General features: G+C 47.1%; 1 protein-coding gene and 1 pseudogene across 1 annotated transcript; both read left to right on the forward strand.

Annotated features, from left to right (window-relative positions):
- Positions 1 to 13440: 13440 nt before the first annotated feature.
- On the forward strand, positions 13441 to 81781 carry WNT9A (Wnt family member 9A). The gene is made up of 4 exons (XM_074943449.1): positions 13441 to 13565; positions 58146 to 58405; positions 66513 to 66775; positions 79560 to 81781. Exons 1-4 carry the CDS (start codon positions 13471 to 13473, stop codon positions 80031 to 80033), a joined length of 1092 nt encoding a protein of 363 aa, XP_074799550.1. The 5' UTR covers positions 13441 to 13470; the 3' UTR covers positions 80034 to 81781.
- LOC141983502 (small ribosomal subunit protein uS12-like) lies at positions 35021 to 35466 on the forward strand (annotated as a pseudogene).
- Positions 81782 to 144179: the final 62398 nt, after the last annotated feature.

Below are 144179 nucleotides of genomic sequence, written 5' to 3' on the forward strand. Positions count from 1 at the left end.
ATTATCTGTCCCTCTGATATTAGATTTGGGATTGGCACACAGTCAATGGACAACATTGACAAGGACCCATGCAATTCACACACTCAGCATAGGACTGGTGCATCCCAGACGTGTGTATGTTTCACGCCCACTTAAAACAAGCCCACTGAAGAGCAGCTTGTTTAGCCCGGAAGGGATGGAGAGAAACAACATGACCGAAATTGCCCTCTCTCTGAGAATGAAGAGTTTTCAGCAGTCCTGGAAAATACTCGACACATATTCGGTGGGTGGGCTTGATAGTGTGACAGCAAAAATATTTTTCCTCAGTTTGTTTCTGGCTCTTTTGCAGCCGACCAGAAGCCAGATCTCTTGGCTGGATCCAGGAGACCTCAGGATGTGTAGGACAGGCCTGCTAGCTGAGCCAGCTGACGTGAACAGAAGCAGTGGATGCGGGAAGTTCTGCTACAAGCATTTCAACTTAATTTGGTTGCTTTTAAACACAGTTTCAGAGAAGGAGCTGCCCTGGAGCTCCTTGAAAGACATCCCAGGGCTCCTCCTTCTGGGCGCTGAAGTTTGAAGCAGGCTGTTGGGGGGTGCAGGGGGAACTAGGGAGGGGCAGTTTCCCCCTTGTTCAAATAAATGCACCTATTTAACATGCAGAACATGGAAGGAAGGGGAGATCCCCTAATGAAGTGGTTGCCATCTGAGCCCTGACTCAGAGTGCTTTCTAAGAGTTCTCCAGGCTCCCCTCCCACAAGTCAGTTCAGCTAATCAAAGCTCACCACTCCCGGACCAACACACATTCCAGTCTCCCTCACTCCTCCACATACATATACAAATCACGACTGGTCTATAGATGGTAAATCAGGTACTGCCACCTGCCCTTTCTCATGGCACCAGTACAAGAGGCCATCCAGTGAAAGCGAGGTAAGAAAATAAGAACTGATTTTAAAAAAGAGTGTGTTTCCTTGTTTTACATGGTGCATAATTAACCAGGGGAACTCGCCTCGCCGTGAAATTACTGTGGCAGAGACTTCAGAAGAATTCAATGTTTCTATGTGTTTCTCATCAGTGCGGGGTGCGGGGGGAGGAATAGCTCAGTGGTTTGAGCATTGGCCTGCTAAACCCAGGGTTGTGAGTTCAATCCTTGAGGGGGCCATTTAGGGGGTTCTGGGGCAAAATTGAGGATTGGTCCCGCTTTGAGCAGAGGGTTTGGACTAGATGACCTCCTGAGATCCCTTCCAACCCTGATATTCTATGATTCTATGAATCTATGACAAATGAAAGCTTCTACAATTCTACTAGATTGGATCAAAAATGTACATAAACCCACATTACATGGCATAATGCAGCTAACTTACCAGCAATATGAAGGAACTTCTCCTGTGGGTGGAGGGGGCAAAGCTGCTGCCCCCATCTGACTGGCGGTGGAACTTTGCCTCAGTTTCCCCCATCTTCTTTTGACCTACTCCAGCCATAAGAGTGTCCAACCAGACCACGTTAGTGTCCAGCCCCTTCCAGGGTCATAGAGTCCTTTGTGAAAGTCCAGCAAAAACAGACACAAACTAAACCTTCAGCCTGGCTGGGCTCAGGGCAGGTGTGTGTAGATTGCTCCTGCTGCATTTCCTGCCCTGTGGTTTGATCAACCCCAGGAGCTGCACGCTACTCCTCTTACTCAGGCTTTCCAGCTGGCTCTAACTTGTCAGGATCCCCCTCTCAGACAGGCTTCCAGATCACCCCTGCAGGAGCATCTCTGGTCTTTTCCCCCCTTCTCCCTCTTCGTTTCCTTTCAGGTTGCTTTCTAGAGAGAGGGCATTTCCCACCTTCTCCTTCCCGGGTCCTTTCCTCACTGGGCCTCACCCAGCTGAGCTTTATTTCTAATTAGGGTTGCCAACTTTCTAATCGCACAAAAAACCAAACACCCCTGCTCCGACCCCTGCCCCTGCCCTGCCCCTTCTCTGAGGCCCCACCCCCTGCTCACTCCATCCCCCCTCCCTCCATTGCTCACTCTCCCCGACTCTCACTCGCTCATTTTCATCGGGCTGGGGCAGGGGGTTAGGGTGCAGGAGAAGGTGAGGGCTTCAGGTGGGGGTGCGGGTTCTGGGGTGGGGCTGGACATGCGGGGTTTGGAGTGCAGAAGTGGGCTCCAGGCTCGGGCCAAGGGGTTCAGAGTGTGGGGGTGTGAGGGCTCTGGCTGAGGGTGCAGGCTCTGGGGTGGGGCTGGGGATGAGGGCTTTGGGGTACAGGAGGGGGCTTCGAGCTGGGACGGGGTTGGGGTGTGGGCTCCGGGTGGTGCTTACCTCAGGCAGCTCCCAGGAAGCAGCTGGCATGTCCTTTTGGCTCTGCATGCTGCCCCTGCCTGCAGGCACTGCCCCACAGCTCCCGTTGGCCATGGATCCCAGCCAATGGGACCTGCAGAGCCAACGCTAGGGCCGGGCACAGTACTTGCGGCCCCTATGGCCACCCCTGCGCCTAGGAGCTGGACATGCCAGACGCTTCTGGGAGCCCCACTGCGCTGCCAATCAGACTTTTCACGGTCTCGTCCGCAGTACTGACCGGAGTCACCAGGGTTCCTTTTCAACCAGGTATTCCAGTCAAAAACCGGACACCTGGCAACCCTATTTCCAATTAGGCCTGGCCCACCCTCCAGGTGCACCCAGGCTGGTGAATTGGCCTCTCGGGCCCATATTAACCCCATCACTGCAGGTTATTCCATTATGGGGTTTCTTGCTCCTCAGTCTGAAGCGTCTGCTGCTGCCCACTGTCGGAGACGGGATAACGGACAAGCTGGACCATGTATCTCACCCTGTCTGGTAATTTCTTTTCTTTTGGTTGGTTTTTTAAAATTTATTTATTGCTCTCCCTTCTCCACCCTGCCACTCATTTTTCCACTTCTCTTTTCCTTTGTGGGGCCCTGGCATGTCCTTCACTTAGCTTGTTTCATACATTTTCAAGGTCAGTGACCCCTGCCTTGGTCATGCTATCAATAACAGATATACAGGTAAGGTGGGTGACCTTAAGATAGAGGTACAGGTTGCCAGGGGCAACTGTCACTCTTGTGGGTGTGTTAAGCAATGGGCATCCTTAGAGACTTTCCTGTAAATATGTGTTTTATTTTTATTGGGCTGGAACAGAAACACAGTAAGGCCCCCGTCCAGCAAAATGTTTAGCTACCTGCTTCACCCCATTGAAATCAGTAGCATTTCTTACTTGCTTAACTACTTGGCTGGATTGGAACCTCCAAGGCCCCGGGAGGCTTTCTAGAACGAATAAAACACGATTTCCTCCAATCACCAAATACGACAAAGCGAATCAGGACCCTATCTTGCTATGAGGCTAATCACAGTAGTAAGCATTCTGGGCTAGATTTTCAAAGGTATTAAGGTGCCTAACTCCCATGGGAGTTAACTCCCTATGTCTAATAAGGGCTGTTTGAAGGTTTGAGCCCATAGAAAGTGCTAATTAAGACCCCCCTAGTCCTGCAAAGACTTGTGCACCTATTGAACTTTAAAGACAGGCGTAGTCTCGCTGACTTCACTGGGCTTACCCAGGTGCTTGACCATAAGAGCGGCCATACTGGGTCAGACCGAAGGTCCATCTAGCCCAGTATCCCATCTTCCGACAGTGGCCAGTGCCAGGTGCCCCAGAGAGAATGAACAGAACAGGGAATCATCAAGTGATCCATTCCTTGTCGCCCAGGCATGGGTCACTTGATGTTTGCCTGTTCTGTTCATTCCCTCTGGGGCATGAGTTAAGCATGAGCATAAGTCTTCAGAAGATCAGGGCCCAAATCAATAAACAACCTATCTGAGCTCATCCAAGTGAACAGGGGTCTCTGCAACGGGCTTTGGATCAGCTCGCTATCGTCCACCATAGACAAAGGACAGACTCCTGGTGACTTCTGTGGGACATGGATCCAGGCCGAAGGGGCCAGGGTTCGGTAAAGTGTTTAGGCAGCTGCTTAACTCTGAGCATGTGCTGCAGTGCTGTGCAACACGCATCCGTAACAGGATGTTCGGCTGCTTTCGGAGCCTGGGGCCAGCCAGCCCTGTTCAGAGGTAGATAGCCCTGTTAAGAATAGGTTGGGGGCTGCTAGTTTGCAAGGGGTCAAGTGCTGAGCACCTGATTCCTGCAAAGGCTGAAAGCTCAAGTGAGGGGAAGAGCTGTTAAGAACCATGGAGACTCTGGCAAGGAAGCCCTGGGGCAGGAGAATTGTTTAGCTGTTGGATCGATGTTGAACTGTTTTGTTGTGGAGTTTGACTGAAAACTGATGGGGCATTAAAGAAGTGGTCTGGACAGACTGGTTCTTTGCTGGGCTGGGAGGACAGCCCGGCAGCCTGCAGGGACCAAACACAACGGCTTGTGGCAGGTCACAAGGATCAGAAGTGAAACTGGCTAGAGATCATCACAGACTAAACAAGTTCAGGTTTGTAATTCACTTTGATCTATATAGGTGCAGAGTACTGTTAGGGTTATTACTGCAGATCAACCTGCACCCTGAGTGAATACCTAGTGTAAACCAGACTAATGGCGAAAAGTCAACTAGAGCTTTAAAATCTGTTCGCTTTTAGTAAACTAAGGTCCATAGTAATACACTGTGATAATAGTTAACAAGACACTAACTAAAATCAGATTTCTGTGTCAAAATAGCTTGCCTTCTGCTGTTACCAGTACTGTAAAAGGCTCTGATCCTGTAGCTGGCTTTGATAGCGTAGACTCCTGTACAAATGTGAAGTTCAGTTGACTGAATTGTGGCTGCAGGAGCATAGGGGCCCATGCTAGGGGATCTCATGTAGGATCAGGGCTTATAATAACTGAAAGGTATTAGAGGAAAAAAATCTATACTCTACTTTTTTTACCTGTTTACTTTGTACATTTGACAGGCCATCAGTGTTTGCCTGGTTCCCTGCCCTTTCAGCAGTTGTTGACCTTGCTGGGAAGCATTAAGTGTATACTGCTGGTTCACAATTGCAGATGGCTCCATTTCCCCACTTGGCTATAAGGGAGATGGGGAATAGCTCTCTAGAAGGAGAGGACCTAGGGTGTGAGCTGAGCAGTCCTTGAGGAGGACCCCTGGAAGCAGCTAAGCCTTGGGATGGATTTTGTGTTCCTTCCTTTGGAGCCTGTGTACACCCAGGGAAAGGTGCAGGATGACCCCGAACTCATTAAAAAAGCCAAAAACCCAACTGATAAATTTTCAAGCTGATGGTCTCATCTTAAGACACATGATGCACACGACTGTCCTTAAGGTGGAGAACTGTCCTTCCCGGGATATAGCTGATATGAAAGGTTAGAAACCAGGATGGAGGAGCTGAGCATTCTCAAAGGTCATACTCCCCTCACCCCAGACTCCATGAATGCAAGGCGTGAGCCATTCCAGAGCTTCTTTGGGGAATCCAGTAACACCCCCCTCTCAGTCCCTCTCTGTGGTACATCTGGAAAACAACATTGTAAACAGCTGTTCACAAATCATGAGTCAGGCCTTCACCCCCCACCCCCCAAAATGAGATTGGCTTAAAAATCATGAGCCTAAAAACTTTTGGGTTCTCTCTACTTGCCTCCGGGTTCACATTTTCAAGCCTTTCTCTGCAACCATGAGAATGGGAACTTTTGGACACTAAAAAGACCCGGAAACCTCACCTCACTCTCTGACTCCAGGAACTGGGGCTTTAAGAAAAACCCTCATGGTCGGGAGACTTGGGATAGAATGGAGAGAGCTTGCAACACTGGGAAGGGATCTGAGATAGTCCATTATGGTGACGAGGAATAGTGATTGCTTGTCAGCAACATTTAATGAGGTTTAACAACTGTGGAACAGACACTCATTTAGGAGTGTCACCCAGTTGTTAAGCCTCTTTGGATGTATCCTAATATTCACCCAGTAACAGCTGCTGTAACACATGTTGATGGTCAAGGAGGTGGGTCAGCCCCCTCTGAGCGTGGCTGGTAAGGAGAGAGAAAGTGGTTCCATGGCGCAAATTAGGGATGGTCAAACCTCTGGTGCTTTGAGGTTGTGTGAATGAGGCCCTTGCAAAACGACTTAGACTCCATGTAGCTTTGTCCCTGTTATGTACACCTGATAGGCCTGATCCCACTTACAGGAGACTCACTTACACCTGTGCAGGTGAGATCAGCTCAGGCTCTGTGCCTTGTTACTAGAGACAGAAGAACAAGCCAAAAAGCTGGGTTGACAGAACTGGAGGATCAGATTGTGCCCTCTGGATTGGCTTTGGCAGGGTTCCCTGGGGTCCCCTCCCCAGGCGAAAAGAGGGTGGGGGATCCTGGAATTTGCACAGAAGGTGACATTCGCTCCTGTGTGGAGGGCTTGCATAAAGCCCAATGCACCACTTACATTCCTTAAAAGAGGGGGTTTTAAGTGCTGCGCCATGGTGAATTTCAATGGGAGGAGTGAGAGCGGGGAGTGAAGAGGTTGGAGCATCTGGGGAAGGTGATGCGAGGTAGCCATTTACAGCTCCCTGATTCACAGGGCAGATATGCAACATCTTCAGCCTGGGCATAGGCTAGAAAAGCTTGGCTCCTACTCTAATTTACCCCCACCGACAATGGTCCCTTAGGGACAGTACACCAGATGGGTATAACTGGAGTACAGCACATTCTGACCGGGTCCCTCCTCAGACCCCCCTACCCTTGGCCCTGAGTGCGTATACAGGGAGGTGGAGCCCAGAAGTGTGATATGCTGGCTTTGCGCCAGCTCAGAGCTCCCTGCACTGGGGAAATTCTTAGCTATGCAGATCTGGCTGATTGCTGCTGGAAAAGAACAGAGAACCTTTCCCCCATCAATACCTGTCTATGAATATTTGAATAGTGGAAACACCCTGGAGGGAGCAATTGTTCAGGGTTATGAGCAGGCGTCACGGGGTGAAAATAAGCAAACAGATATAAGATGAAGATCAGGGAGAAAATTCCTAACTGCGAGCTCCATTAGATTGTGGAATAAACACTAATAACTTTAAAATAATTACTCATTTGGCACGTATGGGCTCATTGACACCTCAAACACAGCATGAACGCTCTCTGAGGTAGATAACTGATCTCTATTTTCCAGCTGGGGAAACTGAGGAAGGGAAGTGTGAGTGATTTGTCTCAGAGGGAATCTGTGTCAGGGCACGAATGATAGCTCAGGGCTTCTTGGGATAACTAGCCCTCTCCATCCCCCACTAGACCGCACCGCTAAAGTCATTGCAAACTGGAACCTAATGCTAAATATACTGTAGGAAATCTTACTGGATTGGCAACCGGGCATGAACGACGTGACCTCATAGGTATTTCCCTTTGCTCTGACTTCTATGACTCAACCCCCCCACCCCCCGATTGAGCTGTAGTCATTGAATCAGTGAGGTTTGGTTCACGCTGTCAGAGCTCTGGCTGAGTGGCCACTTGTAAGAGCTGAGTGGTTGGCACTTTGGTTTCTGCCAGGAAATGCCTTCAGAAAGAGAGAATGTTTTGGGGGAGCTCGATGACAAATAAACCAAGGGGAAAGGAACGAAACAGGAAGTGAAAATAAAAGGATGGAAGTTCAAGCTAATGTTTAAAAATGGTAGACCAGTTCAAGTTTCATGCAGTAAAAGAGAGCAAGTCAAGGGTTCATTTAGTAAAAGAGACAAGATGGAAAGAAAAATTGCTTCGATCCTGCGACTGGCTCTGCACTGGCTGAGCCAGGAGCCTGAGAGCTGACTCACAAGTCACAGAGAGGGAAAACTTGAAGTCACCCTGGTCATTCCCTGTGATCTAATGGGGCTCCTATAGGCACAGGGCATGTGAAGCAGCTGCTGTTGTTGTGTAAGGACATGGTTGCAGAGATCAAAACTCACCCCCCCCCCATTTTGGAAGGCGAAGTCTGACCTGCAAGGGGCAGATGTGACAATGGCTTATCCTCTTCGGGGCAGACCTCTAAACAGCAATCACAAACAATTGAAAAGAGCTGCCATTCCATCCAGCGGAGGGCCATAAGATATGTGCTCTGTGAAGTAGGAAGTGAGACCAAAGGGGTGGGTAGGGGAAGATTCTAGGCAGAAGCTCTAACTACACTGAAGCAGACTAGAAACAGGGTCGCTTCCCAGATAGGACTGTTTTCTTGTTACTAATACAGTTCCTTGTTCAGTGTCAGAAGAAAGTGACTCTGTGAGTCTTCATCATTGTCATATGACAGGCAGAAGCATGTATATATACACGCATGCACACACACACACAAACACACACACACACACACACACACACACACACACTAGCTAGCACATTACAAATAACTGAATTCACCACTGGCGAGTGGACCACGTTCCATGCCTTGGTCCCCAGTCATTCTCCACGGAGCCTTCCAGCTCCAGTCCGTTATTCCAATGATAAAGGACTGTCTCTTTATCTTATAATTCCCTAGCAGCACTACTCGCAGGTTTAGCTGTGGTTGTAAGTGTGTGTGGGTTGTTTTTTTTTAAGTGCTCTTTCTTGAAATGCGGAGTGGCTGTTTGCTCAGTCTATTCGTTTCGGGCAAGCTATTGCGCGCCCACTGAAATTCTGCAAAACACGATCAATTAAAAGGCTTTTTAAAAATGGCTGTTGGTTGTTTTAACGGCTGGCAACACCTCTATATTAACGCTGCGCGGTATGTCTATGCAGCGGTGCCCCCTGCTGGGTGGAATGTCAGACCTGCTCAAATGAGTGTCCCATAGGTGCTGAGCCGGGAATAGGAAGACCTGCATTTAGCTTTGGACTGCGACTTTCTAGGGCAGTGATACTTTGAAAATCCTGGCTAGCCACACGTCTGTTTCAGAATGGCACCATTCATGCTCTATATGTGTGGTGCATACAATGCACCCTAACTGTATTCGTCCATGGTTAGATTCACCAAATATAATGCTGTAACACTGTTATGTGCTATATTGAAGTCATTATATACTTCCTTTTTTAATAAGGGGAAGGGATCCGATAGATGGCTTAGGTTAGCAAATGATCATGAGAACAATGCACATCCACCACCTCAATATTCAGCAGAGTATTTAGTCAGGAAACACATTAGTTTGGGCAAAGTTGTAGACACCTTGCATGTACTTTTCATCTGCCTCCCGAAAGAAGGAATCTTCTTGTCAGCCCCTGTTTTGCAACTCCTGAAAATGCCCTGTGTTGTCTCATTCATAAAAGAATCACGTGCAGTCTGGACTTCAAAGTGAATTAGCTTCATTTCCCTACTCAGCTTCAAGAGCGAGGAAACAGCGAGATGTTATGGCCACTCCACCTTTCCAAGCACTCTTGCTATTTGCACTGACTGGCCATGTAGATTATCATTCCTTTCCACTATCAGAATCTCTCTCAAACACACAAGCCTGTTGCCTTATTCTTGCTCCTATTTGGGATGAAGATTAGGATGGTTTTTAAAGCATCTTGTCCATCGGTTGAAGGATTTGTGCCAACCCTCCCAAAGAGGCATTTGCAACCCCACTCATAGTTTTTAAAATGTCATCTATTTTGTGCAGATCTCTCTCATTGAAACGGTGATAGGTCAGCAGGCTCATGCAGTATTTCCCAACCCCTTATGGGTGCCACCAGCACTGGCTTTCCTTAAGAAACAACTCCCTGGGGGGCCCAGAATGAAACTGCTGCCTGCTTCTGCATTCGGTTCGGCACGTTGCAATTGGCTGGGGAATCTGGGCTGCCCTGAACTTGTCCAGGTAGAACTGGAGCGGGGTAGAGTTCAGCTGGGTGGCAGCTGTCTTGAGTTTCTTTAGTTAACCAGGGGAGATGGAACCCTGGGCCATGGAAGGTTCCATGACACGTCGGAAATATTTTTTGCTCTTTGTGATGTCTCCAGCTAGGTGAAATGCAGTCTGAACTTGATCTTCTCTGAAAGTCACTGGAAAACTAGCTGAGATCTGCAAAGCTGGGCTGGTGTTAGGAAAAGCTCAAAACCCGGTTGGGGTGTGTGTGTGTGTAGATTCCCAGGTGCAAATGACAAATGGGTATAATCAATAGGAAGGGAGAGTGAGCCTGATTAGTGCCTGAATCTGCCAAGGGGACTGGCCTGGGATTAAATTGCCCCTGAAGACTTTCCCCACTTATCTACCTCTGAGTGGATGAGGTTCTGACCTAGCCTGTCTGCTGGGGACAAGCTTCCTTTGTCCAGAGGAGGTATGTAATCTTGGCCAGTATATTACGTGTCCTCATCTGTGTCTGATCCACAGACAATATGGGTTATATGCAGCTGATCTGGCATACTGGTACCTTTTTCATATTGCCTTTTTATTCTCCAGTATTTAATTTCATTGTACTAGAAAGCATCTAGCTGCTGAAAGAGCCTTGAAAACATGAGCTGCGTGGAACTGACACAGCGACGTCTGCCTGCGTTTGAAGAACCTGAAACAGTAGCTGAGAAGCGTGATCGGCACCCTTCATCTCAGTGGGTTCTAACTCAGATATGTGATGCTAACATTGTTGGCCCTTAAGAGATTAACTATTTCATTGCTCATCCAAGCATGTAAAGAAGGAGAATTGGGGATTATAGTTTGAAAATCCATACAAGAGCATGCATAATCATAGCCTGAACACCTGCATCATCTACTGGAGGTGGTATCTGGGGGGTGAATCTTATTTTGTGGGTGGAGCTTGGAAATGTACTCTCCCCCCCTTAAACTCAAGCTGTAGAGATTCGCTTTTTCTGCTCTGGAGGTCCCTGGTTCAGTCCTTGGTGTGTTGTACAAAATGGCAGCCCTCATGTGAGCCCTACAAAGAGCTATAAATGGAGGCAAGGCTTGGCTGCTGTGGTGAATGCTATGTCGAAGCTGCTTGCTCTTTAAGAACCCTCTTCCTGAGTCCCTGTGGAGGCAGGATTTGGCTGGCCGTTAGTATGTCTGGTTTGCATGGAAATGGTTCCCTCTAGGCTTACACTCTGCCAGCTCCCTCTTCAAAGCACCTGTCTTCATGGTAACACCCCCAAAGGGCACTCCAGAGCAGAACTAAGGTCAAGGGTATACAGTGCAGGCTTCGGGGTCCGGATTTGCCCACGGAGAGTGGCTGAGGCATGAGAGGAGAGGGAAAGGGACAGAGTGGAATCCCCTTGCCAGCAGTTGTGTGGGGAGCCCCTCACTCCCCACCGGAAACATACATGCTCCCACGGCATGGGAGAAGAAGCAAAACTTTTCTCAGTGAAGTTCCAATTCAGAAATCTCATGACAGATAAATCTCAGGGTTTGGGAGTTTTGTCTGTCTTCTGTTTTTCAGGTTAACAATTCTGCAAACTGCACTCTGGAAGTGAAGGGTTTGGTTAAACTGCTCGACACTACTGGATATGAGGTGAGCATTAGCTGGCCCAGCAAGTATTTAATGTAGAGCTATACAATTTCCTAGAAAGTTTCCCGCTCCTTTACTATATAGCAGTTTGTGCACATATACACATACTTGTGTGCAGGCTGTCTCACATACACTCATAAACATAAATTCATAAGTGGTAAAGTTTTCAGGTGACACAAAAATTGGGGGAGTGGTAAATAATGAAGAGGCTAGGTCCGATCTGTATCACTTGGTAAACTGGGAGAAAGCAAACAACATGCGTTCTAAAACAGCTAAATGTAAATGCATACATGTAGGTATAAAGAATGAGGTCCATACTTACAGGGTTGGGGGACTCTATCCTGGGAAGCAGTGGCTCTGAAAAAGATTTGGGGTTTTGGGGCTCATGGTGGATAATCAGTGGAACATGAGTTCCCAGTGTAACTCTGTGGCCAAAGGAGCTAATCTGATCCTGGGATGCACATACAGGAGAATCTCGAGTAGGAGTAGAGAGGTTATTTTACCTCTGTATTTGGCACTGGTGTGACTGCTGCTGGAATATTGTGTCCAGCACTGGTGCTCACAATTCAAGAAGGAGGTTGATAAATTGGAGAGGGTTCAGAGAAGACCTGCAGAATGATTAAAGGATTAGAAAACATGCTTTATAGTGATAGACTCCAAGAGCTCAATCTAGTTACCATAACAAAGAGAAGATTAAGAGGTGACTTGATTTTAGTCTATTAGTATTTACAAGGGGAACAAATATTTAATAATGGGCTCTTCAATCTAGCAGAGAAAGATATAACACAATCCAGTAGCCGGAAGTTGAAGATAGACAAATTCAGACTGGAAATAAGGTGTAAATTTTTAACAGTGAAAGTAATGAACCACTGGCACAATTGACCTAGGGTTGTGGCAGATTCCCCATCACTGGCCATTTTTAAAACAAGTTTGGATGTTTTTCTAAATGATCTGCTCTAGGAATTGTTTTGGGGAAGTTCTCTGGCCTGTGTTATACAGGAGGTCAGACTAGATGATCACAATGGTCCTTTCTGACTTTGGACTCTATGAATCGATATAGGATCAAGATTTTAGTCTGGTTAAATGGGTCTCGCTGCCCAAAAAAGTTGGGAATGCCAGAAAGATTTTTCTATTTTGGCCTCAAGGAATTTTCTTTTTAATTGACATGTTAACAATTTTATGATTATTTTATTTTGATAGTTTTTATAACATATGCACCTGGAGGTTGCACTAGGTGCATTTTACACATGGAAAAATAAATCCATTGAAGTATAACCCCCATGTCCCTGGACTTTATACTTCTTACTATACCAAAACATTCATTCACATACATGTGTTCATTCTTTGTCTCTCATTCACACACATCCACCACACACTCCTGGTCATTCATGTTTATTCACATATGCACGTTTCCTCTGACTCTCACTTAGTCACACACTTCATACTGACGTTCATGCACACTGTATACACTCGCATGTCCACAAACTCACATATCCCATTCATTCAGGCACGACAGACACACAGGCACAGTGAAGCTCCTGCACAAGTTCCGCATGTTCATGCTCACAATCATGCAAGCTCAGTCACACTTTCACATGTCTCCCTCACTCCTGCAGTCACACTCAAGCATAGATGCACACTCCGCACTCTCATGCGCACAATCATGCTCATGCAGCTGATTCTCACGCTCATGCACACAATTCTCATGCTTATGCGCACGATCGCAGTCATGCTCCCCATTCTCACGCTCATGTGCACAATCACGCTCACACAACTGATTCGCACACTCACGCACAGTCTCTCCCTTACACACACACACACACACACTCTCCGTGCCTCGATCACTCCCCTCCCGCCCAGCCCGCTATATCTGCCGGCCTCTTTCCCTGGGAGCTCCCGCCTGCCCTGTTGCAGCTGCTCCCAGCCCGCCCCTCACAGTCCCATGTGCCGGCCTCTGCTGGGGGCGGAGCCTGAGCCCCTAACCCCGCCCCCTCCTCAGTCGTCCCCGCCCCTCCCCGCAGAGCCCGCACGGCGCGTGGGCGTGGCCTATGGGCGGGGCCGGCCCCCGCAGCCCCGCCCCGCTCCCGGCTGGGCACTCGCTGCCTCCCCGGCTATAAGAAGGCGGCTCGGGCAGCCGGAGCCTCATCGGGCTCTGCGGGGAAACGAGATGATCAGCCCTAGCGCTGCAGCAAAATGCTGGATGGACACCTCCTTCTGGGATGGCTCTCCTCCTGCGCGCTCCTAGTGCTGCTCGGCGGCGCCCCGGGACCCTCCGCCGCCTACTTCGGGTAGGTCCGCCGGGCGCCCCGGCGCCAACGCCGCACCCCCGCTTCCCCCCAGGGCAGCTCCCCCTGCACCCCCGCTTCCCCCCAAGGCAGCTTCATCCGGCACCCCACCTCCGCTCCCCCTGCACCCCCGCTTCCCCCAGGACAGCTTCATCCGGCTCCCCCTGCACCCCCGCTCCCCAGGACAGCTCCCCCTGCACCCCCGCTTCCCCCCAAGGCAGCTTCACCCGGCACCCCACCTCCGCTCCCCCTGCACCCCCGCTTCCCCCCAAGGCAGCTTCATCCGGCACCCCACCTCCGCTCCCCCTGCACCCCCGCTCCCCAGGACGGCTCCCCCTGCACCCCCGCTTCCCCCCAAGGCAGCTTCATCCGGCACCCCACCTCCGCTCCCCCTGCACCCCCGCTTCCCCCAGGACAGCTTCATCCGGCTCCCCCTGCTCCCCAGGGCAGCTCCCCCTGCACCCCCGCTTCCCCCCAAGGCAGCTTCATCCGGCACCCCAGGGCAGCTCCCCCTGCACCCCCACTTCCCCCCAAGGCAGCTCCCCCGGCACCCCCATGTAGCTTCCGCCACTTCCGCGCTCCCTGCACCCCCGCTTCCCCCCAGGCAGCTCCAAACTGCACCCTCACCTCAGTGAGGCCAGCGCCCCCCCTTCCCCCTAGGCTGCATTCCGCCGCTCCTCCCCTGCACCCTTTCGGTGCCCCTGGCGCTCGCAGCCCTGCACCCACCGTCTCGCAAATAGCCCGTGAGCTCCCCCCGCTGCACCTTGCGCCCCCCCCCAGCTCAGCGGCGCCCCGGGACCCTCCCGTCTCCTCCCCCGGGCAGGTCAGCCGGGGCGCCTCCCTTCATGGTCTAGTCCCCCGCACCCTCTGCAGCTGCCCCCGGACCAGGCTGGGGGCGCGCCGCCCTGGGCGTGCTGGGGCTGGCTGCAAAGGGCTTGGCTTGTGCCGGTCGTACTCGGGGGGGGTTGCCAAGGTGTCTGTCTCTGCCCCTCCAGGGCAGGGATGCTCCTGCTCTTGCCTGGTGCAAGGACTATGTCAATGGGCCCCCCCCCACACCCCCTTCCTGGCCGCCTGGGGTGGGTCGAGGCCAGGGATCTAGCCCACATCTGGGCGCCTTCCCCTTGAGGCGAGATGCGAAGGCGTTTGGGAGCCAGTTCCCCTCACCCTGTACTGTGGCTGACCCACCCTGCGAGTTCTTATAGCTGGCATCAGCTGGCCGGGGTGAGCCGGGGGCCAGCCCTGGGAGCCGGCGGAGTGTGTCCGCGTAGGCACAGAACAGCAGGGAGAGCAATCGGGGGGGTGTGGGGAAGGGACACAAACCGGACCCAGCCTCTCCTCCGCAATTCACCCCGCAATCGGCTGCTTCTGGTGGAGTCACCCGGCTCCGGGAGCCTTGCTCGTTGTCAAGCCTCTGGAAACCGGGCGCAGGACGTTGCTCGTCGTCTTGCATTTCCAGGTTGTCATTAATCCCTGGGAGTCTAGAAGCTGCAGGTTGTTGCTTGGGAGCTGTTTGTTTGTGTTTAAGTGGGATTCTCCCTCTCTCCCCCCCCCCCCCCATTTCTCATAGTAATTTACAGCACTGAGTTGTATTCATGGCTCTTGTATTTGGCGTCTGCTTTGAATCTCTCCCTGTAGCCTGGGCAGACTGGCTGAGATCATTTGAACTGGGGTTTATTTAAAAATAAATAAATAAATAGTGCTGATTCTGGAGTCTTATTTTGTCTTTCCTGTAATGTTTAGTGGTGGGTAGCAGTGCAGTCTCCAAGCTGATATTTTGCTTATTTGTGGTCCACCCTCCCCCACCCCCTTCCCTCTCTGATACAGTGCAACTTCAGGGCACGACTTATACAATGGCAAAAGGCACGTTGGTGGGTCTGTCCTAGGGATCCAGCTGCTCCTGTCTCCAGAGCTCTTCTGTTTAGGGGTCATGTAGCTTTGAAATCAAGTTACTCTTTAGTTTCACAAACAAAACGTGACTTCCAAAAATTGGCAGTAGCCGGGAAAACTCTCTCTCTCTCTGTGTGAGAGGGAGTGATTTGCTTCGGGATCTAGAGGATGGAGAAGGGATTTGCACACTCAGCAAGGTGTGGTTTTGTTGTTCAGTTGTCTAAACTTGCAGTACATCATGGGAAGCCCCCTTAAGGGATAAAAGCTCCTCTGTTTCCCCTCCCCCCAAGAAATCATAACCCTCCCCACCAAGTTAATGACCATAAAACACACTGGCAAAATCCAGATGTTTACAAACTGTTTTATAGAAAAATAACTCACTCTAATTGTGGTTTTTTTTTTTTCCTCTGGCTCGCTGTTCTGGTGAAAGTGTCAGAGATCATTGCTATTATGCACCTCCTGTAACTTGTGCTTTCTGGGGCAGGAAATCAAAGAACAAGTTTTTCTTCCTGTATCTCAAGACTCTCTAGTCTCGAAGTGTTCATGTGGGTTTTTAAATGTAGCTTTTGAATTGGTATTTGTTTCTGGCTGGAACACCCCAGATTGGTCTGGTTCAGCAATTCTGGGTCTAATTTCGCAGCTTTCTCTCTTAAAGGAAGTGGAGTGACAATTGCACTCTGGTGCATGTATACCAAAGACCAGTAAGCTTGCCAGTGCTAGCAAAACCCTTTCTAGTCTGCAGGTAAAGAACAGTGAGACGTGAAGTGTGGGGGTTTTGGTTGGATGTTTGCAGCTTTCACTGGTCTTGCATGCAGCTTAGGTGGCTTAGCGCTTACAAAGCTCAAGACTGGTTCCTGTTCTGCAGATTCCCCTGTAACAACAGCAAGCTCTCCTAGAATACACCTTTTCCTTGGCTACATGGCGCCTCTTGGCCCCCTCTCTTGCAGTGTGGATTTGGTGTGCGGCTAGCATGGGTGGACCCCTGACTTCCCTGCTCTTGTCACCTGTCACGCCTTCCCCAAGTTTTGAAGAGGGTGCTTTGCGTGCAGTTTCACAGTTGCACCAGCAGAGGGTTCCGTCAACCCATGAATGGAGCCTGTGGAGTTGGAGGGGCATTGACTGGCAGAGGCTTGCAGGTGTATCCTGTTCTCAAAGAAAATTAAATATTTTCATGGGAAAGCTTGCTTTGGGGGGATCTTCTCTGGGAGGATCCATTCTCTCAATACTCTGAATTGGGGTCTAAAGCTAATCATATGTAAGGAGGAAAAAGTACATTTCCCTCCCCCGCCCCCCCCATCTGCTTTCTTCTCCTGCTTTACCTCTGTGTCCTCCTGAAGACCTGGCTTTCCCTTTTAGCAATAGATCTCTCTATAATTCTTCCCATGTCAGTCACTGGGCTAAAACCTCACAGTGGCAAGATCAACTGGTCTCGGTAGAGAAATTTGAATTCAGACACTAAAGCAGTCGGGGCAGTTTAAGTCTTTTATGCTCTGTTAATCCTGGTGTAGTGCCAGTGGCTGGGGGAAGCATTGTGGGGTTATTTCTTGTCTTTTTCAAAGAATCTGTTTTGAAATGGGATCAGCTTGCAATGGGTAGAGGGAGCAGGATGGAGTGCAATCAGGAGAGCCAGTCCACTAAACCAACATGAAATCTAATAGTGAATCTAGCTTCTGTCTCTGGGGTTTGTATACTCCATCACCTTGAGTTACACAATCCCCAGTGAGTGGTTTCCTAATGGAGCTGAGATGTCGTCTTCCAGTAAGACATGTCTATTGTCTTGCTCTGTGGTCTGGCAGACTTCTCAAAACACTGCTGCTTGCCTGCTCCCTTCCCAAACCCGTGCTGTTTAACTTTTTTGCTCCGGGGCTAGCTTCGTGAGGTAGGCCCTCTCCTTTTGTGATGGTTTCGTGGTAAGGGTCCTGCAGTCCCGCGAGCACACTGAAGTTTGTGCCTTCTGCAGACTGTCACACAGCATCTAAAATATCAGACAACGCTAAGCATTTGCAGTCTGGCTCTAATCTCTGTGCTGACTGGGGATTGTTCCGAGATCCGTTTAAACCATGCCGTGCTAATGCTGTAGTCGAACAGGTAGTCTATTGCAGCTGTTAGGAGTAGCCTTTCCTAAAGCCTGCCTCCAATGGCCAGTTTAGATTATAGGCACTTCAAAACTAATAGTCTGGGTCAAGAGAAGGGCACAGTGAACATTGCACCTGACTTAATTCAAGATTCCCTTCTTGGTCTCAGGGAATTTCTTACATTGCTGAGCAGAGGGGCTGTTTGTGTTGCTACTTGAATTCTCCAGACTGGGCTTGATTATTCTTAAGCATCTTGCGGGGTAGGTTGGGGAGGAAATGCCAGCTGTTCCACCTGCTAGGTGAGCATCCATTTTGCTGTGCAAAATGAAGTTTGCTTATGTTAATTAAGCATCTTTTCAGTTTGGTTAGAGCCCTGCAAATGATTAGCATCTGCTGCTAATACCTTGTTCTTTAAGAGGACTAAAGCAGAGATCATGCTCACTGAGCCTTCTCACACACAGAAGAATATTCAATAACTGGGTTCATGGTCCTTGTTAATCCACAACAATACATGATTTACAGAGTGTGCATGGAAGGTATACTTGGGTGTGCTGCACTCTTTAGTATGGGCACCCCTAAGGTTGCAAATGGAAGAGCTGCTTTACAAGCCAGAATCAGGGTGAAAAGACACCCCACAGGGTGCTGGGTGGCTCTGACAAACATGAATGTGATCAGTTTTGCCCCTGCCAGGCAGCATGGGCTGTGTTTGACTCCCCTTGGCCCGAATCGGAAAGCTGATCACCTCCCTTGCAAAGGTCTCCTTTGAGATTCTTCACTTAGGTATGAGACTAAAGTGAAAACTGCACTGAGGACCTAATCTCCAGGGAAATGCAGAATTTGACTCAGCTCCTAGATCTCTACCAGATTAACCAACATATACCCTCTTTCAGCATACTTGGGATTTACACCAGAGCAGAATCTGCCTCGTCTTGTTGTCAGCACCTGCTTTTAAAGCACCAAGGTGTCTAGTGACTCTAGCTTGGCCTCCAGCACCCACCCCTAAGTGGCAATGCTTCTCTTTTGGCTGTTAAAACTGACTTCACTTCTTTGTGGAGCCTTTCCTAGGAGTCGTAAACATCTCAGCAGTGATTCTTTAAAGTCTCCATGCAGAGAGGGGTGAACTGCAGGCGGCCGTGTTAAACAGATGTCACCCTGGAGCTCCCAACTTGGCTGCTCCGTTCCGCAGTCCGAAAAGGAATTGAGACAGCTGTGGATGATGCCTTCTCTTCCCTCTTCCCCTCCTTCTTGCCCCCCTCCCCCGCATTCCACCCAAACGAATAGTTTCAGGGAAAGAATTCAGTGTTTCCAAATGGGTGGCCTACCCAGTAATTAGTGCCACTGGGACAGAAATTGTGCATGGTTACATGTTAACGAGATTGTCAGCGGGCAGTAGCGCTGGTGTCTGCTCGCCTGCAAAGGAGAGACTGCAGAAGTAGCAGGATGGTCTAGCAAGGCTGAAGAGTGTCCCTGTAGAATTCAGGTTGATGGTATGAACACAATGGGGTGGGGGGGGCAGCTCCTTAATTTTCTTCTCTGGATTCCTGAAGGCCCCTCTCTTGAGACCAATCCACTGGGAATTGTAGAGTACCTGAAAAGTGGTTAAGGAGGGAGAAAATATAGCCTGTTTTTTCCTGATCTTAGTTCATCAAAGTTCCTTGCTTTGTGTACATGCTATATTGTAGAAGACTCTCTTAATTGCTAGAATCACACAAGACCGTGTTTGTAGTCCTCTGGTTATACCGTGTTCTGTTCATGAAACTCAAAGAGCTTTACAAAGGCAGGTCAACATTATCCTGTAACAGAAGGAAAAGGCATAAGCTGTTTTGCCTGACGTTGGACTACAGATCTGTAGCAGATTGGAACTTGGATCTCATGACTCCTGTCCCTTTAATCCTAAGTCTCTTCCACTTGGGGGAGGAGAAGCAGGTGTTTCATCAACTGATGTGCTTAGAGTAATATTAGATTGGAAGTGACTGGTCACAGATGTTGTTCCTGGAGTGATGGTGATGGTGTGGTGCCCAAACAAGTCTGAATTCAGACACTAGAGATGGAAAGAATATATGGTGGTGGCCCAAGGAAGCCTAACAAGCTTATTCCAAGAGTACTAAAGTGTATTTAAATGGAATACTCTAATCTGTGCTGATAAGGCCTCAGCTGGAGTATTGTGTCCAGTTTTGGATGCCACATTTCAGGAAAGATGTGGACAAACTGGAGGAAGTCCAGAGAAGAACAACAAAAATGATTAAAGGTCTAGAAAATGGGAACACCCCCCCCCACAAGGAAAGATTGGAAAAAAATGGGTTTTAGTCCAGAGCAGAGAAGACTGAGGGGGGGCATGATAGTGCCTTTTCAAGGACATAAAAGGCTGCTCCAAGGAGATGAGTGAAAAATTGTTGTTCTTAATGTCTGAGGATAGGACAAGAAGCAATGGACTTAAATTGCAGCAAGGGAGATTTTGGTTGGACTTTAGGAAAAACTTCCCAACTGCCAGGGTGATGAAGCACTGGAACAAATTGCTTAGGGAGGTTGTGGAATCTGTCACTGGAGGCTCTTAAGAACAAGTTAGACAAACACCTGTCAGGGGTGGTCTAGATAATACTTAGTTGTGCCATGAGAGCAGGGGACTGGAGTAGATGACCTCTTGAGGTCCCTTCTAATTCTATGGTTCTATGAACACTGGGTAGGGGGAGAAAGACCTGTGATGACAGAAGAGGAGTCTGCCAAGGGAAGTGTGTGTGTGGGAGGGAATCTTCCTCCCTTGTGTCTGTATGACTGACTTCATGAAGTCTAGAGCAGTGGTTCTCAACCAGTGGACTCCTGGGGGGCTGTGAGCAGGCTTCAGGGGGTCTGCCAAGCAGGGCCAGTGTTAGACTTGCTGAGGTCCAGGGCAGAAAGCTGAAGTCCCACCACATGGGTCTGAAGCCAGGGTCCTGAGCCCTTTCCTCTGGGACTGAAGCCAAAGCCTGAGAAACTTAGCTGCCTAGGGGACCCCTGTGGCATGGGGTCCCAGGCAACTGCCCTGCCTGCTACCCCCTAACGCCAGCCCTGGCTTCTATACGCAGAACACCAGTTATCACGGCACAGGTGGGCCACGGAGTTTTTATGACATGTTGTGGGGGCCTTGGAAAGGAAAAGGTTGTGAGAACCCCTGGTCTAGAGAACATGCTGTAGGAAACAATCCTATACTAGCCCCTTAGGGTAGACTAGGTGACCTACTAGATCAATCTAGGCTCTTAATTGGCCTCAATCACTGTAGTACTTGAGTCTCCCAAACTGAACTGACAACAGGCTTTCTCCACTAATGTGAGGCAGGCCTTTTCTTAAGAACCTAGATTTTCAGTGATTTGGGACATGCCTTGAGGAAAGGACAACACAACTGCTAGGGTAAAGGGCATCGTAAGGCAGAACGCAACGGCAAACAGTGGTGCATGCCATATGAAGGCATCTCCTACAGATTGGCTTTTTCTCTTCCGTGAGTAGTTAAAGATGTTTGCTTCCAAAATACTAAAAGCACTTAGACCAGCTGCATAGGATGTGCCAAACTTTTCTCAAAAATCTTTTGATAAGTGAGGGGGGTATCTTGGAGCAGCCCAAAGCTAAAAGAAAAATCCCAAAGAAAGCATTGCATTACATTTCCTTCTCCATTTTTCTTGTCGCTTAAAAGCTTTGGGTTATTTTGCTCCTCCACTTTTCTTTGTAGGGCAGATGTTAGGATAACATTCAAGGAATCCCTGTGGACTTTGCATTATTGGTCTCTGAAATAACAGATGATGAGATTAGCAGTGTCCTGCTTGGGTGACTGATCATTAAGGCCAGTCATGTGTGCCACGCTACTACAGGTGAGTAGGAAGCAGAGGTGGCTGCTAGGTCCTGGTGTGTGTTTGGTTCTGAGATCAGCTAGGGTTTTTCTGCCAATAGTCTGGCAGATCTGTCCCACTGCAAACACTTGACAAGGCAAGGTAATAACATTCTATAACTGTGTTAGTGGTGGTCATCTTGACAGACTCCAATGTTCTTCATAAATCTCACTGACCTGTACTCTACACATGGATTGCTATAGCTACCTCTGGGGTCAGGGCAGGCTGGCTGGGTCACAGGCCAGCGCTACACGCACTTGCTGCTCAGGAATGCCTTCTCTGGCCCCAGATGCAGGCTGACTCTCCTTCAACATCCCAGGGGATGTCCTACACCCACCTTTGGTGCTTCTCCTGCATCTGCAATGTGGAGTGATTTCCCCTGCCCCGGTTCACTCCAATGTTCAGAACTACTTACTGGCCCATAAGCATTTCTGTCCTGGCAGGCCAAGAAATGCTTGCCCTTTAGTTTGGGTATTGTCTGATACTGGCACTCTTACCAAGTGGTCCCACAAGTCATGAGACTGTCCAGATACCTGCATACTTCTGTCCATTATAGCACCTTGAGTAATAAACAAAACTAAGGATTCTATTTCTTTGTCACCAGTTGCCAAAGTCAATGTAAACATACTCTAAATAATATCCTAATATTACCTTTCTATTTAGGGAATTTCTGTAGCTGACATTGGATGGTGGTGTGATCTAGGGAAAGTGGTGCACAGACTCAAGGTGTTACCTATGCTGCAGGTTCTTGAACTGTGGTATAAACTATGGACTAGTTATAACACACTCAGGCCTGTACTTTTGACAGGTACCATAGGCTCTTTCATCTTTCTCCAGAGTGAAACACAGCAGCTGTTTAGAAAAATGAGCTATGATGGCAAGTGAGGAATATTGTATCCAGTTGAAACTACAGCTGGAATTTATATAGGCAGAATGTAATTCCCCAAATTGGAATCTGGCCAGGAATGTGGGTCTAACACCCCTCAATGCTGTTTAACGCTCCTATGGCACTCTTTAATGGTCCCAGTGGTCCATACAGAGGTCTCAATCCTCCAGACCCAAATGTGTGGTCTTGGAATCCAAACAAGGACTACACTCAAAAGTAGTACAAGAAGGAACTGGGAAAGGGTGAGAGATCGGTTCAAGACTTTGCTTTTCTTCTCATACTTCATGGGAGTAAATGAGGAAGCATATGGTTTGGTCCTGAGCTGGAATAGTAGTTTCTTCACCCCCTTTAAAATGAGTGAGGTGCATGTGTGGGCTTTTTTTATGGATATGATCAACAAACCATGATCTCCAGCTTCCAAATTGTAGGCCTTGACCTGGGTGAATTCAAGAAGCCGCTTTTAACGACCCCCCCCTGCACTTACACAGAAGCAGATGGTGAAGATGGAAGCATTTACATTTTAGCCTACCTAACAGGAGTACTGGACTGCATTTGCAAAGTGCCCTGAAGGTGGAGCTGATTGGGGTGGGGGGCTGCTGACCTATTCCTGTGGCTCTTTGGCAGTGTACACTGGCAAATTCTGGCCCCTTCTCACCCTAGGTTGGAGGGCAGCTCTTGCCCATATACCTGATGCAGTCTGACCTTAATAGACTTGCTGTTGCCACAGCAGAGCGTGAAGGCCAGTGCTTTCAGACCTGGATGCACAAATCCACATGCGGGTGCTTAACTTCCTGGGATCTATCAGCTCCCTCTGCCAGCAGTGTGCAAGGAGATCTGGGAAAGGTTGCCCTACAGTCTTGGGAGAGGAAGGATGGCCCTGCACTTCAGGAGGCCTGGGTTCAATTCCTGGATCTACCACATTTTTTATTGTCTCAGTTTCCCTTCTGTAAATGGGGCTAATGCTTTTTCCTCTTACCCTGGTGTTCAGCACCTGAGTAGGTAACCTTGCTTACAGCACCTAGTACAACCGGGCCCCAGCCAAGGTTGGGGCCTCTAGGTGCAACTATCCTCCACTCCTTAAGGAGGAGATCATCAGCTCTGAGGAGTTTAGTGTCTGACTCGGAAGGGTCTTTTCTTTCGTGGAACTGGCTATGCAGAACTTGACGCTTAATCTTTAGGACTCTGGCCTCCTGGTGGAGGGCCAGGTCAATGATTAACTTGCTTTTTGGAAGCTGCTAATCACAATTAAAGGAAGTCCAGTTTGCAGCCTTACAACCCCAATTCAGAAAGCTCATGAGTGTAATTATTAAAGGGCTCATGCTTTATCACCGTGTAACCAAGTTGCCTAAATCTTATTCAGTGGCTGGTAATTGAATTAAGTTGCAGGGTGGGTTGGTGGGGCTGTGAACAGAAGGGGCTTAAACTGAACTAAGACAAACCTGATACATTCAGACTGGGGAACTCTCGTGCCAGACTCTAGGTCATGTCAACGTTTGCTTGCCCCCCTCCCATTCCCATCAGTTCATTGCTAGCTCAAGGAAAACATTTTGTAGCACAGGATGCTCTGCTGGGCTAACCAACATCAGTGATATCCTTTTAGGGCAGAAAGGAGGAAAATTGGGGGTACTTCTAGGATAGATTTTTTTCTCCCATATTTGAGGAGATGGTGAGACTACTGGGGTAGAAGGTAGAAGTGCATTGATCAAACTCCCAATGCAATACTTTGGCCAAAAGGGCTATTACAGTACTTGACTGTATAACTCGGAGTACTAAGCATGAAGAGGTGAGATTCCCATCATACATGGCATGGAGGATTCCACTACTGAAATCTGTGCATTTCTGACATCTCCTCTAAATAGGATGTTAAATAGGGAAAGGGTCAGGGAAGAGTAGCACACAAGATTCATAGTCTGGAAAATGCCCCCCTACACAACTAAGAGCTCAAGCTTCTGCAATCATCAGAGAAGGTTAAAAGGTGAGTCGATCAGTCCAGACAGTATCTACGCAGGGAGAAGACCTCCTCAAACTTGAGGATGCTCTAACCTAGCAGACAAAGACATAAGAGCCAGTGGATGGATGGCTTCACCTGCCAGCCAAACTGGAAATACAGTGCAGACTTTTCAGTGTGGGTAATTCACACTGTAGCAGCTTCCCAAAGGATGGGGTGAATTCAGTTACTGAACTTGAGGCAGGAATTGCTCGGTGAAGTTGTGGGCTTGGTCATGCCACATCATGATGGTCCCTCTTAGCCTTTCAATCTACAGCTCTCAGCATAGGCATCTTTAGCTATCTCCTCCTGAATGGAGATGACACCAACCAACCTTCAGACTTCTAGGGACTGACCCCAAAGTCACTTGAAACACTCCTATTCACTTGAGTGTGCTTTGCATGAGACCCCTAGGGAACATGAGTCTCATGACAGACTCCATAGATCACCTTACATTCTGCTCCAATTTAGTGTGGTACAAGCCAGCAGAGCTAACTATGGCTCTTAAATGGAGTGACAGAATCTCACCAGTCAAATCCAATGTGGGGAGCAGGCATTCACGTTTGTGCTCCCTCTCCCTCATAGTAATAGTGATGGATAAACACAGGGGGAGGAAACCATTTTTCAACCCTCCCTGCCCATGTTAAGCATCTGATCTTAATTCTCAACTGAGATGGAAAACTTGATCTAAAGGCTTGGAACTGCTTATGAAGAAGCACCCTTCCCCATGTCGCCTGAGGCTTGTTTACTGCTAGTATCATGCTAATGCCACATGACACTGTCTGAATCCGCAAGCAAAACCGTACAGAAATGCACATTGGTGGGTGGCCCTGAGGTTCTAAGTGGGGCAGCTGGGTCAGACACTGTAGCACAATATAGTATCTAGAAGCTTGTGATCTAAAGCTACATCTTAGACCACATGGTGGCAGAGACCCTGTGATGTGCTCTGAAGACTGTACCCCTACCAAATACTAAGCATTAGGTAGCCCTGGTTGTAACCAGCCAATATACACGTGTCCACTTACTCATCCTGATCTGTCAGATCCCATTGCTGGAGAACTAGTCCAAGTCAAATGACAGGTTTCAGAGTAGCAGCCGTGTTAGTCTGTGTTCGCAAAAAGAAAAGCACAAGTACTCCTTTTCTTTTTGCAAATACAGACTCACACGGCTGCTACTCTGAAACCTGTCATTATGCAAGGCACTGAATTTAGCCATATGGAGTGGAAATCTATCAACTTCATGAAAAAACTCAAGGTGCCACAAGTACTCCTTTTCTTTCTCCAATTCCAATGGAACCCAAGCCAGTGGACTGAGATAAAAGCTAAATATTTTAAATGCAACTGTCTTTGTTTAAAACAAACCTTCATTTGGGAGGCTGGGGAGTAGGAGGATAAAACCTTTAAGGCAGAATTCTGACTTTCGTTGGAAGGGGTAAAGTGTTAGCCTACGTATTTCTCTTTTAGACCAGGATTTTCAAAGGAGTCTCTAGGAGCCTGTCAGGATTTTCAAGCCAGTCTAAGTCCAAAAAAGTTCCTAGCTCTTAGAGCCTTACGTGTTTTTGTTTAATATAGATCACAAGAAAGTCATAAAAGCCAAGTGCTAAGGAACCATTCCAGTGTCTAAAATATCAAGATAACCTAGTCAGAAATATTTAGTTCTGTATCTCTCATCCTTTTTAATGTCAAAGATGCTGCAAAATGAGCTGTCATGTTTCTACAAAATTTAGCTCTGTCACAAACTCCCTTTTTACTTCTAAAACTAGATGGCAAAATAAACTATTTGACTTCATATTCCTGCAGTCCCCAAGTGCAATCTAGATCCAGAATCTGACCTTCGCTGGATAAAAAGCTGATCTTGGTTAAAATCTCAGACCTTTTTAATCTACCACAGTAAGCTCTACTCCTTATGGTAGCAGCACAGTGCAAAGTAGTAAGTAGAACAGGGAGTATTTCATGACTTTACATAGATAAACATATTGGCTAAACTCAAGGGAATTGCTCTGGCATATGGAAAAATCAGAGTAGCTTTTTATATAGTGTTACAAACAACTTCATATTTGAAACGGTCAAAACAACTTTCTGACATGTGTAGTTCTTTGCTTTTGCTTCCAGTATTAAATCATTTTTCCAGAAGAGTCAAGGGTGGGGAGCATCTTTACAAAAACTTGAGGTGAGGGGAATAATTTAAAAAATACACTTGAGCTTTCCCAAGGGTTGAAAATAGGCAAAGATACATAGTAGATATTCTATGAGCATGTCTAAACTGGAATAGATCTGGTGTTAAGCTGAGTTTGTACTTACTTGGAATGCAAACACTGCATCACCTTTCATGATGAGACAGATCCTTACATATTACTACACAGATCCCAAGTCAACCCTCTTTATATTAAGAGTAACAAGTCTTCATTAGAAGTCTAGATTGCTCATTCACCAGCTCTTACAGGATAAGACTGGAAGAAAAGTCACATTGGTCTGGTTTTTATTGACCTAACCATCCAGCACAGCTACAAGATCATTGACAAGTATCTAGGGAAGACTGGAATAAAAACTCCTTTTGACAATGAGTAGCTGCTGCAAAAATGCTTCCTTAACCTGGGGGGAGGTGGTGACAGAAGGCTTCAAAAACTGAAGTTATTTAGTTACACTATACCTAGTGGGTGGTTATGTAACAACTGTCCTGCCACTGTTGTGGAAGGATATGAGAAACCGTGCATTGACCTTCAAGGATGGAGCATTCAGGAGCTTAGAATGACCACATTGTCTCCTGGGTCCTTCAAAGAACAGTAGAATGTGTACTATAGCCCATCTCCCAAGGGAAGTAGACCTAAACTGTGGGGTTCTGGCATTCTGGACTAGAAAATATCTGAGAGGGAGCACTTTCATTGGGGGTGGCAGCAGGTGAATTAAGTGGCTTTTCCTTCCTCTACTGTGAATCCACCCACATAATCCTTGGCCCTTCCATGGAGTACCAATGAGTTTACCACTTGGGTACCTTAGTCCACTCGAAGGAATAACATTGTCACTAATTCTGATCTAGTGAAGATCTCACTGCTTGGAGAAGGCTTTGTTAGAAAGTTTCCCCCTTAAAAAATTAATGTGCCTCCATGACTTTAGCCATAAGTCCTCTTGTGAATCTGTGGGATTTGTGCTCCTATATCTTAGACATTCCTGAAATATTTCACCCACCCCAGTATCTTCACCTCAATCTGTTGGTCATTCTAACCTGGTATAAGCAGAGGCTCTCACTGATTTCAGCTGTTTTGTAAACTTGTGCCTGGATAGGTTTGAGATGAGCCAATTCATTCTTAGGAGCCCCTGTTAGGGTAAGCACCAGTCGGACACCTCAAGCTCCATCTTCATGAGGTGCCTTATTTATGGCTGTTTCTGTTGCCAATCAGCTGCATAAAAGATTCCTGAATTTAAAATTCCACAGCTGTGTGAGACCCATATGAGGGGAGATTAAGACTGAGACTTCATCTTGGAAAAGACAACTAAGGGGGGATATGATCTATAAAATCATGACCGGTGTGGAGAAAGTAAATGAAGTGTTCTTTACTTCTTGCCATAACACAAGAACAGGGGTCACCCAATGAAATTAATAGGCAGTAGGTTTAAACCAAACAAAAGGAAGTATTTCATCATACAAAGCACAGTCAACCTGTGGAACTCCTTGCTAGAGGATGTTGTGAAGGCCAAGATTATAACTGAGTGCAAAAAGGAACTAGATAGTTCATGGAGGATAGGTCCATCAATGGCTATTAGCCAGGATGGGCAGGGATGGTGTCCCTAGCCTCTGTTTGCTAGAAGCTGGGAATGGGCAATGGGATGGATCACTTGCTTACCTGTTCTGTTCATTCCTTCTGAAGCCCCTGGTGTTGGCCACTGTCGAAGACTGGATATTGGGCTAGAAGGACCTTTGGTCTGACCCAGTATGGCCGTTCTTATGGTGCATTTGTTGAAATGAACAAGTGGTATCTGATGCCCAAGTGGGAAATGAAGTAGGAACATATACAAGACTATTGCCCATAAGAGTGCCTAGTCGTCATCGTCTCCTGGACTTGGCGCACACACAGTCCAGGTTGTACTGAGTTGTTTTCAGCATCTTGCAAAAATCCAGCTGTAACTTAAGACTCTGGTCTCCACCGCTTTTACTACATCCTTGAATTGCATGTGCAATTCGACAGATATTGATTCTGCTCTGTGAACCCTTCTAGGTCAGTTTCTGGTTACTCAGCCATGCCTTGAAGGAGTGGGTGCGCCATGCAAACAAGTGTGTGTGTGTGTGTGTTGTGTTTTTTTTTTTTTTTTTTTTTAAAAGCTTCCCTTTTAAAAACTCTCTGGTTGTGCCTCTCCTTCAGGCAGATCTATTCCTAATGCTCAAATAAAAGGCCAGGTCTCTAAAGACCCATCAAACTAACCAGCCTGATTCTAGTCCCACAGCCCTGTGCACATGCCTTTTTCATAACTGCAGGCAGATCCCAGACAGCCCACAGGCAACATAACCCCTCCCAATACACCACCCTAACCTGGCCCAACGAGATCCCTTCTATAAGACGCAGCTGTTGCATTTGGGCTCATAGGTAGCATGGCATCAAGTTGGCATGTTCTTCCCTGGCTTTGCTTGAATAGGCACTACCAGCTTCCGGTCAGTCTTGTATGTTGGCCCTAGGGATCCAAAATCTCATTAGACGGGGTCTGTGTGGGCCAGGGCAGAGGTGAAAACCCTTCTAGGGAGAGCATAAGATGGACCAAACAAGGGTTTGAGTGGGTTGGTCTGTCAATGTAACTGCATCCTTCTCATTTCTCCCCAGCTAGTCCTCCAGTCCAGTGTACTACAAATTGCCCAGGGTGAAGAACCCAATGAGAGAGCATATACCCTTGAGGAAATCTAGTCTCCTGACTGGTTATGTACCATCCCACAGGCTTGGGTAGAGGCAAGGTTCTCAGAGCTAGGGGAGAGGAGCAGGCTGCAACTTGCATTCTTGCACAGACTGGTCTCAAAACTCAGGCACATAGCAAGTGTGTGTCTCTAAAGGAATCTAACACTGATCTTGTAGGCACTTAATCTGCACAGATGCCTACATTAGTGACTGCTTCTTGTTGTGTACACACCAACTCTACTGGTACCTGAAACTTTTGGGTCTTGGTATTCTGAGGGGTAAATTCTGCCCTTATCTACCATATGCCCATGCAGCTCCCACTTATGTCAATGGGAGTTGTGGGTGTAGCCAAGGTTAGCACTTTGTCTTTAAACGTGTGTGAGAGCAACTGCAAGACCAGCAATGGTGTCACCAAGTGTATGAAATCAGCCTGTTCTCTGCAATGAGTGGAGAAATGCTCCCATGTGGAGGGTACTGACCAGGAGGAGGAAATGGGGATGGTGGAGATGGTAGGTGTGGTCTGGAGAGCTGACCACCGTGCTGTTATGCTCAATCACAGAGCACTTGCTCAAGACTTTCTCCAGAAGTTACTGCTTGGCTCTCTTCTGGAAGAAGCCCCATCACATGTTAGGCTACTGGACTTAGATTCATAGATGGTTTGGGGTTGTTTAAGGTTGAAAAGACTAGATCACCACAACAGGTCTGATCTTCTGCATAACACAGACCCTGGGAGTAAATTCAGGGAAGTCCTACATGAACTAAAGCAATCTCTTTAGAAAAAATCCAGTCTGGATTTAAAATTTCCAATGGTGGACTTGATGGCATCTGGACAAGAGGATGCAGCATTAAAATTCTTGATCAGTGTCATGAACTGGTTCCACTTATTCCTGAAGTCACTTGCCTATCCTTATCTTTATTCCAAGCATGGAGCTGCAGATGAGTTCCAGAATGACAACCAACACACCTGTCTCTGCTTTTTTGTTTGCCATTCCTGTTTTGTATTTACAGTAGCACCTGGAGGCTTTGGCTGTGATCAGTCCTGACTGCAAGGCAAAGTTGTCTTCACCCCCCAAAGAATTTGCAATCTAAATAGACAAGCTCAATAGAGAGAGGGGACATGGAAGCACTGGAGTTAACTACCTGAGACCAAAAATGGGTCCACAGCATTGCTGGGAACAAAACCAGGTCTTCTGATGACCAGTGCCAGAAGGAATGAACAGAACAGGTAATCCTCAAATGATCCATCCCCTGTCACCATTTCCCAGCTTCTGGCAAACAGAGGCTAGGGACACCATTCCTGCCCATCCTGGCTAATAGCCATTTATGGACCTATCCTCCATGAACTTATCTAGTTCTTTGTTGAACCCTGTTATGGTCTTGGCCTTCCTAGCATCCTCTGGCAAGGAGTTCCACAGGTTGACTGTGCGTTGTGACTATCTACTACCTATGCAGCCCTCTTCTTAGTGCATGGTAATATGGGATTATATTTCATTGTATGAGCCCCTGCTGTGGATTGGGCAGACTGGATCCCGTCAGCTGCCCTCATTCTGCCACAAGAGGGCACACTCAGGTACATGAAGAGCAACTAGACTGGAATCCCCATCTCTGGCATGCTTTTGTTCTCAGGCATGTGGATTGCCAATGTGTAATAAAGCTTGCACTGAAGTCTGAGGAATGGGGCTGAATCAGGAGGAGGTGACATGGAGCTAAATGATGGCTTTGAAGCCTCAAACTCCTTCTGAAGACCTGAAGCCACATGGGCTGGCTAGCTAAATCCCCAGCAATCTTCTATATTCCTGGCCAGGTGCCTCTCTTGCGGCCTGGACCTTCAGTGAAGCACCTCACAATATTATGTGGCTATAGAATGAGAAGCAGTCCAGAGGTCTAGGAGGGGAGCAGGGGTAGAATTTGCTTTGAAGTGCCCCTCCTCCCCAATCAGTAAAGAATTCCAAGACCAGTAACCACAGATCAGGCTTCCAATGGGTCTAAGTGCTGCTTGGCATGGCATGAATGCATTGCAGGCTAGAGCAAAAACAGTCTCCTGCAGCAAGAATAAATCCTGCACTTGTTCTGTAGGACAGCATTGTCTCAGCTTGTTACTGCCTTGCACCAGCTGTCATTTTTGTCCTCCACAAAGGCAGTATTTAGCAATCAGACTGCTTGAGCCCTCCTGCTGTCTGACCAGGTGACACTCTAAGACCCCAGAAGATATGTGCGTGCATGCATGCCCTGTTGGTCTTTTTATGGGACTGTTGCTGGTGGGTTGTACTTGGTCAATTGTTGACCGATCTAAACTTGCCTTCCCTGAAACCAAGTGAGATTAGACCTCTGATACTGTCCTTCCTCATGTAAGACCCTGCATTGGGACTCTGGAGATCTGGGTTTAGTTCCTGGCTCTGCCACAATCTGTGACCTCTGGCAAGTTACTTAAACTCTTGTAAAACAAGAATTCTCTTGTGTCCTGAAGACTTTAAGCCCTCTGGATCAGGAACTCATATTATGCATATCTAATGCTCCTTGCACAGGGCTCTGATCTTCACTGAGACTTCTGAGCGCTACTGGAATATAAATGTCTTGCTGGTCACAGTTCTCCCCCCTGCAAAACAGAAGCCTGCTGCTTGCAGACTGGAGCTGCTGTTCCCATTGCAGCATCTAAAGGAATGCCAAGAAAAACACCGAAAGAATGATCTATTGATCACGTGGCCTAAGCCAACAAAGCTGGAATCTTCCCCCAGCATTGTCCCAAGGTATTTGGCCTTGCATCAAGTCTGATGCTTAGAGCTTCATCTGCTGGTGTGTAGCAATGTACCTACTGTGACAAAGTTCCTCCTCCTACCTTGGTGGGTCTTGCGCTTGGAGCTTCACGGCAGCCCGCAGTTTGGCCATTTTCATGAACCCATGGTCCAGGTCAACTCCTCCTGTGTCTGACCAGGAGTTGGGAGGCTTGGGGGGAACCCAGGCCCGCCCTCTTCTCCGGGTTCCAGCCCAGGGCCCTGTGGAATGCAGCTGTCTAGAGTGCCTCCTGGAACAGCTGTGTGACAGTTACAACTCCCTGGGCTACTTCCCCATGGCCTCCTCCCAACACCTTCTTTATCCTCACCATAGACACCAGGAGGAAGGTCCTGATAATGCTTGTACTCCTCAGTCCTCCAACAGTATGCATTCTCGCTCTCTCAGCTCCTAGCATCTCTTGCTCCCAGCTCCTTACATGCACCACAAACTGAAGTCAGCTCCTTTTTAAACCCAGGTGCCCTGATTAGCCTGCCTTAATTGATTCTAACAGCTTCTTGATTGGCTGCAGGTGTTTTAATTGTTCTGGAACCTTCCCTGTTACCAGGGAAAAGGGACCTACTTAACCTGGGGCTAATATATCTGCCTTCTGTTACTCTCCTGTAGCCATCTGGCTCGACCCTGTCACATTACTTACAGCACAACATATGGCTGCAATGATGGAGATGAATGTCCAGTGTGCCTGGTGCTAAAACAAGCCTTGGCTTAGGCAAGAGCTACTGTCCACTGCCTGAGCTCCTTTATTTAGATATCTTAAATTTGAAGGATGGAGAATGAAGAAATCTGACCAATGCAATGGAAACCTTCAATTCTCTTCAGTCCCATGAGGAGAATAATAGTTTCAGACTGTAGCTAGGAATGAACTTCAGTTGTACACTGCCTAGCCCAGCCAGGAATTCCAGCCAGGAAAAATATCAACAGTTCCATTAAAAAGTCTGCTGGTTTGCTAAAGTAGTGAAATAAACATACCTGTAGGCACAACGGGCTGAACCACACAGGAAACTTTAACTAGAATGAACACACACAGATGTACTCCTTCTTTCCCTGAATATCTACCAGATAAAAACACTGGGCTTGAGTGGTAATATGTAGATCAAACAGCAGCCATGTGGATTATTAGTAGTGGAAGAACTAGTTCAGATCAAAATGAGAAGGGCTCAAATGCACGCTCTAGAAGCAAAACCAAAACTCAGTCTAGTTTTGTTACCTTCCAGCTTCATGCTACTGTACTTAGCAAATTCCATCTGGAACCAGAAGGGCCATAATGACCAGCAAGAGGCTTTACGTAACTGGTTTTCTGGCACAGAGTTTTACTAACTTGGTGGTGGTCTAAATTGGATTTTGCAGTTTAGGTCCATCTGGGCAGTATTTCCAGCCCAATTCTGTAGAGCTGGGACTTCAAAAGCACTTTCGGTGGCCATAAAGACTCAGTATCTTGTTCTATCTTACCTCTACCGCCAGGCAGTAATGCCCAATGTGTTTCTAGAGATTCCCTATTTACTGGGCATGTGCAGGGCTGAATTCTTCCAGTTCCATCAGACAATTTGGGTCAGGTTTTGTCAAAGGCTTGAACCTTGTTTCACTTTAAAGGCTGTAGTTGGAACCTGCAATCCTACAAAAGCAGCAGGCAGTCTGAAATTTGGACCAGTCCTCCGCTTGAGGATTGGTAGACAAGTCAGGCATGAGGGACAGAAGAGATGGGAATTTCTCTGGAAGAAAACCAGCCAGCACAAATCTAGCATCCAAATGACTGGCCTGTGGGGTGGAGAATAACGCGTACTCTGCAAGTGACGAGTAGTTTCGATCTACTGGAGCCTGTAACCCACTAAGATTTTTGTGGGGAGGGAGTTGTCAGAACTACTGCTACCCTCATGGAGGGGGATAACCTACCGAAGGCTGCATTGCAAATCTGTCCCTGCATGGAGGAGAGGCTAAAGCAGTAGTGAAATAAGCTCCCATGCAGTTCCCAACCCCCAAGCAGACTTGTGTAAAACATTACAGGCAAAGTGATCTGCCTACTGCAAGTTCAGTAGATTTCCTCCTCTTCAACCCCCCCCCCCCACACCCCTTCATACACCTGTAGATGTGGACAATGTCATCAGATTCATTCAGCTAGGAAATCTTTCTACAAACGTGATGCCTAATGAGTTAAATGTCCCCATACCAAAGTAGTGCCTAAAAATTAACTGGGGGTGTGGTGTGGGTTTTTGGAGGTGTTCAGTCTGCTCTTGCATTCCCATGTTGTTACATTCTTGTCTTTTTCTTCTCCCCCCCACCCCCGCCCCCGCCCCAACCCTGCATGCATCCTTTTGGCCATGCTACTTGCTTTTTCACTTAAATCCAGGCCAGCAGGACAGTGTCACTTTTCTCTGCTTTAACCCACTGGAGTACAGTGAGCGACTCCAATAACCACACCAGGCCCCTCATGAGCCAGGTATCCCAAATAAACTGCAAGTGGCGGGACCATGAAAAGGAACCCTCCTCACTTGTTAGTGGTCAGCTCTTGTTGTGGTTTACTCTCTGGTTCTTTGCTTCAGACAGCTGGAGTGAGGGAATGAGACTTCATTCCCCAATCTTTCAGTAAGACTTAAGGGGGGCTGGGAGAGAATCCTGTCAGGCATGGGGCAAGTTAATGCCCACTTTTCTGGGGTCTAACTTGAACTTCAGCTGTCCCAAAACCAACCTCAGTATTAACACCCTCCCCCCCCCCCCCCCCAAAATAAGAAGGTAAACCATTCTCATGGAACAGTGCCTGTGGAAACCTGAACTCCTCTCAATCTGGGAGAGGTGTTGGCACATGATGATGTGGGAGACTTTTCTCTTCCTAATCTTGGCATGGGTTTAAATTCAGAAGCCTCTTGTGAGAATTCAGACCTGCATCTCAGAAGAGACAAACCATGTCCCCTAAGTTGATGGTTGCGATGTGAGGGGCAAGAGTGAAAGACTGAAGTTTTCAGAGCAGCCCTCTTCATAAGGAGGCTTAGTTTCCTGATGTCTGTCGTTGCAAAAGATGGGATCTTACTGAAAAATCCAGCCACCCACCTCCCCTGTGCTCTAGAGACAGCTGCCTGGGTAGAACAGCCTGCCCGGCAGCACCATGGGGAAGTGCTGTGGGCTTCGTCCTGCTAGTAAGCTTTGCCGCCACCGACAGGATCAGAAATGGCACGACCCACAATACAAGAAGGCCCACTTGAGTACTGCCCTGAAAGCTAACCCCTTTGGAGGAGCTTCCCATGCAAAGGGAATTGTTCTTGGAAAAAGCTGGTGTAGAGACTAAGCAGCCCAATTCAGCTATCGGGAAATGTGTCAGTCCAGCTGATCAAGAACAGCAGAAACTAGCAGCCTTTGTTCCTAATGACGGTTGCTTGAACCTCATTGAGGAAACTACTGAAGTTCTGGTTGCCGGCTTTGGCCGGAAGGGTCATGCTGTTGGTGACATTCCCAGTGTCCGCTTCAAGGTTGTCAAAGTAGCCAGTGTTTCTCTTAGCCTTGTACAAAGGCAAGAAAGAGACCATGGTCATGAATTCCTGTCATGCCATCTAGGCTACTAATAAACTTCAGGTGGATTTTTAAAAAAACGAACAACCAAAAACATTAAATTCCTTGCAGGTGGGCTGTTCCCAGAACAGCCCGTGAGGTTATTCATAGCACTCTGCCTTGTTTCGATGTTCACAGGGTAGGTGGCAGCAAAGCAGTTGAGAAACAAAGTGTTAAAACCTGTGACTGAAATGTCTGCAATCCTCATGGCTACTGTTCCTTCAGCCTGCCAGAACTAGGGTGACCAGATGTCCTGTTTGTTTTTTAAAGGGATGGTCCTATATTTAAGCCCTCCTGCAGGTGTCCTGACTTTTTTTCTTTAAAAAGGGGAAATTGTCCCATATTTTCTTTCCCCCTCTCTTCTCCCCTCCCCCCTCATCAGTACTAGCGGGTCCTGCTGCTGGCCAGATCCCTGCTTGCCAGTTGCCCATGCACCAGCGTGGGGGGGTGTGTGTGTGCCCGCAAGGCTGATGGCGACACAAAGATGCAGGGCCAGCTGCTCCCCATGCTGGTCCGTCAGCACAGCCCCTGCTGCATGCTGGCTCTCGGCCAGCAGGGCCCCATCCTGTTTCCAACCGGCATGAGCTGTGGTGGCTGGTAAGGGCAGGAGACAGCCAGTTACATGTCACCTCTCCTGCCCCCACACTGGCCCTTTATGTGCTCCCCCTTCTCGCTGTCCTCTCCCTTCTTTGCCCATTCACCCGCCCCACTCCTCCATATTTTTCCCCCCCCCCTCCCCCAGGTGCATCCTGCTCCCAGCACACTGCAGAGAACCAGCCCCGGGTCAGAGCACTCAGCTCACCAACAGCCTGCCCAGCAGGCTCCTTCCTTCCCCCCCACCCACTGCCTCTAGCTGGAGCTACACTCTGGGGGTGGTGGTAGGGGGAAGCTATTTCCAGTCAGTTTGTGCCCCTCTTCCTCCTCCCCCCGCTCTGTCCCCTAGGCACCCTCCCCTGCTGAGCCACCTCTCTGGCTGGGTTCACTGAAGCCCCGAAGTCCAGTTCCTTGGGCCCTGGTGCACAATGCATCTTAGGGCTTAACCCCTTCCTGCCCACGCTGTAGCCAGGGCACAAGAGGCAGCTGTTAAGTTACGTCTGTGGCCAGCAGCAGCCTGGAGGAGTTAGCTGCATTTTGACATTGTGCAGGCAGGAAGGGACAAGCTGCTTCCAGCCATAGGGGAGCAGAGTGAGGGGGGTGACTGGGAGGGGAGAAGAGATGAGCTCTGCAAAGACACTGGCCAGGTCATCTCTCCCCTACAGCTGGAAGCAGGTCCTGGCCCTTCCCTCCCACACAGTGCCGAAAGGCTGCTGGTCACATTCTGGTATGAACCCTGGCAGAAATCTGGGGAGGGGAGGGTATGTGCCCCCTGCCCCGCACTGCACATGTTGCCTTGAAGATGTGGTACCAGGAGAGGAAAGTCTGTCCCAGGGGCCTAGCCAGGCATGGAGGGCAGAGAGCACCGAGCAGGGAGGGTCAGGTCAGTCGGTCACCCCTAGTGTGTCCTCTCCCTGTGCAAACCCTAAAGCCTTAAAGATAAGAAGGTAAATAAAATGAATCCAACTACGCAGGATTTCTTTTTAACACTGGCTCAGTCAACTTAATGTTAGTTCTGATTTTTTTGCTGTTGAACTCACTTAATGAGTAATTTTTACCAGGTGTCCCATATTCAGCATGGGGAAATAAGGTCACCCTAGCCAGAACTGAGGTTTATTTCGCCAGTAGTTCTGTCACCTTCCAATCTCCCATCTCTTCCCTCCTATCTCAATTCCTGTACTTGGTTCAGCACTATTTAAGAAATACATGGACCGTTTGGGTGCTCATAGGAGCAGTTGGCCATTTCACAGGCTCTCTTTCTGGGAACAAACCTACAGTTTGCTTCGCTCCAACTTTTCATCTTTCTAAAGAGCCTGCTGTGGGCATGACATGCCAGAGACTGTAACAGACCTTGAACAAGTAAGTCAAACATTCCATTGTTACCCTCTCCTGGAGCTTGAATTGCCTCTACATGGTGGTCTTTGCAAAGCAATGACTCTAATCTTTTGAGGAATCTGCTACATGACCACCATTGAGGTGTTGCTTATTCACAGATGGCGGGGAGGATGAGGTTACATTATGGGCGGTCTCTTTATTCAGGTTTCAAGAATTGTTCTGATTCTGGCCAACCTCTTGCTATTGAAGTTCTTGTAACTTTTTTTGTCAACTTTCTTGACCATGTGCATAGCGTGACTTAAGAAGGTTTTGGCTTCAGGGGGTTGAAATTCCTTGGTGGGACTCGTCAGTACAGAAATGGGTGGGTAAACATGGTCATGTTCATACATAGCTGCCTGGGTGGGTGACTATGTTTTTGTTGGTTGTGCTCAAAGCTTCTGAAGCTCTTTGGTTACTATAAACAATAGTACCACAAATGTTCATTTTGCAGCATTGTTGTAGCTGTGTTGGTCCCAGCATACGAGAGACAAGGTGGGTGAGGTAATCTCTCTTACTGGACCAACTTCTTGGTCAGAGACAAGCTTTTGAGCACCACAGCGCTCAAGGCTTCTAATCCGTCCCATGTGGTTAGATTTACATGGATCTCCTGCCTACAGGCCACCACAACAGGTGGAAACCCAGGGGCAAAGATTGATGCTCCTTGCAAGCAACAGACTGCTGCTTGGCCTTTCATTCCCAGCTCCCAGGTAGGCACCTCCAGCCTGCTGCTCCTGTGCAGTCAGCCTCCAGTTCCCTCCTGAGCCAAGCCCTCCTTACAATACTCAAGAGCTTATGAAGGGAGAGGCAGCCATTTCAATTGATACTCCTTGCATAGCAGGGAGAAAACTGAACCATTTGTGTCTGGAGATGGCCCTGCCAGAGCTGAAGCAGAGCAGTGGAGCAATATGGGGACACCTTAAGCACCAGTGTCTACTGTGCAAGACAGGAGTGGTGATGTACAGAATCTTTTGTGGCTGACTCCTTAATTTATGGCATGGGGTTCACTGCTTAAGCACATGCAAGATGACATCTGCCTGCTCCCACTAGAGATGGTGAAAGGCTGTCTTCTTGTAAGCAGGGAATAGTCCCGCTATTGTGGGGAACTTTCCTGGCTTCTGCACTACACCAGTGAAGTGGGCTAGCAAAAGGATCTGAGGACTCCCCTTCCACTCTCCTGTCTGGCAGAGTCCTTGTAACCCCAACAAGGCCGGGCCCAGGATTCCTGGGGGGCTTGACCCCCAACCCTGCTGTGGTCACCTAGGACAGGGGCTAGGGTGGCCCCACTCCAGGGTACTCTCTCTGCACTGGGCACTTCTCTGACCATTACATGCAAGTTAAAGCAAATGCAAGTTATTTAATCAACTAATTTTAAAAAGAATAAGGAATAATGAGAGAGGTTAAAGGAAACACATCACCCCACTCTGTGGCAGGGAACATCACAAACAGTGTCTCTGGAAAATCTGGGCAGTTCAGTCTGTTCCTTGTAAGTCCCAGGCCTCCTTCTCCGGCCCTGGCTGTGCTGCAGGGATGCTGTGGGTTGGCCACATGCTCTCAGGCTCCAAGTGGTAGGACTCTTCTTCCCAGTGTCGCCCCCAGTCCTGTCAGGGTTATGATCCAAGCCTGGCCTGCAGAGCCTCTTAGCTGAGGTGTCTCCCTGTGCTGGGCCTGCTGCCCAGGGTCCCCCTCACTCTCCCCAGCTGCTCACGACACCCAGCTCAGGACTGCTCCAGCCCCAGCTCTACCACTCTGTCTCTGCACTGCTGCTGCTCTGCCTCCAGCTCCCTGGGCTGCTTCTTTGGCCCCTCTGGCTCTGGTTGCTGCAGCTCTGCTCCCAGGACAGGGTCTGCTCTCTCTGGATCTGGCACAGCTCTGCTCCCCAGCTCAGCTTGCACCCCTGCTTTCTCCTTAGCTCAGCCCCACCCTGTCTGACCCAGGCAATTCCAGCTCACACGGAGGACGGGACTTCCCTGACTCCCTGATTAGCCTGCCCGCCCTGCCATTCAGGCTGACCTGGAGCACTGGCCTCTCCCCATTGTTCCTGGGGGCTGTCAGTCTCAGGGTCCTGATTCCCCATCGACCCTTCCCTCTTTTTTAGTACTAGGAGCTAGCAACTAAAACACCCCCACTGAATGTTAGTAAGGGGGGAAACGGTCCCCTTACATTCTGCAGGCTGACACACTCCAGTAGCTGCTAGCTAGCAAGCTGTGGTCTCTGGTTGCATTACCATGCAACAGCACATGTATTACATGGCGGGAGGTGCATCCCTGTCTGAACACTGTGCTAAAGCCAATGAGGTGGTGAAACTGAAGTTGGCACAAGAGCACTGGGAGAGAGGAGTTGCTTTCTGGGCTCCAGGCATCTCACATGGATCATGGTTACAAAGGACTAAAACATCTGCTGTTTGGTAGTTCCCGTGCTGTTCTTAGCACCGCAGCCTGGGCTCTAGTCCGAGACTTGGTGCTGTGGGTTTTCTATTGCAATGTAATGTACCCTCAGTGTCTTGGGATCCTTCCTTACAAAAGGGTGGAATTTCTTTAGAGCAGGGACTTTCTTGGTTCTTTACCTAACAGAACGGGCCCGCCAGTCCTGATTGCACTGGAAGTAAAACCTTGTAGCTAGGAATTTGTGTGCTCAAACTTCACTCTAAGCTAACACAAATTTTTAAGAACTCTATTTCCTGTCTTCCTGACACTACTGCTGGAGGCAGTGGCTGACTCCTGCAACCCCTTGGGATATGCATGCACAGAAATGGTCCATGATCTTGAGGCTCTCTCCTGAGTGTGTAGCTGGAGTAAGACTATTTCTCCCCCCCTTCCCCTGACTCCAGAGACATCTAGTGGGTAGCCAAGTGCCAGTCATCGCTTTTCCTGACCCCCCCCCCCCAGCACCTCCTTGCCACCTTTAACACCTGTCACCAACCCAGCTCCATAGGGACTGCTGTGAAATAGCTTGACTATGGCGGGTGGGGTGGGGTGGAGGAAACAAAGTGGAATAGAATCTTTGTTGGGTTGGAGTGTTAAGATTACAAGCACTGGACTAATGGAGTGATTCACCTAGCATCTATGTAGATAGCAGTCTGGATTCCTTTTTGTACACTATACTTGCAGTGAAGGGGGAGAGACACACTTGTACTTTGAGATGAAGCTGCAATCTGACTGGGAATACTAACTAAACTGTGGCTCCTCTTACTTCATAGGGTATATCCTGTTGTCCCACTACTGACCTCAACTCCAGCTGCAAAATGACCTGCTTTTTGCAAGAAAGGAGCAGGCTGGAATCCATAGAGTTCAGGTGGGGACTCCTTAATGATGTGCAGATGGCTTAGTGAGTGAGAGGAAAGCCTGACCCCATTCAGGTCCTTTCATCCCAGGCTCTTGACCTCTCCCACCTTGGGAGACGTGGTGAGGGGGGACAACCTGTAAATGGTTTGGTTTGCTCTCCAGAGGATGTGACCCTCATCCTTTGTCATGCACTGGAATAAGACAACATTGAAGAATAACAAGGTAGTGAGATCTACCACTACCGAGCCTTCTGAAGACAAGCTTATGGCAGCAACAGCCTTCCTCCAGAAAGGTTTCTGGAGTGGGACTTTCAGATTCTGCAACTTAAATGGATGATAGCAAGACCACTGAACATGAAACCTTCTGCCTTTTTAGGGCTTGTCTACACTTGAAGTACTGCAGTTGTGCCAATATAGCACTTCAGTGTGGACCTCCACTATGCCAATGGGAGGGGTTCTTCCACTGCCCCTGAGAGATAGTGGCTTGGTTGACAGAGGGATCCTTCCATCAGCCTAGCTCTGTTTACACCAGGGGTTTGGTTTGCTTAACTACACTTCTCAAGGGTGTAGATATTTCCACACCCCCGAGTGATGCAGAATGGTCAATCTGACTCTTGAGTGAAGACCAGGCCTTAAAGTGTCACCCTACCTTCAGTTTCAATAACGCAACTTATTTTCTACTATTTACCTCTTTCTGGAGGCTTACTTAGGCAAAGGTCCTGTAACAGTTCCTTGATGTCCATTCAGAACAGTGGAATTAATTGGCAACCACTGTAAATCCTACTGGTTTTTTGGCTTACGAACATGCAGGCTGCAGATTAGTGTATTTCCTGGTTGCACAGGGCCCTTTCATAGCTGTTTGAATTCTCAGTGGGACATACCAAGCTAGACTGACATCAGGAATTATAAGAATTTGTCCTCAATAGAGTCCACCTTTCTCCCACCCACTAAAAAAGTTGGGACATATAGAATTAAAGAAGAAACATCTGACAGTTTATTTTAAGGCTCCTGACCTCCTGAGGTCCCTTCCAATCCTGATATTCTATTATTCTAACCCCTGAATAACTTGATAAAGTAGGACCTCCCACCCCTGCCCTCCTACGAAAACCTTGGAAGTAGGTTAATTAACCTGCACCACAAACTCTGGCTTTCCCAATTATCATGCAATGAAAACTTTTTTTAAACTTCAGCAGGGACCTTCTAATCTGTGTGAATGGCAGAGCTGAACAGAGAAATTTTCAGGTGAGAATTTTTCCCATATTGGGACAAAATTGTGACCCTCTGAGCTTTTTGGAGGAAAAAGGCTGCAGGGCTGGGTCTCCATCTCCCACTGGTCAGTCGCTTGCACAGGATGTGGGAGACCCAGGTTCGAGTCTCTAGTCTGAATCTGGCAGAGCAGGGACTCAGACCTGGATGTCTCTCATCCCAAGTGAATCCCCTAACTCCTAAAATTTGTTTTATTTCCAAATAGCTGAGTTACTTCTGGTCAGCAGGTATTGACTACACATCATCTCTGTATTTTCTCCTCTTCACATGTATCCAATTAAAATGAAAAGGAGTATATTTGGCATCTTAGAGTAACAGATTTATTTGAGCATGAGCTACAGCTCACTTCATCAGATGCATTCAGTGGAATGCATCCGATGAAGTGAGCTGTAGCTCACAAAAGCTTATGCTCAAATTTGTTAGTCTGTATTCACAAAAAGAAAAGGAGGACTTGTGGCACCTTACAGACTAACACGGCTGCTACTCTGACACCAGTTAAAATGGTTTCTCCCAGGGTGGGAAGGTGTCCCCCCCCCCCCATGCATGCGCGCCTATTTTATTGTACAATTAAATGAAAGTGTTGCTCTTGATGCTTCATATAAAGGCAAAAAGTGCTGGCACCTTCCTCCTGAAGTATCTGGTGCAGGCCAGCATAGAAGACCTTTACCCAGTAAGAGTAGCAAACTAGCTTGATGGTCCACAAGGCAGTTTATTTGCAGGCTGCAAGATGACCTCACCATGGTCTTTAGTCCAATCCTTATCTTATGTCTAAATGGTCATGTCCATACCCTATTGCAAGCTTCCTGGTATAGTGTCTCCTTCGACTGGGGTAGTCAATAAGCAGACAGTGAGTGAGCCAAATCCTGACTGCCAGATGCTTTTGAACAGACCCCAAATATTTGTATGTATTATGAATTGGTTTTTTCTCTGGAGTCTGGACCTTCACTATTCCTTGACGAAGAAATTTGGAACTCGAAGGAAAAAATTGACTGCCCCTGCCTTAGCCACCGAGTAGAAGTTTGCTTTGTACATAACCCATCTGCATGAGATATTGTGTTATAGGAAACCCTGAGTGTTTACACACAACTCAGCTGAACCACATGCAAGACTTTTTTTTTCTTCTGGTTTTGTGGTGTAGCTCTTCTATAATTTGCACGTACTTCAGGTTGAACTTTATTTTTAAGCTGTACCCTCCAGTTTTATCATTTTGAAATACTCTGGAAATGTAGTCACTTTATTTAGTTGAAAGTTTCTTTAAGTTGGAGGGAAATTCCAACTTGGCTAATGTTCTTGCTTAACTCAGAAGAAGCTATAATAGATGGCTCCTTTCACCTCTAGAGTTAGGTGGCCTGATTCTCCTTTATTAAACCCATGTTAGTTCAGTGAAGTTGCTCCCACTTCTCCATGCAAGTGAGAACAGAATTGCTGATTCATTGTTGAAGGGGGCAACACTAAATAAACTTGGATATCCTTCACCTGAAAAATTGTAGTGGGGAGGGAAATCACAATTCTAAGGGGCTATTTTTTTGTTTTGTTTTGTGCTTGAATTAACTGGTGGGGGAATAGATTTGTATAGACTTGCCATTCATTCAGGAGATGTATGAATGGTAATCCAACAGCAGTAAGCTTCTGCTGTGATGGTCCCTGGAAAACCAACATCACTCTGGCAGATAGCAAATGGGCAAAGTGGTTGGTTGAGGTGCTGCTGTGCTTGATCTGTGATTGCAAGGGTGGGTTACACGTACAGTGCTTTGAGGTGGTAAGACTTGCAGCTTAACTCTCTCTAGCTTGGGGAGCAGGGTAAAGAATGTTGGAGGACTTCTTAGCCTCTGTGTAAGAGGCACCTGATGAGTTGTCTTCCTTGGAAGACCCAAGCAATTCCAAGAACTACTTCAGAAAGGAGAAACAAAGATGGGGCTGATTCACTGAACTCCAGTTGGACTGGAAAATATAAGACCGAAGGTGACTAGTGATTGGATATAGAGTCAGAGGAGAGGCTCTTGGTGCTAAAAGAGCATTGTAATGAAACTTCACTGTGGAGCATCAACTTCTTGAATTAAATAGGTGCACTATTTCCTAGCAGTTTGTCTTAAGACAATGAAGCTTCCACCACTTCCTTGGCCTTTGTATAAACTCTCAGTATCCTCCACCTGGATTTTGTTTAGCTAAAATTTGTCCAATTTCTAAATTTCTCCCTCCATCTGTATTTACACGCTTGCTCTGCCATTATGCTAGCAACGCCCTCCAACTCATCAGTTAGCCAGCTGTACATATAGTTCAGCCTTCCCTGCAGATCTCCAGCCCCTTGACCTCTTTCCTCTGAATACTCTAGCGTGTTTTTTTTTCTGGTGATGAACTGAATGTTATGTTCCAGGTCTCGTCATCCTAGTCCATGCAGGAGGATAGATTTGTTTTTAGGAGGGGGATTGTTTCACTGTTTTCAATTCGCTATGGCTTCTAACTTACTGGCATTACAGCTTTCCAGGTTTTTCCCTCTTTTTTGCATTTATGTCCCTAGATGCACCGTAGAATTTAATCTGAATTCCTGCCACTGTCTCCAGCCTTCCCAGATTCCTTGTCATTTGTCCCTCCCTAGTTTAGGGAAGGGGTGGGGGAACTCTACCTTCCACACCTCTGAAAGGAGGGGGAATGTTGGTAGCTGTCCAGCAGCGACCAGTTCAGAAGACCAGTGAAATGCCATATCCGATTGCAGTAGCTGACTGGACTACTCTAGCTGTACAGAGTATCTGTTGTAGAGCTGGGTATTGGAGAAATGGCATCCACTGTAACCCCCACAAATCCAGTTTAGTTCCTTGTCTCCCTCTAGCAGTGGAGCCACAAACTTATGTTTGCTACCATCTCTTGAGCTGGAGAACCATTTGCTGAAGCAGTAGAAGTTCATGCTTTTATATCCACAGTCCCCAGTTAGTCTCTACAAACCTCTTATAGGCAATGATACCCTGGTCAGGCTCAGGAAGGAGGCGAGAGTTCTCATGTTATGCGGAAGATTGGATTAACTAGCTCAGGAGGTCTCCTCTTGGCTTGTTGACAATGGGCCAAATGCTCTCTTTTTGTAAGAGTGTGCACCTCCAATGACTTCACTGGGAGTTGCACACCTGTACTGAGGTTCAGAATCTGACACCAAGTGTATAAATCCCCCCCCTTCCTTTGACATGGCCACTCCTTGAAATCCTAGTAGCTTTTTGGCCCACCTTCTAAATGGGGGGTGGGTGGGGCAGGGGGAAGTGTTCTAAAGCTGTACTGTTTTTAAGAATGTTCTAGGTTTGTTTCCCCAGGGCTTATAACTAAAAACAGAAGCCCTTCATGGGACTGAGGGCACTTCTCAAGAAAGCTATTGGACTGGACACTATATTTCAAAAGGCAGTTTCTGAAAAGTCTCTGTAGAAATGGCGTGTGGTTTCATGTTTGCTGGGTCTCCTGGATTTCTAAATCAAAATTCTATATGCAACATGTGCCAAGTGTTTGGTTTTTTTGATCTTTCAGTGATAATAGTGTGACCTGTGGGCCCAAGATGTGTCTGCACAGGTGTCCTGGAAGGCATGACTTTTAAGGCAGTGAGGTAACATGGATGTAGCCAGAGGCCTAGTTTGGCCTGCTGAGCACCTCCTAGATGGAGGTGTGATGGCAGGGACCCAACCTGGTGCATTTATGGGGCTGGCAACTGCAGGGGTGGATTCTTGCAAAGTGACTGAGAGAAACATGGACTCCCACACTCCAAGTTGCTGGCTTTTTTTTTTTCTTGGAGGGGAAGCTGGTTTCTTTAGGGTAGAACCTCTCTGTAAAATAAGTGGCAGAAGAACCATATTGTAAATTGGTTCCAGACCACTATAAGGAACAATCCTGTGTTGGAGTAGATCATGGGTAACATTGTGATAGGGCTTTCTCATCTGCAGTCTTACCCCTTCCAGTTGACACATAGCCCATTCAATTCATAATCTTGATGTAACAAAACCACCTTGTGGCCTCTGTATTTGGGTTGATCTAATTTGGGATGGCAACCATTCCTGAATCAACAGCTTTGGGCTATTTTAGGTGGTGAAAATCTGCCATTGGCACCACTGAAGGAATTTACCAGTAGCAAGCTAATTGTGTAAATGTCCACTTGTTAAGATCTTAAAGTTTTTCCCTAATCTGATTGGAATTTGCTATGTTTAACACTCGGTTGATTCTGTTTTTGGGGGTGGAGGTTTAACTTAATACATTGGATACATAATCAATACAGGAAGGAAATGCTTCTCTTAATACACCAGTCTGTGATTTTTGGAGAATAGATCTTTTTTTATTTTGACCACTCTGTGTAAAGTACTGCGCAACTGCTAAGACTGGAGAGACTCATCAGCATCAATTTGTTCATTCCACTCAGGCCCCAGTTGAAACTGGGGCTCTTTGTACAAACATGTCAAGTAAGCCACAGCCCTGCCCCCAAAGAGGTCTCTGAGATCTGAGACAAAAGGTAGGAAAGGGAGTGTTATCCCTATTTTACAGGTGGTGGTGTCTGGGAATGATGCACAGCAGCTCCCATTGAAGTCCATGACCAGCCCAGCTGCAACCACTCACCTTCTCTTGAAAATCCTACTCTAGGTGACATGCCCAAGGTTGCACAGGAAATATCAACACTTCAACCACATTCCTTCCTTTCACTGTCCTCGGGTAAGAAGGGCAGGAGTAGTTTCTTGTGGTGACAGCCAGGGGTCAGGAGGACTCCCCTCTTCTCTACCAAGGCTCCCCATGGACTTTGGTCAAGGGGCCTCAGCAAATTTTTGCCTTCTAGGCATGGAACTCGGTCAAGTCAGTGGAACTACTGGCATGCATGAAGCTGGGCATGTGCGCAAGCACCTTGGCTGAATCGGGGTCTTGGTGTTGCCTTGCATTCATCTGTTTGGCTGCACAAGACTCAACAGAAGCTGAGGTCTGGATCCAATTTGGTCTCCCTCTAGTTGCCATGATCCCATGAGTACACACAATCCCATGGCAATCCATGTTTCTCTAGCTCAATCAGTATATCCATACGACCATCACTGCCCTTCTACACAGGTGATGATCCCTGCTAAAGCTGCACATGTGCTTCTTTCTGAGCTGTTCAGTTCCATCACACTCTGGGGGCAGGGGAGGCAGGATGTCATTGTCCTACATTTTGCTGCTATTTAGGATTGGGAGCAGTAGCTAGGATTCCCTCTGAGGAGCTGCTGAACTCCACATCCTTCACTTGGAAGGAAGACTGCATGCAACACAAAGCACTTGCTTTCCTCCTTCAACCCACAAGGTATCAACACCAAAAGTTAAACCACAGGGCAGTTAAGAGCCACTTATCCGTTGCTCTTCTCCCTGGCTCATATCGACTCCCTGGCTACTTCTCCAGAAGGCTGCCAATGGATTTGTATATCTGTTATTACACCACCCTCATGACCAGAGGAGGTGAGCACCTTCCAGTAGCAGATTAAGAACTGTGGTGAATATCTTATCGCATTGTTTGTTTGCAGTGTGGCTGTAGCTGTGTTGGTCCCAGGATGCTCGATAGACAAGGTGGGTGAGAATTTTTTTCTTTATTGGACCAACTTCTGTTGGTGGAAGACGTGCTTTTGATGGAGCCCTTCAGCTCTGTGTAGCTCAGAAGCATGTCTTTCACCAATAGAAGTTGTCCAATAAAAGAGATCACATCACCCACCTTCTCTCTAGTCTGAGTCCATATTTTCTCTCCTTATCTTCCTATGGGGAGGGTTGTGTGTGCACTGAAGTGGTACCTTGATAGGGTTTTCAGTGTAATGCCACACTCTTTGTTAGAGCTTGGAGCCAAAAGTGGGGAGGGCTGCAGTGGTCCTTAGTTCCTGAGTGAGTTCCTTCCACAATCCAGGACTGGCCCCAAGAAGGCTCTGCCTCCTGCACGGATACTTAACCTAACGAAGGAATCTCTTAGAGCAGTGGGCCAGGTCTTCAGTTGGTATAAATCTAGAGCTCCATTGACTAGCTGGGCTTTGCTTACACAGCGCTTGCCCAGAAACAGTAGGGTGCATATCGTTTGTTAGTTACAATTGTTAGTAATAACACTTCCACTGATTCGCTTCAAAAGCATGTAAATACTCCTTCAAGGGAGACTGGGGTATCTTAATTGCCTCCTCTCCTAACTCACTAAGGACAGAACCAGCCACTGCCCTTCTTGGGTTCAGTAAGAAAGGCCTATGCCTCTGGGATGGTATAGGCCTAATACCCATTCATGCATCCTGGTTTCTCCAGTGCCCCATAGGTTTGTTTTTTCACCTGTTCAGTTTTTAAACCTGCCTCCAGGATAATATGACACTAAAGCCAGTGGCTGAGTGAAATAGCTATCGCCGCTGTGCGGCAGAGGAATTGCAGAGCTGTAAACTGCTCCCAAAATAGAGCAGATGATGTGTCAAACTGCCCAACCATCCAAATGCTCTACGATCTGATCGCTGTGGACAGTAAAATGGGGATGGGTGAACTGTTTGGAGGAGCTGGGATGGAAACTCATGCATCTTCTGCTCAGCTGTGCACAGCTCTAAGGCTAAAACCTCTTCTGATGGTTCCCAAATGTTTGGGTGAACCCTGCTGAGTCTTATCTCCACCTGTGGCACACAGTGCCAAATACAAGAAGAGAGGCTGTTCTTGAAGTATTTCTGGCCCACCCAAAACCAGGGGTACTATCTTAGAAAGCTCCTATATCTATCTAACTTTGCTTTTGTGGAAGGCTCAAATAAGCATAGAGAGCCAAAGCTTGAGACTTCCATTAAACCCTTATCGTATTTAAACTATTGTGCTCTAAACACACTACTTAATATCTCTGGGCAATTAGGGAAACTGTTGCCTTTTGCCACAAGGAGTCTTCCTTTTGTAAATCTTTGTTGGCTGAGCCAGGGCTAGAAAACTCTCTGCGTCTGAACGAAAGCAGGATTTCTAGGACATGAAGGATTGGGGGAGCGTGGAAAGGGAGAGGCCAGTGCTTTGCATGACGTCCATCACGGAGCTGTTTAAATTTGGGAGGCAAGGCTTGACAAAAGTCTGGCTGAGGTGTTAGGGAGACAAATGAGTGATTCATTACAAAGTCAGATGTGTTTTTTGGCACTGGAGCGGACAGACAAGACTGACATTAACACATGGCATGCTGCGAGGATTATTGGAGCTGTGCCACAAATGCCCATGTCCTGAAGAATTGAGGGCTAGCTTGACTCCTAGAAAGAACAGGAGTACTTGTGGCACCTTAGAGACTGACAAATTTATTTTGAGCAGAAGCTTTCATGGGCTACAGCTCACTTCATTGGATGGAACATATAGTAAGAATAAACTTTTGTAGTGATAATCAAGATGGCCCATTTAGACAGTTGAAAAGGTGTGAGGATACTTAGGGAAATATATTCAATATGTGTAATGACCCAGCCACTCCCAGTCTCTATTCAAACCCAAGTTAATGGTATCTAGTTTGCATATTAATTCAAAAGCTCAGCAGTTTCTCTTTGGAGTCTGTTTTTGAAGCTTTTCCGTTGCAAAATTGCCACCCTTAAATCTTTTACTGAGTGGCCAGAGAGTTTGAAGTGTTCTACCAGTTTTTGAATGTTATGATTTGTGTCCATTTATTCTTTTGCATAGAGGTCTTTTGGAAAGAGCAGAACTGTCACCATTCTAGTACCTAAATCCAGTGGATTGTGTAATCTAAGTAAAGTGACTCCCCTATAAACTTATGTCTCCGTAGCAGCAGGGTCCTAATAACCAAAAACCCTTTTGGATGTGCTCTAATATTGCTTATTAACAGGAGGGCCACGTGAAAATAACCATAGGCAACACCTAGCACCTTGATAGGTGACTAAAATGGGGACGACTCATTTATAGATGGGGCCAGAGATGCCGGGTGCAGACCTGGATAGGGTGGGGGTTGGATTTTGATGCCTCTCTAAAGAACCTTATACCCTTGCTCATGTCCTTTGTACCTGCTGTGTCCTTTGTAGCCACTTTGGAGAAGAATTGGAATTTTGAGTGCCTTTTATTTTACACATGAAACTACTAAGCATGGAAAGCTCTTGGGCTAAAATCTCTAGTGGACTATATTGATGTAATTCTGTTTGTCAATGGAGCAGCACTGGTTTATGCCAACAGATAACATAGCCCATGGCTGTACGCTGTTGCTGTAATGACTACCCATTCTTGTGCATAAGATCTCTGGTCACAACGCTCACATCAGCCTTGCCTTCTCTTGCTGACTCAAAGGTGGGAGGAGGGGATGTCTATTACTTGAACTGTCGAACTTGTAGCTGTCTCTTAGCTGCTGTTTTCAGCAAACCAAGTAGGGGGTGGGAGATGTCCTAGCTTCTGCTGCAGCTAATTCTGGAGCCTCTGTCCCAAACAGTGGGGCACTGAAGGGGTTAAACTCCCCCCTCCTTCAGCCTATTGCTTCTCCTTCCACTACTTCTTATGCCTCCCTGTACCAACACTCCACAGCTATGCTTTGCCTGCGATCTAGTGGGATCCATGCCAGAAGGAATAACCTTAAGCCAAAAAAAGTATCACTAGAATAATTAACAGTTCTGGGTTGCTAAGAATTCTCCAGGAGGGTGGAGAGGGGGTTATCCATGAAGCTGGCCAACCAATGCGGGTGAGGGAAAAGACTGAGGTGAGAATATAACTCCTGGCACAAACTGTGGAGGGTGAAGCTAATGCTGTCTTAAATTTGTGAGTGAAAGCTCCCTGGCCCACGCATTCCACTGGCACCAGAGTTCACTAGGAGGTTTTAAGTTGAGTAAAAATCCTCCATAAATCTAGCTGATGGTTGTCTCATTCCTGAGAGGATGAAGGGGGGGGGGGCAAAACCCTACTCGCTTACAAACAAAATGGGTTGTTCCAGGGGAATTAGGTCACTGGGAGCGCGGGGTGCCAAGCTACCCAGAAGCTCCCAAATGAGGGAGTGAATGTAATCATCGAAAAACAAAAAACTGAAGAATGCGGCAGTGGTTCCAAAGCTGACATGTGGCAGGGAACTGGTCAACCTTCTGGTATGAGCCATGCTACAAGCAAGAGAATGTTGAAAAGACCAGTTGAGCTGGAGTCTAGATGTGCACATTTCTCACGTTTCCATGCTGGTAAATCTCTGCTCTGCAACCAAAAATCACAGCCTTAGTTAAAATAAAGGCTTGGGGTGGGGGTGGGGGAAGCAGCCTGGAAGCTTCCAGAACAAGCCGCCTTGTGAGGAATAGAAGGCTTGGGGGCCTAGTCTACACTTAGAATTTAGATCAACACATTGCTGAGGGGTGTGGCTTTTGGGTATCAGTCTACCTAACCCTTGGTGTAGACACAGCTAGGTCAATGGAATAATGCTTCCATCAACCTAGCTACTGTTGCTTGGGGAGGTGGCTTTCCTACAACAATGGGAAAACACTTTTTGTTGTAAGCTGTCTATGCTATGGGCTGTAGCTATGCCACTGTAGCTTCTCTCGGGTGGATGAGCCCATAGCCTTGTGATTAAGGTCAAGTACTGGAACTAGCTGACCTGGATTTGGTTCCTTGCTCTGCTGTTGAGTATCTGCATACGTGGGCTTGTATCTTCCCCTTCTGTAAAAGGGTGGTACTGCCCTACCTGAAAGTAGTGCTGTCAGGCTTAATTCGTTATTTGTAAAGCTCTTTTGAGGGCTATGGAAGCTTAAAATGTTTACTTCTGGTTGGCAGGAGGCAAAAATAGCCTTGCTGTATGGTATTTTGGTACTACAGGTCCTATACAGGAATGCACCGTAATGAGAACTCTTCCAACTGTCTTCACCATCTCACTGGAGCTAAGTCGTGAATTCCCAAAGTTCAAGGCAAAAGTTCAGCATTATCAGCTCATGCTGTGAATCATCTACACTTCAGAGGCAAAATTAACCCACCATCATATGCCAGCCATGAACTTCAGGAGAGGGCAAAGACTGAGGGAATCACATGGAAGTGGACAGGCCAGCAGGGGAGAAGTGAATTTGACAGGCCTCGATTTAAAGATGGCTGAGGGCACACAAGGATAACCTGATGGGAAGTAAAGGGAGAAGAGGAGGGCAAGGATGGGGCCCTATGGGCCCCTCATGGAGAATGCAGGAAGGAGGACCCTCTGAACAAAAGAGCACTGAGGAAGATAACTAAGGGAAAATGAAGCTGCAAAAACCAATCCCCAGAGGGGATGATGGTCATCGGTGTCAGAGGGGGGCCACTGACATTGAGGATGGAGTTGGCCCAGAGACTTATCTATCCTGAATTGACTCTGAATTCGGTATCTTACTGGTTAAACGTTGTATATTGCTAGCACATGACACAAATGTTCCATGATGTGCATGTAGCTGCCTGTTAGTTTCCAGATAGAGTAGATTGTGTTAGGTGTTTCAGAGGTCCAAACCAAAGTGGCCTGGGATCTGTCTACCTGCAATGCCCCCTTCTGTGGTGGTGACACAGGGAGAAATCAATAGGGGCTTTCCACCTAGCTCTCCCCTAATTTATAACTGAGGGAGCTGCTGACAGGATGTTCTTGAGGGGCAAGGTGTTTGACTTGCACTGAGACACCCAGAAGGCCAACAAATCTGGGCTGAGGTTTGGAGGGAATCTTATTGTGGCATGGGGGTAAGGGGTGGGTGGGTGGGGTTTTTTGTAGTAGCCAAAGTGTGTGTGTAGGGGGGATTACAGTTTTGTGCTGAAGTTCAGAGAAAGGTGGAAGTTTGCTACTTTTTTTATGGTGATCCAAAAAGCCATCAAGAAGTCCATCAAGTTGGATTGCACATTGAAAGTCTGGTATAAGCATCTCCTGTTCTGTAAGTTGGAATCTATTGAACATACTAGCTGGATGGCTACTTCAGGAAACCTGAAATAACTTAAGGGAGGTTCCCCATGACTTGTATTGGTAAAATCAAAAATCTCTTCAGTTTACCTCTCAGGTTTACAACAGAGCTATATGTTGTATTCCTCTTTCAGACAACTAAATAGCTAGTTACAATTCACTGGTGTAGTATTTTCTGTAAGCACTGGACTAGTGAAAACAAGTGTGGTGAATGCTTCATGAATTACTGGCCTTCAAAGACTAGACCGGGCACCAAACAGATGTCCAGATTAATCTCCATTGAAGTCCATGTAATTGTCCCAGAGAGAAATTGGACCCATTAAACTAAAGTAGTGTTTCTACTTTGTAGAAGGGGGTATGATGTGGGCCCAAGTTAGGAAAGTTATGGGGAGGAGGGGAAAATCCCAATCTGGAATTGCTGGAAGGAAAAGACATCAGATCTGTTCCACATGGTCCAGTCTGAACTAGTGTCTGGCTTCCTTCACTTGAGTCACTGGGCTATATGGTGTGCTCTGCAGAGTCATTGAGCTGTGACATACACTCATACCGGATACAACAGAGTTGCCTCTCAAAGCATTTTTGGGAGAAAGGAGAAGGTCAGAGGGAAAAGAGGGGCTGGCATAGGCAGAACTGCCGGCAAAGTAGTCAAGTAAACAGGGAAGATATCCACTGGGGGAGGGGGGTGTCATGCAGATTTACCATGCAGAAATCCTGTGGAAGCGGAGAGTGGACTGCTGGATTTCACCAGGCCTGGCATTCTAGGCAGATATAGCCAAGCAGTTTTCTTGCAGTGATGTGGCTCTGCTTGGCTCAGGCAACTCCTGGTTTGACATAAATCGGAAGTGCACTCACTGGCTTCTGTCTCTCGTCCCGCTTGGACTGATCACCACCAAATCATCTTGCTAGGTAGAGAATTAAAGCTTTAGCTTAGAGCCTGTCTAAAACCAGGGCTCATTGGGGAGTAGCATCTATCTAGAAGTTCAGGCAAATCCATATTGCCACAAATACATAGCTGTCTAGGGACTCTGCCGCTGTCCGTGTGGGCACGCTATGGTAAACTGGAAGTTTCAAGATCCAGCCCTGCGTGCGCGCTCGCTCGCGCGTGTGCTCTCTCTCTGAATATTAGAGCATGGATCACTGCAATTTGATATTAGAGGGGAAACCTTTTAGCATTGTAGGGCTGGGCACAACTGAGCATCCAGGGTAGTACCACTTGCCAACAGTTTATTGCAATATTGAAAGCAGGTATAATGCCAGTGTCTCTTTAAAAAGAGACGAGACTAGTTTTAATGATTCCCAACTAAGCACTGCATTTTGCAGTAAGATGCAGACTGAATGGTGAAACATGACTAATATAAATCCACAGTCAGTATTAGAAACCATTCCCACCAACAATAACCACCTCCTGGGGGGGGAGCTGGGATTGTTCCGGGAACACCTGTACTGTCAAATGCATCCTAGACTTTTCGCTGAAATTATCTGTAGTGTCCAGAGGCCACATCCAAGATCAGGGCCCCATTGTGCCAGGTGCTGGGGGGAGAGATGTACAGTAAGAGTCTTGTCTAAAAAGACAAGACCAGCAAAGGGTGGGATGGGGCACAGTAGGGTGAAGTGTCTCTTGCTCAGTGTCACAGCAGGCCGTGGGGAATAGAACCCAGGTCTCTGACTTCCGGTCCAGTGCCTGACCCACTAGCCCACTCTCCCTCTTAAGGACCAAAAGTAATTTTTCTTAGAGCCATCTGATTGATAAACAAGCAGTCGGGCTCAGTCCAGGACTTAGTGGATGGGCATTTCCCCCTCAAGTCAAAATAACACCATCACATGTAGCTTCCTAGGTGGCAGTTTCATCACCAAAGCTGAGGATTTTTTTCACAGGGGGAGCATACGTGAACTTCCTTCGCCCCAACAGAGCCCCGGACTCCTGGGCAGGAACAGCTCAGCCTCTGTGCAGAGCCGAGAGGGCATCTGACTTGGACACCATGGCCTCACAAGACCTCACTCAGCCTAGGTTGCGTAAAAGGACTTGATGGATTATAAGGGTTCCATGCCGTGGCAGCCCTAAGCCAGCATTTCAGGCACCGGCACTGACACTCCCTGGCGCGGGGGGTGGGGTGGGTGTGTGTGTGCGCATGTTGGTGGCACTCTTTTGAAAATGCCACCTCAGCCCTTGGAACTGTCACAGTAAAGTCCTGATACTGCTAGGGTGGCACCCCCTGCTGGAATGGGCATAGATTTCATGCCACAGATGCATATTACTCTGCATTGTTTGTTCCCCAGGAGTTCTTCGCCTGGAAGAAGGGCTCTGTTTAACAGCTAGGAGAGGTGCACACTTCATTTTACTGGTTTTTCTCCCCCCACCGCCTCATTTCTTGGTTTGGTTTTTCTGAGTGGGACGAAAGGCCTTTGTTGGCCAAGTAGCAGCAACTGCTACTGACCCTGTAAACTTGCTTTAGTCACGAGACCCCTTTTTATAACTTGTTCTCTTGCTTTGGCCTCAAGCAGACCTCAACAAAAAAGCCATGAAGCTGGGTTGGGTGATAAATGTCCATTGTCATGCTCGTTGGATGGGTCTTTTCTCACTGAACTGAGCAAAACGGGAGAGTTTTTTCTGAAGCTTCGGCGTGGTCATCACTTACATTTTAAGTCGGCGTAGCTATGGCACTCAGGAATGTGGAGAAAAATCTATACCCCCCAGAACCCTGTGGCTCTGCCCAGCTAACCCCAGGTGTAGACCTAGCTTCCCTTGACCTAGCTACCATTGCTTAAGAAGGTGGAGTTACATGCTTTTTTCCAGAACTGGAGTATGCTGCAGGGTTCTAGCTACAGTGCTGCGATAGCCCCTGGAGTGTAGACCAGCTTTTAAGGTCCAAAGTTTCTTCTGAAGGATATGGAAGAAGTGATGCCAAACCCTAGGCTGCTGAGCAAAGAGAAGAAGGGCCGGCAAGCAGGCTGAAATCCAAAGAGTGGACTTGAACATTTTTTTTTTTTTTCTTCCCCTACTCACTAGTCAGGACTCTGAGCTAATGAGCTGTTATACTTTCATGGTAGACAAGTTCCATCTTTGGAGATGTCATTCAGGCACCTTTCTGTAAAATTTTATTAAGGGGGTGAGCAGGAACCGGTGGCAAGGGTGGAAACCTACAAACTAGAGTTGTCCTATCACCTTGGCTATCAACCACAAGCCCCCATGTTCAATCCTGGAAGCATCCTGCAAAGACTCTTTGCACAGAGCAGTTAAAACATTCAGGTTACCACTGATCCATTTAATGCTTCGATATTTTACCATTTCTCTGGCTTTCCAGACACTAATCCCAAGCAACTGCTAAAGGCCTGAACTGACTGAGGGTTTTGGAGTGTTGCTATCTCAGTACTGTCTTTAAAGTCTGAGCTTTTTGATTAGTGACTAATTTCAGGAGCTAGGGGGGTGTGTGTGTGGGTTTTTTTTCCACCCCCCCCTTTCAACTAGGCACCTTGAATGGGCCTTATTTTCAGAAGATGCTGAGCACCTGCCCTCTGAAAATCTGTTCCCTTTAAGGTGTCCATTTGGGCACTGGAAAACTGAGGCACCAGAAATCACCAGTCACTTTACAAAATCTTAGCTATATTGTCCATGTAGATGTATGTCCCCCTCATCTGTCGTATCCGACTGCTGCACAATCCTGGTGGTGTACATCTTCTGGAATATTGCACTGAGTGGTTCCAGATCAAGTAGATGAATAACTGGAGGCTGACTTGATTTACAAAATATGCCCTCCCTCCCCCCCCATATTTTTCTTTTCTCTTAGATTTGCATGTGCCTCCTAAGTAGTTAGCTGTAGAAATGTCAAGGAACAAACCGTTCGGGCAAGTGTGGTGAATGGCCCACAGAATTTGCTGCAGCACTTAAATATTGCGTGTTCATGTCAAGTAGCCCTGCCTCAGTAAGGTTGGATGCCCCTTTTCCTTGGTAAGTAAAGGGCCCTGAGCATGTGTTGTAGCCACATCCCATTTACAAAGAGGTTTAAAAATTACCTTTTTTTGAAAACCGTCTTTGGGGAAAATGGCTAGTTTTTGGAATACTTTCACTCAATTGTTCACTTTTTGATTTTTTTTTCCCACTTATCAGTGCCTCCCCCTTATTTCTTTTTGTCCCTTTTTCCTTCAGTCATTTAAAAAAAAAAATCCAAATACTTCAAAAGTGGCTAAGAGGTGGGGGAGAACCATAAACAAAATCAGCAAAACAATTTTGGAGAAACAAAATAGGTCCATTTTTTTTAATCCCACAGAAGAACATTGACTTCTATGAAGTGGCTTTTAATGTTTCAGTCAACTCAGCTGGGTGTGGGGGCTCAGATCAGGACTTGGAATACAAATCTGTTTGTAAAGAAATATCTTGGCATTCCAGCTATTGGCTGGAGATTGATTGCCTGCTTGGTAGGGAGAATCCCTATCTTTAACATGGAATTCCTCCTAAACATTAAAACAAAAGGATAACTTTAAGGTTCTAGAACCTTATTTTTAACTCAGTTGTCCATTTCCCCCCCCCCCTTCTTCCTGCCCTGTCTTTGCTCCCCTCCCCCCATATTGGGCCCTGTTAGGGGTCTGCAAGTTCTGAAACCAACAGAGTATGCTTCAGTGAAGGTGAATGCCCAGCCCTGCACTCGCTCTGTGTGTGTCTGTGCAGGGCTGAAATGTTCCAGTAAGCTTTTTAATTCTGGCTTTAGCAATTCTTCCTTTTTGGCTGGGGGAAATGCATCTTCAGGTCCCTCAAAATTCTGTATAGTGATTCCCATTGACTGACTACACTGGCACCTGGCCGGAAGAGGGCAGAGCCAGGAGAGCTGGCTACTGTTAGAAAAACCAACAAACTGCTCATGCTTCCAGCAGATGTTCCTGCAGCTTCTTTACTCCCTGGGGCCGGTGCCAGCCTGGTCAGCGTCCAGCAGCCAGTCACTCGACACCAGGAACAGTATGCTAGCTTCTTTTGTTGCACATTGTACAAGTCAAGGACCTTGTGCTTGAAGGGGGTGGGACACCTATTCTCCTCCCCCCTCCCCCCCCCCACAAGCTCCCAGATCACTTAACTTAGAGTAACAAACCTGAAAACTAAAGCCTCTTGGTGGCATAAACTGAACCTAGGCCTGAAGGTGGGTGAGTTATGAGAGCAGGTTCATTGCATAGAACCCAATGATTGCAGAGCCATAATGCAGTACATGTGCTGTGTATCTCTCTCCTTTTCACCCCCAACTCCGTGAGGCAGGGCCTCCTGGCTGGCACCAACTGGAAATGCTAGAATGTAGTTTGAGCATGGTAGCTGTTTTCTGACTAGTCCATTCTTTTTTCCCTCCCCAACCCTGTGCCCCGGTCTCTTCACAGGCTGACTGGGAATGAACCTCTGACCATCCTCCCTCTGACTTCAGAAATGGAGGAAGCTGCCGTCAAGGCCCATTACAAAGTGTGCGACCGCCTGAAGCTGGAGAAGAAGCAGCGCAGGATGTGCAGGCGGGATCCAGGCGTGGCTGAGACCCTCGTGGAGGCCATCAGCATGAGCGCCCTGGAATGCCAGTACCAGTTCCGCTTCGAACGGTGGAACTGCACCCTTGAGGGGCGCTACAGAGCCAGTCTGCTGAAGAGAGGTAAGTGGGGGGGGGGGGGGGGGGACGGGGACGGACCAGTGGGGGATTTGCTCAGCCTTCTAGAGTCAAGTGTGCCCTTGTTGCCAAGAAGGCCAATAGCATTTTGGGATGTATAAGTAGGGGCATTGCCAGCAGATCGAGGGACGTGATCATTCCCCTCTATTCAACATTGGTGAGGCCTCATCTGGAGTAGTGTGGGGCCCAAAACTGGACACAGTACAAGGATGTGGAAAAATTGGAAGACATCCAGCGGAGGGCAACAAAAATGATTAGGGGACTGGAACACATGACTTATGAGGAGAAGCTGAGGGAACTGGGATTGTTTAGTCTGCAGAAGAGAAGAATGAGGGGGGATTTGATAGCTACTTTCAACTACCTGAAAGGGGGTTTCAAAGAGGATGAATCTAGACTCTTCTCAGTGGTAGATGGCAGAACGAGGAGTAATGGTCTCAAGTTGCAGTGGGGGAGATTTAGGTTGGATATTAGGAAAAGCTTTTTCACCAGGAGGGTGGAGAAACACTGGAATGCGTTACCTAGGGAGGTGGTGGAATCTCCTTCCTTAAAAGTTTAAGGCCCGGCTTGACAAAGCCCTGGCTGGGATGATTTAGTTGGGGTTGGTCCTGCTTTGAGCAGGGGGTTGGACTAGATGACCTCCTGAGGTCCCTGCCAACCCTGATATCTATGATTCTACATCTAGATCTCTAGAAGACCTCTTCAAGCCACCAGGGGTACAACTCCTCCTCTAGATATGTAGCCTGTTGTAAAACTAGGCCAATAAAAAGTACTAGCAAAGTCAGTACAAACAAATTTCATACGGACAATGACTTGTTCATACTGTTCTCTATGCCATACCCTGAAATGTAAGTACAGTAATTACGTTCCAATTGATCGTATGGTAAAAATGAGAAAGTTAGCAATTTTTCAGTAGTAGTTTGCTGGGACACTTTTGTAATTTTATGCCTGCTTTTGTGATCAAGTAGTTTTGAAGTGAGGTGAAACTTGTGGGTATTAAGACAAATCAGACTGAAAGAGGTACAGCAGTCTAGAAAGGTTGAGAGCACTGTTCTCTAGAACACAGTGGACCCCCAAAGTGGGGTGTGGTAACAATGGATCCAGTAGTATACTCACATACACGCCAGCTACCAATTGACTTCAGTGGAGTTTCACAGATGGACTCAATAAGCTAACTTATCTGCCCTCTGTTCTGTCTCTAAATGCAAGAGTTTTAACAGAGGGTAGAATTTGCCCCAATCCACCCCCCAGAGTTTTTTCTTTTAAGGTAAGAAATGCTCTAAGTCATGAAACTTGGAGTGGTGCCTAAAGAGTACACCACTTTCAGACCAAAATGCTTTGAATCTTCTCCTCCTTAAAATGAAGGCATAAAGCAGGATGTGCCCAGCTGCTTTATTTTGTGAAAGGGAAACAAAGCACAAATGAAGGGGCATAGAGGATATGCTGAGTCAGCTTTTGCCAGGTCCTAGTGCAAAGTAAACATTGCAAAAGCTTCATTTCATTCAGCCCTACTTGTCCTCGACCTGGAGCCATTCCAGGCTGGGACAATATGGATGGTTAATTTACACTGTCTCTGTGAGCCGCTCTGGAGAGCAGAAGAGGGGAGTGAATATTAGTGGCGAGTCTTGTAAGTCACCTAACCTTGTGTGAAGGGAGGGAACTAAGTCTCACTGTAATACTGCATACAAGTGAAGCTAGTTGGAAAAGGCAAAAACCCACTTCCTGTTTTCCCTAATGGAAAACAAGATGGTGTTTTGGCAAAGTGCTTAGAGATTCCCTGGGTGAAAAGGGGGGGCTCTGGAAAGGCAAAAACTAACTTTAGACTCTCTCACCATCCCCTTTGAGATGGCCGAGTAATGCTATACCCTCTTCCAGATTGAGACATTAAGGGAAAGTCATCCCATCAATGAGAGCTGGGAATGGAACCCAGGTGTCCTGACACAAACACTTGCTCAGTGGCATGCTGTGACATTTTGAGTCAGGCATGCAACTGTACACTTGCTTGCAAAATGGCCTTGCACGTACAGTGCATGTGAAGTCACTCTGTGCAGAGGATGTCATTTTGTTCAGGGAGTAGATGGAATCGTTCTGTGGGTCCGGCTGGTCATGGGGCATACAACATGTGTCATTCGCGTAGGCACGGCACAGCACTGCCTCTGCTCTGACCATGAGACACTCCTTCCTCTCTGCACCTATCTTCAGGTAGTACAAAATTTAATCACTTGAAGTGTTGGGTCTAAACTGATGGCCTGTCCTTGACTGTGTGGAACAAGGAAAGTCCTATGAAACCCTAGACTCTGAACCTGAGCTATAAGACGTTTAAAAATATCTCCGCTTGCCAGAACTACCCCTGGTTAATGGAGCTTACAGAGTACAAGCTCTTTCTTATACTGACACCTGGAGGCCACAGTCTGTTCCTTCCAGCTGAGAGCTGGCCTGATGGACAGCCATTACCACATTAAAGGTGCTTGAATTTTAGCTGCCTAAAAACGTGGCTTAGCATAACAAATGACAGCCCTGCAGGTTCCAGTAGTCTGCCTGCTGCCTCGTTGTTCCATGTTTTATTTCTTTGGCATTCTCTGCCCTCCAGAGGCTGTAAATCCTGCCGATATTGTGCCGGCAGCATAATATGCTGCCCTTGGAATCTTTCACTTCTCCACAAGGGGAGTTCTTGGTTCCTGTCTCAGCACTGCAAGAGCCATTACCCTGGGGCAAAGGGGAAGGTGTGTTATCTAGTAATCTGCAGTTACTCAAATGTGCCAGGATGGAGATAGCCGCTGCCCGCCCCCCCCCCCCCACCCGCCTCCCAACTTTCTTTGAGCTACTGCACCTTTTGAAGGAGGAGAGAAACTTGCCTGTCTTCTCTGTATCTTGCATTCGGTCACCAAAAGTGCCTGATCACTGGGTTGTAACTTCCAGATAAGTGCTCCTTTTTAACGATTTAAAAAAAAAAAATCCCTTTTAACTGTATGTATTATCCTCTTTGGATGCCCTTTTTGGAGACTTGCAAGTGATCTGGAAATGGCTGAAACTGGATCACTGTAGATGGCAGGCTCTCCAGACACTTGAGGTTAGAATGCCTGCATTGATTTAGAGTCTATTATCTTGTTACAAAATATCTTGGTGCAATCAAATAGTGCACTGCAGAGATGGCTCTAATTCTGGCCAGAGCCAAATGTCACATGAACTTGACTGAACTGGCTGAGCTGCTGGAGAGAGATGATATGCAGGCCGGTGGGCATTGGGAATCTGAGTCTCAAAGGATGGAGGAGGGAGAAGTGGAGAATAAGCTTTTATACCTTTATGGGCTGGTTGTGAAATCGACCTAAGAGGAGCAAGCTTACATTGAAGTTTTGCTACTAAGCAGTGCCGTGGCAGCATGCCAGCCAAATGATCCCTTCTCACCAAATTCATTTTCAGGCTGTGTTTTGATACGCCCCCTGCAGTGCACAGAGCCTGGGCTATTTTATCTGGGGCCTGTTGCGCTCCCTGTGTATCCAGGGTAGCATTGTATTGACAAGGCCAAGAACCCAGATGCAAAAATGCCTGTTGCCTTTTTCTAGCACATCTGTTGCTGGCTGTTTCACATTGATGGCTGATGGCGTTTCCTTCAGTATCTCTAGCCACATATTGATCTCCTGTTCCAATATCATGCTTTATACTGTAAGCAGGTCTGAAGGAATGCTTCCCTGACAGCTAGCTGGGAGGAGAAGACTGTGGGTGTGTTTATGTAAATACAGTTTGCTCCTGCTCTTTTTCCATATTCATCATTTACAGCTGTGTCAAAGGATCAACTTTGGCTGGTGTTGGGTACAAATGACCTTCGTACTGAATGGTAACCGTATTTCAGCACCCCAGCAATGTTGTAATTTATTGTAGGAATACAGGAAAGCAGGACTGTGCTTAACCTGTCCCAAATGAAGGGGGGGCACCCTCAGTCGAAAAAACCTTGTTAAGCAGGGGCTTGAATGTCAGAGCCCTGTGAAAGTAAAAGGGGGTGGGAACAGGAGTTGTGGTGTCCTGGTCAGGAGGCTGCACTGCCCTGCATCCCCCCCTTCCCAAGAGGTCCTCTCTAGACTGGCTTAACCTGTTTTTCTCCTAAAAGGAATAGAGCTAAATAGGGTTCATTAGGAGTCTCTTTTGAGCAATTAAAACAAATCAGAGCTGAAATCACTTGATGAGGCAATGTTTCTGCCCAGCATGCAAAAGAGCTGAAAATCACTGAGACTGATGTGCAGAGGTCCCCCCCACCCACACACACACACCCAGGGTGGGAGGTGAACTCTGCAGATGCTGCTCTTGGTCAGTGCAGACCCAGAGTTCAGAGGTGCAACTGTGAGTGGGGTGCAGAAAAGGCTCAAGCATGTAAAAGGGACTTTTGGGTTGCTGGACTTAAGAACCTGAGGGGGAAAAGGGCACTACCCAACCTACTTGGGGGTTGGTCTTTTACTCATGGCTTGTGTTTATGAACCCTGTTTGTGGTGGTTTCCCAAATTAATGCCAAGTTACTTCCCTCCTTTTATTAAGTTTCTTTTCTACACTCAGACTCTGTGCTTGCAAGAGGGGAAGTATTGCCTCTCAGAGGCACCCAGGGGTGGTATGTTTCAGAGTAACAGCCGTGTTAGTCTGTATTCGCAAAAAGAAAAGGAGTACTTGTGGCACCTTAGAGACTAACCAATTTATTTGAGCATAAGCTTTCGTGAGCTACAGCTCACTTCATCGGATGCATCCTGTGGAAAATACAGAAGATGTTCTTATACATACAAACCATAAGAACATCTTCTGTATTTTCCACAGGATGCATCCGATGAAGTGAGCTGTAGCTCACGAAAGCTTATGCTCAAATAAATTGGTTAGTCTCTAAGGTGCCACAAGTACTCCTTTTCTTCAGGGGGTGGTATGTAATTTTCCCAGGTTACTGGGTGGGAACTTGAGCCGGTTCTGTGTTGGATCGATGGAAAGGAACCCCTAGATGTTGAACCCAGCTCTGGCTGCCACTGGCTCCACCTGGCAGAAGGGTTACAACATGGTTGCAAATTCTCATTTCTGTACTTTATAGTGTAACACGGACAGACCCTGGCCGTCAGCAGCTGGGATCAAATCTGGGACCTCTTAGAGATTGACAGCCTTGGCTAAGTGGTCTCAGTGCCACTAGATGGGACAGAGCACCACACCCAGGAGATGTGCATTACAATAGCACTCGCAGCAGCAGAGAGACCAGTGTCCTACTCCAAAAGCACTTGCCTCTATCCCTATCTAAAGATTACCACTTCTAGCTATATAGAGCTTATGACACACACCTGAGCAGTTTGGAATCCCTTCAGTGGAGCACACTGCTTCACCCTACAAATCTAGGAATCTCTCTGCCAAATCCAGTTTCTCCTCTGTTCTGTTCGCATCCAAAAGTTAGCAGGAGAAAGTTGCCACAAACCAATATCGGAGTGTTGAATGCTCCCATTGATTTTTACATTTGTCGGTGGCCGCTCTGTAATACACAATCTTTCCTGTGACAGGGGATCACTTATGGCAGGGGTGCTCAGTTGCCGTGATTGGAGCAAGTCTGCAACTCTAATAGAGGTTCGCCTGCTTGAGATGGGCCAAATCATGGGGTTGTGTGATGATTGTGGCATGGGCAACAGTCACCTTCAGCCACTGCCCTTTGAACGTTGGGTTTTGTAACACCTCTAGAGTCTAGCCTGTCTGGTACCAAGATAAGAAACAGCCAACAAACGCTGCAGTGTGTGGAATTGAGGATTTTCGTAGGGGCCATGCCTCTCTGCATTCGTATTGGGTGTGTTTGGCGGGGAATGGCCCTGTGTAGAGATATTTAGCTCTGTGTGGCCTGCAGTAAATGGGGGGTGATGGGGGTTCACCCACCCCAAGAGCACCTCCTCCTGGCTAGGCCTGGCACAGCAGCGTTCTTGCCATATGGTGCCCCCTGCTGATGGCCACTCTACTGTGGTGGTGGTCTCTTCCCATAATTCAGTGCTCTCTTCAGAGCTCAGCCCTCTGTTTAGGTCACTCCATGGTCCCCACTTCCAGGATATCAGTCTCACACAGGACCAACTGTATGGAGGGCACCTCCAGCAGTTCTGTGCCACTTCCCAGTGGCTGGTAGGGGAATCCCAGGCCCACCCTCTACACTGGGTTCCAGCCAGGAACCCTATAATCAGCAGCCAACCCCTACAGTTTCCTTCCTTCCTTCTGTTTCCTTGGGCTTCTTCCTACCCTGCCTTCTCAGGCAAGGCATTCTTTCCCCACCGGGGTTGACCATTCTTCCGGGGCTCATTCTTCCCCCTGAGCTTCCTCCTTCCCACCTTGTCTCTCTGACAGCAGACTGGTGTCCCTGCAGCCTTCTCCTGCTACTACAGCTTCTCCCCCAGCTGGCCTTCATCAGCAATTAGTATTTATAAATCCCTGGGCCTCCTGTCAGAGGCTTCTGGGCCACCTTAACCCCTTCAAGGCTGGTGTGGGCTCAACACCCCATCACATTGGGCTATGACAATATAATGCCCAGCTCCTAGACGGAGCCTTCCATCAGCAGATCTCTAAGTGTTTCACAATCTCTTGTGTTTATCCTCCCAACACCCCAGTGATGTAGGGCAGTGCAGTTATCCTCATTGTTCAGATGGGGAACTGAGGCAGAGAGGCCAAGTGGCATGCCCAAGGTCACACAGGAAGTCTGTAGTAAAGCAGGAAATGGAACCTGCATCTCCAAGTTCAGACTTCCAGTAGGCCCTTGCTGTCAACCTGACTCTTACATAGTGCTGTGTCCCTAGAAATCCATGGATCTGGGAATGCCCTGCAATGCTAAAACTGGTGCTGGCCCAGCACCATGTAATCTCACTCCTGAAACTACTGCTTTGCATGGCCACTGCCAGATCCCTTCTAGCAGCATGAACCTTCATGTCTTTGGGTGACCGACTAGCTGACAGACACTAGTCACTGTCTCACCCTTTGCTTGAGTGATTCACAAGATAGGGATTCTTGAGACTGATCCAGAACCGAATTCTGGGATCTGATCTCAAACATGCAGTAGCTTTGTCTTGATAGTAGGGGACATAGGAGCCATTTCTGTCTTCATCAGCTCCTTGCGTAATCTTGATCCAAGTCACTTAACCTGTCTGTGCCTCAGTTTAATTAACTGTAAAATGGATACAGTCGCTACATTGTGTGGGGGTGTGTGCATGCACACAAGACACTTTTCAAATGTGACAGTGCCTTTTGGTAATGGGCCAGCTGCTGTGTAAGTTGCTCTCCTCCCTGCTCAACTGTCTTGGACATTTATAAGGAATAATAACATACCTAGTTGTTTCCTTGAGCTCATGTCCTTCTGGAGCAGAAAGTCTTGTTCATATTCCCCACTGTAACAATTTAAGTGCAAGTGGTTCTGCTGTGCAACACAGTCATGATCATGAAGCTCTTCCTGACCTCAAATTTGTTTGTGGATTACTTAATGAGGATTTTGACTTGTTCCTCTGCTGGTTTTGGAGGCTGGGGATCTTCACAGATGCCCTCCCACCCCCCGCCAAAAAAACCCCAACACTTTCCCTCCTCCTTCCTCTCTGACTCAGGCATGGGCCTGGTCTATACTAACAATTCCTAACCATCATACCTATGCTGGTATGAGTGTTTCTTGTTTGTTTTAACTGGCATAGCTATGTCAGTATAAGCTCTACTGTAGATATAGTTTATAGCCGTATAAAAGTGTCTTTGCCAGCATAGCTTCTTTCTTAGGGAACTGGAGTGAGCTATGCCAGTAGAAGCCCTTTTTATGCCAGCATAAACTGCGTCTACACTAGGAGGGTTTGCTGGAATAGCTACACCAGCAAGTTTCCTCGTGTAAACAAGGTTTTAGCCACACATAGGATGAGAGCTGCAGGTTGAGTGCTTATCTGTCCTTTCTCTCCTCACTTCTCTGCCACAGAGAGATTGTTCTTTTATATTCTCCAATATTTCACTCTGTCGTATAACCCTGTGTGGAGTAATGCTTTTGGCATGACTTAATCCCTTCAGTCCAGTCCATTGGAGATAACTGTGTCCAGCAAGGCGGTCCTGCCACAAAGTAACACCATCCTTTCTCTTCCTCTCCTAGGTTTTAAGGAAACAGCCTTCCTTTATGCTATTTCCTCGGCCGGGCTCACCCACGCCATGGCCAAGGCCTGCAGCGCTGGGCGCATGGAGCGCTGCACCTGCGACGAGGCCCCCGATCTGGAAAACCGAGAGGCCTGGCAGTGGGGCGGTTGCGGTGACAACCTCAAGTACAGCAACAAGTTTGTCAAGGAGTTCCTAGGGAAGAAATCCAACAAGGACCTGCGAGCCAGGGTGGACTTTCACAACAACCTTGTGGGCATGAAGGTGAGAGACTGCTCCTTCCAGCCACCCAATCTGGCTCCTGTGGAAATCGGCTCTTGGGGGAGTTAAGGGGTGGTCTGGGTTAATTCACTTTGCCTTTCACCTCCCTAGAGTTGGGTCTGAAGTGGACTCGGAGGAAGTCTCCCCTCCCCATCTTCTGGACTTGATCTCATCTGGCTACCTCTTGATAATACCATGGCCACTGCCAGGGTGCATAAGCGCCTCCCCTCAGGAGGAGCAGAATTGCACACTGTTGCTGTCAGGACTAAGATGCCCCCTGAAGAGCTTTTGAGAAGCTTCCCACCTTCTGCAGCAAGGGAGACTTGGATTAGATATTCAGATAAACATTCTGTAAACTCTGGAATAGGCTTCCCAGGGAAGGTGTGGAATCCCCATCAATGGAGGATTTTTAAGAACAGTTTGGACAAACCTGTCAGGGATGGTCTAGGTATACTTGGTCTGCCTGCATGTAGCTTAACGTAGCCAGGATAGATTGCCCCACCATCATTCAATGATAACTGTAAAGATGCAGACAAGAGGCTGTGTTTGACCTGGCTTTGTTCACTCTGGCTGGCGAAGCAATGCTACCCCTGGGTTGGCCACAATAAGAGCTAAACTGTACTAAAACCTGGTGGCTAAACCCATTGGTATGGTGTGGCGGTAGCTGTTCTTTTGGGTGGAATAAGGAGCGTTCCTTGTAACCTGTTTTTTCCTTGTGTCCATCTTGTCACTTGTACATGGAGCTGAGCATTAATTCTCAGGGATAACAAGGAGTGCTAGGTGCGCATGTCAAGGGAAGTGTGGGAACCCTCTGCTTTGGCAGCCTCTCTAGCCTGATACCTTCATGGAGGGGGATGCCAATAAAGGGTTAATCCAGTTCAAGGTCACGTTTCTTGGCAACCTCCTCTTCTCTTCCTAAAGAAACTGGACCTGGCTTTTTGTGCTCCAGCTTCTCCAACCATTGACTAGCACCAAAAGCTAAATTGATAGCTGTGATGGGAGGGCTGCTTGAAAACCAGCTGGTGCCTTGACTTTTTTAACTAAATGGGGGAATCTACCCTGTGTTTCAAAATAGGCAACTCTTAATCTGAGTTAGCACAAACCAACTTGAGAGACTGCACTAGAGCTCCCTTTTAATATCTAAGGTACCTGTAGGACCCCTGTTACTGTCGTATCTGAGCATCTCCCAGTCTTTAATGTAGTTATCCCTTCACAACACTCATCTGAGGTGTGATCCCCATTTTACAGATTGGAAAGCCAGTGATTTGCCCAGGGTCACGTAGGAAGTCTATGGCTGAGCAGGGAATTCAACTTTAGGGCCCTAGCCTGGGACTTGGAGCCTGAACACTGGGCCACAACTGTCCACGCTAGGGGTTGCCCTGGCTTAAAGGCATCCGTTTAACTAAACTAGTGTGGACCAGATGCATCCGTGCAGTGCACCATAGAGCCTGCTTTGGGTTGGCTTGGGGGTGGGCAAGAAGACTCCTCCCTCCCACAGCTTGCCTTCAAGAGAGCCCTACCCAGACACACTCTCCACCCCGGCCATGGACCGACACTGGAACAATCTGGTAAAGGTGCAGCCCAATTTTGGGTGGTCTCTCTCTCTCTCTCTCTCTCTCTCTCTCCCCGCTTCTCAGCAGCATGGATTGCCCCTCCCGCCCCGCACATTATTCCCCAACCCTGGCAGAATGTGTCACGGGTGCCCTGAGATACAGCAGAAGGGAACTGCACCTAATTCACTGAGCTGGCAACAAACTCTAGTCTCCTTCCAGTCAACAGAGCAACTTCTCCATGGACAAAGGCTATTAAATGCGCCATGTATTTCTAGGTGGTGGTATTATTCTGCCCTGTCCATTTTAAAACAAAACCCCTAGTTTTGCCTCTTGGTAGAGGTTCTGACTTCACTTCTTGACACCCTTGATGTGTCAACTGTAACTTCCCGCAAAGACTGAAATCCTCACTGAGCTGGTTATGCCCATTCGGCCTTGCAAAGTGCTTCCCATATGACCTCAATTGCTAATGAAAGGGCAAGCTTGTCTGGCGTGAGGATGAGGTAATTAGACTTTGGACCTCTCCAGCATCCTCTTTATTGTGAAGCATGAGCTCTGAATAGCCCACTTATTAAAAAAGCAATTTCCCTTCCTCTGCCAAATCTACTTGAGCTCACTCAGCTATTCTCCCCACCCACCTCCCCCTGCTGAAAGAAGTCAACGCCACAAAGCTCCATGGCTGGCAGCGAAGTGGAAGAGGCTCAGTTATATTACAAAGCGAGGCTGGACGCTATTCCACCACCCTCTTCACCCCCTCTTTTGTAACCCATTAATGAAAAGTCAGAATGTTAGCACACTCAATTAGTTCCACTGGGCTTGAGTAAGTGATGTTTTAATTAAATTTCGTCCATGTTTCTCAGCGAAGTATCATTAAACGTGACTTTGCAACTGTCTCTCTCTGGAGCGTTGCTAAATTCCTGTAATCCCACAAAGGCCTGACCTTTTCCCTGAGGCATGTTTGGTCAAGCATGCCTTACCAGTCTGAGGGGCACTACGAGAGGGGATGCAGCTACCCAGGAAGGACCATTGTTCCCAGCCCTCTCTCCCTTCCTCCAGTCAGCTGAAGGGGACAGGAACGTGGGTGACTGTCAGCTGCCTCTGCAGGGTGGTGCATTCAAAGGCCTGTTCCACCAGGGAGGATGAGGGTGTAGAGCAAAGGAGGCAGAAAAACTGCAAAGCAGCGAATTCCCACTGCCCAGTCTCTTGAGACCATAAATCCATCAGAAGTTGTTCCCCCTCATGCAGTAATTAAGTTTCCTTGCTTTATTTTGGAGTAACCTGAAAGGCCAGTTGAGGGGTTTTGGCCTGCTGAGATTATGAACAACTACTAAAGGCCCATTCCCAAGCCAGCTGCTGAAGGCTATAAAATGGATCCAGCTTATTTCAGGTCTCTGCATGAGTGGGGTGTTTCTTTTTTTCCCAAGCTCATGTTTGTAAGGGCAGGAATGGGAGGGAGAATCCTACTAGAGCACTGGTTCCCAAACTGTGGGGCATGCCCCCTAGGGGGCATGGAGGAACATTTGGGAGTCGGGGGGGAGATCAGGGCAGGAGCACCACCCAGCCATGGTTCTTCGCCTGGCCCTAGCCTCGGCAACTGGCCATGGCTCGGTTCCTGGCCCCATTTCCCATGTCCGTGCCATGCCCCCCCGTCCCCCGAGGAGCTGTGGCCCTGTTCCTGGGATGGGGGTGCACAATCGGTGAGGGAGGGGGCACGACCATGAAAAGTTTGGGGACTGCTGTACTAGAAGTGGCTTTAGCAGCAGGTCACTGTTCCCCTCGAGGCCCACAGAGTGCGTCGGACCCCATTTGGTAACAACTAGGGATAGCCGTGCTTTGGCTTTCAGCACCAAGAGTGTGGTTGGGCCCCATTGTAACTGCCAAAAAAGAGGAATTTGGTTGGTGTCCATAGGGAGCTCTAGGACTGAATGGTCTGGCTGGTCAGCTCTCCTGCCCCTGGAGGTGACCTCTCCATATGAGGCCTGAGGTGGAAGTCTAGCCTGTCCCTCTCTGGGGTACTGTCCCTGGCCCCAATCACTGGAGTATCAAACTATCTGACCAGAATGCACTTTGAGGGGGAGAAGTGCTAATATCACCATCTGTAAGGTAACTGAGGCATAGAATGACTTATCCAAGGTCACATAGGACCTCTCCTAGAGCAGAGACTTGAACCTAGGACTCCTACAGCCCAGATCGCTACACAATCCTTCCTTTTTCTACCTGTCTTTATTCCCTGCAGACAAGGAGATTTCATCTCCAGAGCTGTCAGGCAAGGCTTCTAAGGCTAAATGCATGCAAGGATGTGTAATGATCACTCCTTTCAACAAGTGAAAGCATGAGACACAAGCATGTTGCATATGCAATTCTTTAGGGGTACATATGGCTGCAAATTGTACCTGCATTTTTCCATCCGCAGCAAATCGCTCCTGCAAAATACTGGCATCTGGAGGGTCAATTACCTGACCTATACCTACAAATCAAACAGCTAGCAAGGCAACTGCAGGTAGAAAGATACAGGCATACGTTTTATTTTTCCAGGTTCAGATTTGCCTTGCAAAAGCCATTCTGAAAAGGAAGGCCTGACCATGAACTTGCCACTGGAATTCTTTCCAAGTTAACCCATCAGGAAAAGTACTTATCCCTCTCAGAGTGCTTACAAACATTAACCAAATCAGGAAGAATCTTGAAGCTAAACTTTCCCTGCAAAACACTGCTTTAAAGCTGGGTTACATTCTTCTAAATATCATTAAATTGAATAATAAAAAAAATCTAAATGTAAAAGCGGATAGGGGAGGAAACAGATGCAGTTATTGTTTCTAGAATGACCATCTAAAAGGAAGTTCTGTTAGCATATACCTCTTGGATTTTTCTTTCCCTGCTCTGAACACATGTCTGAATCCACACCTGGAAAAGTGTGAGGAGCAGGTTATTGATCTGAGTTAAGGGAGCTGCAGGCTGAGCTCTAAGAATAAAACCGTCTAAGAATTCCCGTGACTATGTGCCCAGCTCCTGAGTTTAGACAATTCCAGGAACTGGTTTAAAACCATTGAATGATTGCCTAGTGGGGGGCAAATGGGGATCTGTGCTCAGCGTTTTGGCTAAAACTGCAAGCTTGTTTGTTTGCAGAATGTCCAAAACTCTAATTTTTTTTAGACTGGACTTTAGCTGGCGACCAAGTGCAGGCTACAGGTGCTGCTGTTGTGGGGAAGGATTATGCCACTGCATTGCAGAGTGGTGCTCTGCTGTGATCCCTCTTCCCCGAGTGTGTGTTGGAAGTGGGGTGCTCCAGTGCTGGCTAATCAGTTTGCTGCTGTGTGAACAGATGAGAGGCAGAAAGTCCTGTGGTACCTTATAGACTAACAGATGTATTGAAAGCTTATGCTCCATGGGTGAATACCCACTTCTTCGGAGGCATGTAGTGGAAATTCCCAGAGGCAGGTATAAATATGCAAGCAAGAATCAGGCTAGGGATAACGAGGTTAGCTCAATCAGGGAGGATGAGGCCCTCTTCTAGCAGTTGAGGTGTGAACAGCAAGGGAGGAGAAACTGCTTTTGTGGTTGGCTAGCCATTCAGTCTTTGTTTAATCCAGAGCAACAGAGATGCTCCAAATTCTTGAAGTGGTGTTGCACCCTAATCCTCTTCCCATGCATCCTTAAAGGGGATTAAGTGAGACGCCCAGATAATCCTGGCAAGTGACCCGCATCCACACTCTGCAGAGGAAGGCAAAAGCCCCAGGGCCTCTCCAGTCTGACCTGGGGAGAGAATTCCTTCCTGATCCCACATAGGGTGATGCATCCGATGAAGTGAGCTGTAGCTCACGAAAGCTTATGCTCAAATAAATAAATTGGTTAGTCTCTAAGGTGCCACTAGTACTCCTTTTCCGTTAGACTCTGAGCATGTGAGCAAGGACCAGCCAGCGAAGCACTAGAGAGAGAGACAATGCTCTTCCACCTCAGAGCCCTGGCCTGCTCAGTGTCCCATCTCCAGCTGTGAGCATCCCTGATTTAGAGGACAGAGAAAGCTCTATTTAAAAAGTTCTCTTCCCCCATAAATCCAGTGGTGTTGAAGGCAGCATGGTTGAGTGCGTCAAGCAAAGGCCTGGGCATAGAGCGACCAGGCTTCTGTTCCTGGTTCTGCCCCAACCTGCTGTGCGAACTTGCATCACCTTAATATCACAGCTGAAATATTTCTGATGTAAAAGGACCCCAGTGGTAGATGCAAGATCAGAGTAAGTCTGTGAGAGATGGGGGCAAAGCGGGTAACTCGGCTCCCCATGGGCTTCCGCTCAACTAGCTAGTATGTGTTCCAATCGACGCTCCCTTCTCTAAACTAGAAAGCGTGAGGTAACCTGACCTAACACGCTGCAGAAATCCTATTCAAGCCACACGTGCCATCCCCTTCTCTTCCCTCCCACTGTCAAGTTACAGCAATCAGCCTGAATGAGCTGGCACTGCCATCGCTCGGAATCTATTCTCCAGCACTGCGCAGACCTGTCCACCAGCAGATGCCCTCTCCTGGCTGCCTCTCTCTTGCGATGTGGTGAGACCCCCCCAAGCCATGGCTTTCCATGGAAGACTTCCATGAGCAGCTGAATTGTGACTGATGGCAGTGAGGGAGGGTGGCTGCGAGAGGAAGCTCACTAGGATTTTCACTGTAGCCACCTCTAAGATTCTTGAATCTTCACAAGCCCCAGAAGAAGAGATTTTATGGGGAGCTCGGTATGTGTCCCTGTTATGCACCAGCACTGTAAATGCACCCTTCTGGAATGGAGGAACTGGTACGCTCGTTAAAAATAGGGGAGTAGAAACTTGATGCTCAGTTCCACCCTGTGCCAGGGCTGAGTAGTCCTGGCTGTGGGTAACCGTGGGGCTGGCAGGGAGATCAGGACAATGTTGCCAGGTTTGTCTGGTGGTTTTAATACTTATAGTTCATAAACTGCCGTGTTCCTTCTCCAACAGACCCACCTCCATCAAACACAAAAACCTCAGCCAGACGCAATAAATCTCCACTCACCTTTGGCCCTGCAGTGAAGGCTTGCACCCATAAAACCTTGCAGCCTGCATTCTTTGCACTTGCCTGTCCTCTAGGGGGTGCCATAGTCTTGCGTTTCCTCCAGTGCTGCTGGCATACCTGCAGAGATGGGCCAAGGTGGTCAAATTGTCCATCCCGTCTGATACTGCAAGCGTGTCAAACAAGCATCTTCTAAATGGATCTAAATACAGCTGGCACAATCGCATCATACAGGATCCTACTCACCAGCCAAGTCAACAGTGGAGTGCCAGAGGTAGATAATCTCACGCACTGGGTTGCTTGCCGGAGCACAAGGGAGTGGGTTGTAGGAGTGAGGAGGAGAACCAGCAGCCTCAGGAGTTTGCTCCAGGAGCGTGAAGTGACTGCAGTATAGACCTTATGCAAGCCTCTCTCGTCAGCTTTGCCCAGCACACTGGTGGTCTGGGCATGAAGTCAGGTATAAGAACTTGTTTCAGTTTTCACTGGGGGAGTGGGGTGTGGGGGGAGAACCAGTTTGAAGTGACTGCAGGAGAGCAAGCATAGGGGCTCTCTCTTAGTGTTTTGAAATGTGTTCTGTGTGCTCTTGTCTAACGTTGTGGGATTTCTTGCAGAGTTGGCTAGACAGTTTGGCACATAGCGTGTAACAGCTTCTGACCAAGCTGGCCCAGCTGAGCACTGTAAGCAGTAACACATCGCTCTCTGTAACCCGTCACTTGTTTGAATGCTACTGTGTATTATTGGATTGCATTTGAGAAGGTCTTGGCTGTCACAGGAATGAAGTGTGACCATTGGCTGGGGTTTGCTTAAGGCCATACGATGCGAAGCATCTTTCTAAAAATGACTGTAATATCAGGATTGGGCCGGGCCCCAGCTCCCAAGTCCATGACCTATTGCAGATTTGCATGTGGTGGATTCATGCCGCCAAGTAACTAAGAACCCGTTGGTCGGGGAAATGGATTTAAGCCAGTCATCTGCTGTTGTGGGGCTATAACATAGGCTGACACCGTCATGGGTGGGAGGGGGGGCGTGAAGGTTGATTTCAAGACACTGAGTAAAGCCAGATGGCCCAAAGGAAGAGTGCTCAGCAGTGGTACCTTTTACGGGAGGGAGCTTATAAAACAGACTGTGTTCTGCTTTGCTGTTTTAAGGGATGGTTATAGCTTGTCCATTTAAAGTAAAAACAAAGCCTCTCTCGTGGAAAATGTGGAGTTGGGTGTTTTATTGCCCTCTGGGGTAGGGGGGAAGAACCAGAACTATAAAAAATATAATTATTCCAATCCATGAAAAGTACAGGCTACCCACGACTGTCCAATTAAGATGTCCTCTTGGTTTTCCCAGCAGCCACAAAGTAGTTGCAGGGCTCAACCCCCCTGTGGAGAGGGATGGGTGGAGTAGGTTACCTAGCCCTTTCTAAGGGGGATGGGCTCCAGCAGTAAGAAGTCTCTCTGGGACAGTCTGGTAAATAATGCCTCCAAATTGGACCAGATCCTCCACTCGGCTAAATCAGTCAGTGGAGCGATGGCGCTTTGTTCCAGCTGTGAACTTGGCCCGTATTCCCCTCTCCTTGCAGTCACCTAGTGCTGGCCGCCTCCGGCTTCCTCTATTAAACCAGGCCACTTTGTGCAGCAACCTCCTTTCCTGCAGCACTGGGCCTCCCTGCCTCCTGCCATCTTCCCTCCCATGCCTCCTATCTCCTGTGAAAACACATTCCTTCCATTGCCCAGCCCCTGCTCCTACGGAGCTCCGAATCATTTCGACGTGCAGTAAGTAAGAACAGCCCGTGTACAAATTAAAGCTGTAACGGGAAGAACTCCCTAGGTTGACTGGTGTGTGTACACCTTGGAAATAGATACAGTCTGTCTTTCCATTCCCGCCCCAGCCCTTCCCCGAAATCACATCCTGCTTTGGATGTCTCCATCCCCTGACATCAGCCTTTCCGCAGCCACAGAATGTGATAGTGGAAGATTGGGGACACTCGAGTAAAGAAATAAACACCTCTCCTCCAGGCCAGACACTACCCTTGCAGCCCCACAGAAGTCGATGGGTTTAAACAAGGGCAGAATCTGACACGAGACCCCGTACAAAGGTGTCAGTTTTGGTTTCAATTTGCAGGGCTTCCCAGCGTCCTTCTCCTTCCCACCCCCAGCTTTGAGTTTGAAGGACTTAAGTGGAACTGCCCCTCCTTTGTGTGTGCGTGTGTGTGTGTGTGGGGGGGGCTTGAAATCGTGCAACTGTGGCCTCTTTGAAAAGCAGTTGGTTTTCCCACCCCCAGGGTGTGACCCACTGGGTAGAGCAATGGACTTCAACTGAGGAGACCTGGGTTGTTCTTGGCTCTGCCAATGGCCTGCTGGGTGACTTGGATAAGTAATTTCACCTCCCTGCCTCAGTTTCCCCATCTGTACAGTGGGGATAATTATGATGACCCTGACCTTTTTGTCACAAGATTGTGTAGGCTCGCTCTGTAACATACTGTGCTGAAAGAGGGGAGGGATAGCTCAGTGGTTTGAGCATTGACCTGCTAAACCCAGGGTTGTGAGTTCAATCCTTGAGGGGGCCATTTAGGGATCTGGGGGGGGGAGAATTGGGGATTGGTCCTGCTTTGAGCAGGGGGTTGGACTAGATGACCTCCTGAGGTCCCTTCCAACCCTGAGATTCTCTGATTCCAAGAGGCTCCAAGATTTGCCCAACTAGCATACCTTGGAGGGAGGCAGGAGATGGGAGAATAAAAATGGCCAAAGAGGCCACGTGAGTCACTGGTGTGCTGAAGTCTTCAGCAAACCTGCATAGCATGCTCATGGCTCTGCCACTCCGCCATAGACTCTTTGCAAACTAGTGGGCTTTGATTCCCGGCCTCACTTGCCGTCACACTCTGGGTCACATCCTACCCCTGGAAGGGCCAGAAGAGCTTAAACTGTGGCTCTACTGTGGAGTGGAGGCAAAATACCATAAAGGCTGGTGTTTCTTAAATGCAGCCATCCAGGGCTTTTCTTGTGGCCACAGCTTCCTGGGCTATGATGGAAGGGCAAAGTAGTGCCCCCCTCCCCAAATGTACCACCTTAGTGTTGGTTGCTGGGGCTGCCAGCAGGGGTTGGGGCCCTGTCCCCCTCTGTAGTCACCTGGGGCACAACACTGGAGGAGCAGGCAGCCGGTGAGTTCTCCACCTTCCCAGGGGTGGTGGGGCTCAGGCTTTGGGCTTCAGCTCAGGGGTGGCAGGGGGCAGCAGGCTCTGGCTTCTGGATCCAGCCCTGGGCACTGGCTGTGTGACGGCAGGGTCCAGCCATATGGCTTCTGACTCCATCCACAGGCCCCGGCTGCAGGACTTTGGGTTCTGGCTTCAGGCCCCACTAACTCCCCTGGCCCTCCCCCAGGGTTTAATTTGTCCCCAGGCTTGCCTGGGCTGAGTAAGTCTGCTGTGAAAAGTGATACTTGTATGTTTGCTAATCTCACTTTTCACAACAGACTTACTAGCTGTCAATAAATAAATGACAACAATTGTGATGTGCATATTTATTTGATTTTTTTTCTAAGCTAATTAAGTGTTTTAGGAAAGGGCAAGAGCAGCCACCAGCCAGAGTTGGTGGCCATACTCTGAGGCCACCAAAAAATTTGTCCTGAGAAACCCTGGTATAGGCCCTGTGTATCCTGCATCCCACTGAGATCTGTAGTGGGCCTCTGTGCTATGGGATAGGAATGGAAGTGCTCATCATGATGGGTCTTTCCACATGACTACAATGTGCCTAGAGAACAAGTAGCTGTCTCCATTAATATGCCTCTTATATGAAGCCACAGGCTTCTACCCCCACTCAACTTCCTCATAGTTTCCACTATTTTGGATCACTCAGACTGAGGCCTGGACCCCTCAGGCCTCTTACATCAACTGGATTTTGAGAACGCCATTGAGGTCTCTGGAGTACCATACACTATATAATTGGGAGGGAATCTGACCCTGCACAGGTAATGACTTATAGCCTAGTGACGTATGCAGAATTGCTTCTGAAGGCTCCAGGTTTTTAAAGACTTCGTCCTTGCCTGTAGCATTGAATAGGGGAATTATTAACCCCATGTGGAGACTAGGGCTGGGCGAAACCTTTTTTTCACTGAAAAATGCTGATTTGAGTTGACTGAAACATTTTGCCAATTGGTGTCTATTTTGGAAAACTGCTTCAGGCCAGGGGGCCAGTTCAGAAATCTTGAAATGGTTTAGTCCTTTCCACAACAATGTTTTGCGCGCCCCCCCCCCCTTTTTTTTTTTTTTTTTTTTTTTGGACTAAAGTCATAAGGGGTTGTAGGAGCCATTCACAAAGTGGTGATGGCCCCCTATCCCGGTGGTTAACCGTTTCCAGTTCTTACTCCAGAGCGGGGATTCAAACTGGGTCTTGCATCCCAGGCAAATACCTTTAACCACTGGGCTCTTGGGTATGGGGGTGGGGGGACATCTCCTTCTCCCTTTTTGTTAATGATGCTTACTTCCCCTGTGAATCTAGCCCTTTGCTTCCTTCCCCAAAAATGTTGGTTTCAGCTTGACCCAAAGCAAACTTTTTTTTTAAAACTGCCAGTGAACCAAAAAATCAGTTATTAGCCCAGCTCTGCAGCTGACACAATGAGATCATTGTGTTCACATACGTGAATGTGTTCCATCATTTCCCATCTGAACCTCTCCTTTTGGAGAGGAGAGAACAAAGGGGCGTCCTGGGTTTTCATAGCAAATTACAGCATGGTTCATTAAGCCTCCACTTGGCCAGTGAGCAGTGATACTTTGTGAGAACCTGTGCCCGCTCGCTGTAAGTTCTGGCAGCTCTTTGGATGAGCTGTCGATCTGTAGAATAGGATCATGAACTGGAGGGAACCCTCGATGACCTTGGTTGTATGCAAAGGTGTCTTGTTGATGTACTTAACTGACTGGTGTCTGTATGCTGTTGGCATCTGCTTGCTGGAGTCTGAACTGCTCAACTGTGTTTCCATAGGTGCTGCCCCGCTAATGCGGGTTCTGTGCCCCCATGTGATAGGGACCCTATGCTTTCTGGAGCAGGAAGGTTGTGGCAGAGGTGGAATTCCAGTCATGAAGTTTTGAATAGAGCGTAATGACAGCTGTGAGGTTCTACAGGGCTACTGATTTTACAGTAGCTTTCTCCTGCTTCCTCTTACCCTGCTTCAAAACACAGTAACTCGTTCTCAGTATGCTCAACCTGAGAATAGGACACTTCACTAGGTCTTAAATCCCTCCAGAACCTCATGCCTACCAGTAGGACAGTGTGTAGTATGGTCTGAAACCTAGTGAGCTGCTTCTCTGGTGTTCCCAGATGCTGCCAATTTGGAATCTAGCATCCTTGTGCGCGCACGCTCTCTCTCTCTCTTTCCCCCCCCCCCCCCCCGTGGGCATCGTTGCACTAAAATTACTGTAAGTGACGCATCTGAAATTGGCACTATAGGCTCAAACTTTTTCGAAGTGTAGCCTGCAACTCCTGTGGGTGCTCCCCCTCTATTCATGATTGCTTATCTGCCTGTGATTAGATGGGGGAAGTGTGTAGCTGTCTTTAATTGCAATGTAGTTACTGGAAATGGAGGAAAGCCTGCACAATGTGACCAGCAAGTGTCGTGCAAACCACTGGTGGTCTATGGACCACCACTGTAGAAAGGCTGAACTCTAGAACCCAACAGAGGGCTACTAGAGGTATGAATCTAAGACTTGTAACAAAGGATTACATTTAACCTACCCAAATGAGTCTTAGAAATACTTTTTTTGCTTAACCACTAGTAGCTTTTGGTAACTTACCATGGAAGGGCAAATGGTAAAAATGATAAGCAAGGTGAACGTTAGTTATTCATGAACACAGGAAAGATCCCACTGCAATATACAACTTCTGATTCATCCCAGCTTGAAAAGTCTACCTGTGCAAATATAATGGGTAACAAGAAACTCCAGGTTAGTACCGCAGGATCTCTAACCACTTCAGATATTAACTAGCCAAGCATTGCAACTCTCCTGGGAGGCTAGGGAAACTGAGATACAGAAGAGTTAAATGATATTTGTCTAAAATCAGTGTGACAGAACCAGGGAAAGAACTGTATGCCCCCAGTTTCCTGCTCCAGCCAGGAGATCGCTCTTGAATTGCCATGATTTCATGGTTTCACAGGGTAGCCTGTAGACTGTTTGTTTGCTCTGTGGTTACATTTCTTGTGCTCCCATAAGTGACTGACTTTCTCTTTGACTGCATTCTTCTATTTGCAGGTCATCAAAGCTGGCGTGGAGACTACTTGTAAGTGCCATGGCGTGTCCGGATCCTGCACTGTCCGAACTTGTTGGCGGCAGCTCTCTCCGTTCCATGAGATCGGCAAGCAGCTGAAGCAGAAATATGAGACGTCCCTCAAAGTGGGCAGCACCACCAACGAGGCAACGGGGGAAGGGGACATCTCGCCACCCAAGAAATCCACCCCTGGCCACAGCGATCAAATCCCAAGGACTACAGATCTTGTCTACATTGACGATTCCCCCAGTTTCTGTCTGATGAGCAGGTATTCACCTGGGACTTCAGGAAGAAAATGTTACAAGGACAAGAACTGCGAGAGCATTTGCTGTGGCCGAGGTCACAACACACAGAGCAGGGTGGTCACGCGGCCGTGCCAGTGCCAGGTTCGCTGGTGCTGCTATGTTGAGTGCAAGCAGTGTACTCAGAGAGAAGAAGTTTATACCTGCAAAGACTAATGCATGCTCTGCCTAATGGATATCCTCTGTGGTGGGAGATTATGATCTATGAGAACTAAACATGGAGACAAACAGGGTTTGACTGACGTTCTAGGATCTGAAAGCTATGTTGAGACATAAGCACTTTGTAGGGTACAGGTGACCCAGCTGTGTTGCTGTTTTTTGTTTTTTTTGTTTTTTTTCTGTAGACTGAATTTTAACCATGAGGTCCAACCGTGTGGAAATAAGTGCCTGTCACATTGGGGTTAGGTACCAGTAGACCCTCACCAAAGCCGTCCATGAACCCATCAGCTTGAGATCACTCGCTTATCTTGAGGTTTTGATTATTTCACCAGTCCTCCACAAAACTCCTGGAAATCTACCTGACTGTCCAGACAGCCAAGCAAATGAACGAGAGAAACTGACTTAGGATCTTTTTGCCTTGAAAAGTTGTGGTCAAGGTAGTAGTGGCTTTCTAAAGATAGGGGGTGGGCTGGATGTGGGTAAAGCATAGAGAGTACCAATTGTTCCTCTAGTGAAATTTCTGCAGATCTAGCATACAAAGCTCAGACCCAATTTTGAGGGTAGCTCTTTGTCTATCTTAACTCTGGCTCCATATCAGTGTGGTTTTTTGATCAGTGAACATAGCTTCAGAAATGTTGAGGTCCCTCCAGCTCACCATGTTGCAGACAACAAAAAGTTTGGGAAGAGTTCCAAGACACTCGCCCCCTTCAGTCTGATCGGACACTCGTCCTCTTCACATGTTCTTCAGATGCAGGTTTTTAGCACTCACTGTCTTAATTGAAAAAATAAAACCACTAGCAGACCTTTCACTTTTCATTTTGTATAGGGTTAATTTCTCTTTCACTGCTTGTTGATTAGACTCACCCTGTGGCAGCTGCTTCAAAAACCCAAATGAGGACTCTTTAGCCTTTATCTAGGCTGAATTGGAACTTTTTTTGTTTTGGTAGTCGGCTTATGACCATATCAATTCCGTTGCATCTCAGAAGGCAAGGCTGACTTGATGCTTGCGTTGTATAGCAGCCGTTCTGAACTGGATCAGACCTTTTGGCGAAGATTTTATTTTACTAGTCAGCATTCCATTTATTCTAGAACATGGCACAAGCTATATGTAAGACCCCATGACTTTAAGCTTTTTTTAACCACTAGATTGAGAACCATATTTTTAAAGGTAACAAACCATGGGATTCCAAATGCCGAGTGAACATATGGTTCTACCCAACGGTGGACAAAGAAACAAAAGCCAAATGCAATGGCCGAGAGCTCCAATGCTGTGAACTAGATGACAACCGTCCCTTTTTTTAAAGAGGATATTTACAACCTAGTACTTGATGTGGCAATGTTCTTCGGTCATATAACACTGCTGGGATCAGAAGCGGCTGGTAAATGCCTTAACGAAGCTTTCTAAGGAAACACTGGAGAGTGGAGGGCATTTTTGTTTGGGTTTTTTTTTTGGTAGCAGTCTTTGATTGTCTAGTAGTAGTGATTGTCACTAGTTTTATAACCCATATCTGGCTTTCAAGGGAGGAAGGCTGACTGGCTAAATTTTTTTTCCTTGGCTTTCAAGGACAAGTAGATGGTTGTGTAACGAGCCATATGACCTTCCAGGAAGGACTATCATTGGAGCGTCTTCTCAAATAGTAGCCACTAATATTTAAGGTGTTCATGTGCATCTACTGGGAGGGGATCTTTTCCTAATCAACAGATAACTACAGTCCAGCCTGGCCTGTTGGCATACTTTTCTTCTGGGTGGGTGAGCGGTGGGGTGGGGAACAGTGCGGGAGGAAAGGGGTTTTTTTCCCCTTTTTTTTTTTTTTTTTTTTAAATAGCTTTACGATCCTGCAAAGCGAAACATACTAGCTCTTTCTTTGTACACTTCTGGAGACTGGGTGCACTGGGGAGGGTGGTGGGTAGTTCTGGGGCACCACCTGTCCTTTCTGGTGACCTCTGTATGGCAAATGCACATCGACGCATTGAATGCGAGGTATAAGGAGGATTCCGCGACTTCTGCCAGATGTGCCAGTTCGAAAGTCGCACACAAGCAGTTTACCTGGTGGTTTGTTTTTTTAAATAGATTGAACAGAAACCTATTAGTCAGTGTGGATATATATGCATAATTATATATAAATATTGAACGAACATTTATTTATTGTAAAGCCTTTCAGAAGGACCTTGTGGTTTCAATGTGGTATTATGTCCAATCTCTCTCTGTCACAAACTCATTGCAGTAATATTTTCATATCACCTTTTTTCCCCAAAAGAGGCTTAAACCCAGATCCAAACATACCCCAGACTTGAGGAATTTTAGATTTCAGTGGCTGGGTCCAGACTGCTCTCTACTCTCAGCAGGACAGTTACATGCTGGATTTCATTTAGTTTTTTGTAACTGTGGGGCCTGATTTCCCCTCTTCCCCCCCCCCCCCATCCTTTTTAACCTGTGTATCCATATGCATTGACCTGTCTGGGGTAACACCACACTTTTGTCAATGCCAGAGGACAATGAAGCCCTATATATGTATGGAGAGGGTGTGGCACTGACACTGAGTTTGGGGGTTGTGTATGGGACACATCAAATAGGGTAGCTTGCACATGGTGTATATTTCCAAGCAATGTGTTTGACAATGGAGAGAGAGAGGCTGGGGCAATAAGGCAAACTAAACGATCACAGAGAGGTAAAAGGCAAAGAGTGAATGAACTACTGAGTGAAAGAGCTCTTCTGTGTATTATAATTCACGCACTGAAGCCTGGATGCTTTCTGTAAGTATTTAAAAACAAATTGTATTTATGTTAATTTGGATATATTACTTTCCTGTTATATATTGTAAATAGTAAGGTTTATTCTCCTGTGGTTAAGCAAAACTATAAATAACTAAAATAGTAGCGAGGCACATGCATTAAATGTATAGGCAGTGTATAAAATATACTAACACCCTGAAATCGGAACTTGCCTTTTTGACCTAAGGAGGTATAACATACACACTTGGTTTTGTTTTTAAATCCCAGGGGTTTCCACTGTTTGCCTTATTTTTGGAAAATAAATGGATTGGGGGGGGGGGGAAATTAGGTCTCTCCCTCATGGGAAGGTCCTATAGAACTTAATTAAGATGGATCCAGTAGTGTCTTTACAGAAATGCTTCTGACCGCTAAAGAGAATTTTAATAGTTCCTAAGTCTTCTCTCTAGGTTTTTTAAAATGATCTTATGGAATTTACCAGAGAATTTATATCCCTGCTGGTAGCTCAAAAAACCCTGTATAAGACATAAAGATAAGCATCTGGAGGTTGCTCTAAACATCTATTGACTTCATCCATATTAAGTTCTACTTTTCCATAAGGGCTGGTTTTGCTGTCACTTATGCCAGTGTAACTCCATTGCAATTACTCATTATATAAAGCTGGTATGAGAGTGGAATTGGACCCTGTCTCTGTCATGATGCCATTTTACAAGGAAAGCAAAGCTTAAGCTTTTCTTCTTTCTAAAATGGACTCTTGCAGCAGATATAACTGGAGAGGGATGGCAGGGTGTGTATGGGGAGCTTTCTGCTGTCCCCTCCCCCTCCCAGTGTTTACGGGCTGGTTCTCCTTTATCTGATCCAGCAAGACTTGGAAGGTAGTGGGAGGGTGCAACCATTATTTATATAATTTTATTGTAATTTTTTATAATAAAGAAGTTAGCCGATGGAAAAATACTTTTTTGAGCAGTGCGTTTAGTTATGTCAGAAATATAAAAATATTTTTTGTAAACCAGGCAAACTGAAAATGTTTGTTTTATATTAGATTTTTCTATTAAAAATAATAAATCCCACAAGAATAATTGTTGCACCCATCATCTCTTAACAAGCTTCTGAACTCTGCAACTGACTTCCATATATTGGATGTGAAGAAGTGCAAAACCAATCCTAAATGTTACAGTACTGTTCTCTTCCAACTTCAGAGGCCTTACTTTGGCAAACCAAGTAGTATTTACCTTAAGGTGACGACCGTGTTTGTCCATCCATTCCTTCCCTCACACTGAAACGAGAATTTCTGATCAGAGGTGGAGGGAAGCAGAAGTTTACAGTAAAGATGCCCATACCTAAAATTTGTCAACTGAACTTCTAAGATCTGCTCTGTATCGGGTGGAATATAACGAATCCAGGGCCAAAACCACTGTCCCTGAAATGAGTGAGGCTTTTGCTAATGATTTTTTCAGTTGGAGCTGCAGAGGTGGCTATTAGGAAAGCAATGGGGGGTGAGAGGGGAGGAATGAACACATGGAAGGGTTTAAACAGGCAGGACCCAATTCTGGCCTCCATCACACACCGCTCTCGCTGACTTCAGTTCAGTAGTTGCATGCGAATGTGAGGCTGGAATTGTCCGTTGCAGCTAAGGATGCTTGGCAGTCCTCCTTGGAGGCAAAGGATAGAGTTGGGGACCTGTTGTCATGACTTACTGTAGCTGGCTACTTTGGAAAGGAACGTGAAGGGGATGAGGGAGACTTAACACCTGTCATGTCCTCAGCCGGCCATCTACACTCCTTCCTGTAAGGAAATACCAGGAGAGTGGGGGCTTTAGCCATTTCTCCACCTTTTTACCAAGTATCAAGAGTACAAGCTTGATGAGGGAAAACCTTTCTAAAGGGTCACTGCTTGGAAGGGAGCATTTAGAGGAGAACGGTCATTTGCCAACACTACTTTAATGCTTGTGAAATGTTCCCAGCAGACATCCCAGGAAAGTTGAGGCCTTTCTGTAGCCCACAGAACAGCTGCAGGCCGGGCAATGCCATTGCTAGCTTCTTTCCCTGCCTGTTCATTTCCAGCAGCTACATAGTTAATGCAGAAAATCTCTAGTCTCCCTCACCCATTCAGTCCTTGGGTTATGCATTGTGGGTGGCTTTGTAAAATGGGCTTCACCTGAGAGGTGCTGAGTGCCTTCCTCTCCTATTGATGTCAGTGTGAGGTGGAGGATGCTCAGTGCCTTGCAGGATTGAGCCTGTAGACATCTCTCCATGAGGACCTGGGCTGAGACAGTAATTTGCTTCCCTGCAAGTTGCAAGATGATCGCTGAATTGGTGACTGGATTTAGAGTGCAGTGTGGGGCTAGAATTGGATCAGCCCCCCTAGAGGGAAAAGGGTCCATAATACAGAACACTTGAATCTCCAGTCACTTCTCAGCCTAATGCTAATGGTTAAAGCAGAAAGAGTGTCTCTGGGAAGTTCTATAGCTCCAAAGCTTGTAGGAAAGAGTAGAACAGAAATGCAAACAGCACCTTCACTTGGGTGCCATTTTATGCTAGCTCTTACTTTAAAGGGATCATGCTAAGTGGAAAACCGAAGTTAATGAAATACATGGAAATGCAGTTCAATTGGATCCCCCCACCCCCATCCTTTGTGTTCAAATGCACACGGCTGAATGTTTTCTGAGAGCCAAGCTTTGAAAAGTCACTTTCTTACCACAACCCGCTCTCCCATTGCGCATGCTGTATTCGTAGGGGTTGTGCTGGGCTGGCCTCCATTCAATAACGAGTGTAGAAGCACTTAGTCTCTAAGGAGTTGGAGAAATGCACTTAAATAACAGTTTGCAAAGAGGTATGAACAGGAAGCTGGGTTGCCTGTTGCATTATCCCAGCCTTGCCAGCTCTCCCCTTTTTTTTTTTTTTTTTTGTTTTGTTAAATGAACCCAACCCAAACTAGCCTTTTCATACTCTGCACGTGACCCTCCCTTTCCATTTTGCTACAGTTCCCTGTGAGGTCTGAATGTGGAGTCTAGGATTTGTTTTGTGCACTTGAGAATGGCATTTCCTTTTGCAATGGAGATGGGGGACTGAACACTAACATATGAAGGATTAGTATTTTCTTTGGGTTTTTTAATGTCTTATGGGAGCCTAAGTTATTTTTCTCTACCTCATATGTACAGCTTGTAGGTATAAATCTGATTCTGAGTGACTGTTGAGAATGTATTTAAGTTATTTAACATCTTTGTATAACAAAAGCCAGAACAAATGAAACAATAAATGTATTTTAAATTATAATGACGTCTGTTCCCCTTTCTTCGCCTGTGCTGGCTGGTGTCTGATACAAACTCCTCTAGGCCAGTGGTGTCTGATCCTTTCAAAAGAGATCAAGTGGCCACAACCCATCCTTTGGGGCAGCTTCTGGACTTTCCCACTCGTTTCAGGCTGCCCTTGCCATGTAATGGGTGGGCATCAGGGGGAGCTGTGGGAAAGCCGCATCAAGGAAGGGGCAGTAGTTATGTGGTGCTCCCAGCTCATGTCAGAGCTGCTCCTGAGGCTGGAGGGGTGGGATGGAGTTTAGGAGGTCCTACTCCATCTCTGGAATGATGGGGCTGAGCCAAACATTTCAGTTTAAAAATCTGAGCTTTTTTTTTTTTAAATACAGTAGCCCTCAAAAGCAACAGTTTATAGCCTCAAGGACCACAGGCTGGATGCCCCTCCTCTAACACATCAGAAAACATAAGGGGCTATTAAGGCTTAACCTTGTACTCCCACCCATTTGAGCGAACGTGTGCGAGTTAAGGTTGTGCAGGGTGATATTAGCTTTGGACTTCTGTTTTAACTTTTGGTAAGATGCCAATACACGGGAGATAAAGTATAGCAAAGCCTCGTACAGGCAGATACTCCCAACCAAGCTCGCACCTGAGATGGTTCCCTCTCCTGTTTGCCTTTGTCTTGCCCTAAATCCCTCCGAGCCAAGTGAATAATGCACAACAATCCCGCTCATTTTATTTAGAGAGATGGAGGTGCGTACTTGAAACACATGGCATAAAAGTCAGCAGAAATAAGAGTATATGTGTCTATGGATTCACTGATAACTTGCAGGAAGACCATGAGACTAAGTCTGGAGGGCTGGCCACTACTAAAGGTACAGAAGTTCAGGTAGCTTGGGTCAATAGTACAGGACAAGCTGGGAGCTCAAGCAAAAATTTACAAGCAGAACAGAAAAGTCTTGGATTAAATGGAGAGAAGCAAGCGGAGTGATCTGTGCTAGGAGAAACTTTTCCGTTGGATAGGCAAAGATCTACGAGACTATAGCTAGAATCATGCAAGAGTGCAGGCCACTGAGGAAGAGATGAGAGCAGCTCTTGGATAGAGTGGAAATGAAAATGTTTGCAATGAATGAATTAGGGGAAACATTGAAGGAGGTACCCATTGTAGAACCTGAGGGAACTTTGGGTTAGATGGTTTGGGCATGTGAAAAGGAGATCGGAAGAATATATTGGAAACAGGGTGTTACCCTCCCCTTCAAATTTAAGAGAAGGGTTGGAAGAGCCAAAACTAGATGGCACACAAAAGGATTTGATTAGCTGCAGAGCTTCTGGGGAACTGCTTCAAGACAGACCGAATGGAGAGGGACTTGAAAAGCTGGTCCCACTAAGGCTAGGAAAAGAACTTGTAACTCATTCTGCTGCTGCTGTGTTTGCAGATTATCTGCTAGTTGAGGACCCTTTTTCCATAACACATTTGTCAGTTCGTGAGGTTCCTCAACCAGACTTCTAAAGCTAGCCTTACTAGCCTGGCACTAAATGCCAACTTCTGAATGTTCTACCCCAATGGGATTTAGGCCTTCAAGAGGAGGATCTCAACCTTTAATGGCTCTGAGACTCAGGTGCACAAAGGATGACTGTATTCATGGTATTTCCCAGCACAAGACAAACTGGAGGAATGGCACCCTGTGAACTGGTTGCTATGGGGTGTTAAAATGGAGATAAATACCAGTTTTGGTAGTATAGCATCCCTACCTGATGCCCAAAGATTGAGGTCTTGTGATTTGCTAGTTCTGATACCTATCTAAGGTACGTCGTATGTCTCCCATTCCCACAGCATCTGAGCACCTCAGCATTTATAGCGTGTATGCTCACAACACTCCTGTGCAAGAGGGCAGTGCTAGTCTCATCCTACAGATGAGGTGGAGCAGTTAAGTGACTTTCTCAAGCTCACCCAGGAAGAGTGTGGCAGAGCAAGGAATGGAACTCACAAATCCTAAGCAAGTGGCTTAACCACTGGGCCATCTTTCCCTCTACACTAATACTGTACTATGTGCATTTCAGTGCTGTACTAACTGTGGGACTATTAAAAGCCCTAGAAGTTCTTCAGGGTTGCCAGTGCAGGGCCTAAACGGTAGGGATGTTTCTACACTGCAGTTAGACACCTGTGGTTGGCCCATGTCGGTTGACTTGGGCTTGCAACACTTGGGCTACAGGAGTGGCACTCAACCTTTCCAGACTACTGTCCCCCTTTTACAGGAGTCTGATTTGTCTTGCATACCCCCAAGTTTCACCTCACTTAAAACCTACTTGCTTACAAAATCAGACATAAAAGACAAGTGTCCCAACACACAATTACTGAAAAATTGCTTCCTTTCTCATTTCTACCATATAGTTTATAAAATAAATCAATTGGAATATTTAATATTGTACTTTCAATGGTGAGTTTATAGAGCAGTATAAACAAGTCATTGTCTGTCTGAAAGTTTAGTTTGTACTCACTTTGCTAGTGCTTTTTGTGTAGCCTGTTGTAAAACTAGGCAAATATGTAGATAAGCTGATGTACCCCCTGGAAGACCTAAGAACCACTGGGCTACAGGACTGTCAGATTGTAGTGTAGACTTTCGGGTTTGGGCTAGAGGCCAGGCTCCTCTCTCATGGGGCCCCAGAGCTTCAGCTCTGCCTTCAGCCGGAACATCTGTGCCCCGATTTTACAGTCTTGTAGCCCACGCCTGACACGGGCTGCCTGCAGGTGTCTGTCTAGAGTCTTAGGGTATGTCATGTCTACACTGCAAAGAAACTCGGAAGGCATGTGGACATGACACTAAATTTTTGAGAAGCGCTTTTAAAAAGAATTCAAGTCGTCTCTCCCAGGACTTTTCTCCAAATGCCCTTTCCTTTCAGATCTGTGGCATGCAGGGCTTCATTTGTAATGAAAGAAGTGCTGGTGCTTCAAGCCATTCTTTCTTTAAACTTTCATAACTGATGCATAAGGCTACGGCTTAGTCATGGGTATGTTTAGTAAAAGTCATGGACAGGTCACCAGACAAAACAAAAGTTCATGGCCTGGTGACCTGTCCACAACTTGTACTATGTACCCCTGACTAAATATTGAATGCTGTGGGTGCTCGTGGGGGGACCACGGGTGCTGAGGGGGTCAGCCTGGGAAGGGAGGGTGCCGTGAGTGCTGGGGGGGTGGTGGTCTGGGGTACACTGCAGGTGCTTGGAGCCTTGGACCCCTGCAGCTGCTTGGGGTGGGGCGGGGAGAAGAGTGGGCAGAGCTGGCAGGTTCCTGACCTGGCTTCTCGGAAGCGGTGACATGTCCCTCCCAAGCTCCCAGCTGTGCCCACTGCCAACTCCGCAGCTCCCATTGACCGGGAGCCATGGCCAATGGGAGCTGCAGGGGTGGTGCCTGTGGGCAGAGGCAGCGCACGGAGCGAAGCGCTGAGGGAGGTACACATTGCCACTTCTGGGGGGGAGCCCCACCAAAAGGTAAGCGCTGCCCTGAGCCCCCTCTCAAACCTAAACTCCTGCTGCTGTGGGGGGGGGCGGGGTTTGAGGGTGGTGTCCCAAGCCTACCCCGGCACCAGCTGCTGCGACTGGCCCAGCAGCTGCCTGAGCTGATCGGGCGGCCCCGGAGCCAGCCACACCGGCCTCTGCAGAAGTCATGGAATCCATGACTTCCGTGACACTCGCAGCCTTACTGATGCACCAAGCCTAGAGGTGCTGGGGCTATGAACGGCCAAGCCTCGAGTTGCTGGTGCTCAGCCCTGGCACAAATTAAGCACTGGAGGCATGCAAATACCCAAAACTCTCACAGGTCACCCTTGCAAGAGTGGGGGCCTCTAGCACTCATGCAGGGGGCACAGTGGGCTGCAGGGGTGTGTGGCAAAGTCTCCCAAGGGAAATGGTGAAAGCCCAGTGGCTTGAGATGTTAAAAAAACAAACCAAAAAACCAGGACTAGGCAAAGCTTGTACTGCAAGGCATTCTCACAGGCTCCATGCCCTGCTGGAGAGAGAGGTCCCAAGAATTGCTATGCTTCACCGCAGCAATCAACAGCACAACTCCCATCAAAAGATCTGCGGGTGAGCGGGATAGAGGGAGCTTTATGCCAAACACAGGTCTGAACTTGGGGCTGCTCCCATGGTCCAGTTGTTGCAGGGCCATGCTTGGATTTTAGTACGGATGCTGTTGTAGGAAGCGCTGTGACAGCCTGTTTCTTCTCCCCTATGGCTGGGGAAAGGGTTTTTTGGGAGAAGGCAATGTTGTCTGAATGAGCCATACATTTTTTCACCTTCCTCTGCAGCATGAGGAACCGATCACTTGCAGGTTCAAACTAGTGCAAATGGTGGATTCTCTGTCACTCAAACTCAGCCAGAGGTTAGGGGTTTATCACAGGAGTGGGTGGGTGAGGTGCTGTAACCTCTGACATGCAGAAAGTCAGATTAGATCATGATGATGATCCCTTCTGGCCTTAGTCTAGGAGCCTTGCCCATATCATTTTGGTTTCCATTCATGAGTGAGGCCTCTGGGTGTGGAAGATGTTTGCAGTGAAGGGCTAGCCTAGGGCAAACTACAGGCCAGGAGCAAATCCCTCACATTACAAACCACTCCACGGAAACACGATGTCTGTGCACTGACCTACCCCCTGCCCCATAGGTGCAGTGTACCTATGGCTTAACAGGTGAACCTGCTTCTTCCAGCCTGAAAAACCTCACTGTATTCTGCAGAAGTCACCAGACTCTAGGATTTTTTTTTTAGTTAGCAGATACAAAACTGGACAGCACACAAATCCATAGCCAGTGTGTAGAAAGAGGCAGAATGCCCTGGGGGTGGCTGTCCAGGTTTTTCTGCTTGCCTCTCCGTTGAGTCTTGCATGTTACACTCTAAGGCAGAGAACTGACGCTATCCAGTTGTGGGGACTGTAAGGGCTGCACCAGCAGCGGATTAAACTAAGTGAAGCTCTTCTGTGTATGTCTGATATTTCTAGGTTACTCGTCACTGTAGTCTCTACAGGGAGGGGGGAGGTTTCTCAGGTGCTCAGTATCCTGCTTTGGGGCTAGATATCTTGTTTTTTTTTTTCTATATACCTTAAGCGGTGGCTTTCTCTGAGCCTTTTACAGTGAGTAGGAATACTATAGGAGGTTCTGTGATGAAAGATGGTCAACATCCCATCTAGCCTGCAAGCCACATGGAGCCACATTTTCCATTTCTTTCAAACCAGGCTGGCACTGTGATCCATTGGATTATTAGTGAATGCCAGCTGTGCCCAGTAATTGGTCAATAGCAAGTTAGTAATTAACGGGCTGGGGCCCAGCCATCTTTCCCCGCACCTCCTTCGCGGGCAGAAACAGCAACAGCATTGAGATAAGGCTTCCTAACTTCTAAGCTCCGGCTGGTGTTGTGTAAGGAAGTCCTGGACAGTTATCTTCTGTTTCCCTTCGTCACTGTAGGCCCTGTGCACGTGCCAAGCATTTAAAAATAGAAATCATAATTTCCTTCTCGCTTTCTCTCTTCCCTGGCTGCAGGAGAAATAGTTGGATTAGCTTGGATGTTTCCAGTTTGTGTGGGAGAGGGCATGTTTGTGTGTCTGCCTGCGTGCATGAGGACCGTTTATTGAGGGAAAGCCAAGCTGAAATGAGGTTCTTACCTTTCACTCTGAAGGTGGTTTAGGTCCACAGTCGTTCTTGTTTCACATGCCGGGGAGCCCTGTAGTCTAGATCAGGCTCTGGTGAAAGCTCTGTGTCCTGTACTCCCTTGCTAATTGACTGTTTTGTGGTTTTGGCGGCATGTAGCTATTGTCTGAGGCCCGGGTTGCGAAGCAAGAGGCTATTACTCAAATGGCTCCAGTCAGTTTCATGGAGGGTTTTGAATATCCAGACTGAGACCTCGAACTGTACTCTAGTTCGAGGAGAGCAGGGCAGAGACCAGAGCCCTGGGTAGATGGGCTCATGGTGACCTTTGTTGCTCAGCAGAAGGACTTGCTGTGTGGGTCCACCAGCTGCATTGTTTTCCAGGGCATGTGGATATAATGAGTTGCAGTAGTGTAGTCTGGACGTCACGTGAAAGGATCATCGTAGCCAGGTTGCAGTCCGACAGCTGGAGGGGGTAGCCATCTGGCTAGTCAAAGATGAAAGTGGGTTTGGGGTTTTTTTTGGCCACCATGACTGTGTGGATATCCAGTAGGATTTGGGATTGCAAGGAAGACTCCCCAAGACTGTGGAGTGAGTTAGCAATCTGAGGGCAGATGTCCCCAATGGAGAGATGGCAAATCCTTGGAAACACTTTCCTCTTCCTGCCAGCATCAGTCCTGCCTGGATCCAGCTGTCTTGCATCCAGATGTTTATCTCAGCTAGGCATTGAGAGAGCTGGGAGATGGCTCTGTTTTATGTCGGATGTAGAGTGGGGTGTTGTCTTTGCTGGCTCTTCAACCTGACCAGCTCTCCCAGTGGCTTCATATAGATATGAATACCATGCAAGAGATGAGCTCTGGAGGTGGAAGACAGTTGCATGTAATGACCATTCTGGGTTCAGCCTGAGAGGAAGGACTTGAGCCATTTCAGGGTGTTTCTATTCTGCAGCTTCCTGCATGATGGATAGCATTGCCTGGTGCTCAGTGGTATGGAATGCTGCAGAGAGGTCCAGCAAGGCTTGCACTTGACTCATCAGCGAACAGGAGATCACCCACCGAGGCAACACGTGTTGTCTCTGTACCATGCTCTGAAGCCTGACAGAGGGATCCAGGACACTGGCAGCTGACAGGTGGCATTGGAAAGGTGGTGCTTTGCTGGCTTAATAAAGGGAGGCCAGACTGCAGGTGGTGGACTCTGGGAGCTCTTGGATTGAGCAATGGTTTCTCTGGTATTGGTGGAGCTGGTGCATGTTTTAAGATGGGTGGTAGATTCCTCTCATCAAAGAGATGTGGACAGTCCTGGTTAGTGAAGGGCCTCAGATGTTCTTGTCTCCCCTTTACTGTGCAGGAAGGGCCAGGGACTGGGTCACAGGAGATGTCGTGGAGGCCCTGAGAGCAACCAGAGACCACATCACATGCCAGTGGACCATGTACATGGAAGGAGGGTGTTGCATTTCTGCCCCAAGCCCTTCTTCTCCCTTCCCTATCCGCTGCCAGGCTCCATGCAGGGGGCTGAGGCAGGGAAAAGGAAGCTCCCTGCTTACTCCATTGGCTCCCGGTGCTTGGTGGCCCTGCAGAGCAGACATTGATGCCATTACACTGGGGCTTTTCCATTGTCTGCACCAGCCCTTGGTTAGACTTGGCACAGTGAAGGCTGATGCCAAATGCGGGGTGGATTCCATGGGAAGGTCATGAGCTTCACTGCTCATTATGCATGCGTCCTGTTAGACCCTCTTGGGTTCTGGTTTGTTCAGGGGCTAGGCACTGAAGTTAGGGACTGTGGGGCATGCCAGGGGGTGTGTGTGGTGGGAGGTTGGCACTGGAAGGAGGCTGCCTGGAAGCAGTGATTGTTGAGGGCAAGGTGGCTAATCTGGGCATGGGTATGGCATGGGAGGGAGCACAGAGACAGAAATGAAGAGAGCATTGTGGTGCAGAGGAGACAGCAGGGGAAGGGAGGTAAAGTGAAGGCACGGGGTGAGCTGTGACAAGGCCCTGAGGAACTGGAGCAGAAGCTATGGCTGGAGGGTGTTTGGCCAGCCTCGAGAAGGGAAGGGTGTAGGCGGTGTGATCCGAGCTGGAGACCCCATGGGGCTAGCTCCGGGCTGCCTCCCGCCAGACCTGCCACATACCTTTGGTGCTTCCCTTCTGACCTTACGTTACACTTCCTGCCAGTTGGGGAATGAGAAATTGCAGGCTAAAACCTCACAGCCAGTCTCTGCCAGACCCTTAAAGAGCTGCTAATGTGAGTCGTAAAGCCGCAGTAGCCTCGCATCCAGCCACGTTTTGACAGCTGTTCCAGCGGCGGAAGGAGGCGAAGCTAGAACACATATTGTAAAAATTTGGGATTTAAAAAAAAAACAAAACACAGAATGAGAGAGTCTGTGTGTCTCTCTCTCTCTAAAAATAAAATAATTAAAGCCAAGGCTCAGCCCATCTGCCTTAGGCCTCACTGAGCCCTAACGTGTGGGGTGGCAGATCTGCTGAGAACAAGTGGAGCCCAGTATAACTGGGACATGACACTTAAAATGCAATGACCTGGCATTGGTGCGTCACACGCTCTTACCCATGCAGCCCTCTAGGGTTCTCAAACTGATTTGACCTCTCCCTGCTTCCTTCTGTCTGTAGTAGTTTATGCCCCTCCCCCCACCACACAGGTACATATACCAATTAAAAAAGATCAACATGCAACTCTCACTAAATATTAAAAACAACAAGGCCTTGATTAACAGAACTCCGTCAGAATGCACAGTGCTATCGGAGGACCTGATTAGTCTGGTGGAATCAGCGTTGCTAATTATTCATTGCTAGGGCCCTACCAAATTCACACCCATGGAAAGCACATCATGGACTGTGAAACCTGGTCTTTTGTTTGCTTTTCCCCTATACTATACAGATTTTTACGGAGGGACCAGCGTTTCTGTAATTGGGGTCCTGACCCAAAAGGAATTTGCACGGGGGTCATGAGGTTATTTTAGGGGGGGTCGTGATATTGCCACCCTCACTTCTGTGCTGCCTTCAGAGCTGGCCAACTGAAGAGAGGCGGCTGTTGACTGGGCGCCCAGTTCAAAGAGTACAGAATGGGGTGGTGTCGTCTTACCCTGGCTACAGGGTTTCTTTCTCTAGTCTACAGCAACCTTCTCCCCAGCCCACGTACACCAGATCTCAACAGCCACAGGCTTAGGCGGGGTTTGTGGAACCCACACCAGGATCCGATCTGACTTTTGTGGCTGGCAACTTTCACTATAAGAATCTAAAGCCCAGGGCATGCTCCAACAGCCATTGAAGTCAACAGAAAGACCTCCATGGGCATTGGATGGTGAGTGAGTGCAGTTCCAGGTCCAGATCTCTGAGTTCAGGCAGGTCTCTCAACCTCTATTATTATCATTAATTATTTCTGTACAGTAGCACCTAGAGCTCCAAACATGATCAAGGCCCCGCAGTGCTGGGAGCTAGGAGCAAAAGTCCCTCTCCTGCCAAGGCTGCAATCTAAATAGAGAAGACAGAGGCACAGACTTGCCCAAGGTCACATAAAAGGGCAGGAGCAGAGACAGAATTGGAGCCTGGATCTGCTGAGGCCTTGTCCACTAGACCATGTTCTTCCAGTCTTTAATCATCTCCCAAACTTCTGTTCCCTTCCTGAGGACTTGTGACAAAGCAGGAGAATGATGTTTCTGCTGTGGCAACATTTTAGGTTGTTGTCTTGTCAACTTCCCTGGTCAGTGTTATCTTCTGAGGTGTAAATTACAGGAACATGTGTTATGAACTGTCCCTCACTGCTCCCGCTACTTAAAAGAGAAGCACACGAGGGCTAGTCTAATTAAAACAGGACCCTTCTCTTCCAAGCCATGTCACTGTCAGCAGAATTGTAGAGCTGTGCTGGGAGTTCTGACAGATGAAGCTCAGAAGGAAAATGGGGGGTGGGGTGGGGAAAGGTCAGCTCTGGAGCCCTCCTGAACGCCACTGGGGTCTTCAAACTTGATTTGGAAACCTTGTGATTCTTCTCTCCTTTGATTTCAAAGCTTTATTACTATCCTTATTTATTGTCATTAGGGAAGTGGGAGTGGTTTACAGGCTGAGAAGAAAAGTCCTTCCATGCAACCTAAATAGCACTATATTGACCAGGAAAGAAAGGTCTAAGTTGTTTGACTGGGGTGACATTGCATGGCCTCTTTATAGCACCTGGTTTGGTTTGGAAGATGAGGATGGATTGATTGATTGGAATTGGGTGGCCCAGGAAGGAGTGCTAATGTGGCCATTGGGCTAAATGGGAATGCTGGATGTAGAGAATATGGGAAAGGAAAGAGAGTGAACAGTTATACTTGATACTGATCTTAGAGAGAGAGAGAGAGAGAAGGTGGGCGAGGTAATATCTTTTGTTGGACTGACTTCTGTTCGTGAGAGAGACCAGCTTTCGAGCTTACAGAGTTAAACAGAAGTTGGTCCAATAAAAGATGTTACCTCCCCCACCTTGTCTCTCTAATATCCCGGGACCGATATGGCTTCAACAACCGTGCTTACATGGTACTGATCTTGTGAGTTCCAAGGGGGCTTTTAGTTAGTGTTGTTGTGGGTTTAAATTGCAATGCCATCTGATAATACCGGGGAAGCACCTAGTGTGGGGGAGAGTTGAGATTTTAGTCATGTGAAGGAAGAAACTTTTTAATTCCACTTCCACTTATGGCTTGGGGCTGCAAGAATGGAAACTAAATAACATTTTATTTCTCAAGTTTTTGGAATTTCCTCGAGCTTTGTAAAGATTTGGCAGGAGAAAAGGCCTGGGGATTGTAATTGTATCAGAATGGATCTGATGGCCATGCTAGCTTCCAGAGCGGACTGGAAAATGGGGTTTTTTCCCTATGGATAATTTAGATTTTTTTTAATGAAAAATTTAAAACCAAACTCTTTCCATTTGGATATGAGCTGTGGTTCCTCATGGGAATTGTAGTTTGTGTGCCTAATGCTCCTATTCTCCTCTACAGACTGGGCTCCCTGCATCTCCCATGACTACATCTCCCATGATGCACCACACTGTCCATCTTGGTGCACCATGGCAGTCCCTTCATCATGGGATATGAAGTTTGGCTGGGGAGCCCAGACCACAGAGGAGAATGGGGACATGAGACACTTGAACTAAAGCTCCCTTGAGGCACCATGGTGGCATATCTAAATTAAAATATTTTGGCTTTCAGGTGTTCATAATTTTTCTGAAAAATCAAAATTTTCTGCAAAAACAGACTCTGTTCTTGAAAAATGCCATTTAGTTGAAAACCAAACTTCCCACTGATGGAAAAAATTTGACTAACTCATGGTGGCTCCATTCTGGTATGTGTGATGTCCTGGAAAGATTCCCTGTGTAACAGCATAGACTGCTGTTTTCAGTGCCTTGCCTCCCACCACCTGAAACTGCCCCCTGCCCTCCAGATCCTGGATGACTACCTGCTTCGGTTTTCCATCTCATTCGCAAAAGATAGCACTATGCTGGGGCACTGGCTCAGAGCAAAGTGTATCTCCTGTTGAATCTCCATCACTTCCTGAAGGGCCGTGTTTTTTATTAGTAGCAGTTGTTTTGTAGTGACACTAAAAGGCCCCAGTGAGAGGTTGAGGCCCCATTGTCCTAGGTGCTGTTCATACCTATAACAAAAACACAGTACCTGTCCCAGAGAGCTTACAATCTAAATATCAGAGGAAAGATAACAGGCTCTTCCTGGCAAGGTTCCCCTCCTAGCAGACATCAAGCCAAATGCTGCTTAGCGTGTAAGAAGTGACAAGACCACAGCTTATGGTGCCTGAGATGCTATTGGTTAGTGCCGGCTCCACATTGCTTCTTTGCAAGCATTTCAGCTGGTTCTGGAGTTGGGGGATGACGACTCCCTTTTGGTTGGAAATGCCCTTTGCATGATTTTTTTCCCCCACAGCAAGAGGGGGCAAATGTTGGGTAAAACGCAGTGTTTGCATTGTCATCTGTGGATTCCCCCAGGGACCAGCCCCAGGGGGTGGAGGACAGTCAGCAGCAAACTGGCACTACTTTACTGGTGGGTGGAGGTTAGATTAGGACAACATCTGCCTTTCTGACCTGTGTTTGCCAACAAATTCCAGGCACACATGATCTGGCTTTTTTGTTAATATGTGTTTGGGCCGTTTATGGAATTCTGATGGGTTGGAACCTCCTGCATAAGTTGGCAGGGGTGAGGTTTTTTGCAGGTGGTTGGTTTTTTTTTTCCTTCTAGAGCTGCATCAGAATGTTTTGGAACTAGGTCTCAGGCTTGCTGTGCATGGAGCTTCCGCCAAAGATTTCCCTCCTCCGGACTCGAAGCTTCTCCTACAGGTACCCTCTACTCCAGAGTGAATAGGTTTTGAATGCTTGGAATCAGATCTATGCTGGTGTTTGGTGGGTGAGGCAAGAGCCCTTAATAGAGTTGAACATACCCTTATGAGAGTGTTTCCAGCAACCACGAATGTCAGTGCTGGTATTTGTAAGTAGCTTTATGTAAAAATCCATGGCATTTGGAGTTTAGGTTTGCGCCCATCTTAATTAGCTAGCTAGCTACCAGAGCTGGTCAGATTTTTTGCTCATATTTTTATATCCAGAAAAAAAAATTGAGAGAATTTTTCATAACGTTTTCTCCTTGTTTTTTTCAGCAGCTGTGGAGCTGGTCCATTTTTTTAAGTTTTAAAATTACAGATCCCTATCTGTATGATGGGATGATAACACTTCCTTGGTCTGTCTTGTCTGTTTGGACTATGAGGCCTTAGCTGGAGTAGTGTGTCCAGTTCTGGGAACCACAATTTAGGATGGAAGTGGAAAAATTGGAAGAATCCAGAGGAGAGCCAAAAAAAAAAAAAAGATAAAAGGTTTGGAAAACCTGACCTATGAGACTTGCTACAGACTATGGACCAAATGGCTAGGCAGCAGTTCTGCAGAAAAGGACCTAGGGGTTACAATGGACGAGAGTGGGTGGGTGAGATTCTGTGGCCTGCGTTCTGCTGGAGGTCAGACTAGATGATCATAATGATCCCTTCTGACCTTAGTATCTATGAATCTATAAGCTGGATATGAGTCAACAGTGTGCCGTTGTTGCCAAGAAGGCTAGTGGCATTTTGGGCTGTATAAGTAGGGGCATTGCCAGCAGATTGAGGGTCGTGATCATTCCCCTCTATTTGACATTGACGAGGCCTCATCTGGAGTACTGTGTCTGGTTTTGGGCCCCACACTACAAGAAGGATGTGGAAAAATTGGAAAGAGTCCAGCGGAGGGCAACAAAAATGATTTTGTTTGAGGCTGGAGCAAGAGGAGAGGTTGAGGGAACTGGAATTATTTAGTTTGCAGAAGAGAAGAATGAGGACTTGATAGCTGCTTTCAACTACCTGAAAGGGGGTTCCAAAGAGGATGGATCTAGACTGTTCTCAGTGGTAGCAGATGACAGAACGAGGAGTAATGGTCTCAAGTTGCAATGGGGGAGGTTTAGGTTGGATGTTAGGAAAAACGTTTTCACTAGGAGGGTGGTGAAGCACTGGAATGGGTTACTGAGGGAGGTGGTGGAATCTCCATCCTTAGAGGTTTTCAAGGCCTGGCTTGACTAAGCCCTGGCTGGGATGATTTAGTTGGGGATTGGTCCTGCTTTGAGCAGGAGGTTAGACTAGATGACCTCCTGGGGTCCCTTCCAACCCTGATATTCTGTGATTCTGTGAAATGGTTGAAAAAACTGGGCATGTTTAGTTTTAAGAAAAGAAGACAGAGGAGCACCCAACAGTCTTCCAATATTGTAAGGACTGTTATAAAGAGGACTGTGATCAATTGTTTTCTATGTCCACTGAAGGTAGGACAAGAAGTATTAGGCTTAATGTGCAGCAAGGGAGATGTAGGTTAGATAGTAGGAAAAACTTTCTAACTATCAAGGTAGTTAAGCTCTTTGGAATAGGCTTCCATGGGAAATCATGGAGTCTTCATTATTGGAAGCATTTAAAACCAAGTTGGACAAACCCCTGTCGGGGAGGGTCTAAGTTTACTTGGTCCTGCTTCAGCACAGGGGGCTGGATTTGATGACTTCTCAAGGTCCCTTCCTGCCCTACGATTCTGCAATTCTGACCCTAGCTCACCCCACTGAGGAAAACACAAATTGGACACCAGGGTCTATTTTGTTCCACCAACTTGCGAGAAGTTATAAGGTAAACAAATAAGATAAACACTGGGCCTGATCCAATTTCTATAGAAGTCTATAGAAAGACTCCCATTAACTTTGTCATTTATCCGGTTCCTTGGCCATCCAATTATTAGACTCCTGAATTTCGGGCATGGAACATGTCATCGGGTCCAACCACTGCCTAAGAAGACTTTCTCAGTGTCTTTGGAGGTCAGGAGGGTCTCAGGCTAGACAGAAGAAGCACACAGAAGGGGCAGCCAGCTCCAGACCCTCCCTGCTGTCTCACAGCACTCTCTGATCCCTCTCCATTACTATTATCATGATAGCTCCTAGAGGCACTGGCTGAGATCAGTGCTAGGTGCAGTACAGAAACCTAGCAAGAGACAGTCTCTGCCCCAAAGAGTTTACAGTCTAAGGAGACACGACAGACAAAGGAAGGATTTTTATCCCCATATTACAGATGAGGAACTGAGGCCCAAAGGGGGAGTGGCAGAGCTAGAAACTGAACCCCGATATGTCCTGAGACCCAATTCAGTGCCTAAACCCCAAGTGTATCCTTCCTCTCCACCACTAGATGGCGCTACAGGAGAAGGACATGGTTGTCTTTTAAAGGGCCAGTGCGCTACCTCCTCAGATTATTACAAAATCCATGTATCTGACTCTGAGAAGTTAATTATAGGGACTGTCAAACAGCCGCATGGAGGTGACCCTTGCCTGTGGGAAAGCAGCAGAATCATTTTCTTCTTCTTGTTAAGAAAAAACCTTAGAAACAAAAGTCAGGTTTGGTCTTGTTTTTAAACAATTCTGTTCAGCTGAGGTGTAAATCTTTTCTTGGAAACCAGGTAATCCACCTGCACTTCAAAGGCAGACCGTCACGGGGGAGGGAAAGCTAAAGCCACATTATTATTATTCCTGTTTATTTTGTGCATTTGATAGAAGGTTTCATGCCAAGTATGGCAGGTAAGGTAAACTGAGGCTGTGTTAATGAAAAGAAAATAACGCCTGAGTTTGACATTCAGATAAATTAATAGGGAGAAAAAGGCTTTCTGCAGCTAGGGTATAATTATGCATTGTCCTTTATTTACTTAATTTGTTATTGCAAACAACGGTTTTACGCCCATCACCCTGGTAACTAGGCACATGATACGACTCTTGGAGTATCAATAAGAGAGCTCTCATACCTCCAATTTTACCAGTAAGTAGGAGAGCAACATTTTGCATCAGTTGGGAAGGCCTGGGCTTGGAGTTGCTTCTGAAGGTGGCCAGGGTAGCGTCGAATATTATTATGCTTCTTCGTGTTCTCCTCATGGATGGATCATCCCAAGCAGGCAGTGGTCCTCCAAATAATGACACAGGCACAAGCTCAGTAAACAACAGAACAGCATCTGTTTGTTACTGGAAAAGGGTACAGAGGTGCCAGCCCCAAGCACTAAAAGATTGTGAGTCAGATCCCTCCATAGATCATGAGATTGGTTTAACAATCATGAGATTTAAAAATTAAAAAAAAAATGGGGCTCTTTTTATTTGATCTCTGACCATCCGGTTGCTCTCGCTTCATGTTTTCAAGCTTTTCTTTGCAACGGCAAGGGCTAGACATTTACTTTATAAAAAAAAAAAAAAAAAGGGGTGGGGTGGGGTGGGGAGATTCTCATACAAAGTCCTGATTTCAACAATTGCCCTTTAAGAAAAACGCTAAATACTGTGAGATTCAGGAGCGTTGGTGACACTGCAGAGGTTGCTCCTCTCCTGCTGCTGGTGTTGATGTAGAAAAGAGTCTGGCTTTCTCCTCCACCGCCCCCCTTCAGGAAGAACAAATGCACCCCCCACCCCAAACTTCCTCAGACAAGGGCCTTTTCCTTCTGGGTGAAGCCCACCTCCTTTTGGGTCCATCTGTGGGTGTGCTTCTTTCACTGCCAGCACAGAAACGCTTGCAACGAATATTTCTGCAGCAAGGGTGTTCCTGAGAGTGCTTCACTCTTGGGACATTCATTTCTAATGGTTGGTTTGGTCTGGTTCCAGCATGGGGACAACGGTTTTCATCGTTACTTATCCAAACTGGTTCTCCCAGCCCAGATTATACTCTGCTGGATGAGCTGTAGGCACAGATTCCATTCTCCTGTAACGAACGCAACTTGATGTGTTGGTATTATTTTAAACTGGACGTCACCCCGGGTGCTCTTGTTTTCACCTCTCATCGAAAGAATCCCCTCCCTGTTTTTCCCCTTGCAGCAAGATTCAGTGGCTTCCCTTTTGTTTTATTTAGTGATATTTAATATTTATATTGGTTCAAAGACTTTTGTTCAACTCTCTTCCAGCTCACAGATGCTCTGGGTGAGAAGAGCTACGAAAAAGGCAACTCCGCTGTTTCAAAGCTCTGAAGGGTGGGTTTAGTCTGGAAAGTAACTGTCTGCGTCTCTGTTTGCTTTGTCTCTCAGCGGTTCCAGATCGCATGTGCTCATTGGTGTTTATATTTTTGCATTGCAGCTGTGCCTCAGGGTTGAGATCAGGAGCACATGGAGCTAGGCGCTACGCAAACACATCTCCAAAGGACAATGCCTGCCCTGAAGAGCTTAGCTGTGTTCTCTTTACTGCCAGCCTTGCAAACACATCTGCTTATCAGGCTGGGTTCTTTCCATCTCATGCCTCGTGGGAATACAGGAAATACCAAAATGGATCAGAGCGGGGATCCAGTTAGTCTAATATCCCATTTCTGTTGGGTTCTTTTTATTTGCCTCATGATTTTTGAGCCTTTAAGTTACACTAAGGAGCATGTTTTCAAGCTTTTCTCTGCAACCATGAGTAAAACTGGGCAGAAAATGATCATCAAAACAGGTTTCCATCAGAAAATGCCGATATTTGAAAAAAATTTATAGATTTCCACAAAACTTCCCACAAAACAGAAATTCCAACCATTTTGAACCACGAGGGCTAGAAACGTACTTAGGAAAAAAAGAAAAACACTGAGATGCTCAGGAAATCACTTGTGTTCAGGAGCTGCGGCTTTCAGAAAAATATCAAATATGAAAGTCTTGGTTGGGGCCTGTAGGTGCTGCTTAGAATAAAACTAATAAATAGCTGGAATTAGACTGTCTCCATCCAAATCCCAGAGTTGCTTTTGTTGTTTTAGTGGTGGGCCTATTTTTGACCAATTTGATCAGAGTGGTGGAGGCCGGGTGTTTAGAGCCTTTTACCCACACACATGGCACAGGTGGTAATAAGAGAGTGCTGGTATTTCATTTCAGGTATAAAATGATACAGAATCCGATTGGGCTGCTCTGCATGTGCATATCCGGTCTTGGTGATTAAAGTTACTTAGATGCTGATGCACGGCTCTCTTCTTTACATCTTCTAACTACAGCTATTTATTATCGGCATCTACAGGCCCCAACCAAGATCCAGGCTCTGTTCTGCTAGGTATCGTAGGCACATATAATGAGAGACAGTCCCTGCCAGTTACAACCTAACTGGACAATGAAAACAGAGGCACTGAATGGTGAGGTGATTTGCCCAAGGTCAACGATGGAGCTGGAAACAGAACCTAGCTCTCCTGATCTCCAGTCCATTTTCCTATCCACTGGACCATTCACAGTGGGCTGGCTGTGAATGTTGGTTGGTCTTGCCTGTGAAGTTCTTCAATGTTGCAGAACAGAATAGAGGGTTCACGCACCAGTCCAACCCATATTCAATAGTGAGGGCTGAAAATGTTCCACCGTGACCATTCTCTTTTGGAAAATGCTGATTAGAAGGAATCAAAGCATTTGGTGGGAACGGACAGATTTCATCGAAATGTTTTGTTTCGACGATACCCTTTCATTCTGACTTCATCGTTTTGATATTTGTTATGTAATAGAACATAAAATTTGAAACATTACAATATAAATGGTTGAAATGATCAGTTCTGATATTTTGACTTTTCATCCAATTTTGGGACAAAACCAAATCTTGAAATCTAGGGATTTCCCCCAGCCCCACCCCCAGTCAGTGCTAGTATTGCTAATGGTTTATTGCCATCTTTGTTCAAGGCGAGCAGGATTTGTGGGCAAACTCAGTCTTGTGCCGAAGATCTATATTTTGTGAGCTTATGTGGGAAGTAGTGCCTGGACCTTGGGCAGACCACCTGCAGGGGGGATGCATTTCACCCTTGATGAGCAAGGGATGATAAGTCATTGCTGGATGGGTGGTTTAGCAGTATCCCTAAAGGGAGAGGAACCTCAGGGCAGGGAAATCCACACCTTCCCCCACTCATCCCCCTCCAGTTGAACACAGTATTTCATTAGAAGACAATGAGAAATTTTTATTGGAATACTTTGTTGAATTCTTTGAAACAGAGTAAAATTAAGGCAACTGGGGACTTAGGCACAACCCATCCATCCCTCCCCCTCATCCTACCCTCCATGCTGTGTCCCCACCCCTTCTTGGTGAGGCGGCAGGTTTCAGATTTAAGATATATAGGACAGTTCACACCTCTTGGAGTTATAGGTTCAGGCTCTTTGCAAACTCAGGCAGGCATCAGTTACACTTAGGTCAGTGTTTTCAAATTTTCCTTTGCTTCTATGAGTGTTAGGAACAGAGGGTAAAATTTTCAAAAGCCCAAGTGACTTAGATGCCTAAATGGCATTGAAAATCAGACTTTTGAAAATGTAACCTATTTGTTGTCATTTTCTAATTAACATGGCGATTCTGATCTCACTTGACTGCAGGAGCTCAGCCCTAAGCCTCTAGTGTCTATGCCTTATCCCAGCCTTGATTTGAAATCATAGAATCATAAAATATCAGGGTTGGAAGGGATCTCAGGAGGTCGTCTAGTCCAACCCCCTGCTCAAAGCAGGACTAATTCCCAACTAAATCATCCCAGCCAGGGCTTTGTCAAGCTGGGCCTTAAAAACCTCTGAGGAAGGAGATTCGACCACCTCCCTAGGTAACCCAGTTCTTCACCACCCTCCTAGTGAAAGTGTTTCCTAATATCCAACCTAGACCTCCCGCACTGCAACTAGAGACCATTACTCCTTGTTCTGTCATCTGGTACCACTGAGAACAGTCTAGATCCATCCTCTTTGGAGCCCCCTTTCAGGTAGTTGAAAGCAGCTATCAAATCCCCCCTCATTCTTCTCTTCTGCAGACTAAATAATTCCAGTTCCCTCAGCCTCTCCTCTTGCTCCAGCCCCCTACTCATTTTTGTTGCCTTCCGCTGGACTCTTTCCAATTTTTCCACATCCTTCTTGTAGTGTGGGGCCCAAAACTGGACACAGTACTCCAGATGAGGCCTCAGCAATGCCGAATAGAGAGGATTAGCTAAAAAGCATTCCCAGAGGCTCCCTCCTTCTGCCATGTTAACGATGGCCCTTTTTTCGCAAATAGGTCTTGTATGCAAACAGATGGGCATTCATGGGAGTACCATGCTGTGCCAGCAATCATGCACATCTTAGTAATGAGGAGCAGAGCTTTAGCTGCACCACCTCGGTCTCAATTATACCCAGTGGGCAAATGACACTGAGTGTAAGGGAAAGAACCATATTTCTTTCCCCCACTGCTCAGTATTTACACACAACCAGGTTGCTTCTCGTGGTTTTTTCCTTTCACCCAGCTGTGCCATCCAGCCTCACACTGCTTATATTTCTTTTCCATACTGTATGCATTCTTCCCAAGCCCTCTGGAAAAGGCTCTGGGGGCTAACACGGAGGTAGTGTAGGTAATAAAGTAGACGTCATCAAATGCTGTGCAAACAAGTTATGTCACACTGTTTAGTAAATCTGTTTTTTTCTCCCTGACTGTGGAAAGAACCTGCCCTTTCGGAATGCTGGAAAGTCTAACAGCGGCCTTGTTTTCATGTTTGTATTTCGTTGAGCTAGCCTCCCCCCCTCGATTTCTCGATCCTTTGCAAGGAGCCCACCGTATCTATCCTTGGTACGGTCTGTGGTTGGGTAACTGAGGATCGGTATCTCTGTGAACAGAGCACAAATCTCCCATCCCCGTCCCCCCGCACCGCACCCATCCTTAGCACCAGAAAAAATCTCTGATTGCTAACGTGAGCTCTATTTTCGTTGGCGTCTGGCAGACATGGAAATGCCCAGTTTTCCCTTGAAGACCAATTATAAATCAATACTAAACAGCTGACTGTGCAAGCAACTGCTATATGCAGAATACTTATTAATCAGTGCCAGAAAGCTTAGCCTGCAAAGGACGGTGCAGTGGGCCCTTCATGTAAGGTGGGAACCAATGAGATTGCAGAGTGAATGCGTTCTCAATGGTAGTATCCGGCACATAGGCAGGGGAGGACGTGGTCTAGAAACAGACATATGCCTGCTTCATTGATAAGACGGTGAATACAGAGCACATGTGTCTCTGTGTTGATATTCACCTAGCCGGGGCCTGATCAAAAGCCCATTGAAGTCAGCAGAAAAGATTCCCATTAACCTCAATAGGCTTTGGGTCAGGCTCCAAGTCCAGTGAGGTTTTTCGGCCCTGATTCAGAAACTCAGTTAACCACATACTAGGATGACCAAATGTCCCGATTTTATAGGGACAGTCCCGATTTTGGGGTCTTCTTCTTATATAGGCTCCTATTACCCCCCCCACTCCCTGTCCTGATTTTTCACATTTGCTTTCTGGACACCCTACTACGTACTTACTTACTTTAAGGACCTGAGTAACCCAAATTATGTACTGACTACTCACCTGCTTAAAGTTAGCAGACGGCTAAGAGCTTTGTTGAGTGTATAGGGATTGTAGGAAACCTATCAGTGCCCTCAGATAATATATTGATGCAAGTATAAAAGCCTAAAACAGGCAGTATATAAAACCCGAGGAGAAATGGAGGAGTCAGCTATATAAGGAGTACTGAATGCACCCATTAAAATGGACAATACCTTTTTATTAAAAAGGCATCCTTCAATGGCACTACAGGCATTCTCTCCTATGAAACGCATCTCCTAATATATCAGTAGTTGAGTAGCTTAAGTCCCTGGAGCAATGCAAAAACAAAAGGCGAATTCTTAGCTGGATATTACATCGGTACTTATACGTGCCTTTAATTAATGGCTATGCAGTGTAGTTGTAACAGTGTCAAATGAAAGTCCCAGGATATTAGAGAGTTCGCCAGATAAAAGATATTACCTCACCCACTTTCTCTTTAATTTATGGTGCGTATTTGATAAGGGCAAAAGAAAAAGATTTTGAAATAGACTTTCCAGGAAGGTGGCAGAACTTCCCATTGTTTAACACATTTAAAAGTTGGTTTGACAAGGACCTGGCGAATATACTCTGGAGCACAATCTGACACTGGCCGGCAAATGGACAAGTTGTTGACCTAAGAGGTCTTTGATATGATTCCATGAAAGGAGAACAAAATGCTTATTTTGGTTTCAGGGTTTAATAGACTTGGAGATATTTCAAGCTACTGGAGGCTCCAAAACTGGATTGAGATTGCTTCCCTTTTTCAGAGGCTTTAGACTGGTCTGGAAGGAGGAACAACATCACTGAGTTAAACAAAGCCTTTCCCACGTTACCTTTGGGCCTAGGGTCATGTTTTCAGCTGAAGGCTGCATCCTTTATTTTATTGCTTTTCCTTCTCCCCTGCCCTGCTACCGAATCCTGCCGGTCCACTGAATGCCATTAAGCACCAGGCCAGTGTGACGAAGATAATGTAGAATAAAAGAGAAATTAGGCTCCTAAAATAACATGAATTGTTTTGTTTGTTGCTGTCTTTCACCAGGCTCACGTCTTGTATATATTCAGGTTTTTCCCTTCTCTCCTTTGTTTGCACTGGCTGTTGACACTTTCCCCAGTGCTCTGCAATCAGCTGTATTTTCTTGTAACTCCAAAGACTTCACTTTCTTAGTTTTCCGAGGGCATGTCAGGAAGCCAGAGTTCTTGGAAATGTCGACTCAGAGGGGAAACAGGTGATGTGAACTAGCCATGAGTAAGGCTGGAGCAGTGGCGGGAGAAGTGTTGGATTCCGAGTGTTCTGTGTAAATATAGAGCTCTTGGACAACAGCTCATCCTCACCTCCTTTCATTGTGTGTGTCCTTTTTATTACCCAGTGGGGCTGTGTGTTTTGGATGGCACTCTCCTGCTACAGGACACAAAGACGCGTCCACCAAAGAGCATTAAGAGAGCAGATAAACCTTGGGAAACCTCTGAATCCAAGCATGAGTCATCACAAGAGTTGATTTGAAAGGGCAGCTGTACTAACATTGACTAAGATGCCTATTAAAAATATTGGCAGCCAAAGAAGGCTCCCTTGCTATTTGATCATTCATTCTGGAAATTAGCAAAACAATCTGTAGAGATTCTGAATAATATTTTCATGTCAAGATAAGGACTTTTCATTTTTCATATTTTATGATTTTGTCTTTATTTTACTCAGGAAACAGTACGCATTTGAAACACTCCTCCTTAGCTCAGATGAACTTTTTATTTTTTTAAACAAACAAACAAAAAATCCTACATCCCTCCTATGACACTTCCTCAAAACCTCATTATTTTCCCCTTTCCAGTTGTTCTCTGTGCCCTTGTAGCAGGGGGCCAGTGCACAGGCTGGTTCTAAAGTTGCCGAGTTTTTAATCGCACAAAACCGAACGCTCCTGCCCCACCCCCGCCCCGAGGCCCCGCCTCTTCTCTTTGGCTCCACCCCTGCTGGCTCCATCCCCCTCCGCCTCTGTCGCTTGCTCTCCCACACCCTCGCTCACTTTCACCAGACTGGGGCAGGGGGTTGGGGAGCGGGCTCTGGCTGGGCTCTGGGTGAGGCTGGGGATGAAGGGTTTGGGGTGTGGGAAAGGGCTCCGGGCTGGGGATGCAGGCTCCAGGTAGGGCCAGAAATGAGAGTTTCAGGGTGCGGAAGAGGGCTCCGGGCTGGGGCAGGAGACTGGGGGGTGAGGGCTCCAGCTGGGGGTGTGGGCTCTGGGGTGGGGCCGGGAATGAGGAGTTTGGGGTGAAGGAGGGGGCTCAGGGCTGGGGCAGAGGGGTGGGGTTTGAGGGGGTGAGGGCTCCAGCTGGGGGTGCAGGCTCTGGGATGGGGGCTGGGGATGAGGGGCTTGAGGTGCAGAAGGGGGCTCAGAGCTGGGGCAGGGGGTTGGGCTGTGGGAGGGGGTGCAGGGTCCCAGCAGCGCTTACCGCGGCTCCCAGGAAGTGGCCACCAGATCCCTGAGGCCCCTAGGCACATGGGTGGCCAGTGAGGCGCCGCATGCTGCCCTCGCTTCTGCAGGCGTTGCCCCCACAGCATCCATTGATTGCGGTTCCCAGCCAATGGGAGCTGTGGAGCCGGCACTCGGGGCGCGAGCAGTGCGTAGAGCCTCCCTGGCCACCTAGGGGCCGCAGGGACCCAGCGGCCGCTTCCAGGAGCTGCGTGGAGCTAGGGCAGGCAAGGAGCCTGTCTGAGCCCTGGGTCCCCGCTGCACCGCCGACCGGAGCAGCTGCACCGAAAAACGGACGCCTGGCAACCCTACCTGGTGCTGGTAAATGAAGGGCTAACTCCAGCCCTCCTTGGGCCCACCTAATGGCTGTCCCAGGGTCTCTTTGTGCCAGTGATGCAGAGGGGCTACCGGGCAAATGCTAGGGCCTCTGGGGCACAGCCCCAGCAGCAGAATTGCTTTGGTTGGCTGTGCTCCACCTTCACAGGAGTCCCCCCGTGTAGGGGCACGCCTGGAAGGACCAGGTGTCTGCCTGCAGCAGCACCAGTCTCTGGGCCACCTCATGAGCGCAGCTGGCCCATGGTAGGCTGCCTGGTTGCCCATAGGGCCCGATTGGCTGACCAGCGCTGTAGCCCAGCTATAGCAGCAGTTTGGTTGAAGCCTTTGCCCTGGGCTGTGATCAGGGCCGGATTTACACCTTACATGCCCTTAGGCACAGCATCTTCAGCGCCCCTCCACCCGCAGACTTCCTACTGCCCAGCACCCCCTGCACAGACCCACCACCAGAACTGACCAGTGCCCCACACAGACTGCCCAGCGCCCCAACACGCGCAGACCTCCTCCCCCTTCCCAGCACCCCCACAAGCCCCTTACTTCCCAGCACCCCCACCCCCTGGCTGCCCAGAGGCCCCACACATCTCCCCCCAGAGACCCACTCTCCCGTGCCCTGCCCCGCTGGGAGGTGCTCATGTACACAGGGCTGAGCTGGCGGCCAGTCGGGGGTCGCTCTGGCCCCTTGGGAGAGGTGTGATCAGCCAGGCTGGAGCAGGAGTGGGCTTGCCTGGGCCAGGCTCCCTCAGGACCCACTTGCCGGCAGGGCCCCCAGCGTTGGACTTCTTCTGAGCTCTTCCCCTGCCACAGGGAGCTGCTCCGCCTTTCCTGCTGGCAGGAGTGCTCCAGCAGGGCTGTGTGGGGCAGTCCCCCCCTCAGCTAATCCCACCCCTTGCCGGGATCTGGGAGCGGTGAGCCTTTGAATTTTTTTTTAGCATGCGGCTGGGCCGCCCGCAGCTGTGTGCTTATTGGGCTGCATGCAGCCCGCAGGCTGAGAACCACTGGCCTATGTATGAACTTTTTAACTTTTAACCCACTTTTAACTTTTAGGCACCCTTAGAATACTGGCGCCCCATGGCACGTGCCTACGGTGCCTAATTGGAAATCCGGCCCTGGCTGTGATATCGCCTGTTTGTTCCCAGTCCTGCTCCAGCCCTGTTCATGCTTCGCCCCAAGGCCTGTTCCTGCCGTGGGCCCAGCCTTGCCTCGTTCTAGGTCAGTTTTTCCTCAAACTTTTGTATTGGTGACCCCTTTCACATAGCAAGCCTCTGAGTGTGACCCCCCTTATAAATTAAAAACACTTTTTTATATATTTAACACTATTATAAATGCTGGAGGGAATGGGATGGAGGCTGACAGCTTGTGACCCCCCCATGTAATAACCTTGTGACCCCTTGAGGGGTCCCGACCCCCAGTTTAAGAACCCCTGTTCTAGGTAATCCGCCTCTGTCCCTTGGCTCCAATTCCTGACTTCAGCTCTGACCCTTAGCTCTGGCATCTGGCCTCCGGCTCTGGCTATGACCCTGGGATCTGATTAGTGACTACCGACTCCTGCTCTAACCATTAGGCATGGCTGTCCATGGCACTGTGTCCGAAATCATGGGTGTGTTAGGGTGTTAGGGCTGGGCTAGGGGCAGGCAGACAAAGTCAGGGTGGACCCCCAGATCCTTTCCCCGACTATATTTAGTTCCTGCCACCCCAATTTTTTTCCAGTGGGGAGGAAAATGAGGGCAATTCCCCTCTCTCCCACTCCGACCAAAACAAAATGAAATTTTATGTTGAAAAATGGAAAATTTCACAGCAAATGTCAAACATGAAAAAGCTCATTTATTTTATAATTTTTTGTCCCGCTAAATATACTAACCTTGCTTTCCTGTCCAGCTGTACTTGTGATCCTAAAAGCCATCCCAAAAGAACCCAGCTCTCCCATTTAATCATAACCTCAGCAGGATATGGACTAGACTCTGTCCAAGACCCGGTATGGATGGGAGTTGGGGGAATGGGGCGGGGGGTGACTTTAAGCTATCTTTGTGCTACATGGATTCTTCCTGCTTGGTATGGCTCCCAGAGTAAAATAGTAGAGTAGCTCATGAGGCCATAATGGCCAGACTGGGTCAGACTAGTGGTCCATGTAGCCCAGTATCCTGTCTCTGACAGTGGCCTGTGCCAGATGCTTCTGGCATTTGGAGGTTTAGGGACACCCAGAGCATGGGATTGCATCGCTGACCATCCTGGCTAGTAGCCACTGATGGGACTATTCTCTTTGAACTCATCTAATTTGTTTTTTGAGCCCATTTGTACTTTTGGCCTTCACAACCTCCCCTGACAGCAAGTGCCACAGGCTGACTGTGTATGTTGTGAAGATGTACTGCCTTAAGTTTGTTTTAAACCTGCTGCTTCTTCATTTCATTGGGTGACCCCCCCGTTCTTGTGTTTTGTGAAGGGGTCAATAACACTTCCTTATCCACTTTCACCACACTATCCATGATTGTATAGACCTGCCCTAATAACTTATGGTAGTCTCTTGACACCTATCAGTGGGCTGTGCAGAGCTCAGGGTTATGACCACTCCATCTCCTGGCCCCAACTCCACCCCAAACATGCTTCCTACCTTGGGGCTGCAGGAAACTATCCACTGACCTTACATAGCTCCTATGCCAGAGGAACTCTCCTTTGGGCTGCCGTGATTTCTCCATGGCCCCTCTGTGCTACCAGAATGATGTAAACTCTGGTTCCGTATCCTGCTTCTCATGCTGCATCTATTCATAGAATCATAGAATATCAGGGTTGGAAGGGACCTCAGGAGGTTATCTAGTCCAACCCCCTGCTCAAAGCAGGACCAATCCCCAATTTTTGCCCCGATCCCTAAATGGCCCCCTCAAGGATTGAACTCACAACCCTGGGTTTAGCAGGCCAATGCTCAAACCACTGAGCTATCCCTCCCCCCATTATTAGTCTCTTAGTATTTTGACCTTTCCTCGCATCTTCCAGGCCAGGATCTGCTCAGGAACGAATGACCCCTCTGAACCGTCTGGTGATGCTTGTATTATCCTCCCCATTTTATGGATGGGGCAAGCCAAGGCATGGAGAAGCCCAGGGCTTGATCCTGAACGGTGCTGAGCACCCTCTATTCCAGTTGACTCCAGTGCTATTTGAGGGCACTTATCCACTCTCAAGAGGTGCTTAGTACCTCTTTGGCCAGATTTGCAAAAGCACGCACCACCCGGCAGCTCCAGTGAGCAAAATGGCGAATCTCTCCCCACTTTCCTCCCACTAAAGAACCATGGTAGGCTCTGAGGGAAGTACCTAAGGTAAAACAGGAAAACTCTGACAGATCCAGGGATAGAGAATCCAGATTTCTTTTCTCCTGGGCTTTTGCTTTAGCCACAAGACCATCCTGTCCCTCTTTAACCGGGAGACGTTTGATCTGACTTACTCTAAGATAATGATATGTTGTTCCATTGTGCTCATGATGACAATCAATTAGTGAAAGTTTTTGGATAACCAGACATAAAGCTAGTGGCACCCTGGTCTTTCCTGAAGGAACCAAATGCAAGAGTATCACCTAGCCAGCCAGAGCCCACCCAGCGAGTTGCGGTCTGGTGCGTTGACAAAATCCAGATTTTGAATCTTGGAGACTGGCCCTTTTAATGGATTAAACATTGTATTTTGTGGTTGCCACTTAAGAAAGTGGACCATTCAAAGAAGCAAAATTTGCCTGGCTGGTGTCTTCATCCTTCAAATTGGAGTCATTTGTCTTCCTCCTTCCCCCCCTCGAGTATACAAAGAAGTAAATTTTGTCTCCATGATACTTCCTTGGCTGAACATGACTCAATAGTGCTGGCACTACAGTTGAGATAATCATAATAATCGTGTCCTTTTAATCCATTACATCGGTCCCAATGTTGTGTATTACATATATAGTTTAAGGTTTGGCTCATGCATCACTGACATACTTCAGGCCAGTGAAATATCAGGACTAGTGTCAGGAATAAAACAGCATTGTTAGTTGCCTGCTTTCATCCCATGCCAGACACCTGCAGCTCTCCTCAGGCCTCAAAGAAGAACTAGCTCTGTAGAAATGTTCTATCCAACAGGAGTTCTTTCTCGATGCTACATTATTAGAGGAAAGGGATTCATTAGGGAGAATGGTTCATGACTAGGTGTGTGTGGGGGGGAAGCAACTCAAAGAGGATTGGCTGATGTAAACTGGTGTCGCTCCATTGACATCAACAGAGCTACGCTGACCATTTACTCCACCAGAAGATCTGGAGTAGTGCTAGTGATGTTCTTCATGATGTTCTGAAGCTTACCCCTCTCTGAATTTTGAGTATACTTGAAGTATGGCATACTCCATACCCTCAGAATAGACCTAATGGTGGTTTTCTGATGGAGGCTGCTGGATATTACAGATGGAAATGTAAAATAGCTGTAAGGGAACAGAATCAAAACCCCAGCAGTTGGCATAGGCTTAGTACAGATTAGTGCTGGAGGCTAAAGCACAGAGCTGGGAGTCAGGGGATCTAGGTTAGATCCCTGATTCTATCACTGACTGGCTGTTTGACCTTAAGCAAATCACATACGGCCAGTTTTTTCGAGAGAGCTCTCAATTTTGTCATGGTCCCATTGTTAGGTGCCCATCTTTAAACCCCTCTGGGCCTGGTTTTCAGAGGAACTGAGCACCCATTAACTTCAATATGGGTTCTGTGGGCGGTTGGCATTTCTGAAAACTGGACTGTAGCTGTCTCAGTTTGGGTACCCACAAAAAAATGGAGGCACCCAAAATGACAGGCCACTTCGGAAAACCTGTGCCTCCCTTCCCCGCTTCTGTAAAATTGGGATACTAATGTCCATTGAGGTCAACATGAAAGAATTAACTTTTCCCCAGAGTGGCTGCATGACAATACCTGAGATTGTCATCATTCCCAATTCTAAGAACAGGCTTTGGGAAGCCAGTATAGGCTCTTGGGATGAAACTGACTCAGAATTGTGAGGAAACCTCACTGAGAGGTTATGATGAACAGAAAAAAACACAAAGGCCAAAAGTGGCACCTTCCAACTCACAATTTATTTGCCCAAAGAAATCCCCTATTAATTTTTATGGCACATAAATACCAGAAAACCAGACAGCCCCATGTTAATTAGTGACTGGTTTGGACCTTCACCTTCAATCCAAGCCAAACTAGAATCTTTTAAGAGGTTTGGGGGTGGGAATAAAATGTGGATAACCTGGTTTTGTTGCTTCTTATAATTTCCAAGTACCTCTGACTAGACATGATAATTCAGGATCTGATGTGCTGAACTATTCTGAGAAAGGCCAGGGTTCTGGCTACTTTAGAGACCAGGGATCAAGTCCAATCCTGGCTTAAACTGGCTCAATTCCCATTCCAATCGGTGGGCCCTGCTCTTGCTTTTGGGATGGTTGTTTAACTACCCCTCTCCCCCATGTGCCCTCTTGGCAGCTGAGAACAGCTGTAGTGCTCCAGTGAACAGTCTGCAGGTGCAGGTTCTTGGAGGCCAAAGTCTGGGAACTTTTGGTGCAGGATCTTTTAGAGCTTGAGCCGATGTCCGTAGAAGTCAATGGAGATGTCCCCACTGACTTCAGTAAGCAGATCCGGGCGCCACTGTGGAGCTGCCTTACTGGAGACCCAGTCACAAGGCCTACGATTCCTTGTACGGCATTCTTTCGCCCCATCCCCGTCTGCTCTTCCAGGCCAGAAGAGAGGAAGGCCCGTAGAAGGTGGGTCCAGAACTGATACACTGCTCTCAGGGTGCTCAGGCAGTTCCTACAGAACCCTGTCAGCACAGCCCCACTTGGTTACCGGGACGTATCATCCCATCAACCACATCCCTAGTGTGCTGGAGTCCCCTGGAGCCTGTCGTTATGGCTTATCCCTTTACAGAAAGCCTTTGGACAGAATTTGGGCAGGGCATGTCTTGAGCCAAACTCAGCCCTGGGGTGTAAGGTAACTCTACAGGAGTCAGTGGAGCTACCCCGAAAATTAACTTGACTCTTAGCACCCAGATGAGTGATAGGGGAAGGTGTTTCCGAAGGCCTTTAAATCATGGGGGTTGTCAGTGATTAATCTTGGGATTATCTCTTTGCTATCAGTTGTTGGCAGGTTTTTTTACTCTTGTGTGGGTTGTTGTTTTTTAAGAGGCCTGTGTGATGGGTGCATGGCTGCAGATAATAAATTAGCTGGCAATCTGATATATGAAATAGTAAGATCTGACAGCAGATGAATCCAATGAATTATTGGCCATTGGAAAGGAAAAAGAGGTATTTCTCTGTGCATTGCACCTGCTAGTAAATCACATTGAGGTCCTGCTCCCAGTCTTTTTAGGTGTTAAGAATGTGGCTTGGGCATTTTTTTACTTTGCTGCTGGGCTGTTTGTGATGGGTTGGATCACAGAAACCCCCTTGGGGCTGCCAACTGACTTGACAAGACTACTTCTGCCGCTGCTTTCCCTGCCCTCCCAGCTTGGGACTTCAGTGCCCTGCCTGGCTGGAGCCAGACCCGCTAGCCTGCTGCAAACCCAGACCCAGGTCTGAACCACATCCCCTAACAGCTGTAGGCTTATCTGAAAGCAGAGTAAGAAGTGTTCCTGTCTCCAACACTCAGATGCCCAAGTCCCAATGGGGTCCAAACCCCAAATATATCCATTTAACCCTGTATAAAGCTTATGCAGGGTAAACTCATAAATTGTTTGCCTTCTATAACACTGATAGAGAGATATGCACAGCTGTTTGCCCTCCCCCCCCGCCCCAGGTATTAATACATACTTTGGGTTAATTAATAAGTAAAAAGTGATTTTATTAAATACAGAAAGTAGGATTTAAGTGATTCCAAGTACAGTACAGACCCGTTTACATGCGGATGTCGGGAGTCAAGCCATCATGACCGTGTGTTAACGGACCGCAGGTTAAGAGCGCCATGCTGAAAAAAGTGTCTATGATTCACTTAGAAAAAATGCCGTTATTTTCTGCTCTTTCTGGCTTGCATTTTTTTCTTTCTTATGAAGTCTGTCATTTGCCGCAGATGAATGATTTTGATATTTTCTGCATTTTGCTCCTCCATAAATCTTACAACAGTTTCTACAGCACTAAGGGCTTCTGTGGGCAAAATTTTGACCTTTTGAATGACATCCTCACCATCACTTTTGCGGTCTGACATAGCCTCACAGACCATTAATATTTCTTCCTTGGACAGAAATTCTGAAGTCAGGCAATCTTCATCCATCTCCAGCCACTTGATAATTATTTCCGGCGACGTATCCAAACTAAAACCTTTTATCATTTGAAAGAGAAGTTTACCTTTATCCTCTTTTGTCTGCGTGCGTGTCTGTAGGATGTCTTCTTCTGAAAATCCTTCAAAGCCTTCCTCTGAATCAGGGGCCACTGCTGGAGTTTTCCGAGTCTGAGCCGTCTTTGATAGAACAGGCATCACCAAGAGCCTTCATCCAGCAGTTTTCAATGGACTTTTGTTTTACTCTGTCCCAAGCTTTTTTAACTAAATAAATAATTTTCTTCAGGAATTCCGAAATGTCTGAAGACGTGCATGACATGATCACTGAAATCAGCTCCCGTTGATAATTGTTTTTAAAATTCTGAATAATGCCCTGGTCTAAAGGTTGAATTTTTGATGTTGTGTTGAATGGTAGGTATAGCACTCGAATTTTTCCATCGCTCGATACCAGTGATTCGGCTGGAGAATGGGCTGGACAATTGTCAAGTAGCAAAAGTGCTTTGGCTTTGAGTTTTTTCAACCGCAGATGCTTACGAACAGCTGGAACAAAGCTGTTCTGGAACCAGTCGTTGAAAATGCGTCTCGTCATCCAAGCAGTTTTGCTGTTAGTGTATATTACTGGCAGTTTGGCTCTACTGAGGTGATTAAAGCAGCGAGGGTTATGAAAGCGGCCAACAAGAAGAGGGGCAAGCTTATTGCTGTCCATCTTATTACTACAAAAAAGAACAGTCACACGATCTTTTATCTTTTTAAATCCATCTGTTATCTGTGTCTCGTAATTAAAGGCTAAAGTCTTATCAGGTAGCAGTTTTGCAAATAAAACTGTTTCATCACCATTATAAAGTTGTTCTTCGTGGTAGTCTTCATTTTGTAAAATAGATTTTAACTCAGCAGGAAACGTGTTCGCGGCTGATTCATCAGCTGATCAGCTTTCTCCAGAAATTGATACCTGCTCTACACCATGACGCTTTTAAAAATGATTCATAAACCCCTTGCGGGCTTGGAATGATTCATCCCTCATTACATTTCCAAATTTTGTCGCTTGGGCTTGAAACATTGGCCCACTGAGTGGCATTCCTTTCAGCCTTTCCTGAGCAAGCCCCGTGCCCATGGCTTTGTCTATTGTGGGTTTTCCTGAATAACGCACACATTTTCGCTTACGCCCCGCAGCAGAATCGATATTTTGTACAAAGCTGTTCAGTTTAGATTCGGTTTTTAGCCATCCTCGGGGAGTAGATTCGGCAATCCCAATATCTTTTGAAACTTTGCCCTGGGTTTCTCCGCTATTTACTCCATCTATTGCAGCTAGCTTTTCTTCTACAGTGTAGGAACGCTGACAATTGCCCTCTGCCATTATATTAGGCCTATGGTTAAAATTTTCTCATGTAGTGTATATATATTACGATATAACTACTATATATTATCTCTCTCTCTAGCGTGACAATGACTAAGCGTGCATGATAAGTCTTTACCAATATCGGTAAAGACGTACAACATGTTTCCGCTCTCCATTTCCTGTCGATTTCTATGTCAGTGAGTTAGTGAGCAAATCTGTAGCACTACATAGCAAGTTCCTGTACCGCGTGTTCATGAGTCTAGCGTATTAAATAGGTAGCACTGGGAGGCATGGCGCTACCGCGCGTTAAGCGGATTCATGCGTAAATGAGTCTGTACTGTAGTAACAGACAGAACAAAGTGAATTACCAAGAAAAATAAAATAGAACATGCGAGTCTACGTCTAATACAGTAAGAAAATTAATGCAGATAAAACCTCACCCTCAGAGGAGTTCCAGTAAGATTCCTTTTACAGACTAGTTTCCTTCTAGTCTGGGTCCAGCAATCTCTCACACCCCCTGAAGACAGCACAGTGTCTTGGTGGGCTGACTAGGGAAATGCATTCAGGGTCAAATTCTGGCTGCACTAAAGTCAAATCAAAACTCCCATTAACTTCATTGGAGCCTGGCTTTCCCCCTCCATGTAGTGGGGGCAAAGCACAGGGCAGGAAACCAATGGGCTATGGAGGAAGATCTCATTTTACCCTTTCAATGATCGTGTAGTGCCTTTAATTCCCAGCACAGTCCCACTTGTTTAATTTCTCATCCCTCCCATGTAACAAAAATAAAACAGTGACGCAATCAATAAATCAACAAATCCAGGCAGGGTTTTCTCTCAGCCATCTTATTTTGGTTCAGTTCCATCGGACCAAGCCAAAGTACAAAGAGTAGAATTCTGGTCCATTCCTGCTCCTAGAATGGTTCATGCTCCACCATGTTGTGAAAGCCATTTAGCGAGATGGGCTGCCTACTTAGGAAGGAGGGAAAATGTTAGGCCTAGGGTCATATCAATCTCTTTTGAATGGGGAGACTAAGCAAAATACAATATCCAGGTGACTAGACCACAGAGCGGGAACAGTGAGGCAGACTGTAGGTAGCACAGTGGTAAATGATGTGTAAATAAACGCATGTCTTCCAGACTAGAGTGCACCTGTGGATCACAAAGGTAACTGCTGGTGTGGGTTGTGCTATTCTCGGCTGTGCTCATACCTATTAAGGAGTAGAAGACACCCTGACAGTGGTCTCTGCAGATGGTATGACCTGCATGCCCCGCACAAGTCTATACAACTTTAACATTGCACCTTTCCTGGGGAAAGGGAGTGTGTTTGAAGCAAGAACTCAACGGTAGGCCGAGGAATTTACCGTGCAGGATTGGGAGCGGAGCTAGTGGGGAATTTTTTATGAGATTTTTTTTTTTGATCGGAAAATGCCAATTTGTTGAAACCTTTTGCAGAAGAGTCCATTTCAGCAAATCTGTTGGGATGGTCCCTCAGGTCCAGGATGAAATTTCTGGCCAGTGAGACCCCAGAATAGCCTTCTCGTTAGGGTGCTCATGTGGGGAGGGGGCTGCAGAAGACCCAGATTCAAATCTTTCCTCTTGCAATAGGGACTTGAACCTGGGTCTCCTACATGCTAGGTGAGTCCCATAGCACCCAGCTATTGGCTAGTCTGGGGTGGGGCTTTCGCACTGTTTGCAAAAAATGTCAAAAGGTCTCAGTTTTGTCTTGATACGAAATGGGAATTTTTTGGAAATCTCAATTTTTTTCATAGGACGGGAAAACCATTTCCTGACCAGCTGTAGCAGCACATCCCATGTGGGACAGAGAGAATTTTATGGACTTGGGACTGTAGCATATGGGATGGGTCTGGCCTTTATGTATGTAGCATGTTTGATTTTTATATATATACTAGTGGACGAGATTGTGCAGGACAAGGGGGAATTGCAGCGTGGAGATTTAAATGGGCAGCCAAGGTTATGAATGGGAAGTTAGCAAGGGAGACCTGTCGCTGTGTGCATGGGAAGGGAGAATCCTGCTTTGGTTTTACATTTTGTGTGTGTATATATATATATCTATTGATATTTATCGCTATCTATATGATGTGTATATAGAGACATACACACCGTCTTGAAAGAGGTTGTACGCTGCGGTCCAGAATCTGCTTCAACTTAATCCTACCCATGCAGTGCCGTGGCAATCTCTCTCTCTACGTTTTTACATCTTAGCATCTGAACACATTTGGTCCCCTGCTTCCAGAGGTGTCTGATCAGCTACACACAGGTTGTGGTTTTTTAGCCAAATTCTGTTCATGTTATTGTTACCTCCTACTCCCCCACGTCTGTCACTCATGTGTTGTGTCCTGTCTGACATGTCGATTGAGAGCTCTCCAGGGCAGTGACAGTCTTTGTTACTTAGCTGTACAGCACCTAGCATGCATGGAGATCCCTGTCTGGGGGTTCCTAGCTGCTGCCAAATACAATCAAATAATCCCTGTGGAGTGGCTGGGCTTGGTGTGTGTCGGGTCTAATTCTGGCTGTTGATGTAGGGGTGGTTGGATGGTGCTGGTGACCTGTGATATAGAGGAGGTCACCCAAGATGATCGTGTGGTCCCTTCTGGCTTTAAACTCTATGACTGTATTGGCCATTTAAAATTACCCAGTCCTACTACACTGGCAAGTCTTCCTAATGAAGAGAGTTTGGGATAAAGACCACTGAGGCAGTTGCTTTCATTTTGGGCATAAACCTGCAATGTTTTTAAAATCTTCTAAAATGCAGGATATTTGCTCTTGGTATTGCACCATTTTCCAAGGGAGGAATCCCAAACCCACTCCCCACACTTTTCTTTCTAAGTGAACCCCCAGCTCTTCACGTGTGGCACCCCTTCCCATTCCCCCACAAACCATTGCGGTTTGACTCCCTCCAGGGCTAGGGTCAGGTTCCATTCAGAAAGCTTGCCCGCAGTGCTTGTTGCAAGCCATTCATTAGCAAAGCAATGATCTTCTCCCACATGGTACCCACTCCTTGCTATTGCGGATATTTTGAAAAGCACTTTAAGGCATCGCTAACACACTTTTCCATGCTGCATATCTACTGCAAGAGGCAGGTGTAGGACCAGATTCCCAGCTGGCATAAATAAAAGTAGCTCCAATGAAGGTAATGGGGCAAGATCCCCAGCCGGTGTAAATCAGCGATTTATACCAGCTGAGGATTTGGTATCTGAGGTGGAACTGAGTTCAGCAAAACTAAAAACTTGTATCTGAACTTTGGTGAATTCAGTGTTTGCTTTGGAACAGAAACCAGCACCTGGACTGGAATGTTTAAGAACCTGGATCTGAATTGCCTTCTGGTTTTGGCTTTGCAAAATCAAAACCCTGGTCAGTGCATTAGGGAGATAGCTTCGGTTTTGTCCTAGCTAGACCTTGTTCTCTTCTCACTTACACTGGTGTAAATTAGGACTAACTCCAGTTAGGTGTCTGGAGTTATGCTGTTTTAAAACAGGTGTACATAAACAATCAGGCCCCTTTCATTCAAACAACGGGAGGTTGCTGTCCACTGAAAGCAGTTAAGTGAAAGAGACACAGAAATACGAATACAGAGGCATTTTATAGCAACGGGTAAAGCTCACAATATATCTGATTTGAATCAGTGCAGGCAACAGGCACTCAGATGCTACTGGAATGGGGACTGTATATTTATGGTAGGAAGGTGTGTCGTTAGACAGGAATCGAGAGTTGCATGGGAACTGGAATTTCCATTTTGTGGGAAATTCTGCAATTTTGAAATTTGCGTCAATCTGAATCCGAATGAAAATAAAGAATTTCAAAATTTCCCGTGAAGTGACATTTCTGGAAAAAAATAAATCGACTCAGCTGAACTATTTCATTTGGATAAAAAATCAAAATCAATATTGACATTTTAAAAAAATTTGCAAAGCAATTGCAAAACAGCAAGGGGTTTCATAATGAAAAATCAAAACATTCCAGTTTGGTAATGTCAAAACACAATGTTGTTACTTTTCCTCCCCCCCTCCCTCCCTTTCTTTTCTGAAATGAAATGTCATCAAAATTGGCATGTTTCCACCGGAAGCTTTGATAAAATGGCATTTTCCATCAGAAAAATGTTCCATCTGAAAATTTCCAACCAGCTATCTAGGAACCTAGATCCTGGACACTCTTTGGGCCTGATTCTCCACTGCCTTGCACTGTACAGGGTTTGAAAGCAACCTTATCTGAACATTGATTCTGATGCCCTGTGATTTTGCAGAATCAGTGTTCAGATAAGGTTGCTTTCAAACCTGGATTCTTTTTTCTTCTCCTCTTTGTGACAAAAGCTTTATTTACTATGTAGTTTTTCCCTTGCCAAACCCCCCTTCCTTCACAGCTCCCACCCTCCCATTGTGTGCTGGATGCATAGCAATATCTTTAAGTAAGCCTTGTATCATTCTGATGACCTTATTGCTCAGATACGTGTATCGCACTTGCATGAAATCGGAGACTCTGATGTCCTCACCAATACGCAGGGAAAGAAATATTCAAGTGGTGAGATTACAGGGCAGAGCCAATGTGTCCTACAGCTGCAATAGATCCTGATACTGTCTGAGATGGCCCTCGGGGCTCGCTAGCTAGGTAACATGAACAAAGGGATGGTTCTACTTATTGCGATGCATTCTCAGTCCTCTGTGATGCCAACAGGCTACAGTGGCTCTGTGCCATAGGACCCTGCTCGTGGTGATGGGGTTGGTAGCACTGACCCCACACAGGCTGTCTATGCCTGGTGGCAAAGTGGTTTGGGGAGGAAGTAGTTGGGGTGTGTGTGTGTACGGGAGTGATAATTTCAGTACGCCGCTCTGGAGCCAACACTCCGCTCTTTAGAAATGTCCCACGCTTAGACGGCTCGACCCAGCTCTGTTTTGTCCTCACCCTCCCACCCTTCAAATAATCTCTGTTTCCTTCGGCGAGTGTAAATTCTGCACAACGGGTGATCTTTGCTCTTCGAGCTAGCCTTTTATGTTTTTAACATGCTGTGGAATGCAGGATTATGCGTTGTAATGCGGCATTAGGATCCTTAAAGGTTAAGATCTTGGTTCCCAAAGTCATTTTTCGGCCCATTGCTTTGCTAATGAAAAAAAGGCAAGACGGATTTAGGAACAGGATCTGAGGGCTCACAAGGAGGGGAAAATGAAAATTAAAAAACATCCCTCCCAAGACATAAGACCCAGGAGCCCTTCAGCATTTGAGGGAGTCAGCAATTTAGTAACTAATCCATTTGGCAAATGCAGGATGGTGCATACGGCCATTCTTCCCAGCCTGAGGTTTTTGTGTGGGGAATGTTTGCTGACTGAATTAAGGGAAGGGATAGGAAAATACCCCACTTGTTTCCATGAAGGCAGCCGAATAGCCTCACTAAGCCCAGAGCTCCCCAGGCTGCAGGCTCCGGAGGCGGACGTTGCTAGGCCTCGTTCCTGAGAGTCTGGGAAGGATAAGAAGAGAAGCTGCTGCCGTCTTGTGAGAATTCCTGTTTGCTTGTCGGCCCCGCCGAGTCAGGGAGAAGTTAATCCTCTGACATTTCACCCATCAAACACAGCGTTGGCTGTGGTTCAAGCCAGGCTTAAGTGGGAGGCAGGGGAGAAAGGGGAATCGGGTCGTAGGGGGGAGGAGGGTGGGAAAGTGCGAGACGCCAAGCTGTTGAAGCCACCTTGGTTGGCAGGGAGGCCCTGCTGGAGGGCTCTGACTCAGCGCGGCTGGTGCTTAGGAGGCGGAAGTGTGTCTAGACTGACAGGGTTCATGTTTCCTTTATCAGCGCGCCATCCTATATGGTAACGAAATGGCTCGGCCTCTTCCCAGTGCACAGGTGGGCATGCATGGGCTGTTATGTTCTTTAGATCAGTGCGTTTTTCTGAGCTGTGTAGTATGTGGGGGTGTGGTGGTAGGGCTTTCCCCACCACTTTTGGGGTGGTGTGTAGTCCTGGTCGTGCAGGAAGGAGCAAGCCTCACTCTCCCTCGAGAGCAGGAGCTGCAATTGTACTTGGCCCTTTGGAAGAGGCTTTATAGCTGTTCTGTCTGCTGTGTAGCCGTGGAGCAGCAAACGTAAAAGAGAAAGCTTGACTCGGGAGTTTAAGGGCCTGGACCAGCACTCAGCTGACCTGGGTTCAGTGGCTAGCTCTTCCATGGATTCCCTGAGTGATATTGGACATGTCCCTTACTCTCTCTGTGCCTTAATTCCCCACCTGTAAAATGGGAAGAATAATGTGTCTCTTACGAGTGTAAGCTCCTGGGCACATGGCTGCATCTTTCTAGATGGCCATGTAGTGCTTTCCACAGTGGGCCCTGATCTTGGATGGGTCCTCTAGCTGCTAAGGAATATCAATAATATACAGCTGGCTGGGAAATGGAATTTCCACCCTCCACAAAATGAAGAGTTTTAAACATACAAAATCCCTCATCCGGAATCATGACAAAACATTAAAAAAAAAATCTCAACATTTTTCACGGGACAGAAATTCCAAAATATTTTGTTTGGGAAACATGGAAGCAGCTTCCTGGCCAGTGTGAAGGCTGGCCAGCCAGCCAGGCAGGGAGCTGGGCAGCTGGAGAGCTTGGTAGCTCACCAGGGGGGCCACAGGGGAGGCTAGCAGCTCGGGAAGCCAGGTGGGCTGGCAGCCAGCCACCCTGCCTGCATGCCTGGTTTCCGTTGATAGTTTCAATTCCATCAAATCAGCGTTTTCTGACCGCAAAGCCTTCCCTCAGAAAATGTCTGACCAGCCGTAATAAATAATAATAATAACAAGACACGATCCGGCCTGCTTATTGCATGGTTGGCTGCATTTGCAAGCAGGGTTTTTATGCCTGCACTGAAATATCCAGTTTTATCCCTTAGCAGAGACTGGCCCCTGGACTAAATGGCCCATTTATCAGGTGATTTCAGTTCCTATCACCTTCCAGAAAAGATATACCAGCATGTCTTTAGGAGTGTCTGTAAGAAAGGTGAAGGCTTGGTGAGCCATGCATTGGGGTGTCCTGAGGAAGAGTAAACCTTCCTTTCAGCCTCCATGCCTGATTCCATTCCCATCAACACCAGTTTACACTGGCATAACGCCATTGGCATCAGTGGAGTTGTCCATGATTTACAGCAGTGTGTAAGTGAGAGCAGAACTTTTGTGCTTTGGAGCGGTGTCCTAGATGTCAACCTTATGTCCCAGGAGCAGTGCACTGAGACTGGAAAGCAACATACCGAGCGCTATGTTATCGGGGATCCTAGCAGCGCTGCTGGGGTATTTATTCACATTGAACTTCCTAAGTCCCACCCCAGCAAGCACTGGGCTCAGTGTAAAATTTGGCATGAATTATTGAGGGCATCCTTGCCTTTGTTTTTCCCACAGCCCTGGTCAGGAATCTGGAGGTGATGTCCTCAGGGCATTGCAATGAACAGTATCCAGCCTGTGGACTTGAACGAGTTAAATTGAGCTGTTAGGTCATCAGAGTTGGGTCTTCATTGCCGCTTTTGCCCAACAATGGCAAGGACCATTAGAAGGAGGAGGCGCTGGAAATGCGTTCCCCCGATTGGTTGTGCTCGTGGGGGCGACGTCCCTGGAATTGCCCCACTCTTCACAGGTCCGGCAAACCCTCAGACTTCTAGCCGACAGCTCACAGGAAAGGCGTCTTTTTTCCACATCAGCCTCTGGTTCGTCTCCAGCCTGAGCAAAAAGAAGCTCCCGGACTAGGCCACAAAGAAGCAAAATGATCATGCGTTAATCTAAGCCTGAGGCACTGGCACTCCAGGACCTCGAGTGACAGCAACGCTGAGATATTTTCTTGCTTCCCTGTCTGTAACCCCCTATAGTGCCTGCGGGACATTTGGGAGCTTTGTGGCCTGTTCTACAATGCTAGGCTGAAGCTTTAAACACTTGGATGTGGCATAAATATCATCAAGGGGAGGGTCCTCTGCAGTGTGCCCTTCTGTGGAGGGACGATCTCTGAGGCTGAGGGAACAGTGTGTTCTGCTGGGTTCCCTCTGCCATGGGTTTGTTTGTCTGGGATCCCAATAAGGGGGGCACTTACAGCCTATTGGTTTCTTTCAGTATGTCTACGCTACATTGTAAACCCAAGTCTGTGGGATCCAGGCTTGTGGATTCGGTGTTTCCAAACTCATGTTAGAGTGTCCACACTGCATTATAAACCTGGCTTTACAATGCCTGGACCCAGCTCTCACAGCCATGCCAACATGCTCATGCTGCACTATGCAGACCTTCTGGCTTGGGTCCGCAGCTAGAACTGCATCCACACTGCAAAATGACAGGGCTTGGATCATACAGAAACAAAGTGCATGAGACAATATCTTTTACTGGACCAAATTATGTTGGTGAGGATCTGACTCAGGCTCTGACCAACCATCTAGCATGGTCCTCGATCCTGAGTCAGACTGATTTGTGTGTGGGCAGAAATGGGGCTTGGACTCAAATCTGAGTCAGACTCCAGGCTTAGTATGTAGTGTAGATATGCCGTGTGATGTGGCTACTTATCCACTGGGACTAGGACACCCTAGCTCATTCTGTGAAGGCCACAAAGGGGCCATCATGTGTTTGAAGATTTTTGACACTGATGGATTTGAGCTGGACTCAAACCACCGATGTAGAGGTGAAAGGCTTTGTAGGCAAGTACCAATTCTTTGAACCATCTATCTCCCAATGGTCTATTGCTGCGAGGGGCAACCTTTCCAACACCTGACACTGCATTTGGCGTGGAGAAGAAATGATGCGGACCAAACCAAGAGGGCGAAAGACGGAGGAAATGGAATAGTTTCTTTTCTTTTCACCAGGTTTTGTGATGACCCGACTGATCTTTTCAAACATTACTCCTATGCATTTTTTCATGAACTCTGTGAATCTGGAATTGATTCCTGAAAAACCTACGAAGCTGGGCCAAAAAGGAACAGGGTGTGCTCTGAATGTCATGAAGTTGTGAGCAGTGGGAGAGTTGAAGCAGGATGGCTTTGTGCAGCAGGTCCGGAAGATGAGGGGTGCCTTTCAAACGGGGCTGCTGGAGAGTGCAATGTCTGTGCGTGCTGAGACAGGGCATGGAGAGCTTTTGATTGGAGAGAGCTGGAAGGAGAAATAGAAGCATTTGAGAGAGCAAATGGGATGGGCTCAGTGCACATCACCTCTGCTATGACGTTCTCAAGCCCAGCTCCAAACCCCACATATCTTTCCTATTACTGCAATTCCCAAATGCAGCCCAGCACAGCAGCGTGCAAAGTACAAGTTGAAGAAATGCAAGTCAATAATTTACAGCGTTCTCCTATCACTTTACATGGAACAGACCACGGGCCTAGCAGTGTCATCATACCTAATGGAAAGAGTGATGCAAAATCTCTGCGATCATCCCATTTGGTCCCACGTGCCCTGTAAAAATGGGATTTAAGGACCAGCCCTCAAGAACTGGCTGTGACTAACTCTAATCTGACCCTTATTTCTTATTTGGCCTCCTGCCCTTTCCCTACGCTTCACACAATTTATGCATATATGCCTGTAGCCAGAAAGACATAATCACGTCCCATTTCTGGAACACAGGTTGATGGGTTGGTTAGAAGTTTTGGATGTATCCAAATTTATCAGGGCCTGACCTATGTGATGTGAAATGGTGGTCTCACACCAGTTAGTACTAGACAGGTGGCCATGTCATCAAAATCCACTGGCACTAATTGACCCCCTTTGTCAGTAGAGAGGCCAAGGATAGAATGATCAGTAGAAAATGAACTGCTCTCTCTCTGTAGGAAAATAGTTAATGGTCTCTCCAGGTCAAGATGCAGGCATGCTGGTCGAGAGGGGTGGGAGAAGACGCCATCAGACTTGTTCTGTGGATAAAGCAAACTCCAGCTCTGTCAACTGAGCAGCTACACAATGCAATGAAATGAAAGGGGAATTAAAAGAGGGCATCCCAGGGCTTGCAGAAATAAATCAAAAATCTCTCAGAAGAGACCAAAGCAATGAAAGGACGTTAGAGTAATCACAACTCCTTCACTGTAGCAAGTGCCCTCCTATGCCAGCAGGAATAGGGACAGTAGATTAAGTTCTGATGAGAATACTGCCCATCCCTGCATGTGTTGTACATATGGGTTGGCCACTAAAGTCCATGCGAGCTCCATGCTCTGATCAGAGACTCATTAAAAATCAATGGACAACCTTGGATCAAGCCCTGTGAAAGCTTGAAGATGAGAGGAGTCTTTGCTGTCACCTATGATCCCCATTAAGAACAATTACTTTGGCATTTGCCTAACAAGGATCCTGCAAGCTATAATATTAAAGGCCATAGGAAGAACGGAGAGTGGGTTTTCTTTTTGTTTTCTCTCACTCTATCTATTTTATACCTACAGCTAGATCATCTGTGCCGACGTATCTTTTTTTCTTCCCTTTGTCTCCCTATTAATAGAGCCAACCCAGGTATCTGGGGGTTTTGCCACAACTTTGATCATTAACTTGGTTACACCCCGGGTACATCTACTCTATCATTGGGAGGTGTGAATGCAGCACGAGGCGACAGCTAATCCCTGATGCCACCGGGTCTTCACTGATATTGTTACTCATGGTAGCTCTGGTCCAGCTAGGCTCAGGTGTAGATGGGTCTTTCCAACAGCAGTGTAGACACACCCTGTCAGACAAAAGTCACTCAAGGCCTGAACAAATCAGAAGCCAACATTGGTCCTTGGTCATGTGCAGTGACCTGCTCAGGAAGTCCAGGGGCTGAATTTGGACCTTGGGGAAGTGCATCTTTGTGAAAATCAAGTGAGAGCGGCATGTATGAATCTGAAGACAAAATGTGGACCCAGGTGTTCAGGTTTCATGCTCGCCAATTTCTTTTACAATGTGGTATTCAGATGGTGGCCGGTTGATTTTTACTTGGTATTATGCTAGCAATGTGTGAAGTATTAAAACCAGGATTGAAATGGGGGGGGGGGGGGAAGCAGGAGAACCCCTGGCTGCCATCAGAAAGCAGAGAACCAGAAATCAGACATTAGTGGGGAAGCTGTGTGAGCTAGTGGTGTCATGCTGGGACTCAGGAGATCTGGATTCCAGTCCTAGGTCTGTCACTGACCCAGCCACTGGGCTGATCTGTTCTGCTTCGCACCCCTTCTCTTGTTCGTTTTTAAGCTCTTTGGGGCCGCACCCAATCTGTTGTGGCATTTAGGCCCTACTATACTAAAAACAAACAATTTATACCCTAATTTTCAAACACACACACTGGGCCAATTATTTTCCTGGAAACATAAATTACGTTATTGCAATTTTAGGCAATAATGATGGGAGAAAAGGGTATGTCCTAGGAAATTCATGACCAGCTAGTCAGAGCTGATGGGTCAAGGTGCAATAAGGCACAGTATTGCAAAGTATACATTCAAAATGGAGCAGGGGTGAGGGTGGGAACTGTAGGCCTCTGGGCCAAATTCTGCTCTCAGTCTCACCGGGATAATTCTGTTGTTGTCAGCAGAGTCACACAGGATTTACACCCAGCATAGCTGAGATTAGATCTGGGCTCTGGTTCTTTTGGTGGGTGATGCAGGAACAACTGGTATAGCTGTTATGTACAAGGCATTCCTAGGGGATTCATGCCTTCTCTTTTAAACAGCCGCATGGCTTGAATCACCTCTCTGCATGCCATTCATCTTAGAATTTCCCATAAGCCTCAGTCCGAGGCCTTTTGACTGCAGGAGTTGGGAGCATCTTTTCCCCATTTCAAGTGTCTCCAGATGCTGTTTGGTTGGTGCAATTAAAGGAAGGAAATATTAGTGATATTCCCTCCTGCCCCGGCTCTCTCCCCTCTTATTTATAAAGGAGATTGAAGGATTCTGTGCTTTGGTAGCTAGGACCGTGCATTTGTGGGTAAGAGGATCTAGATTCTAAGTCCAGCACTGCAATGGACACACTGCGTGACCCTGGATAAGTCACCCACATTTCCGTGACTCATTTTCTCTAGCTGGAAAAAATGCCAGTGCTAACATTCAACCCCTTTTTGTAATGAGATCCCTGGACAGAAAGGGCTCCGCATTATTCTTCTTAGCAGCTGGCAGGATGTGACCAACAATGTAGGGCTTCATGCAACCCAGTGACTTTCATGGCGAGAACAGATCTAGCAAGTCAGGCAATGGCACTGAAATGCCATCTGCTGAACTGACTCCTGTCCCGGCATTTCAAGTTTCAGAAATTATTGGTCTGCTCATTAGCAGCTTTATTATAAGCCTGCTGCTTTGCATGCCAAAGGTTGCTAGCCAGTGATTACCACTCAAAGGAAAAGAGACGGCGTGACCGGAAGGTCAGTATCAAAACTGGGACCATGTCCAATGTAGAATCATATCTATTTTGAGGAGTTCGTTGCTAGTTTTAATTAGGGAAATCCTTGGAACTTTGATCAGCCCCGTGGCATAGCTGCAAACACAGGAGGCTCTTGGTTTGGAGGTCAAAGACTCAGCCTCCCCCTGGGCATGACAGTGGAATTAGTATTCTTTAAGAGGTGAGCCATCTCTGATCCAGGGGAGTGGGGATATTGTGGATCAGATCTGGCTGCCAAAACTAGGCTGGGAAGAGACGGGTTTCTGCACTGCCATCGGGGCCTTTTGCTACTGTGCTGTGACGTGCATAGAGATAGGACGACTGATATGAGAACAGCATAACTGACAGGTATATGGTGTAAGTGTTATTGGGGAGTGATCCTTTGTGCTGCTAAACACCTGCTGGGCTTCACCCCAGAGTAGGCTGCATTCCAGGGGCAACGGATCCCGATATAGAGTTGGCATTACAGTGTTCATTTGTAAAGTCCTCCCCTTACGGATCCCAGATCATGTACAGCAAGTTGCTGCTGTATTTGGAAATGGTCTTAGTCACGCTTCCCAGCCCCACAGATCATCGTGGGTGTGTGACTGCCATATGGAAAATGTTTAACTGACAGGTGGATACCAGCCGTGTGTGAACCAAATGGGGAGGTGATGTGAGAGCAACAGCATGTGGCACTAGTGCCCGAGAGCTGTGAAAATGGCACGGCTGTGGTGTAGTCACTGTGCCAACCTTAGCCGTTTTGGAGGCTAAGGGCAGCCAGCTGTTCCTTATGGAATGCTCCCTAATTTCCCACCAGATGCTCCTGATCAATGATGCTGACATATCTGCTCCTTATTCTCAAGATTGATTAATTCCCCTGGATTCCAATACCCTTTCCCAGGGTCCCCCTAATAAAGGTGGCAGTGGGGAAGCAGCCAGATGGGTTTGTATTTTTTTTTATAGGGTCAAGGCTCGAATAGCTAGTTTGGGTTTTTCCTCTTCCTGAGAATAACTCCTCAGCTCCGGCAGATTTGGCAGCTTCCATCGCTGGCACCGTACGTCACACCATAAAAATCTCACTCCAGCAGGAAGGGCTAATACGCAAGAGAGCTTTCAACCAGTCTGATGTAACCCACATGCTTTATTCTGCAGCATGGGAACGGGAAAGAAGCAGTGGGGAGGACGGATGGATTTTAGTTGGGTACTCGGTCTCTGCCCAAGTGCAGAGGGCAGGGCAGGACAATTCAGCTAGAAGGGCCCACAGATCTCTAGAACTAGGGTAGGGCAGTTACTGGACGTGCTCACGAGCTATTGCCGAAGCTGTCTCGGAAGATTTAAGGAGTCCCGATACTTGTCGCTCCTTGGATACAGCACCTGAGGATCAGTCAGCTATTAACGCCGGGGCTGGAATGCTGTTAGCTGGGGAGACCCCCGCCCCCCAATGACTTTTGGCTGACAGGGTTTTGGAGGGACACTGAGATGCTGCCGTTCGTCTCAAGGTCAGAGGAGTCCAGGTGACGCACAATCCATATTATGGCCACACTTGGAGAACTGAGAAATCATCTCTGAGGGCGTAGAGCGGTGTAGCGTCAACATCGATGTAGCTAGGTCGATGCAGCGTCCGTGTAGACACGGTGTCGCTGATGTTGACTGTTACTGGCTTTCAGGGGCTGTCCCACAATGCCCCACATGGATCGTACAATCGATAAATTGCCCAGGGAGGTTGTGGAATCGCCATCGTTGGAGATTTTTAAGAGCAGGATAGGCAAACACCTGGTCTAGATCAGGGGTTCTCAAACTTCATTGCACCATTACCCCCTTCTGACAACAAAAATTACTACACGACGCCAGGAGGGTGGTGGGGGGAAGAAGCCTGATCCCACCCAATCCCTGCCAGCTCAGGTGGGGGGGGGGCCAAAGCCAAAGGGCTTCAGCTCCAGGCAGGGGGCCTGTAATCTCAGCCCCACTGCCCAAGGCTTAAGCCCTCAGGCTTCGGCCCTAGACAGTGGGGCTTGGGCTTTTGCTTCAGCCCCTGGCCCCAGCAAGTGTAAGCCAGCCCTGTCGAGACCATTAAAACAGGATTTCAACCCATCTTGGGGTTCCAACCCACAGTTTGAGTACCGCCAGTCTAGATAATACTTAGTCATGAGTGCAGGGGACTGGAGTAGACATGAGTGCAGGGGACTGGACTAGATGACCTCTCAAGGTCCCTTCCAGTCCTACGATTCTATAATTCGATGATACAAGTGAGCCTGGTGAGGACACGCACCACTGACACAAAGAGTAGACGTGATGTAAGTACTGCGGCCGCTGTATGCTGACGTAAGTTTGGTGGACTTAATTTTGTAGTGTAGACATGGCCTAAGAAACTGTCTGGTACTCTCTCTTTAGAGCTGATTTGGAATTATTGACCCCTATTTAGCAGGGTTGTACATATAACAGCCCTGAGGTTTAATTCGCTGTAGTGCTTTCTGAAAAGGCCTGAAAAGACAAACCTCAAGCCTGTGCTTTGGCAAAGAATTAAGCAGGGCAGTGCGATAGAGTTGTACATGTTATACGTGTACAGCCCTTAGCAATAACAATATAATAAAGAATTATATTAGTAAACAATGGTGATAAGGTTGGGAAAGGGAGTAGCCAGTTGAAAAATGGGAGGGGGGGTAGTCATCAAAATTTCCCCCAATTTTTATTTTGAATATATAAATTTTGAATTTTGAAATGTCTTGGACATTTGAAAAATTCAGATCAGTTCTGCTCTGTGCATCTCCCCACCCCACTCCCCTTCTGCGAGTGTATTGTCGATCTGTGGAACTCCCTGCTGCAGGAGGTCATGGAGTCAAATAGTGGAGAGATGGGTTTTTTAAAAGGGCTGGCCAACTTTAGGAGCTGTGTTTAGTGTAAGCAGGCATCAGGCTTCAGGGCTTACCTGCAAGCATCAGGAAGGGATAGCTCTCTCTCTCTCGTACACACACACACACACGCACACACTTACATACACACACACACACACGCACAAGCAATCATGTGGGTGATTACACAGTTGGTTAGCTGCATAATGCTGCCTTTCTGCTTTCCACTGAAGCATCAGGTATTGGCTACTGCCAGAAGCAGGATAGTGGATTAGCGTGTCAGTGCACTTTGCTTTCCCCCGTAGAACCTTTGCCAAAGAGCCTGGTCTGAAAATGAACACTACTTTCGGCAAACAGTGCCCTGACTGTCGGGGATGAGGGTGGAACAGGAGCCGATGTTGAATGCATGATGGTGTAAAACTTTCCATTTGCTTAAGTCGTGTAGGGCTAGTATGAGAGCACCATCTTAGTAGAGGGCTCACGGTGCAGTGAAATGGATACCCCCCCCAGCCCCCCACACTCACAAACAGATGTCCAGTAAAATAGCAGCAGCCCTTCCTAATTTAAACGCATTGGCTGTAAGAGAGCACAGCCGAGAGACAATTGCTCAACCCCATCTGAACACACCAGACTCCTCAACCCCCTGGGTGACCCTCTTGTGAGCCGCGCTACCCCGTGTTGCCAGTCTCAGCAGGCATCACAAACTAAGGCCCCGGTCCAGCAAAGCATGTGTGGCAGGGGGGTCCCCTGGCTGGTAGTTAGCTTCCCTGGGGGTGAAGAGCCTCGAGGAGGCAGGAATTCACCCACAGATCACTTCAACTGCTTTATCAGCGAATGAGAAGTCCCAGAGCCCCGCCCCACACCAGCTCCTCGGTTGCTGGTCAGGGGCCTGGTGCTGGGTCCCTGCCATGGCATGTGTCCTCTCAGGTGGCCTGCACGGTCCTTTCTCCGCCTCCCTCCTCTCTGCCCATTCCCCAGCTGATCAGCGTTCCGGGGGCAAGGGTCAACCCTCCAAGCAGTGCTGCTGGTCTCCGGAGTTCGGGCTCCGCAGGTGTGGAAGTCAATGGGACTGTCCATCTGCTTAAAGTGAAGCATAGGGTCAAGTGCTTTGCTGGATCGGGGCCGAAGTATAGCCAGCCCTGCTCAGTATTTTTCAGGGAGAGACCTTCAGTCCCCGCAGCCCCTGGGATTTCTCTGATGTGGTTGGTTCTGTACGTTATATTCTTTTCTCCAAACCCAGTACGGTGCGAGGGGTGCACTGTGCTGTCTTTCAGATGAGTCCTTGCCTAATTACAGCTCCCCTGGCCTGTTTTGGAGTCCCAGCTTGCAGATTATATCAGCTCTACAGATCATGAGTCCCCTGGCTATGTTAATCAGGCAGGAATTGAAGGTGGGAAAATAGACAGGGAGAAAGCCGGACAGCCATTAAGACAGCTGATTTTATACTCAGCTGTCTTTTTTAGCTCACGAAAGCTTATGCTCAAATAAATTGGTTAGTCTCTAAGGTGCCACAAGTACTCCTTTTCTTTTTGATTTTATACTGTGAGTGTTCCCTAAGGGAACAAAATACATTATGATCTTTACTCACTGATTATTGGTTGAAAATGACTGAAGTCTAGAGAACATGTCCTATGAGGGAAGACTGAAAAAAAAAATGGATTTGTTTGATCTGGAAAAGAGAAGACTGAGAGGGGACAGAACAGTTTTCAAGTACATAAAAAGAACAGGAGTACTTGTGGCACCTTAGAGACTAACAAATTTATTAGAGCGTAAGCTTTCGTGGGCTACAGCCCCCTTCATCGGATGCATAGAATGGAACATATAGTAAAAAGATATATATATATATATATATATATACACACACACACATACATACAGAGAACATGAAAAGGTGGAGTAATAAATTAAGATGAGCTATTATCAGCAGGAGAAAAAAACTTTTGTAGTGATAATCAAGATGGCCCAAGGTTGTTACAAGGAGGAGCGAGGTAAATTGTTCTTGTTAACCTCTGAGGATAGGACAAGAACCAATGGGCTTGAATTGCAGCAAGGCTGGTTTAGGTTGGACATGAGGACAAAATTCCTGACTGTCAGGGTGGTTAAGCACTGGAATAAATTGCCTAGGGAGGTTGTGGAATCTCCATCATTGGAGGTTTTTAAGAGCAGGTTGTACAAACACCTGTCAGGGATGGTCCAGATAATACTTAGTCCTGCCTTGAATGCAGGGGACTGGACAAGATGACCTCATGAGGAACTTTGCAGTCCTACAACTCTATGATTCTATTATTATAAATTGACCAAATGCATCCTTGTGACCCAGAGACCTTTTGGTAGCAACTGGCAGAGGGCACATGGAGTGCGTAGAGTTTTATCAGGATCCCCTGGATCATATATGAGCATAATAGTTCACCAAAAGGTGGCGTGTGAGATCTCTACCATGAGGTAGTAGCCCACTGGTTGTCGTAATCACCACAAAATGTAAATACAGATCATATTTAAGGAGTTATGTATATATAGGGACAGTTATGTTCTTAAGGTCTGGAAGTTAAGGCAGGAGACATACCAGGAGGTGACATACTCTGGATATGCTTCCATCAAGTAGGAGGTAGCAGATGCTTATCTCTGTGTCTGGCCATGTGAGTACTGTGCATTGTATGGCTCACAATGAGTTGCACTCTGAGCCAGATACCAGCTGAAAGATTGTAAAATGTATAAGAGAGAAATCTACAGGAAAAACCAATCAGCAGAGAGCGTCCGGTTCATGAATGAAGACCAAGGATGAGACTGGTATATTTAGGGGAGTAAAGAGACACGTGGGCTCCTTCACCCGGGAAAAAAGCTGACAGCATGTTTGTTTCATGAAAAGAGGCTCACAGCCAGTCTGGCTGTAAAGTTTTTGGGTGAAGAATATTCTACAAGCCACGAGAGTATCTCCTTAATTCAGTCCAGGCTCTAGAATGCGTGTTATGATTTTGTTTGATCTGTAACCATTTGTTTCCAGCACTTCTCCCTGCTATCACTTGAATCTCTGTGCTTTGTTAAATAAACGAATACTTGATTTCATTAGACACCAGGGCTGGGTGTTATGCAGAGCGGTGAGCAGGGGTGGAACGGGTAAACTGAGGTATACTGCTTCTTTGGAAGCAGCGAATCTGAACATTCAGTAGAACAGGGGCTGGATGCTCAGGCTTCCTCTCTCTAAAAGCAACTGGTAGTGAGGGGCATCCCAGTCCGGGGTATCCCTGGGGAGTGTCACAGCCCTCATGGGTCCATTTTTCCCGCCTACTGCTGGACAGCATTGGCTTTCACTTCATTGAACCTCTGTTTCCTTTTCCTCTAAAAGTTCTCCTTTAGCTCAAGTGGTAGAAGCTTGTCCTTTTGGTACCAAAGTCCTAAATTCTATCCCCCAACCTGACAAGCAAAGAATCTGTTGGCAGGTTGCCATGGCTCATTACAAATTCATTGGACATTTTTTTTTAAAGGAATATAGGAATTGCCATCCTGGAGCAAGACTAGTCCTCTATTCAATCCAATATCTCTGACAGTGGCCAGAACCGGCTGCTTCAGAAGAAGGGTAAGAAACCCTGTAGCTGACAATTATGGAAATTCTTTTCCTAACCCTTGTTAGTTAGAGGACGGCTTATGCCCTGAAGCACGAAGATTTGTATCCCTTTCAAAACTCTTTTATTAAAATCCTTATTGTGTTTTAAAGGCTGATTACTGGTCAAGGTAAATTTTGGTTCCATAGATAAAGAATACAATAGCAGTTACAGAAATCATCATGGATACACTTTTTTCCCCCTTGAGTTAATGTCAAATCTCCCTCCCTTACAGAATTTGTTAAGCAATCATTTAGATCAGGGGCCGTTCTGGACTTAGTCCTAGAATGCGAGCCAAGTATGATAAATAAAGTAAAACATCTGGAGGTCTAGCCATCAGAATATCATCAGATATGAGCTGATTCTAAGGAGATGTTATGTAGGAAAGGTAATAATCTGAATAATTGGGCCTTTTTTTAAAAGACCCCTTTGAAAGAATGTGGAATGGGATAAAGATAATGCTGATCGGAGTTGATTGTCTCGAAAATTTACTATGGAAAATTGCAGGTCTGTAATGAATAGTTGGAGAGCTTTAATGAGCGTCTGGGCCAATAAACTCCAAACATATATTTAAAAAGTAAAGATAACAGAAGCCAATCTAGCTTAGCAGAGCTGTAAGGAACAATGCGAAGGATAAACAGTTTTTTAGGGGGGGAAAGGGCAAATAAGGATCTAATTAGTGGGAGGGTTGAGTAGATTATACAAAGAAGATAAAAGCAAGGAAACATAATTGGAACCACAGCAATGTCGTATCAAACAATCCGAAGCATTTTATCTAGCACAAATGGTTTTGCAGCTCTTTTCATGGGCAAGTGGTGAATTAAAAGGTTGATGCTCTTGAGGCTGAGCGACAGGAAGCAGACAGAGGGAAAATCATCAGGGCAACATTAATAGTCTTGACTGAGCTGTCCATTCCCCAGTTGAGTAATAGTGATGTACTGAGCCTTTCACCTTCCTGCAATCCCTTAGCCATGTGCTTAATTCTAACCATGTGAGTAGTGAAGTTAATGGGACTACTTATGTGCATCTTTATTGGATCAGGGACCTCGTTTGGTACTGAAAGAAAGTTGTTCCCATCTCATGGCTGTTTGACGGTCAATGTGAAATGGAGTTTGGTGCATTTATTCCTGGGGTGGCTTTCACAAAGGCATTTAGCACCTAACTCCCACTGAATTCAGTAAATGCTTTTTGTGAAACCCACCCCCAGTGGAAGTGTGTCTATATGAAAAAATACACTGCCACGTTTGGCATGATTGCCACCCTTGCTGTCAGTCTCACTGGAAATAGTCAGGATTAAACGGACATGATGATTGAGATGTTAGTTCTGAAATCCCATTCGCTCACCTCTCTTTTCAGGGCTGAGATTAGATCTGGGGACACAACTTGTGGTGAATAGTTTATTTGATGAATTTTGCTGTGTGTTTTCTTCTCCGACTATGATTTTCTTGAGCGAATTCACTGGTGGTGAGTATTCCGTGAATACATTTCTGTAAATGTCTCCGCCAGTGGCTTATTTGAGAGTCACTGGTTATGAGTGTTGGACAGTCTAAACTGGAGCTGTTTTGAGTGGCCACGTGGTATCATTTCTTTTCCCTGACTTGATGTGCACCACTCTTGCAATCAGTGACCAAAGAGTCTATCACTGGAGTACTTTTGCTAAGGTTGAATTATGGATCTGTCATCTGAGTTTGGCTATGTATATTTCTGTATATCCTTCTGTTTATTATTATTATTATTATTATTTATTACTATTATTTATTATTCATTGTATTACCATAGTGCCAAAGAGCACGGACCATTGTGCTAGGCATGGGCCACTGTGGTAGGTGCTGTACAGACACAGAACAATAAAGACAATCTCTGCCTCAAAGAGCTTACCATCTAAGTAGCAGACAAGTGATAACATACAGACAAGGAGACAATACTGGTCAATGAACTCAACAGACCACACACTATATCTCAGATACATGGCCTAACTTTTAAAGAGTGGCTAGTGATTTGGGGGGCCTCCATATTTTTGGTACCCGAATTTGGCACACTTTAAAGGGGATCCATTTTCCCCCAAAGGTTGAGCACCCAGCCTCTGAAACTCAAGCCCCTGTATGGTGGCTCAAATTGAGTTCCTAAAAAAAGAAGCAACCCTAATTGAATGCATCCGATGAAGTGAGCTGTAGCTCACGAAAGCTTATGCTCAAATAAATTTAGTCTCTAAGGTGCCACAGGTCCTCCTTTTCTTTTTCCTAATTGTTGGTCACTTTTGAGAACCAAGGCAATGGCAAAGCAATGAAGCTATGCAGTGGCCCACCCTCAGCTTGGTTGGGAGCTGAAAAGGCAGGGAAATGCTTGCAGAGTTCTAGCCGTAAAGCCAAATGAGCAAGCCCAGCTCAGGGTTTCAGTTCGTTGCCACCACTCCAGAGCCCAGACACCTTCAGGGCTGTAAAGAAGGGGAGCATACAAAATGCAAATAAAGCCACAGAACAAGTGGGGGATGCATTAGGGCATTTGTTTGTTCTGTGGACCTGGAATGATGATTAAGCCAGCTTTGCAACAGCTGAAAGGGGGGAAAAAAAGGGAAATCCACTCCTGAAACATAGCTCGACTAGCGTGAGGATGGTAAAGATGGCTGTGGGAAATGAATGCCAACTCTCAGTAGCATGTTGAGAACCTGGAGGCTGTCACCACCAGCCGAAGAAGGCAGAGGGGCTGCCATACGGTTGCCTGATAAATCTTCCGCAAGAACTGGAAAGCATTCCTCACTTGAGGTTTATATCTAAGGTACAGAGTGATGGAGTAAGAGAAAAATTTGGCACACCCGCTAAAGGGCACGAATCATGGAACAGACACAAGTGGAAAGTTTTGGGGCTGGACAAAGGTTATGGCAGTTAGAAAGATGATCAGTTTGTCCCGGCATCCAGATTGATGTGGTATAACCAGAGTGATAACTATTTACAGTTGTTTCTAATCTGAATGGAAATGGCGTTTGTTTTTTCCCCTCCCCGAGAAATTTTCACTAACCAAGCAGAACTGTGCTGGATTGTTAAAGGGACTGATTTTAGTGTATTGGGCTCGCTGCCAAATCATCACATGTGTGAGACAGTTTGTCTCCTATTGCCCTAGTGCTGTGTTGCTACCTCCTCCCTCTCATCCCCCCCCAAAAGTTTTGCCATAAACAGTACCAGATAATCTATTGTGTATGAGAGTTTGGGATGTCTCATCTATGGCGAATATCAGAAAAGATCAGAGAACCGTCTTTAATTACTAAGGCGCTCAGGTACTCTGGTGATCAACTTAGACGTGTTGTTTGCAAATGTGGATTTGAAACTAAATGTTTCCTTTTGAGTTAAAATGTCATTTTAAGTTGAAATGTCCATTTGAAATGGAACATTTTGGCTGCAGCTAACTTTTCAAAATGAAACTTTTCAATTGTGAATGGCCGCTTTGATAAACTGAAAAACTTCATCAAAACTGGCATTTGTCTTGCAGAAAATTTTTGATTTTGACAAAAATGACATTCCGTAATGGGGAAAAAAAAAGTTTTGTCTGGAAATTTTTGATTAGTTTGAATTATGGGCTCATCACCAGACACAGTTCAGACTTTGTGGCTGTTTACTAGACAAGATGTCTTTTTTGTTTCATATTTGTACAGCACCTAGCACCTTGGTCCATGAGTAGGGCTCTTAGGTGTTATTGTTTATACAAATAATAATAATAATAATTAATAATTAATGACCAGTTGGGCGTGGGCCTTGTCTGACTTAATTGAATTTGAACTCCTGACAATGCCTTGTCTGGTCCATGGGTTTGCCATGACTTTAGAAAGGACTCCCCAGTAAGTTTCCCTTGGGCTAGGCTATGAACTGTTTTTTATCTGCTGTGGCTTTTTCCTGTTTTAGTCAAGAAGACCAAAGAAGAGCCAATCAAAAGGCATTCCTGGGATATTAGGGGTGTGGCCATGGAACCATTTTGTTTGTCCATCAACCAATAAAAGTGGCTGTAGGATAGAACCTTCAGCCAATACACTCAAAGAGCCTTAACCCATTTGCCACCATGTCCTGTGAAATGAATTCCATCGAATGACACGGAGCTCCTGTAAAGAAAAAAATCCCCCTGGTCTGCTGCAAACAGATGAAATTTTAAAACTTCAGGACAATGCCTGCTATTCTGGCACTATTGAGGCTTTTATCTTTAGCCACCCTTTGCTCCCAGGTTTTTCCTGTCAGAGAACTCTTAACATCCAATGGCTGCCACTGTGTAACAAGCAACTCCAGTTAAATAAAGAGCAGCAAAATTTGTAGCAAAGTAGGGTCAATTCTGGTTCATTCAAAGCCAGGCCCTTAAATACACTTTGCAAGAGAGGGTTAAGTTACAATAATAAACTCAATTGTGCTGGCATTAGGTTGCTGGGAAGGGGAAAGAATCGTGCTCATCCACTTCTATATGACTTGGCAGGAGTTTGGAAAAGCAAAAGAAAAGCAGGGTTGCTAGCAAGTTAAAGTGGCAAAGACTCACTGCCTTTGAAAGGTCATCTGGTGCGTTCTGCCTTATTTTGCTGGATTCACACAAAACCACACAGGTCAGGAGGGATTTAGGTCCATGTTTGCCAGGGTGCATAGGGACAGCATCTGGTCAAAATGGAGAATTTCTGCCAAATTTCACAGTTGTTGTTATTTTTATTTAACATTTCTATGGTGGTAGCTCCTAAAGGCCAGTGGGTCAGGGCCTCATTGTCTGAAGTGTTGTACAAACACAGAGTAAAGGATGTTGCCTGCCCGAAACAGCTTTTCATAGCACTTTCCATTCATAGGGCTAGATCTGCAAAGAAGTCAGAGTTCCCCTTTCATTGCTATGTCTCAGGGTCCAGGCACTGATCACAAATCAGGGTTATGCACTGTAGCTGAGAGATCAATGGATTTTTCATTTCATTGGCAATTTAAAAAAAAAACAACAACTTGTTTTGGGTCAGACCAAAAATGAAAAGTTTTGAAGAATTTTGTTTTGGGTCAAAGAAAAACATTTTATTTCGACAAAAGCAAAACCTTTCATTCTGATTTGGCCCATTTTAAAATGTTCTTGAATGTTTTACAAATAAAATTCAAAGACATTTTGAAATGAAAAGTCGTCTCAAGCCGAAAGATCAAAACGTCCCCGTCCCCGTCCCCCCATCCCCCCTGCAAATGTTGAAATGAAGCATTTTTATTCTTTCAGAACTTTGGGGTTTTTGCATTTGTCTTTGTAAAGAAACAAATAGGTGAAATCCGTACGAATTTGCAAAATGTTTTGGTGTTGCCGAATCTGCATTTTTCACTGGAAAAAACATCCTGGACCAAAATTTTTCTCCCAGCTCTGCTATATGACCACTTACTGTCAGTGACTGGGATGTGGGCAGTCCTGCCTAGTGGCTAGAGAAGGAGTTAGTAGTCAGGACTCAGAGCCCAGGGTCAGAGGCCAGGCACCACACCCAGGGATCAGAGCCAAAGTCAGGAATCAGAGCCGAGGGTGTGGACTGGGATGGGTTACCCACAGTGAGACAAGGCAGGGCAGGGTCAAAGGCAGGAGCAAGGCTGGGAACAAGCGGACACAGAAACTATTGCAGTCATGGGCAGATGCTCTGAGGAGCTGTTGAAAGCTGCTGCTACTGGGGATAAGAGCTGGTCTGCTGACGCTTCCCATCAGTCAGGCAGCCTACAACAGGCCAGCTGCACTCATTGGGCTGCCGAGTCTGGCTGTGCCGCAGGTCCTGACACTTATTTCCTATCTGGACCAGATGGGCGGGTAACGGGAAAAACTTTAGTTCCACCCCTGTACTTGCTGCCAGTGCAACTGAGCCAGTGCAGGAAGTATCATAATGCGGGTACAGGCCAGCCTCACATTACGCCCTTCCAGAGTGAGAAGGAAGTGGGGATGGCGCTGTGTCTCCGAGGGGTGCTGTCTGGGCTGGAGCAGCTTACACACCACTCCTTGCTCAGAGATAGGCCTGAAGGGCCAGTCTGGCCCAATGAGGTCAAAGGTCTTTATTAAGGTAGGGCAGTGTTATCACAAATGGGGATGGTGCAGCTCACCAGCTGATGGAGGCCTCAGATAAATTGGCCACTAACAATTGCTAACTGATGGGGATTAGGGAGAAACTTCTTTGATGGACAGGCTGTCCCATAATTTCCCTCTGTGGCCCTGGTATATATATCACAGAGTCATAGGACTGGAAGGGACCTTGAGAGGTCATCTGGTCCAGCCCTCTGCACTCATGGCAGGACTAAGTATTATCTAGACCATCCCTGACAGGTGTTTGTCTAACTTACTCTTAAAAATCACCAATGATGGAGATTCCACAATCTCCCGAGGCAATTTATTCCAGTGCTGAACCACCCTGACAGTTAGGATGTTTTTCCTAATGTCCAACCTAAACCTCCCTTGCTGCAATTTAAGCCCATTGCCTCTTGTCCTATCTTCAGAGGTTAAGAAGAACAATTTTTCTCCCTCCTCCTTGTAAAAACCTTTTATGGACTTGAAAACTGTTACCATGTCCCCTCTGTCTTCTCTTTTCCAGACTAAACAAACCCAATTTTTTCAATCTTCCCCTCATAGGTCATATTTTCTAGACCTTCAATCATTTTAGTTGCTCTTCTCTGGACTTTCTCCAATTTGTCCACACCTTTCCTAAAATGTGGCACCCAGAACTGGACACAATACTCCAGCTGAGACCTAAGTAGCATGGAATAGAGCAGAAAAATTACTTCTCATGTCTTGCTTCTCATGTCATCCCAGAAGGATGTTTTGTTTTGTTTTCAATATTGTTTCACTGTTGACTCATATTTAGCTTGTGATCCACTATAACCCCCAGATCCCTTTTTTCAGTACTCCTTCCTAGACAGTCATTTCCCCTTTTGTATGTGTGTAACTGATTGTTCCTTCCTAAGTGGAGTACTTTGCTTTTGTCCTTGTTGAATTTCATCCTATTTACTTCAAACCATTTCTCCAGTTTGTCCAGATCATTTTGAATTTTAATCCTATCCTCCAAAGCACTTGCAACCCCTCCCCACTTGGTATCATCTGAAAACTTTATACATATATGCTCTCTGTTATTATCTAAATCAATATTGAACAGAACTGGACCCTGAACTGATCCCTGGGGAACTGCACTTGATATGCCCGTCCAGCTTGACTGTGAACCACTGATAACCACTCTCTGGGAATGGTTTTCCAACCAGTTATGCACCCACCTTATAGTGGCTCCATCTAGGTTGTATTTCCTTAGATTGTTTATGAGAAGGTCATGCGAGACAGTATCAAAAGCCTTACTAAAATCAAGATATACCATGTCTACCGCTTCCCCCCATCCACAAGGCTTGTTACCCTGTCAAAGAAAGCTACTAGGTTGGTTTCACACCATTTGTTCTTGAGAAATGATTGCTGAGTGTTACTTATCACCTTATTATCTTCTAGGTGTTCGCAAATTGATTGCTTAATTATTTGCTCCATTATTTTTCCGGGTATTGAAGTTAAGCTGACTGGTCTATAATTCCCTGGGTTGTCCTTATTCCCCTTTTTACAGATTGGCACTATATTTGTCCTTTTCCAGTCCTCTGGAATCTGTCTCGTCTTCCATGA

This window comes from Natator depressus, chromosome 2, assembly GCF_965152275.1.
Source record: "Natator depressus isolate rNatDep1 chromosome 2, rNatDep2.hap1, whole genome shotgun sequence".
Lineage (NCBI taxonomy): Eukaryota > Metazoa > Chordata > Testudines > Cheloniidae > Natator > Natator depressus.

Bases quoted from the DNA above. Each gene is read 5' to 3' on its own strand.
- WNT9A (XM_074943449.1), top strand. From the start codon at position 13,471: ATGCTGGATGGACACCTCCTTCTGGGATGGCTCTCCTCCTGCGCGCTC. The intron at 13,566-58,145 runs GTAGGTCCGCCG...GTCTCTTCACAG, and splicing joins CCCTCCGCCGCCTACTTCGG to GCTGACTGGGAATGAACCTC. The intron at 58,406-66,512 runs GTAAGTGGGGGG...TTCCTCTCCTAG, and splicing joins AGCCAGTCTGCTGAAGAGAG to GTTTTAAGGAAACAGCCTTC.